The sequence below is a fragment of the Arachis hypogaea genome, chromosome 16, assembly GCF_003086295.3.
Source record: "Arachis hypogaea cultivar Tifrunner chromosome 16, arahy.Tifrunner.gnm2.J5K5, whole genome shotgun sequence".
In the NCBI taxonomy this organism is placed as follows: domain Eukaryota; kingdom Viridiplantae; phylum Streptophyta; class Magnoliopsida; order Fabales; family Fabaceae; genus Arachis; species Arachis hypogaea.
This window is the reverse complement of record NC_092051.1, coordinates 6,809,863-6,952,279: the sequence shown is the minus strand read 5'-3', so window position 1 is coordinate 6,952,279 and position 142,417 is coordinate 6,809,863. Positions and strand designations below refer to the sequence as shown.

Here is a 142,417-nt window from a genome sequence, read left to right as displayed (position 1 = left end):
AAATGCTTCCTGAATGAAAACCAAGATCTTGAGTCTCAAATTTCTATTTTAAAAGCTGAAAATGGTTTTCTCAAGGATAAATTAAGGGAGGTTGAAACTACTGTTGAACTTGTTAAAGAAAACAAGCAGGTAAAAGCTCAACTTAAAAGCTGTAAATACCACCATTCTGTGACTGCAAATCTGAATTATTTTGAAAAAAATGAGTGGCTGCATAAAGAGATAAAAAGGCGTAAGGAAGACTTAGCTAACTTTGCACAAAGTTCAGAAAATTTAAATTAACTATTGCCTAGTCAAAAACTTCTTTATGATAAAGCTGGTTTGGGTTTTCATAAAGCTACAAAATCTGTTAAAAAACCTTATTTTGCAAACATAGTGTCATCTTCAAATGAGGTAAGGTTTCAAAACCCAACAAGCTTTGTGAAAACAGCAACTCATAGATTTTGCAGATTTTGCAATCGGAATGGTCATTTTCCTATTCAATGTTTCTTTAGTGAAAGAATGATTGGAAATAAAGTTTGTAAAATTATTTGTGATCACAATGGATTGGGACAAAGAAGATGGTTTGACGTCAAAGGATCCAAAAAGATTTGAATACCTAAGGTCACTTGAGATTATTTTGTAGGTTTGCCTAGCATCCAAGCGAAAGGACAATATGTGGTATATGGATAGTGGATGCTCTAGGCATATGACCGAAAAGGCAACCTTCTTCATTAAGCTTGATGAATATGATGGAGGGTTTGTCACTTTTAGTGATAATGGAAAGGGAAAAATAGTGGCCATTGAAAAAGTTAGTAAAAGTTTATCTTCTTTCATAAATGATGTTCTACTTGTTAATGGTTTGAAACACAACTTACTAAACATTAGCCAATTATGTGATCTTGGTTATGAAGTTATTTTTAGAAAATTGGATTGCTTAGTTATTTGTGAAAAATCTGGTGAAATATTGTTTGAAACCAAAAGATGTAATAATGTGTATGGATTGACTCTTGAGGATTTAAAAGATCAAATGGTGACATGCTTTACATCACTTGAATCTGAAAAATGGCTTTGGCATAAGAAATTGGGTCATACAAGCATGTACCAAATTTCTAAGCTTGTTAAGAAAAACTTGGTAAGAGGAATTTCAAATATTAAATTTGATAAAGATATTACTTGTGATGCTTGTCAATTAGGCAAACAAGTAAAATCCTCTTTTAAACCAAAAGATGGAATTTCTACCAAGAGGCCATTGGAAATATTGCATATTGATCTTTTTGGTCCAATTAGAACTCAAAGTTTAGGAGGTAAACATTATGGTTTGGTAGTGGTGGATGACTACTCTAGATTCGGTTGGGTACTCTTCCTAGCTCATAAGAATGATGCTTTCCATGCTTTTTCAACTCTTTGTAAAAGAATTCAAAATGAAAAAGATTTGAAAATTGCCCACTTGAGAAGTGATCACGGAAAAGAATTTGAAAATCAAGATTTTGAAAGATTATGTGATGATTTTGGAATTGCTCATAATTTTTCATGTCCTATAACTCCTCAACAAAATAGGATAGTTGAAAGAAGGAATAGAAGCCTTCAAGAAATGACTAGGGCTATGCTTTGTGAAAATGAAGTTCCAAAATTTCTATGGGCTGAAACTGTAAATACAGCTTGTTATATTTTGAATAGGACTATCATTAGAAAAGGGTTAAAGAAAACTCCTTATGAGTTATGGAAAGGAACCCCTCCTAATCTTAAGTATTTCCACATTTTCGGATGCAAATGCTTTGTGCTTAACAATAAAGAAAATCTTGGAAAATTTGATCCAAAATCCTATGAGGGAATGTTTGTTGGATACTCCACCACTAGCAAAGCATATAGAATTTACCTCAAAGAACATAGAACTATAGAGAAATCCATACACGTGTCTTTTTGTGATACTAATTCAATTTCCAGTGTTGTAGTAGAAGATGATGCAGGTTGTGAAGATATGATCAACCATGAAGTCAGTGAAGAAAATCCCAAAACTATCCCAAGTGAAGAACCTGTCCATCCAGAAATATCTCATCAGGATGGAGGAGACATTTCAGTTTTATCTCTTGAACCTATCAGAGAATCCGGAACAGACCAGATTGCTGAAGCTCGTCAAGGCAGATCCCTACCTCCAAGGCCAAGAGAATGGAAGTTTTTGAAGGGTTACCCCCATGATTTTATCATTGATGATCCTTCCTAAGGCATGACCACTAGATCCTCAAGCAAGAAGCAAGTTGAGCAAAGCAATGTTGCTTTCTTGTCCTAATTAGAACCTCTCAATGTAAAGCAAGCCTTTGAAGACCCCTCATGGGTTAAAGTCATGGAAGATGAGCTTGCTCAATTTGAAAAGAATGAAGTTTGGACACGTGTACCCAATCCTAATGGTAAGAAGGTAACCGGTACAAAGTGGATCTTTAAAAATAAATTGGGTGAGGATGGTAGTGTTGTTTGTAACAAGGCTAGATTAGTGGCCCAAGGTTACGATCAAGAGGAAGGTATTGATTTTGATGAGTCTTTTGCTCCGGTAGCAAGAATGGAAGCAATTAGGTTGCTTCTTGCCTATGCTGCCCATAAGGGATTTAGAATGTTCTAAATAAATGTTAAATGTGCTTTCCTTAATGGCTTTATAGATAGAGAAGTATTTGTGGTACAATCCCCTGGTTTTGAAAATAAAGAATTTTCAAATTATGTTTTTAAACTTTCAAAAGCTCTTTATGGGCTTAGGCAAGCTCCAAGAGCTTGGTATGAAAGGCCTAGTGCCTTCTTGTTGGAAAATCACTTTTAAAAGGGTACCACCGATACAACTTTATTTATCAAAGAATCTAATGATGATATTCTACTTGTTCAAATTTATGTGGATGACATAGTGTTTGGTTCGGCCAATGAAACCTTATGTGAAGAGTTTGGAAAACTTATGACTAGTGAGTTTGAAATGAGTTTAATGGGAGAATTAACTTTCTTTTTTGGTCTCCAAATTAAACAAACTTCTAGTGGTATTTTTATTCATCAAGGTAAATATGCAAAAGAATTAATCAAAAAATTTGGTCTTGAAAATTCCAAACCAATGGGAACACCTATACATCCAAATACTAAACTTGAAAAAGATGAAAATGGCAAAGATGTGGATGAAACAAGGTATAGAGGAATGATAGGCTCACTTATGTATCTTACTTCTTCTAGGCCGGATATTGTTCAAAGTGTAGGTGTATGTTCAAGGTTTCAATCTCACCCAAAAGAATCCCATCTTTCAGCCGTCAAACGAATCATTAGATACATTAAGGAAACATGTGATTATGGTTTATGGTATCCTAGAACTAATAATTTTTGTGCGGTAGGGTTTTGTGATGCAGATTATGCGGGAGATCGGGTGGATAGACGGAGCACATTCGAAACGTGTTGCTTCTTTAGAAGCTCACTAAATATGTGGTCAAGTAAGAAACAAGTCACAGTTGCTCTATCCACGGATGAAGCTGAATACATATCTGCCTCTGCTTGTTGTTCTCAATTAATTTGGTTAAAAACTCAGTTAGAGGATTATAAATTGAAAATCAATAATATACCTTTGTTTTGTGATAATATGAGTGTAATAAACATCTCTAAAAATCCTGTTCTGCACTCTATAACTAAGCACATTGAGGTTAGATATCATTTTATTAGATAACGTGTGCAAAAAGGTACTATTGATATTCAATTTGTAAAATCCGAAGAACAACTCACTGATATATTCACTAAACCTCTGTGTGAAGATAGGTTCTGTTCATTGAGGAACAGTTTGGGTATGCTAGACTTAAGTTCTGTTGATAAAATGTGATTTTATTAATTCTGTTTATTTTTGTCTCGTAGGTTGGAAGGAGACAAATCTGGAAAGTGGTGAACAAGCCAGGAAACAGGGGGAGACTGATCACAAGCGTGTTTAAAACTTGAGCCCAACCAAAATTTGTTTCCACTCCATAACTCTGGCCCATTTAAGTGCTTCATAATTTTTTTAAATAATTTATGGAGGTTATCACATCATATCTTTATAGGGGGAGTTAATGTCAAATCAAAATATTTTTCCCTTATTCTCTCCCTTGATTCAAAGAAAGGATCCTTTAGTTACTTTTAAATTTTAAAAAGATTTTCTTGATGATAACCTCTCCATTAAATGCCCATTATTCCATTATCCCTCTCTCCATTTAGCATTAAATGCAGTTATAACCTCTCTCCACTCTCCAATCCATTCGGCCATCCCTTCATCTCCTCACCCTCTTCTTCATTTTTCTATCATGAAAAAGAAGTTGGCACCTAAGAGAAGTAACCGAACCCCTTCCTCCAAAATTCTCCCATCCTCTTCTACTCCCCAAACACACACCCATATTCACATACACTCTGCTTCATCTTCATCCCCTTTTTCACAATCAACCGAAGCCATGAGGAGGAAAGTAATTGCTCAGAGAACCTCTTCTCGCAAAAAGATTGGAAAAGAAAATGAGCCTGTGGTGGAAGAAGAAGAAGAGTCACAATCCTCTCCACATCCCTCACCTCTACGAAAATCAACACCCCATCCCTCTGGCCGAAGCACTCAGCGTTCAAAAGGTTACGTTCTTTGTAACACTAGAGAACCACCAAACCTGGATTCTCTAGACTTCAAAAATAGGTTCAACAAGAATCACTCTCATTTTGATCCGGCACGGTTCAACTCTTGCACTGCCTACGAGTTTCATGGTCAAGTTCTGATTAACCGACATCTGTGTGCCTCTCACATAGTGAATCTGGAAATCCTGAGTGCAAAAGGAATTGACTTCATTGCTCTGTTTGATAATCTCAAGTGGACTCCTTTGTTCAAGATTCAAAAGCCGGTTTATCCAAATCTGGTTCGCGAGTTCTACGCGAACATGATGTACCACGATGGAGCGATTCATTCTTATGTCAAGAAGGTCCATTTGACTCTGAACAGGGAGACTATCAGCGCTGCCTTAGGGTATACTGATGAAGGAGCCACTGCATATATGTCAGGAAAGTGGGACTCTCAAGTTGGGATCTCTTATCAGATTGCTCTGACTCAAGTCTGTGAAAATTTTTCTGCATTGAATGTGACTGTGCTGACTCGCAAAGCTCTCGGGCCTGTGAGAGCTCTACTTCACCGAATCATCAACCACATTCTAATGCCACAAAGTGGTTCTTATCAGAGAGTAACAGTTTGCGATACCCTAGTTCTCTTTGCTATTCTAACTTCTTCATCTATTTCATTTGCTTATTTAATGGTGCGCCACATGTGGGACTGTGTGCGTAGTGATAAGAAGGCAAATCTGCCTTATGGTATTTTTCTCACATGTATCTTTGAAAATTTTCATGTTGATTTGCTAAATGAGCCTGTAGAAAACAGGGTGTCTATCATCAAAGGAGGCAGAGTGTCTGGAACCGGAAAAGAAAACAAAGGAAAAGGCTCAATGCCAGCCATGTCAGTTGACAGTGATCTTGAAAGTGGTCCTTCTGAGCCATCTAGGCTTACTGAGTCACTCAAGGATGTTGTAAATGAGATTTCACATATGTCTAAACTGATGGCACGTTCCTACAAAGAAGCTCGTAAGCAGGCTTACCAAAATGAAAAAGCCTGGAACAAATGTAATGAAAGGATCAGTCTGCTTCTCCAAAGCCTTGAAAAGGATATGGCCCCCTCCGACAAAGACAATGAATTTTCTGACTCTGATGTGAATCTGTCTGATGCCTAATTGTTAGGCTCACTGCTGCCTATTTTTTGAACAATTTCTAGTTTACTGTTTTTTTGAGTACTGTTTTTTTTTTGTTGGTTGACTGTACTTGGATACTTTAGATCCTTTTGTTTTGGTTTAAACAAATATTCTGCATTTTTGGCATATTGTTCTTCATTTATTTTGCAGGACCCCCATTGATGACAAAAGGAGGAGAAATTAAAAAGAGAAAAGAAACAGAGCTGACTCTGAACAGGGGACTGAAATCTGAATGATTAATGATTACCCTTGTGCTTGTGCTCTAATTTTTTATTTCTATGGTTTATGCTCTGATTTCTGCTTTATCATGTTCTAAATTTGTTTGTGCTCTGATACCTTTTTCTGATCTGATATTCATTGCCAATTTTTTATGAAGCTTTGTTGTTGATACTAAATCTCAGAAAATACTTCATAGAGCCTAAATTATTGTTTTGTTTGGCAAGAAATTTTATTTAACAGGAAATAATTGTGAACATGTTGATATAAGAATGTTGAATCTTGTTTATTTGAAAGTACTCTAGCATACTTTGTTTTATTTTGTTGTGAGCAGAAAAATTATTTAGAAGATAACAAATCAGGTTTTGTTTATCTTAATACATATGCTCAAAAATCAAAATGTTCAACATTCTTTTGTATCATATGTTTAATACATTTTGGAATGTATAAAAAGCTTGTTACAGGTAATGCTTCCACTAATAAAAATGGCACATATCAAGGGGGGAGCTATGTGACAATTAGAAAGGGGGAGGATCCAAAAATCTTCAATGAAGTACTCTTAATCCTTACCCTTTTTCATTTCAATTTTTAATAATGTTTGTCATCAAGGAGGAGATTGATGAGTTTGGAAAACTCCAAATTGATATGATGATCAAACATTGTTAAAAAAATTTGTTATTAGAAATTATTAATTTAATTTTGATTTAAAAATATGTGCTTAATAATTTCTGCTTTGTGTGCAGATCTTGATCATTGGACTTAATGCAAATTAAAGCCCAAATGTGCTAAGAAAATAGATTTAGCTTTGTGCAAAAATGCTATATGATATGTGGCTGAATTATAATGTTAGTTGGGCCAGAAAAATTAATGAGCAGGCCCAAATTAATCTTTGTTGCAAGATCAACAAAGCTTAGTCCGAATTGAAAGGAAAGAAGGAAGGAGAAGTACATGTTTGGTTCAGTTATCCACTCCCCTCTTTGAATAGAATTCAAATTTAATTAACTTGCCTTTATTGCATTGGTAACAGGAAAGCGAAAATACAATTGATTTGATGGCATTTAATTTTCACACGTTACAAGGCATGGGAGAAGGGAAGTGGATAATTAACTCATTTTAATTTCCTTTTTTACTTCCAGTAAAAGCTTTTCACTCGTCTCTATCTTCTCTCTCTAGTTTCGGTCACTTCACTTACAGGGAGGAAGCTTGAAGATGCAAGCTATCAGAGGTAGAAGCAGATAAGCTATGAAGAAGCAAGCGGCCAAGGTGATGATGGCTCTTGCAAAAAGAAGATCTACAGTATGGCATGGCTGAGATCTTTACCACTAAAGGTAAGATGTGGTGAAGAAGCCTCAAGATCTCCATACCCAAAAATGGTAGCAATCCAATTCGGTCAGAGAAGAAGATCCCTTAGATAAAGCGCGTCTCTACTTTTTGTTCATCCATCACAGAAGGTAGCTACTGTAGCTACGTGGAGGAGGAAGCAAAAGTGGAGCAGATGGAGCTATCAAGGATCAAGTGTTCATCAAGGGTCAGAAATCCTTCTTGGGACCAAGTCAAGATGGAAGGCTCAGATTGATGAAGTTTGAAGAAAAGGGATGAGAGAGAGGTAATTGCATGTTGGTTTTAGCTTTCGATTCCTTCTCTCTTCTCTCTATCCAAACCGGTTTTGGTGTTGAAGAAGAATAAGTTAGCTCGGTTGAACCATTTTAACCTTGGAGGCTTCCCCTTCTATAATAAGGGTGAACAGCCAAGGCTTGAGATAAGGAGAGAAAAGCACAGAGTTCTCATAGCTACCTAAGCTAACAGAAGTTCTTCTCCTTCAATGTGTTCTATTTTGTATTTTCTTTAGTTTTGTCTGTCTGAGTCTCATGGTGAAAAGGCAAACGATGTGAGGTTTGTAAGAAAAAGCCAGTGAGTGGAAAAAGGTAGAGTGTACAAAATTAAAGAAAAAGCCATAGGTGTCTTAGAGGTCCTTTGTACATCTATGAGTTGTGTATCATGATTCTGTGGGAATCCCCTTGCAAGTTGGGTTAGCACTTAGCAGTTGAAAGCTTGGTACGTGACCAAGTCAAGTTCAGGATTGGGGATAGATTCTGGACTTGTCCCGGATAGGAAGGGTAGTTCCTAGGGAGAATTGGTGTCTGTGATCTGTATGATTATAGTGAAATTTCATCATAGTTGTGATGGAAACTGGATGTAGGCTGCATTGTACGTAGCAGCTGAACCAGAATACTTCTTGGTGTGATTTTCTCTCTCTTCTACTCCATTTCTGATTCTGTTGCATGGGAGACAAAATTGAAAAATATCTCCTGACTGGTTACGAGACAAAAAGAAAATATCTCTTGACTAGTTACGAGACAAAAAGAAGAAAAATCTCATGAAGTCATTTCAAAGGGCAAAAAGTAACACTCAGCAAAAAGAGGCTAAGATTCAAACCCCCTCTTCTCTTAGCCACTGATTACCATCAATACGATTTTAATCTGTTTTCTGTTTGAATTTGATTGGATAAGCAATTTAATTTGGATCGGTTTAAATTTGAACACCCCTAGGTGTGGTTGTTTCAATATTGCATATTTTAATAAGCAAAAAGTTTTGAGATGGTAGTTAAAACGGTTAATAATGACAATTTATTAGTTGTTCCTAGGCATTTTGTTGCTAAACTAAAACTAAAAGTAATGCGCCAGGGTTTTAGGCAAAATAAAATATTTCGATTTCTTAGAATTTTGAGGAAATTATCGATATGTTGGCTCATTCTTAAATGCTTTTTAATTAATAAAAAATGTTCCGTTCATTGTTAATTAAATAAATCTTAGTTGTTTACTACTTTAACCTAAAATAAATTGTTGGGATACTTGCTAAGTTCAGTTACAACAGCAATAATTTTCAGAAAATTTCTTAGGTATTATGAGAACAAATAATTTTACTTTGATCAATTAATTGTCTTCCACATCAATATTATAATTAAGTGTATTATTATTTTTAATTTAAATTTAAAAAATATTAGTAAAACAGAAACTAACCTCAAATTGGCAAGATAAATAAAGCAAAGTAAGAACATTCAATTATTCTACACAATAAATTTTCTAATTTTTATCACTTGCCAAAGTAAACATCTAAATCTTAATCGTTTAAATAGAAACACCCATATTCAACACATTTAGTTGAAATATAAAAATGTAGAGCGCGAAAAGATTGAAATTGATTGGATTTGGGCCAACAACTATGAAAGTGGGAATTAATTATAGGCCTCAGAAATGTGTTTTTGTTATGCTTGCAATTTTAAAAGCCCAATTTGTGCCCAACTAAATAAGAAGCTGGATCCTTGACCAAAACAATTCAGAAGCTGGAGCCCTCTGAAAAAAAAAATAATAAATATAGAAGCTGGAGCCTGGAAGTAACCACAGATCCACTAGTAAAACTTCTGTCCCTTATTACCCAAAAAAAAAATAAAAAAATTTTGTCCCAATGCAATAACTTATTGGTCAACGACACACCCCTTATACGAAGTTCAGATTTGCAACGGATTAGTTATTGATCTGTGAGACTGGGGGATATTGTGGACAACAAAAAAAAAATTTTTGTCCCAAGAGAAGAAAAAAAAAAACTAGTTAAATCAATTTGTACAGATAACCAAGCATTTTAATATGATTCCTTCCTGAATTATACACAAGATAAATTATCTATGAAAATTTCTGTAGCCCTTATGAATGTATACTAGAGATATGCCTGATTTAAAATGGTAAATTATGGTGTAAATTTTTATTGATAAATTATAGCAGTTTTTTATTGAATACTAATATCATTTTTATCTATTTCATAACAAAAAAATTTATTGGATTTTAATATACTTTTGTTTACACTAATAATAATGCACAACACTTTACTTATTTTTAAAATAATATGTAATTCAATTAATATTTTTAGACATGTGATAACTATTGGACATTTATAAAATATTTTTACACTCAGTATGTTACAATAATTGAGTTAAATTATTGCACATCAACTATTAAAAGATTGAATTAATATGTATATATATTCCAACAAATATCTTTATTGCTATAGGAAGAAGGATATTTTGGCGCACATAGGTATTATTAGAGAGAAGGATTTGGCTTGCCTAATAATTATTATGTGTCTTAATCACAGTGCAAGCGTGTAAAGTGCAAGTAAGCTTCTGCCTTATATGTTGAAAAGTGATATGATATCACACCGGATCATATGTTTATTATTATATACAACTTTATTGGTGGTGACAGGAGACACGAATAGGACTACGGTTCAATTATTAAACATCTCTATAGCCATGTATGTATGTATATATGAAAGGCCATATTTTATAGTACTTAGTTAGTTCCAAGTTGACATTATAATGGCGAAATAGTTCCCTAGCTATGTGCAAGTAGTGTTATTAGGTTTGGTGGAAATTAAGTGGAAACAGAAGACTAAAAGCTATTGTTTATCTTCTCATAGTTTCATGTAAGATTTTAAGGATAATAATAATATTATATGGAATTAAATAAAGAGAAAAAATATTGGTGTTAGTGCAATTTGCCAATCCGGTAATAAATTTATTGGTGGGGTTATGTCTTCGTTTCTACGATCTTGGTTATTTTTTAGACATAAATATTTTGAATGGACCGAACATTTCTTAAATTATTCGTCAAATAAAAAAACCAATAAGTCAATTTGTGCATGGATCGTGAATCGCTCCTAAAACGATCTTAATAAAGTTTATATTTATTCATAAGTCAATTTGGTCAGACCCTTAAATGAAACTTAGATCCACGATAAAATAGTTCTTAACCTGGATTGGGGGATATTGTTTAGATAAACAAAAAAAAAATTGCATTTATAATATTTATTAGAGATATAACTATTCGTGTTTTTTATCTTTTTATGAATTTTAGTTTTTAAGAGAAGTAATTTTATGATATGGTATCAAAATTTTATGTTCGAAAAATTTAAAGTTCGATTCTTAGTGAATTCAAAATAAAAAAATGCCTATAAAAAATCAAACAAATTTAAAAAAAAAAATCTTGTTTAATTTAAAGGGGAGTGTTTTTCCAAAGAGCCGAATAAGTAATTGGCTTCACTTAAAAAGAAAAAAAAGAGCAATTTGACTTCACATTGTATATTATAGTTTTATCTTAATATCTTCCTTGCTTTTGAATATATATATATATATATATATATATATATATATATATATATATATATATATATATATATATATATATATATATATATATCGATAATTTTGATGCGTTCAATTACATCTATTTATTTACGATTATTCATGAGCATAATCGCTGTAATTAAATCTAAATGTAAAACTGTGTTACATTAACAGTATGCACATTAAAATTAAATATATATTCTTTTTATTTTAAAGTAATTATTATATTAATAACTAAACTAATAATTTTTTAATTTGGATAACATGTATTTTAGAATAATACTATGACGCATTATACCTTTTCATAAAAAAACAAAAAATATTTCTTTTATAATAAAAAACTACACATATTTTCAACAAATTTAATAAGGATAATCATTTTTCATTCAATTTTAACTAAGAAAATTCCTATAATTAATTTGATCTGATCCGATTCAATAGTAGAGTTTTAAAACAGACACTAATATTCGAAGAGAGTGAGACTACTCCGGGCACACAAAATGCATTATTATGTGCATGATCACTCTGAAGCTACTTTCATGTGCCCAAAATGAGAATATCGAAAATGACGTGAAATTTTGATTACATATCATCATATCATATATCATATCATGTATATGTATATGTAGGGTTTTATTTTTATTCCCCAAGGTAAGCATGACAAATCATCCTTGAGTTCCAAAACTTGGAGGCTTCCAATGATTATTATAAGAACGTAACCACGGTCACACTTTATTATTACCATTTACCAACTTTCAATCATAGTTGTAAATGACATCACCACTAAGGTGTATATTTTAACATTAGCATGTCATGCACGACCGAGTCTCTTAAATAAAGCATATATACTAATAATCTAGTTAGCTACTTAGCTTGCATATTAAAAATATAATTATTTATGTATTTTTTATTAATTTTAAAAATTAATAAAATTTTATTTATTTAGTCAATATTTTTAATTATTAGACTAATTTTTTTAGATTAAAAATTCAATAATATATATTTAAGTAACATTTTTAAATATTACTAATTAATTGTTAACCAAAAATAATAAATTTTATTAATTTTTTAGTATTTTTATTAAGAAAAAAAATTTATGATATGATTTTAAAAATTTTGTGAGTTAAATATCTAGAATTCCATTATTCTTAATTCCAACAAAAAATTCTAAATTAAGACAAAAACAAATCTATACATGCATATAGGATCCCGGGGGCCTCTGGTCCCAACTTTTTAAAAAAAAAATTAATAGTAGTAAGTTATTAAGTACGATTTAATTTTTTTAAAAATTTATTTAGTATTTAATCTAATATAAATAAAAATTCAGTCTAACTTAAATGTTAATGATTTCTAATACCTAAAAAGTAAGTAACAATATTAAAAAAATATGAAATAATATTTTTTCATTAAATAAAATTTTTCAATTTTCATAAAGTAGATTTTTTTCTTTTTGTGAGCATTCTTCTTGATTCATTTGGTATTAATTTTCTCTGTTTCAACTACTACAACTGAGAGTTCTTTTTCAGTTATGAATATTGTGAAGAATAATTCAGAAACAAAATGAAAGATAAATTTACTTGCTAATTGTCTTTTAATTATATTGAAAAGAAAATTGCAGAAAAATTTGACATAAATTCTATTATCGATTAATTTTATGAAATGAGGAATCGACCACTTCGTTAATAAAAAGTACATATATATTTTTTGTACTTTAAAATATATTCTCTATCAGTATATTTTTGTAATACATTTTACATTATATAATTTTTTACATAATTTTTTAATATTATACATGTTATTAGCCCCCATGATATTATTTCTAGATATATGTCCCTACATGCATATTATATATGTCAGTATAGATTAGTCAAATATCTCAAATTATTTAACTATTTCCAACTAATAATTTTATATGAAAACTATTGTACGTATGAGTTTTTAACTAGACTAATTTATACACATATTTTTAAAGAAAATAAAAGTTCTCCGGATCTGTTTCTTAGGTTGTTCAACTGTTGAAGTACATTGTATATAATTTAGTTAGGTCATATATATCATGTATTGATTTCCTTTTGTGGATAGAAAATAAGCAACCAATATGCATGTAGGAGTAGTATATATTTTTCTAGCAAATTGGTCATGGTAGGTTGTGGGGTGGAAATTAAAGGAAGTTCTTGGGAATTTATTAAATGAAGATGTTTGAGTTTGACCTAATTATTGTTGCACTTGGTTTATTTGGACAGCACAAGTTAGTTGAAATGCAGAATTGCATGGGAGTTTCTTTGATAGTGATGGTTCATACTCAGTTACTCACATATATATGAGCGAATATATTAAAGCTAAGTTGGGAATATGGGGAAAGTCTCACTCAATTTATTTGTAACTGTCGCTACAAATTAATATAAATTGACTCAAACTAAATAAAGTTGGGTATCCTGGCCTGTAGAGGGAGCTTAATTTTCTCTTTTACAAAGGATTATTCTCTCTGCACTTGCACTTGCCTCATGTCAGAAAAACACTACAAATTTATTTTATGGTAAAGAAATTTAATGCTAATTTATTTTATTTTAAATACAAACTAAAGTTGTTTTGTCTAATTAAAATATAAATAACATCATTGAAGAATTTATTAATTACTACTCTACATTTATTGTTTTTTAAACATTCATGTTATTTTGTAAGTAAAATTAACCAAATTTTTTTTCTTCTTATTATAGGCTAATTTTTTTTATATGAACAAAAATATTAATTTTTTTATTAGAAATAAAATTATTTAATGTAATTATAAGTGGATAAATTTTGTAGATAATAAATTAACACGTGAAAATATGTTATAACACGTGGAAATGTGTTGTCTATGTGATAATACGCGAAGACGTGTTAAATATGTGATAACATTTTAACCAACACACAGAATATGTTAAACACGTGTCAAGTTACAGTAATATGCTCTTTACATATATAAATATTTCTGCATATTTACAATAATATAATATATTTTAAATATCAATATTTAATCAAAATATTATTTCTGTTTCTGTGTTAAAAATAATTTCTGCTCTTATTATACATCTTTTTATTTTTCTTCAACTGATTTTTATTTTATAAATAAATTATTAGATCAACTTAATTAGAATTAATTATCAAAATAATTTGATCAAATAACATTACCGAATGTATCTGACATTTCACATTTAATTTGAATGGCATATGATTTTCAATAGTAATTATCCTGATTAAATATACGATTTAGTAGATTTGAATCAGCTAATAATTCTTTTGTTGTTAAATGATAAAATCAAGGTCATATCTCTAGAGATAAAGACAAGAGTGGTTTTCCAACATTAAAAAAAAAAAAAAACACCATGCATACAACTAACACATGTTCTAATTGGTGAGTAAATTTGCTTTTATCCCTATCTGTCAAGTATGATCTTATCGCATAAGATAAGAGGATACAAATCCTAGTTTTGATTTTGATGCTCCACACTAATTAATTATTTATCTTTCATATAATTTTATTTTCTATAGTACATACTGTCTATGTGGAGAGATATATGTACATATATAGAACAGTCTCTTTCATAATCAATATACAAAGTCTCACATATTGTTTTTAAGCTAATAATAGAGTGCACGTAATTTCGCCAATGTCTTCATCAAATCCAAATTATATATTCAAAGTCAGTCAAATTAAAGACATTAGTTTCATAATAAAGATAAGAAAAAAATATAGATTATAGGGGGACATGTCTCAATATTAAGATTTGAGAGATAATCCTGAGTCGGCAGGTCAGCATTCTATTATAAAAAGGGGGAAAAAAAAAGGAAAGAAAGAGAGAAACAATGTAGCCAAAACAGGAAAATAAAGAGTGAATATGCAATAATCTGACCCTAATAATTTTTTTTTAAGGATTGCCAGATTTTTTTTTCAGTTCTTAATATTTAATTTTATGAGATTGAATAATTTTTTTATCAATGATTTTTCTATAAAATATATTTATGTGAAAACAATTTAAAATGTACTAATATTTCTTAGTTTTATGCAATAAATTTATTTAATATATTTAAAAAAAATAATAAAAATAAAAAATTAAATGATGTTGATAATTATCTTTAAAAGACAACAAGACTCTTAATAAATAAAAAAGAATTTATTAATAATCCTAGTTAGTTTTTAATGGATAAATCAACTGTTTAACATGTCATATAAACTTATTCCGTTAATACAAATAAAAAATATTGACAGAAGAACTAATCAGTATCATAAAAATAAATATTAAAAGCAGGAAAAAGTATTTATTTTTGTTGAGGGTATCATTTTTTCTCGAAATAATTGTCAAAAATTATTTATAATTTTTCTCAAAAATTAAATAAAGAAGGAAGCTCCGATATTGCCTAATTTAATTTCAAAAACTATATAAGGTAAACAAAAATTCGATGTTTATACACGTTTGAAAAATTATATTATTAAAAAATATAAAACTTTACAATAATATTATTATTTATGTTTTTGTTATGTTATTATTACTATTTTTTGCTGCTATTAATATTTGAAAACATTACCCAATCTCACATGGTTCAAAATTAAAAAATCAATAGCTAATATAAATATGAAATTATTCTCATATTTCAAAATTAAAAATCTATAGCCACTTATTTCGAATTTTTTGATTGCAGAAGATGCAAAATCATAATCCTTATTATAAGTGTATTGTTAGTTGATTATTAATTATTAACGTGTGAACCAATTATCCATATAAGATTAATTAGGATATGATAACAAATTTTACTATCTACCTTTGCCTACTTTTTGTCAGATTTGTTTTTAAATATTAAATTGTATTATTTTATTTTCGTGCATGAAACGGAGCCATTTACATTGTATGTGTCTACTTACCACTCGATTTTTAGTTCTTTAATTTGAAGGGAAGATAGAGACAAGAGTTCGTTGATAGCGCATGCATACTTATCAATCCAGATCCAGCTTAATTACTTTTCATTTTGATTTAAGTCGGTAACTAACCCCACCTTAATTAATTGTCATATAGCATATGTTATTAATTAAAAGTTTTAAGAATTAAATGCATAAAATGATTTTAATTAGCAAACGCTATCATATTTTTCCTAAATCATTTTTAGTAAAAATAAAAAATTATATATTCTTACTATTATTATTATTATTTATTATTATAATTGTACATGTGGATTATTGTTAGTCTAATATTATCGTTGTATTTTGATAAGTTCTGTATAATTAATTTTTTTTATATTTTGTTGTTTTTTTTTATAATTTTTTTTGAAAGGAAAAATCAAACAAAGAAAAAAATACATAATATAGTAAAATCAATAAAAATAAGAGTAAGAAAAAAATACAGCAACAATAACAGTAATAAAAAGAACGACGATGAGGATGAAATACGCGAAGAAAAAAGAACACAAAGAAAAAAGAGGAAGAACGCAAAGAAGGAAGAATAAGAGAAATACAAGATACAAACATTTGAAAAGGAAGACCAAAAAAAAAACATAATTTCATATACGTGTTATGTAAATGAGTTTTATTAGGTTAAGATTAATTTGTTTGGACTTGTTTATAAAAAAACATTGTATATATAACAGAACTGACTAATTAAATAATTTTAAGACAAAATGCATAAAATGTTTTTGATTATCAAATTAAACTCCATCATATTTTTCCTAAATCATTTTTAGTAAAAGTATAAAATTATTCTTACTATTATTATAATTGTGGATGTGGATTATTGTTAGTCTAATATTATCGTTGTTATGCTGATCTATTTTCTTACGTCAACCAGTGACACTTGTTCTTCTCAGAGTGATACTAATACTACATAAGCTAAGGCAAAATAATTAATTAAAGATCTACGTAAATAAGGTATCAAAGTACGTACGCATATACCATAAGTTCCCAACTTTGGATGCAAATTAAATTTACTAGTAATTTGAACGAAAGTTCTTAGCAATAAGCCATTAAGACCACTACTTGTCTGTGTTCCTCAAGCATTAATTATATTAAACGAATCATTTATTTAATCGTAGTTCTTCTCCTACGTACTAGTAGCTATTAGAATAATCAATAATTAAATAATCCTAAAACGGTTCTTAATGCGCTGGCGATTCTTAAGCCTTAATCACCGTTCTCGAACGGCTTAACAGTACTACGCTATATATACAATAGATTTATGGATTTTTAATTGAAATAAAATAAAAAAATATTATTTTTTCAAACCTAATTTTTTAACTTTAATCTTTTAAATACGATTTTTTTTTTTTGCATTTAGAACAAGTTTCCTACACTCCCGGCGAATTCTATAATTGAAAAAGTCTAAAGAACCAACAACTTTATTAAATTTTGGCCAGCATGTAATCAGCGAAAGAAAAGTGAGTAATTCCATACAATTGGATGAAATTTCACACCATATATTAAAAACATTATTGATGACTACAATCACAAAAATTGTTGGCCCCCTATTACTCCTCATTTATATAGAATTCGCCTGACCTGGCAAACTTCTATATTTTATTATAGAGTTCGCCTTATCTCCCAACGATTTTCAATATGCTTCTTGGTATATATTACAATTTACAACTAACAAAATTGAATTAGTCTCGTGGTTAATTCATTAGTGTATTTAAGCAAAATGTCAAAAATTTGAATTCCGACATAAAAAAATACTGGCAAAAAAAAAACAACAATACTAAAAAAAAATTTAAATTTATTTTATTTGATATTTATTAATTCTAATGATAATTAATAAAAAAATTAATAAAATAAATTTTGACTGTTTTTATTTTGTTATTTTATTATCAAATATTAAAAAAAATGTATATATTCATCAAGTGGCATAGATCACAAATTAAAGTAAACTATATCCAAAAAAATTTGAACCGGGCAAGCGGGTATCTTATCCCAAGCAAGCATATCCAGAAAAGAAAAAAGAACGATTGCATGCTATTACTGCATTTTTTTACTATTTAATTCTTTTTATTTTTTCCACATACAGGAAAAAGATAATTAATGGCATAGTCCTTTAAATAAACTAAAAGCGAAAGGGCAAAAATGGAAATAAGGGAACACCATTTTTCACACCTTATATATATAAATATAAGAGAGAGCATAGTATAGTTCTATATCCACCTGCCACAAAGAAAAAGAGAAAAAATGTTTAGCCACTCATCAAATCTGAGAAGCAATAATATTAATAATAACAATAATCTTCAAGTATTCTCAGTGAAAGCATCAACACTACCATCATCATCATCATCTTCAACAACTTCAACCTTAAGCTCAATGAAACTAAAGAGAATCATCCACACCCTAATAGTCTCCCACATGTGTAGAATCATTCGTGCATTATCTAAGGTCAAGGAATTTATGCTTGACATTCTCAATAACCCTACCAATAATATTATTCACTTTCCCTACACTTCTTCTTCGTCGCAAAAAAAGCGTCGCAATAAGATTATAATGGGGTCTTTTAGGCTTCATTACAATTGGTGCTCTTCGAAATCGTCGCATGTTTTGCCGGTTCCTCAACGGGTCTATGAAGGGTTATGCTGTGAAGAATCATCATCAACAACTCAGAGTAACAATGGTGGTGAGGATTGTCCCGATTTGCAACTTGCAGGGTATCTAAGGTGGCTTGAGGAGAAGAAGGTTCAAGAAGTAGGTGAAGAGAAAGAGAAAGAGAAAGAGAAAGAGATGAATGAGATTGATGTGTTGGCTGAAATGTTCATTGCGAATTGCCATGAGAAGTTCAGGTTGGAGAAGCAAGAATCTGATAGAAGGTTTCAAGAGATGTTAGCTCGAAGCATGTGAATTTGAAAAACAAAGAAACAAAGAATGAAAGAGAGATGAATAATAATGTTGTGTTTTTGGATCCATGTTTTTGCTAATTAATTTTCTTGCTTTTGCTATATAGTTCACTTCACTACTTACTCACCTTGTTAATTTCTTTTATTTCCTCTATCTTCTCACATTGGAATTTGGTTTGTTAATGATTAATTGTTATGATTAGTGTGGGAAATAGGGTTAATTAATCATATGTGTATCTGATCTGCCTTTTTTGTTTGCAACTTTAATTTTCAAAAGATCAGAGAAGGGTACATCACTAATCAGAGATGGGAACTTGTGCAATATAATTCTCTTCTCTATCTATGTCTTCACATACCCATCATGCTCATGCCTTTAACTTTTTAACTTGCAATTCTTTTCTTCCTTTTTTTTTTTAATTATAAATTTTCATAGCACTTTGCTAGTTTGTTGTTTCATATTAAGATATCTACTTCTTCGTCTTTGTGTGAATTTTTTGAATTTGTGTATTTTTTTTTATTGATTTTATGTTAAATTTTTTTTCATAGTCAACAAAATTGAATTCTAAATTTTTAAGTCATAAAAATTTTGATATTATGTGATGAAATTATTTTTTTAATTTAAATTAATAAAAAATATATAAATAATTATATCTCTAATAGTATTTTTTACAATTTTTCACTAAAAAAAAACCTATGTGGATCTACTTAGCAATTCTTTGATGTAGCAATGCAAGAGTTATGTTTATATATGACATATATAAAGGAAACTATTATTTACATATCATCTTTAGAAATCTTAGCTTATAAATTTGGTAATTCGTAGACATATATAATTTAAAATTTTAATTTTGTTAGAGAACTAATAATTTTTTATCAACAATAAAGAGAAATAAAAATACATTATTAACCGGAAAAAAAACTATCAGAAGAAGTGTTTAATAAGTATTTACTTTTCAAATGTGAACTAAGTTTTAGGATATATGGATTCTCTTAAGCAAAAATAAAAAAAAAATAATGAAAAAAAAAAAAGCCATATAGATTTATACGGCTCCTTGTCTTCCGGACACATATATATAACTAAATTGTGGGGAATACATTTTATCCATTGTCAAAACGAATTTTGGCATTGCTTGCTTGTTTCTTAGTGCATGCTTGGTTGCTGCCAAAAAAAAACATAAACATCATGTTTCTTCTACATATATATTATTATTATTATTGCCATAGTTGTATTAACTATATGATACATTATTGTGTGAAATATTTTGCGTTTCCTAATGAAAATATAAACCTAACATTTTTTTTTCTTATTCTTTATGGTATTTATTTATTTATTTACCTGCCCCTAGCTAGTTTCATCTCCCATTGTATTAATTTCTTGGGAGAGTATGATATTTTAACCCTTGAAGCTTCCTACTTCCAACTTTCCTACCGTATCTCATGCTGATTGCACATATCTTAGGCACATGTCAGTTTTAGGCCACATGATATGAATTTATGACCATGGTTTTTTTTGCTACCTTCATTTTCATAACAAGTTTTGTTTCTATATGCCACTTCTTCAATTAAGAGTGGACTCATTCTCACCTACTCCAACCTTATAGTCCCCACATATATTTTAGAGTGAATATGCCATCCGACCTTATAATTAATTCGAAAGGACAACGAGGTCTTCAAAAAAAAAAATATCCAATTCGGTCTTTGATTTTTTTTTAGATTGATTAGTTCCTGTGCCAAAAAAATAATATTGACTTTTTTTTTGTACAGGGACTTCGTTGTCCTTTCGAGGTAATTATCAGAAGTCGGGTTAGATTTATTTTTTGTCAAGAACTTCGTTGTCTTTCGAAATAATTGTCAGGGACTATTTTGGGTTTTTCTCTATATTTTTACCCTTATTCCTTTTTTTTTTGTTTGGGGTAAGAAAAAGTTGAAAAAGGAAAGTGAGATATTATTAGGAAAGGTACAAATTAAAATATGCTTTATGTACCACACTAGGCGGAATAGAAGAAGATATACAGTTCTTCTTGGGGTTCATGCCTTCATGGTCATGAATAGAATCTTATTATTAATCTTAATTAACACTGATTTAGATGATAATTATATTAAAATAATTATGATGGTCCCCTGTTAGGTATAGATAAGTGCATAGATCATGATGCACGCATCCAAACTCGCTACAGGACAGCTAGACATACATAGGTTAATTATTGAAACAAAAGATGATGATATATAGTTATAGTAGTGATAGATCCAACATATATAGTACCCTTTTCATCCAAAATCATGTTTTGCAAGTAAAGTAATAATATTAAATGAATAAGCTTATCGAGTTTAATTTGATGCTGTGATATAGTAAAATATTTTACGTGATCGTTAAATTATATATTCATGCTTTTAAATAATTATTCATGTAATTAATATAAAATATAATTATTTTTATTAATGTATTATATATAATTAAATATATGTATAAAATTATTTTATATTATTGGTAAATTAAAATTAAATTGTAAGTTTGTCAACTATTTTAAAGATATTCTTGTGATGATAATCTAAACGTGCGTGGACTAAATTTTTTTAATGATTCTTGAAATTTATAATTTTTATTATTTTAGTTTTTTAAATTTAAAATTTACTATATTGATAATTGAGATTTAGTTTTAAGCATCATATTAATGTTTGAAGTCTTTTCAGTGTTGAGTCAACAAACAGAAGGTTAAGACTTACTAAGTTTTTTTTTATTTAGTTTTTAAATAAGACAAAAATGATATCGTTTTATAGAATGAAAAGAAATATAATGATTTTCAATCATATAAATTCTTTTTTTTTTTTTGTTTTTATCTTGTTTAAATGTTAAAATAAAGTAGTCATGTGTCTAACATGACAAATTAAAATTAATTTAACATTTAATTTGTTAATTATTAGGTACTAAAAAAAGTCTAAAAACTAATATAATATCAAAAACTAAATTTCAAGAACTAATATAGATAATTTTAAATTTAAAAAATTAAAATAATAAAAACTGTAAATTTGAAAACACATACACTTTAGAGATTTAGTCTCGGAACGTGTTGTGTCTTACTCGAATATATAGAATAATGGAAAAAAATATAACGTTCAGGAAGAAAAGGAAGAAAAGTGAAACCTTATAACCTTAAAGGAAAGAGCACATGTCAATGACAAGGGCACAAGTCATTGATGTCATATGCTGATGCATTTAAACCAATAAAGGTGACAATGTGACATCTTTAATCATATCATTCAGCTTAATTAGCTAAGGATGAAGGACGACATTTATTTTCATTCCTCTACATATATAGCAAAATTGAAAGTTCTACATAAAATCTTAATAAAGTTCTTACCATAATACACATTAATTAGTAAAACTATACTCTATATGATTGATACTACTTTAATTTGTTCATGGTGCATCACAAATTGCATATGCCAGCTGCATTCGTGTTGGTGTGAATAATGGTTAAATTTGTCTTTTAGTTCTAATGAATTAATAGTGGATGGGTCCCTGAAAATCAGAAGCATGAATTTCCACTAACTAATTAACTTTTAGTATAGTTTATTAATTGCAAGAATAATTAATTATTAATCTTAATTTAGGATAGGGGTCTAGGACTTCCTGTCTAACTCGTGTTGGATCTTGAAGCTCCATGTAAGCAACAGATACGACAATAATAAATAATAATAATTAATACAATTAATTAATAAATCTATATTTGTGGAAAATAAACTAATAAGAAAACAAATATTTGTCTGCTGGTTGAGCCATGTTATGCTTCCGCTGTCTTAGGAAGACACCAAGTACAATAATTAAGTAATTAATTAGATATTTAATAATTTGCGTAATGAAATATGCTCGAGTAATATATCAATCTTGAATCTTATGCTTAACATGATGATTACACTAATGTTAATACAAACGTTGAAAAGGAATCTTTTATATACAGAGAGTTTAATTTTCATGCATTAACAATATAAAACATTTTATACGGTCGTACAATTACAATCGTTCTCTTAAATAATTATTCACGCGATTAATATAAAAAGTAGTTATTTTTTGGTTAAATTACACAATTGATCCTACACTTTTAAAAAAATTATAAATTAATCCCTATACTTTAAAAGTTTGTAATTGAATCCCTAAAGATAATTAAAATTTGTAATTTACTCTCAATCGTTCAAAAAGTATTTGATTTAACAAAATATTCTCAGTATATTTTCTATTTTAACATAATATTATCAGCATATTCTGAAAATATTCTGTTAAATCAACACTTTTTGACCAACAGAGACTAAATTGCAAATTTTAATTCTCTTTAGAGATCCAATTACAAATTTTTAAAGTGTAGGGACCAATTTATAATTTCACTAAAAGTGTATGGACTACCTGTGTACTTTAACCTTATTTTTACTAAGGTAGTGTTTGTTTTGAGGTACTGAGACAGAGATTGAGAGACTGAGACTCAGTATCATATTTGTTGGCTCAGAGACTGGTACTGAAATTTTTGTCTCTGTCCCTAAAATTTCAGTATTTCAGTACCTCCAAAAAGTGAGGACACAGGAGACTGAAATTTTTAGAGACAGAGACTGAAACTTTAATAACATTTTATACCTAAAATACCCTCATTTCAATTAATTAATTTCAATTTTACCTTTTGTACAAATTAAATTAGAGTTTCATTCTTGTTTTAATTTCTATCTCCCACTTTGTACCAAACAGAATACTGAGATTTATTTCTGTCTCTGTCTCTTAGTCTCTGTCTCTCAGTCTCAATCTTTTAGTCTCTATCTCTCCACCAAATGTTACCTAATATAACATTATTTGATTTAATACACGTGTAAAACTATTTTATACTGATAGTATTTAGATCAAAATTAAATTCATACCTATATATATAGTTTCAATTTGATGATGATGTTATTATGATTTGGATGAGTTAGTTCAAGTATGGAGTTAGGGGAAGTGAAGACTAGTCAATGAGAGTTGAGAATCCTTTTGCAATGACGTACAGGGTTCTTAGTACACAGTAAAAGAAGATGGAATTGATGCCTTCTTTCTTTTTATTCTTGTTTATGTGTTCCCCTTTATTCCAAAACTTGTTTGGCTTAGCTTGCTTTATTATTAGAGAGACATGGATATGGAAAAAGCTTTAATAGAGTGAAACCCGCTGCCTATGGTCTCTTTTAATTTGGTAGAAACTCCCTTTAAACATAAAATTAAAGTGAATATGCCTGCCTCCAACATCTTCCCATTTTATTCCAAAGATAGGATCGATCAAATCATCTAGAGAATAATCTTTCATAATCTATACAATTTCAACCTTAGTAAGATCCAATTCAATGATAATAAGTGGACAAAATATTATATATATTGTTTTATACATTTGAAATAAAATTATATGTTAATATTATTCCATACAAATAATTAATTTGTAATTAATTTTTTTATATATATACATATATTTTAATTAATGGATGGAGCTAAAGATTTATGGGTGTGGAATAATATTATGTTAATTCAAACAAGAAGTTGGACCTTAGGGCAGGGGATAGCCCAACTGATAGTCAACACATGAAGGATGTGTCAGGCCTAAAGATAAAATTGTTGTTTTGAAAATTCAAAAGGGAAGAGGGGTATGGGCTCTGAAATTTGAATAGCATTCAACAAATAGCTTTAGTCTTTTCAACTGTTATTTAATTTTACCTTAGGCTCAATAAATTTATGACCATACTTAACCAAAAAAAAAAATTAAGATCATTAATCTCATTTCAAAGTTAAATATGTCATGATTTTGATACAGGTAATGATTTTGAATTTTTGATAGAGGAAGTATAGCCAACATTTCTCAACCAATATTGTAGCTAAGATTTATCATTTAAAATTAAATATTAAAAAGAAATGTCTAAACTTAAAAATATTAGATAAATTATTTTAAAATAAATTAAATGATTTTAACTAATGTGGTTAGAAATATTGTCGTTGATAATAGAATCTGTGTCAAATTTTTCAACAATTTTTTTCTAATATAATTAAAAGACAATTAACAAGAAATTTATCTTTCATTTTATTTCTGAGTTATTTTTCACAGTATTCATAGCTGAAAAAGATCTCTCAGTTGTAGTAGTTAAAACAGAGATAATTAATACCAAATGAATCAAGAAAGATGCTCACAAGAAGAAAAAAAATCCACTTCCACTTTATGGGATTTGAAATTTTATTTAATTAAAAAATATTAGTAATAGTATCTTTTCTAATTTTTTTAATATTATTATTTACTTTTTAGATATTAAAAATCATTAATATTTAGGTTAGATTGTAATTTTATTTATATTAGACTAAATACTAAATAAATTTTAAAAAATTTAAATCGTACATAATAATTTATTACTATTAATCTTTTTTTAAAAAAACACTCGCCCCGTATGTCCATCCCTTATTATTATTATTATTATTATTATTATTGTTATTATTATTATTATTAAAATAATATTACATAGCCAACAAATATTATTGTTTTTTGTCCGCACTTGACCAACAATAATTTACACAAATATTTATAAGAATTTTGCACACAAAAATATATAGTTTACATACATAAATAAATACAACTTGTACTATATTTTTTAAAATTTATACACATAAATTAATATATTTATTTGTTAAAAATAATTTAATATTTATGTTAATTAAATAACGATAAAAAATACTAAAAATTATTGGCCATCGAGTCTTTCTTATTCCATCTAAACATGATAATTTTTCAACTCAAACGCTAATATAGACATGCAGGCATTGTATATGTCTCTCATGTCACAGCCAAGTAGAGATTTCAATCTTTTTGGCTGTAAAGTGAAGCTTATACCTAATTATTAATTATTAATACCTAAAAGGTGCATGGCAAATTGGCAATGCTTAGAATTTAGATATAACGACAACGCACTAGCCACCATCCAAACGTGACTTCTTGTCACCCAATCACCCTTCCTTCATTAATTCAGTACCATGAATACTCTTCACTATCCATGCGTGTAATCTAAGAATTCCATTTCTTTATTTTATATATCTTTGTTCTTCAAAAAATAAATAATAAAAAGAATTTTGTATTTAATTTCAAGTGTCACAGATCAAAATCATTCTGAGCTCCCTAACTTTATCAACGAACACTACTATTAGCAAAACCTTAATACAATGTATAATATGGAAAATTAACGGAAATGTTTGATAACAAAAAAAATCAGCAAAAAACAGTCATAACTTGTCTTATTTAGCATTTATTAATTGTTACGACAATTCATGAATACTAAATAAAGCAAGTTCTGTCTGTTTTTTTGTTTCTCTAACATTACCCTGTAAATAGTATACTATATAATTATGGCAAATAATTAAAAAAAAAAAGTACAATAGAATACATCAAATCACAAAAAGAGTTTCTTCTTCGATGATGAGATCGATGCTACTTGTTCTGAGTAGGATTTGGAACACTTGGTGGAGCTTTCCTCAAACTCTGTTGCACAAACACAACTTTCTTATTCTGTTTCTTGCTTCCACTTAATTTTCCTACTCTTCTTGTTGAAATAATAGAATCCATAGATTGAGATAGCAACTTCCTAGAGAGACTTATCTCCTTAGAAGATTTGTGATGATCATGGCTCTGGAAGAAAGAAGAGAACAAAAGAAAAACCAGAAACAAGGCCAACATAGCAGTCAAAACTACTCTGCATCTGATGATGATGATCATGATCTTCATAGTGAATAATAATATAAGGTACTGAAAAATTTTGAAGATTTTGATCATATATATATTGAACAATAATAAAGGCAATAACATGCTGCATGCCTTCTGCACGTGGTTCACCAACACTCACTTTGCGTTGTATTGGATCACATTCTAAAATAATTTAATAATAAATAAATAGCTGCTTAGTTCATTCGTTAATAAAGGTTGTTTGTTTTAGTGTTAATGCATGTCTATACCATTAATTAAAATATATTAAACCATGTAAATCCATGTTCCTAGCTAGCTAGCGTTGTAAACCAAATTCACACTTCAATTTTATTTGTCATCATCAACATTCGCATACACTTTCACCTCTTTTTAATGTTCCCATGTTTTCGGTATAAGCATGTGAAAACCTCATAATTTGAGTTGGATAATTATAAAACTTAATTAATTAGAAGAGATCTGCTTGTTCGGTAAACTTTTTTTTTTTTTTTTTGAAGAGTATTTTCAGTCCAACTATGTTACTAGCTAGCTGGCTTGTCAGACTCATTAGGAAAATACTAATGAAGATTAACTAACTAAGACTAGCTTTGTTTTCTTTCCTTAATTTTGTTATCGAGATTCTTCTTTGTTTTCCCGAAATTGTAATTAAGATAGATGTATATGTGGGGGATGAGTATAAACTACGAAATTGACAGCACTTTGGAAGATTTTTATGCTTTTAGTCCCACGTGAGGGAGCCCCCACTATCTACCATATCCCATCTTCGGGATCAAATCAATGTATAATATAAAGGTTTTTTTTTTTGGATATTGTGAGTAACTCTCTTTTATATGTCAATTTTTTATGTACACAGAGAAATTAAATGAATATATTATTTTGACTTCCTATTATACCCTTGGTTTTGATCTAGGAGATTCTAGTAGCTAGTACTAGTAGTACCATGATCTCTCTTTTATATGTCATTATTCATAGTTTGATTAGGCAAATGACCTTCAAGGGTATGAAAATTTACGTAATGACAAAAGTGGAAAGGAAAATTATTGATTAAGAATGAGAATATTAAACAATGTGAACAATGAATATATCGGATGTTCAATTCACTAGGTGTGCGGATGGTTATTTTAATATTAAAATTTAGGTGAATAATTTGGGCTGTAGTGTGTTTCACTTGAATTGGACAAATTTTAAGATCCGTTATTCATGTTGTTCAAAAAAGTCATTGATTATCTAGCATACTGCATAACTAAGCAGAAAACATTCATTTATTAAAAGGGTTTTTTTTGGGTCAGGATCCGGGCCCAATAGACTGGCCCAGACCCAAAGACAGCAGAAACCATGCCCAATATACAAATAGGCTTTTGAATATATGTAAACGGACCAAATAGGAGAAAAAACCCAAGGGGAGGTTAAAGAACTTAAGCCCAAACCAAACAAAAAAAAGTTAAGATGAAAAATAAAACTAAATTTTATTTAATTTTACTAATAACTTTACAATAAAAATTAAGGTGTAGCCAATTTTACGTGAAATTGATAATTGATAGTCGTTATATAAAAATTTAGTCAAATCAATTAAATAATTTAATCAAATTTACGTGAAATTGGCTGAGTTTTCACCTAATTTGATAGTTTAATTTTTTTAAAAAAAGAAATTTAATTACTGAGAGATGCATTAATAGAAAAGATAAGCTTTAAATTTTATAACGAAGACGAAGAAACGCAGGTCCTACTTGCTAGAAAGAAATGACGTAAAAGAGAGTTTGTTGTTTCTTGTTCCACTCTGAAAACTCACTCACTCCGCATTTCTCTTGTGCATGCATTGTACGGAAACAAGTTCTTTCCTTCATCATGTATCATCATCAACATTCACACACTGGTATGATTATACATTCTTATATGTTCATCATTTTGCTTACTGAATCTAATAACAAGAATTCTTCAGATGGCAGCAGCAATTTCATATTTTTATGAGGAAGTGATTATTCTTTCAAACCCTAATGCTTTAAATTATAGAGAACACAATTGATTGTGCATGATCTAAGTTAAAGCCCTTGAATTTTTGAGTCACAGATGAGAATGTCCCTCCCTTGAATCAAAATAGCACCATAGCCAGCAACGGAAGATCTGCTCCAGTTGCCCCCCTTCCCCACCAGAAGTTGCAGGGAAACATGGACACTCTAATTCATCAAATTGAGAAGGAAGCATACTCTCATGTCTTGTTAGCCTTCAAATGTCAATCTGATGTTCTAACTTGGGTATGTGTTTTCTAATTTCTATATATGATCTTAGTGTTTCAAGAGTCATCTCCTATGGTTGTGCATTCATCAGGAGAAAGCTGATTTGATGGTTGAGCTTCGGAAGGAGTTAAGGGTTTCGGATGATGAACACATACAACTTCTCACACAGGTGAATACCAATTCAACTATCCACCAAATAAGGTATGCTAATTATTTCAATACTTTGCAAAATTGTAGCTAAAAACAATAGAGAAAGAAAATGATGATGGAAAATGCAATCAGAGAGTGGAGAAAAACTAGCTGTTACAAACCAGCTCAGCATGTTCATGATGATTCACTCCATTCAACAATTTCATCTTCTCCAAAGAAACACAACTCATCATCCCAACCGGTAATCACCTTCTCTTTTATGCATATGATGTGATTTGTTGATCTGAACTTTTAACTAAAATTTCAGTCCCTGAGATGCAAAGAAAAATTATTCAATGATGCCCCTTTCTGCATTACTCTTCCACCAGTTTCAGTACCCGAATCAATTGTTACAGGGTTCATATTCACTAAAGAATGTGCAGCATCGTCCTGCTGCTCCCTCTTCAGGACGAAGGCTCATCATAAATGGCAGCTCTTATAGTGTTGTTCCCCCGAAAAAACCTATTCAAGAAGAAGCGATAGCAGGAAAAGCTAGGAATGAAATCCATGAGGCTGGGATTGGAATTAACAAAGCTCCCATGGTATTTTGAATTTTCCATTAGCTTGATTGTGATGTACATTGTGATTTCATCATGGTCAGAGACTCAGAGTGGGTAATAGGCAAAAATTCTGTACTTGTATTCTTTGCAGGGAAAGAATGGTTTGTATTATGATTCTGGAGAAGCTAATGAGATGGAGGAATGGGTTAATCTCAACAAGGTATGCAACTTTGATCCTCCTTAGATATTTCTCATAAAAGGCTATAGTTAAGTCTATTTTATCCAATCATTGGTGTAGGATCACAAAATCTTATTACTGTCAACTTTATATAATCTTTGCTATACATGTGTTGTATTGATTACAGATGCGAGCTGAGGACACAGAATGGGAAAATGAAGAAGGACGGCCAATTCTTCGCATTCTCAGAAGATAACAATGAAGATACTCTTATCTCATCACCACCACAAATGGTGGTGCAGATTTGAGGAATACGCAGAATACATACATACATACCTACCCTGATATGCATTACAGAGATCAACATAATTCTCATTAGGTGCTGTTTTCTTAAAATTAGGCACAATATGCAATGAACATGTAAATGCAAATGAATGGTTCTTCCATGACAACAAGTTTTCTCTGCAATTCCTTGGCATGGTATGTACTATGTAGACAATGTAGTGGTTGTATTCAATAGTGGATTCATGCGCAAACGTAAATCATTCATTGGCCCTAAATTTACACTAGGCTCTAAACATGTTAGGGTGTGCATTCATGATGTTCTTTCCCATCAATAATTAATAGATGATAAATTCCTTAAGCATAATATATAATTTATTTATGTTATAAATGTATCTCCTAGTATATAACAATATTTCAATAAGTCATCTTGTAATTTAGTTCTTATATATATATATATATATTGTAAATAGTATATAAATTTTTAGCAGCTTAATAAGACCTATTAGGTTTTTAATCATGTTTACATGAAGGTAATTTGATGTGCGGATAAGGTATTTCAAGCTAATGTAATTTGATATTAGTCAAAAATAATAAATGTTATACTAAAAAAAAAAGTTATGGATTCAACTCTTAAAATTAATAAAAAAAAAATTTTAAGATTACATAAGAAATTGAAGACATGTTGAAAAGAAAAAGTTTGTATACCAACTATTTTTCATCCCTATTATATGTCATATAGAAATATAGATAAAGTTTGTCCTTTTTTTATTAATATTTCAAGTAAAAATCAAGTATTTAAAATTAAAGCTGATATTTATTGTTTTTTTTAATATATTCATTTTAGAGTTCACATGTTACAAATAAGAAATAAAAAATAAAATTTTGAAGCTAACAAACTTATTTTAACTAACATGTAATTTATATTTCTTCATCATTTTGTACTTATTTTTTAAACATCTAAATATGAGTTAAACTTTAAAGTAGTTATAAATTTTTATTTTGTAATTCATTTTAGTCCTATTAATATTTTGAAAAAGTATAGGGTATCAATATACTATCTGTCAATTTATTGTCAACAATAATTAATATCAAAGACACTTCTACTAGAAGAAACATATATAAGGAGACATATTTAAGAGACACATCCACAAAGATACTTTTATTAGACACAGCCATAAAAAAGATATTTTCGTTAGACACATCCATAAAGATATTTTCACTAAATACATCCATAAGCAAGAGTTGGCAGGAGTTGGTAGAATCATTGTTCGTTACGTAGCGAGATTGTAATATTTTTTTGTCATATTACAAATAATGAAACCATATTTTAACACGTGTTATTGACCGTTTATGTTAGCACGTCATATTGGCAAGTCGTTAACAGAAAATATTAAAAATTTGATGTAAATCACGGAGTAAAAATCGATCTGAATCGAAGTAATTAAAAAAGTAATTAAAAATTCACGAACCTATTTAAAATTTGTGTGAAAATTTAAAAATTATTTTGAGACTTAAGTCAATTCCATCTTGTTAAAATTAACTATTATTAAATTTGGTGAAAATTTCAAAAAAATATTATATTTTTAATGCTTTTTTATGTAATATTTTCCAACAAATTAATAGTGGCGTGTCGCGCAAGCTGGTGTGTGAATGCTGTTTCGTGTGTCTCTCGGTGGTTAAGACTTTGCAGTTTTTCAAACGTTTATACCTTTCTTACCTCCTTGTTTTAGTTACTCTCTCTATTGCATCACTCATCACACAACCAACAACTGTTACTCGCTCATCATGGCCAAGCACCAATTGAATCGCGCCGATTGCCGCAGCACCACAATCAACCCCAAGCTTCGTTGTTAGCTCCCTCTCCAGCTCACGATGACACCGATCATCGAACCCGTCGAGGTCTTCGTTCTCGCTACCTTGCCTTCAACAACATGATTAACGGTGAACTTTGCCTTTCTTTTCTCAATCTCTGCAACCTTCAGCTCTATTTTACTATTGTTTCATTTTCTATAGATCATTTTTCAAAACAAAAACCAAATGCTTGTAAATTGAAGTTATAGCGTCCTTACAAGTTCAAATATAGAAAAAGAAAAATAGTGTTGTTGATGTTACTTGTTTCCATGCTTAGTTTTATCTGTTTGCTTATGTTTTTTTTTTTTTGCAGATGAAAGGGACGAAATCGCAAGGGCTGATTCCAAGATGTTTGAGTTGATATTTGGCGAAATGGAGAGGTTGCATCAACTAGGTATCTAAGCTCATTTTTTCTGTTATTAGCAACACATTATTGTGCTGCATTTATATTGTAAGGTTTGGCTTGGCCTTCTTGTTGAACATTAAGAAATCAATAGTAATCAACACTGTACTAGTTGACTAAATGTTAAGGTCGGAAATTAAACAAACTATAGAAAAACTATTAAATCAATCATAATAATTACGATGTTCTTTTCAAAAATTTTGCACATATGTAACAGGATTTATACTAAAAGTTTTTCGTTTTGCATTTGTATGCTCAAATTTTGTTGTGCATCCTTACAACTTTATTGTCTCAGTATAGTATACTATTCCTGCATGAAAGGATACAATATTTTTTAGCGGTTTTGTTTTTGCAAGAAGGAGTAACTAATTGACGTGGTGTGTGATGTTTAATAGTTTTTGCTACTAAAATGAATTTCTCAATTCTGATTAGCTGTTCTATCTAATTCCAGTTACAAAACCAAGAGAACAAGTAGTTGATGCAAAGGCTCTGTTGGACATAACGAAATCCTTGGTAATGTTTGTGAAGGGGCATGCTAACGGTGTAGTCACTCTTTCAGAATTTGTATCGCACATTTTTGAAGAATTTGGAGGACAGGGTGGATCAAGTACTAGCACAGAAGGTTGCACCAGAATCTAAATAGCCTGGAATGGTGTTGGACTATCAGTATCACATGTTTTTAAAGTGGGTTCTAGCTGCTGTACAATGTAACTTCAATGCATTTAGAAGACTTTGTTCTGTAATTATGATATCCATAGAAGACTTTGTTCTATACCTCACCTATATGTTTTTCCAATATTTTTTTCCTCCAGGAATGGTCCCATCTATGCTAAAGTAATGCAGAGGAAGGCTGTTAATCGTAGAAGTAGGAAGCATGTGAGGCCCAATGAATTGGCTCGGCTAGAAGAGGTAATAAACTGGTTTAATATGTATGAAGTTTTCGATTGACAAAGGTAGAAAAATTCGTGTTAACAAGAGGTTTTAACTGGATAAAAATTTCTCTGATAGACTTGTGTAGCTTATATTTTTCGACTTTTCATGTCTTAATTTCTAGTAAGTTTCTTTCTATCAGTTTATTACCTATTTATCCATAAGTAGAACGTCAAAATATTGAAGTTAAGAATATTGTGTACTGCTCAGAATGCTAAGCTTATTATGTAGTTACGATACAATTTCCTTTTCCTTCACATTGTTGTTGTTGTTGTTTTTTTTTTTTGGCAGCTTGGCGGAGGTCTAAGAGAAGTAAAAGCTGATACAGATAAAAATATGTTAACGATGTTTAACATCTTAAGGAAAAATAGTGTTATTAAGCTTGAGAATCTGATTTTGAATAGGAACTCCTTTGCTCAAACAGTGGAGAATTTATTCGCTTTATCATTCTTAGTCAAAGATGGGCGGGCTGAAATAAAAGTCAACGAGGCTGGATCACAACTAGTAGTGTGTGAGTTTCTTCGAATATACTCGTATTAACATTCTCACTCTCTCGCTCTCACTGAATTTATTATCCTTTATCTATGCAGCACCTAGAAATGCCCCTCGTGCAAATGCAGTTCGTGTTGGGGATGTTGCTTTCAGTCACTTTGTGTTCAGATTGGATTTTAAGGATTGGAAGGTATATGTATCTATGTTTACTTTGATGCCGTTAATGTTTTGGGTGTATGCGGTTATGTGCTATGAAAGGTTAACTTTCTTTGCTTCCTATTCAGTTTATTTATTATTTATTGTCAGGACATTCTAGAGAGCTTTATCAATCAAGTGGCTATGTAAATAGCTGAAACTTGTCACGGAGCTATAAAAATAGCTGGTACTTTAAAATTTCATTGAGTCATTTTTACATTGTGGCATTGTGCTATAAAAAGGGAGCAATATTGGGAAATTAATAGTGTTATTTCTTTTATTCTCGAGTCTTAACCTATTGCTAAATGAACTTGTGTGAAATTGCAAGGTAGTATTTTTTTTGTGGGCTAATGTATTGGCTCTTCATGGCATTGAATTTTCAGCTATTGATCGATTTTGTTGGGGTTGTGGAGGATCTAATGCCTCGTAGGGAATAGTCAATGAAAGGATGTAAACAGTGGCAACATAATTTGGTTAAATAGAAACAGGTTGGTCAACAGAGACCATTTACCATATAGTAGTGTATTAGTTGATGATCGTAAATTGGTAATTCATACTTGAATTGATGCAGTTTTTAGCCTGCGTATATATGCTTAGTTTTAGGTACAAAGATGCATACTACTGTTCCTGACATCAAGGAACAATTAGGAATATCTATTTGGCTTCTATCTTTTTCCTTTTTGACGTTGACTTGGAATGATGTCCGGAAATTGATAATGACACCAGTTGTTATTCGCTATTTTGCTTTATTGTGCTTGACAGCTACTTTTTTATTATGCTTAACGTCATTTCATTGAGAAATTCTATGTTTCTTAATCACATTTAATTTGTAACTAAAAATATGTACAATCACTTATTTTAATTCTTGATATTTAATTTTAAAAATGTTAGAAAACTAATATTTTTAGTGAAAAAAGAGAGTTGTCTAATATTAATATAATTGTTAAACAAAGATAAAGAAAAATGTTGATTATTTAACCTTTCTTGTAAATTTATATTTAAAATAAAAGTAAAAAGAATGGGTATCTATATTTTAAGCTAAGGTAAATGTGTTCGATTATTATTTTTTTTTCTCATTTTAGTAAATTCATATTAGCTTATTTCGTACTATGTTATGTTTTATTTATTCAATTAATTGTTACATATATTTAGTAACTAATTAAAAGAACAAAAAACTATATATACATAAAAAGTGAATCTATATATATGTGTGGACGGGGCAAGGAAGGGTGTCAGTGAGTGTGCGTGTGTACGTGTATATTATTTTAATATTATAGTAAGATGTAGGGATGAGAATAAGAATAGTGGAGTATGTGTGCGTGTTTACATGCGTGTTATTTTAATGTTATGATAAGATGCAGGAGCGAGGACGCGGATGTGTTGGTTTAATGTTATGGTAAGATGCAGGGGCGAGGACAGGGGGTAAGTGTCGGTAGGTGTGCGTGTTATTTTAATTTTTTGGCAAGAATAAAATACAGGGACGAGGGCAAAGACAACGACAGTGGGATGAGAAGAATAAGATGCCGGGGCGAGAGCGAGAGCAAGGATAGTGGGGTGGGTGTTGGTAGATGTACGTGCTTGTTATTTTAATATTACGGTAAAATGCAGGAGTGAAGGTGAGGGCATGACGGTGGGTGTTGGTAGGTGTACGTGTGTACGTACGTGTTATTTTAATGTTATAGTAAGATAATTCATTATTTAGAATAACCAAATTTTAGTTTTATTTTATTTTTACAAAATTACATTATTATATTTTTATTTTAATAATAAAATCTCTTGTTTATATTTACAATTATTATAAAAAATAAAAAATGTTAGGAAACTAATATTTTTAGTGAAAAAATAGAGTTGTTTAATGTTAATTTAATTGTAAAACAAAGATAAAGAAAAATGTTGATTATTTAACTTTTTTTTGTAAATTTATATTAAAAACAAAAGTAAAAAAGTGGGTATCTATATTTTATTACTAAGGTAAATGTGTTTCATTATTATCCTTTTTTTTATTTTAATAAATTCATGTTGGCTTATTTCGTACTATGTTATGTTTTATTTATTCAACTAATTTGTCACATATGTTTAGTAACTAATTAAAAAAACAAAAAACTATATACACATAAAAAGTCAATCTATATATATGCGTGTGCGGGATAGGGAGTAAGTGTCTGTGGGTGTGTGTACGTGCATGTTATTTAATGTTATGATAAGATGCAAAGATGAGAACAAAAGCAATGAGGTGGGTATTGATAGGTGTGAGTGTATATGTGCGTGTTGTTTTAATGTTATGGTAAGAAGGACAAAGGCGCTGTATGTTATTTTAATGTTATAGTAAGATGCAAGGACGAGGACAATAGACGAGTGTCAATGGATGTGCGTGTTATTTTAATGTTTTGGTAAGAATAAGATGCAGAGGCGAGGGCAAGAGCAATGTATGAAAAGAATAAGATGCTGCGACAAGGGCAAAGACAGTGGGGTGAGTGTTGGTAGGAGTGTGTGTACATGCTTGTCAATTAATGTTATCGTAAGATGCAGGAACGAGGGTGAAAGCATAGCGATGGATGTCAGTGACTGTGCGTGTGTACGTGCGTGTTATTTTAACTTTATAATAAGATAATTTATTATTAGAATAACTAAATTTTAGTTTTATTTTATTTTTGCAAAGCACATTATTATATTTTTATTTTAATAATAAGATCTTTTGTTTATATTCACATATTTAAAAAAATATTATAAAAAATAATTTAATTTTAATAAAAATTTTACATATTCATCTAATTAAATTTATATATTTATATAAAATTTTAATTAATGAATTTAAAAATTAGCTATACAATTAATTGTTTCTGTAAAGCCATTGTATATTAAAATTAAATAAAAAATGATGATAAATAAATTTAACATCTTAAATTATAAGAAAAAAATATTAACACATCCATATATAGATAATATGGTATAATAATAAATAAATGCCTTTTTGGATTATTATTTACCTAATATAAAATATGCTAAGCAATAGGATTTTTTTATTTGATATTTTCTAAACGAATGTAAGTAAACTTTATGATTGTGCTTACTTCATTTGTTAACTTGCAATAGTTTTAACAAAACTACGATCAAAACTTAAAATAATCTACGTGACCAAATTTCAGGGAACGAAAATCAATTATTAGATATCATGTCATATTAATTATTTTGTGATGTATTCACTTATAACGTCACTCCTGTAGTAAATCAATAAAAATCTGAGGAAAAAAATAGAAAAGAAAGATTTTATAATCTCAGCGTTGCCCTTCTATCCCTCCCTTTTTCGAAGCCACCCTTTCTCAAATTCTATCTGTTCCTCCGTCCTCCAAAAACCCCCTCTTTAAGGGTGACGGCTAGGGTTAGGGTTTTTCCACCACTCTCCGCAATTGCCATTCTCTCCTTGTTCTTCTACTTCCCACTTGGATCCCTCTACTTGAAAATTAAATCCTTATTCTTTCTAGGGTTTCCCCTGTTCGGCCTTCTGATTCAGAAGTTCGTTCCTTTTATTAGGATCCCGATCTATGGATACCCGTAAGAGAGGAAGGCCTGAATTCGGATTCAACGTTAACGGAGGACTCAAGAAAAACAAGCAAGGTTTGTTTTTTAGCATTCTAGTTCTTATGGGTTCCTCTTGCACTTTTGTAGTTTTGTTTACTCCTCTTATATTTTGGTTCTGCTTCGAAAGCTGCTTGTTTTTCTTTTTTTGTTCAAAGTAGGCTTAATGTAATACTTATGTGCAAACTTCTTCCTTTGTGTCTATAAAATGTAATAATAATGAGTTAAAAACTAAGCTTATCCACACTGTCATGAAACTTTTATGTACGTATGTGTGTGAGAGAAAGAACAACTATAGATTCAGTCTGCTGTGGAGCTTAATGAGGAGGAGTTTTCTTCTCCCATGCTCACAAGGACACAAATATACCAACATATGTGTTTCAGATTGGTATGGCGATGGAAAATATCAGATAAATGTGGTTGCCCCCATTGCTTTCCTTAAAATGTTTCATAATGAACTCAAAACATCTAAGTGTTAACATAAAAAATTTCTAAACATAGTACAACTCAAAAGCAATTTTTATTCTTTAAATTAAAAGCTTGCTATGTTAATTAATTAACTGAAAGTGTAAACAGGTAAAATTTCTAAAATATCTAAAATCTAACTACTCAGAAGTAAATATGATATTCTTCTTTCTTAAGTTCTTAACAGCTTTAGAACAAAGTGTACTAAATTAATAAGCAAGAGTATGTTAACTGAGAAGAAGTAATAATGTTTTGCAACAGAATTGGACTCCTTATCAACTGGTGTAGGAAGCAAATCGAAGCCATGTACCAAGTTTTTCAGGTTCTAATCTATTCCTGTCTAAATAAGTCTTATCAACTGCATATTTTATATTTTAATATAAATATAATTGTTAGAAAACTAAATTGTATAATTCCACTAATGAATCGAGCATCCAAAGCTTCTATACAGGTACTTACTGTTCTTTGGTCTAAACAAGTTGTGAGAGAATTTTGGTTTATTAATGGAGCACGAAATAGATAAGAAGTGGGAGGATGATAATTGGCACTGAGACCACTACACAAATGATAAATTGATCATTTTTGTCTCCATATAACCTTAGAGCCAATTAGCTTGTTTACATTTAATTATGCTCAACAGTAACTTTTTGGCTTTTACTTATTCTATTTTTTATGAACCCACCTTTCAATTGATAAGCTATGAACAAGCTAATATGAATTGAATGTTGATTGGTTGTGTCAGGTATGATGTTAAAATTTTACACGTGAATTTACTAGTTTTGGTCTCCAGTTTTGCACTTCTGTTGAAGCAAATAAACATATTTTTGGCCATCATAACCTTTTAAGAAAGACTCATAATAATATAATTTGAAGTTCTGATATAAAACTTTCAGCCAGAAACAATAAGTTAATCTCAATCATGATTTTATCTATAATAGCATACCACCTTAAGGTAGTCTTTAAGTATTATCTTATCTTTGCTCCTGTAAACCTGTTTGGTCTTCAATACTTGATATAATTGTTTCTTTTATCCAACTAAGTCGTCTAATTCCCTTTGTCCTTTTCTATATAATTTCCTTCTAAAGTAGGATGTAGTTACCTGTATTATAATCATTATTGGAAACAGCCATGATAGTAGTTTATGTGCATTGTTTGAAATTTACCATAAATGTGTTCTTGTATTCTATGGTATTTACCATGCTTGTAGCACCTTTCCAGTTCTAGTTGTATACCCAACTTCTTCCGAGTCTTTGGGAAAATCCCAGTATCTGACTATTCGTGATTTTGGTCTGCTTTACTGTAATTGCAAGTTAGACTGAGTTCTGGTATATTGTCACTTTGTCGACTAGACTGGTTAATGAGAAATCGTGATGTGGTTGGTCCTTGGATCTCATTCTTTGTTAGATTTCTCTCCCATTTGACCTATTGTCTCTTCTGTCCTGCAAATGTTCCTGCTGGATGTTTCCCTATCAGGAACTTGGTTTTGGGTTTAGCCTTTTTCAAATAGTTATATTTGGAGGATCTGTTATAGAAATTTATGTGAGATACTATTAGATTGCATGACTTCATATAATAGTAAATAATGGAATGGTCAATTTAGGCTAAAGTTGCTCTATAACATGTTAGCCATGGATCTCTGAGCATTTTCACATTCTTTTAAGTAAATGAAGGTGGAAATCAGTTACTGTGTTTACTTTCACCTTTAGAAACATGGAAGGGTCACTTCTCTCTTCTTCTTCTTCTTCTGTGTCACCATTAATTATATCTCCAGTGGTGCTTGCCTGATTGTGTCATATTTTTGTTTTGCAGTACTGCTGGCTGCCCATTTGGTGAGGGCTGCCACTTCTTGCACTATGTACCTGGTGGCTACAATGCTGTTGCCCAAATGATGAATCTGGCACCTGCTGCACCTCAAGCATCTAGAAACATTGCAGCCCCACCACCACCTGTCCCTAATGGATCTGCACAGTCTTCTGTCAAAACCCGCATATGCAACAAGTTTAATTCTGCTGAAGGCTGTAAATTTGGTGATAAATGTCATTTTGCCCACGGTGAATGGGAACTTGGCAAGCCTATTGCTCATTTTGATGATCATCGTGCCATGGGTCCCCCTCCAGTAGGTCGCATGGCTGGTCCTGGTCGAATGGAGCCGCCCCCTGGTCCTGCCACTAGCTTTGGTGCCAATGCTACAGCCAAGATCAGTGTAGAAGCTTCCCTTGCCGGAGCTATCATTGGGAAGGGTGGTGTAAACTCGAAGCAGATATGTCGCCAAACAGGAGCCAAACTTTCGATTCGAGAGCACGAATCGGATCCAAATCTCAGAAACATAGAACTCGAGGGAAGTTTCGAACAAATTAAGGAGGCGAGCAACATGGTAAAGGAATTACTTTTGACCTTGCAGATGTCTGCGCCCCCTAAATCGAACCAAGGTGCCCCGGGGTCGGCCGCTCCTGGAAGCAACTACAAGACCAAGCTGTGTGAGAATTTTTCAAAAGGATCTTGCACTTTTGGGGACAGATGTCACTTTGCACACGGTGCTGCGGAGTTGCGTAAAGGTGTATGAAGTATGAGTCGTAGTCAGATGCATTGTTGGGTTTTGCCATCATATTAGAGTTATTATGATTATTGTTTGTTATTGCTGTGCATTGCTACTTAGTGGTACTGACAGGATTTTCGGAAATGTTTTGCTGTTGAGTTTCCTTACAACTATTTCTTAACATTGCAATTGCAACTTCCCCCTATACTCTGATCTAAAACCTACTTGATGGGTTTTGTTCTTTTAGGGTTGCAATTTGCAAATGTTCTTGTGTTCATTTCCCTCAGCTGTCCTCTTTTTTTCTTTTTCTTTTTCCATACTCTAATTCACACTATCGCATAACCATAAATAGAATAAAAGCAATGGGGTAATTCAAACATAAAATTAAGTGCGTTGAATAATAATTAAAACATAAGCTCCCAGTTACCAACTCTCAAATGGTCCAATTTCACTATAGTTCATAACAGGCAAAAAAAAACAATCATAATTCATGAGGGAAAGGAACAAGGTGGGTTATAAACGGTTATAATTGTAAGTAAAGGACACTTAAAGCGGAGTTTAGTTGGGTCGGGGAAAAAAAAAAACAGAAGTTTAAGCTTATGGGTTATATTATATATACTTTCAAAGAGTAAAGACATAGTAACCTTTTTAATTTTATCTTTTCTTTGTTTCAACCTTGTTTTTCTTTTTAATTTTAGAAAGTATAAATTGACAGCTGATAATTTATAAACTGAATATGGATCATGATTATACATCTGAAGCAATAGATAAATTTTGATAAGGACAAAAGCAACAAGTGATCTATACTGGTTTGTCCCAAGCAACATGAAGATCAGACATCAAAGGGAACCACATACATATCACTTGTAATTGACTTTTCTTCTGATTCTTTTTCCCAATTTGGAGTGGCAATGATTTGAAGATATGTACCTGTACAAAATATATATAGTTATTATTTTACGTGATAATGCAAAGAAGGAAACTCTGCTGCTAAGTTGTGCCTTTCATTATGGGATTTTGTTTCCCTCCTCCTCCTCCTTTTCTTTTTTTCCTTTTTTTTTTTTCAACATGACAATCTTTCAACATAAGTGCATGTAATTTGGTTGACACCGAATTTTACTATAAAACTAGTATATGTTCTCGTATCCTGTATGCTATGCAGCACGGATTCTCCTATGGTGTCGGCGTATCCGTGTCGGACATGAATCCGACACCGACACTCGACAGATACTTCAAACGAGTGTATCGGTGACGTGTTTTTTTTGCGGTGCAGAATTTTGGTGAAGCTGTCACGAATCCGAACGAGTCCGACCTGATTTTGTGATTTTATGGCCCAATTAACCGATTTTTTTTTCATTTTAAAATATTTTAAAATCAAAACAAATCAAAATTTAAATTTAAAAATAAAATAATTAATAGAAGCAGAGTTGATGACAACAGTCCAGACCTGAGTGAGATTTCGTATTTATCTTTAGATGAATCAAACATAGAAGCTGTGGTATTTGCGGATGATGGACTTGGAGGAGAAGAAATTGATACATTTTCTGTTAGCGAGATGGCAAGAGTAGATTAAAATTTTTTATTTTTTTTAATAATTGCATAATTTTTAGACTTTTTTATGCAACTATATTTTCTCTTATATTTACAATATGATATTTTATTAATTTAATATATTATTTAAATTTTAATTCACAACGTATCCTAAACGTGTCGTATCCAATTTTTTATAAAAAAAAAACGTGTCGGCGTATCCGTGTCGTGTCGTGTCCGTATCGCGTGTCGTATCGGTGCTTCCTAGCCTGTATGAGATAATACATAAAATTATATAAAAAAAATTTATTAAAAAATTAAGTAAATATATATTAATTATTATTATAAATATTTTACAAAGTTATAATTAAAATCAAACTCTCAGGATTTTTAATATTAAAATATTAAAAATAATTAATATTTATCTTAATCAATTTGAATTTGTTGAGTGATCAAGGCTTACAAGATGCTTTGCACACAGGAGAGACTAATGCTAGTAAATATTTCTCGATTTAATGCTACACGGTTGATCATGACGTTCTCAAAGTTAAAATTTCAAACTAATAATACTTTTCTCTATAATTGGTTTCAGAAAATGTTGGCAGAAGAACGATATTATCATCGTCATTCATGGACAGTCATCGAGACATGACCCAACGGTACGAGGATAGAATGACTATTGTTCTTAAAGAAGGAAAACTGGATATTTTTCTCACTATGGCATGCAATCCATCATTGTCAGAAATAGCTTTGGAACTCAGTACTACTCAAACTCCACAGGATCGTTCGGATCTAACAACTAGGATTTTCAGAGCCAAATTCGAATAATTAAAGGAGGATGTTATTATCAAGGGTGTATTAGAAAAGTTAAAAAGTTATATTTATGTCACTGAGTTTCAAAAAAAGGATTGCCACACGTGCATATATTGCTAATTTTAGAAAATAATGACAAGTTGAGTGATCCTAACCAATATGATAGTTTGGTCCGAGCGAAAATACCATGTAAAGAAGAAGAACCACACTTACATGAGGCAGTGCTAAGGCATATGATCCATCCGCGTCCTGGCGGAATACTTAATCAATCTTCACCATGCATGAAAAATGGTTAATATAAACGCAACTACCCAAAAGAGTTCGCAGCAGAGACACGATGAGGTGATGACTCATATCCTCAATATAGGAGGCGATTTGATACTCCAATCCCTATAAACAAAAATGTCACAATTGACAATAGATGGAAAGTTCCATACAATCCTTGGCTACTACTGAAGTATGATTGCCATATCAATGTAGAGATATGTAATAGTATCAAGAGTATAAAGTATCTGTACAAGTATTGCTATAAGAGATCAGACCGTGTTGCAATAGAAGTTCACAAAAGGTCACATTACGATGAGGTGAAATAGTTTATTGATGCATGATGGATTGCCGCTCTAGAGGCATGTTGGAGAATATTTAAATTCAACATTTACCGAATGTACCCATCAATTGAAAGGTTGCAAGTTGATTTACTAAATCAACATCAAGTGAGCTTTTAAGAGCACCAAACTATTTTTGAAATAGTTAATAATGACTACTTTTCAAGAACAATGCTCATTGAATTCTTTGCACTTAATCGGGCTGATGACCAACAATCTAGGCATTTTTTGTATAGGAAAATCTCAGAATATTACAGTTGGCACAACAAGAAAAAAGAATGGCATCGACGCAGGTCACAAAAGAGAGCTATCGGTCGAATCTATACTGTTTCACTAACAGAAGGAGAAAAATTCTATTTGCGTATTCTATTGTCAAATGTAAGAGGACCAACTGCTTGGAATGATTTGCTAATGGTGAATGGTGGTGCGAAATTTATAATCCACAAACTAACCGGCAAGTGCACCGGGTCGTACCAAGTAATACCTCAGGTGAGTGAGGGTCGATCCCACGAGGATTGATGGACTAAGCAACAATGATTGAGTGATTTACTTAGTTAGACAAGTAGAAAAGAGTGTTTGAGTCTCAATTGCATTAAACAATAACTCAGAAAGCAAGCAATAAACGGGTTGTGAAATATATGGAGAAAACAGTTAAGGTTTTAGAGATATCTATTTTCCAGGTTGACTTTTCTTATCAACTATTTTAATCATGCAAGATTCAATTCATGGCAAACTATATGTGACTAAACCCTAATTTCTTAGACCTTTTTAGTCTCCTCTAACCTTCATCAACTACCAATTCCTTGGTCATTTAATTCCAATTAGAAGGTGAAATTCAATTCTATTTTATGTGCCACAAAAATCCTAATTACCCAAATATAAGAGGATTATATGTCACGTATCCCGTTAAGTCCAGATAATTAGAAGTTTAGGAGAAATTATTTTTAAACTGTTCTTCAAGTAAAAAACTTTTCCAAGTTATACAAGAACTCAATTAGAACAAGGGTCATACTTCCGTTCCACCCAAATTCATAAGATAAAGAACGAAAACAATTCTTGAAATAGAAATCAGTACATGAATTAAAATAGAAAAATAATAGTATCAATCCATACAATAGACAGAGCTCCTAACCTTAACAGTGGAGGTTTAGTTGCTCATGGTTCAGAGAGAAAACTAGGATTTTGAAAAACTATAAATTGCCGAATGAGGTAGAAGAGAAGAGAAGAGCCCGAAGGACTGATTCTTTTCCCTTTTATATCTAATCCTAATTAATGTAAATTATATTTCCTAAAACTAAATAATATTTTTTCTTATTTTTTAAAAATAAAATACAGTTTAATCAAAAAATTAATAAAGATCTTCGCATGCGTTCAAGTGGAGCGTGGGGACTATGGCCTTCCTTAGAAGTGGCACCTAACTTGAGGCGAGGAGGATACAGCACTAAATGGAGTTGATTTTGTTGTTGTTGCGCCTAACTTGAAGGAGGACCATGCCTAACTTGAAGGATGCAGGAAGGAGTGGCGTGAACAACCTAAGTTGGCCCCTAACTTGGAGTGTACTTGCGCCTAATTTGAAGAGTGCAGTGAGGAATGGCGTGATCCTTGTGTTGTTGCACCTAACTTGGCAAGAGGTTGCGCCTAACTTGAAGAGTGCAGTGAGGAATGGCGTGATCCTTGTGTTGTTGCGCCTAACTTGGCAAGAGGTTGCGCCTAACTTGAAGAGTGCCTTGTGTTGCTACACCTAACTTGGCAAGAGGTTGCGCCTAACTTAGAGTGGCCAGAATCCACTAATTACGTTTTGTTATTGTGTTTGGCGCCTAACTTGAGAAATCTCAAGTTAGGCGCCACCTTGGCTGCTTTGGATTAGTGGATGTAGTTGATTTTGGCGCCTAACTTGAGAAACCTCAAGTTAGGCGCCACCCTTGCTGACTTGGTGGAGAATAAGTATGGACTATTATATATCGTTGAAAAGCTCTGGAAGTTAGCTTTCCAACGCCACTAAAATCACGTCAATTGGACCTCTGTAGCTTGATTTATTTCGATTTGAGTGCAGAGAGTTCAGGGTTGACAGCATCATTCGCCTTCTTCTCTTTTTCTGCGGAAACTCCATCAAATTCAGTCAAATGCTACCTAAAATAAACAAAATTGCACACGACTCAAAGTAGCATCCATAGTGGCTAAAAGATAATTAATTCTTGATTAAACTCAACAATTTGAATGCAAATTCACTAGGAAACGATAGGAAAGATGCTCACGCATCACAACACCAAACTTGAATTGTTGTTTGTCCTCAAGGAATCAAAACTAATACAGGTTTAAGATGTGAATTTGCATGAGAAGTGAGAGTTCAATTAAGCTCATGTCTCTTCTTGAAGTGGAGTTTACAAACTACAATCCTAAATAGTTTTGGCATCTCACTCTCCTCTGAATCAGAGGAATATCACTGTCATTCGGAATTAGAATCTGGATAATATTATGAATTCTCTAATCTTTTATACTTCAGTTTAATCATTGACTTTAAATTTTTTGTCTCAAGCTTCACTTGACACAAAAACACCACAAGCACTTAACTGTGGAACTCTCTTTAAGTTTTAATTTTTCTTTCAGTCACTCCCAGACAGTGGTGCTCAAAGCCTTTAACATACTCTGTTAATTGCATTTGATCTCGACTCTTAGTGTTCTGTCTCAAGGGTTACTTGACACATTCACACCACAAGCATATGACTAGGGAAACAACTCTTTGAGCTTTTAATCATGTCTGACCTCCCTAGTCATTGATGTTCAGAGTCTTGGACCTTGCTTTCTTTTTTTTTTCTTTTGATGTTTCTTTTGTTTCAAGGATTAAGCTTTCACTAACTTCAGAGAATTCATAATAGTTTTCTAAATTTCTGTTCCTTATACATCAACATCCTTTGATTCAAATTCAAATATGCACGGTTCATGTCATGCATTCAGAATCACAAAGAATACCACCACATTCAAGTAAATAAGACTACTCTTAAATATAAAGTCAATTTCTCATGCAATACATCACTTCTTTTCTTTTCTTTTTAGATTCAAGCTCAGTGAGCGGTACATGAGACAAATTTTTATTTTATTTTTTTTTCAAACTAAAAGCAAATAACAGAATGAAACTAAATCTAAGAACTGAAAGTACTAAGGATCATGCAGGCAATCAAAGCAACAGAAAACAGAAGACAACAAAATAAGAACAGAAGGGGAAATAGAATGAAGGAATTTAACCACCTTAGTTATGTTAGTGGCCGTCTCATTCCTTCGGCTGTGCTCCTCCATGAAGAACATTCATCTCCCCATGGTGCCACTGATGATAAGCTAAATATAGAGCGCACTCTACAACACCAAACTCAAAAGTTTGCTTGTCCCCTAGCAAAGAAAAACTTCAGGGTGTCAAAAATTTCTTTTAATTGCTCCTGTTCCTATTCTAATCACTCTGCATGACCAAAACACATGTAAAATATGAAAAATTCTAAAAAAAATTGAGATAAAGTAATTTAAAACCAGAACTAAAATAACTACAATGCTAAAATCAAAATAACTGTAAAATTAAAACCAAAGTAACTGTAAAACCAAGGATACTAGTAGTTGGGTTGCCTCTCAACAAGCGCTTCTTTAATGTCACTAGCTTGACACTTGATTGTTGAATTTTCTTCCTCTTCTTTCAGTTGGTTAAAAGAAATGTCTCCAAGGGGGAAGATGTGAAAATTAGTGCCCCTGATATAAATTCCTCATAACAAGCTTTCTTTTATTGTGGTTAGCTTGATTCACTTTACTTGTTGGGGTAGAGGTTGGATTGTTTTTTGCTAACCTTCTCTTTTTTATGGATATTTTCTTCTGTTTCTTGTTCACAATCCCCTTTTCAGTGCTTTCTTTGGTTGCCTTCACTTCTTTGATTTCAAAAGTTGGGTGTTGTGTGATGGTTGGAGTGTACCCTTCATCAAAAACTTCTTGAATTGGTAGTTCAAGAAACTCACCCTCTATGCCACTCTCTGCTTCATTGGAGTGTAGATTCCCATAATTGTTTTCATCCCTTACAATCTCCTTTATTTGCATCTTCCTTCTTTGTTTGTGCATCTTCCTCTTCTTCCACATGTGAGGGTGGAGAGTTCTCTAATTCACTGGAGAATGAACTCCTTTGATTGATTTCCTCACTTTCTTCCATAGGATCTTGCAGTGTATCTCTTGGAAAGGAATTTGATTGTTCCTCTTCCTGGGGCTTGATAATCAACTCCACATATTTCTCTATATTTTTGACACTCATCTTCATATCATGTATGAATTCTTTCATGAGAAGCTCAAGAGATGATGATTCTTGATATGAATAAGGAGATGGTGGCTCTTGATATGGGTAAGAAGGAGATGATGGTTCTTGATAAGAGTAAAAAGAGGATGGTTCTTGGTATGAATAGGGAGATAGTGGCTCTTGATATGGGTAGAAAGATGATGGTTCTTGATATGGATATAGAGGTGGTGATTCTTGGTATGAATATGTTGATGGTGGTTCTTGATAGTTGGAACATGGAGCACTGAAGTTTCTTTGGTTTTGACTTTGCCATCCAAAATTCGGATAGTTCCTCCATCCACAATAATATGAATCACTACTTGGGTGTGAGTAGTAACCCATGTGATCTCTTTCTATTATTTTTCCTTAAAACAAAATACCAAACAAAATTAAACGCACTATATGGTAAACAGGCAAGTAAAGAAGAAAGAACATAAAGAAAAATAAAATAAAATATAAAAAAACAAAAATAAAAGAAAAGTAAAATAAAAAAATAAACTGAATAATAAAAAAAATAAAACAACTAATAAGCAAAAAAAGTATAGAATTCAAACTCAATAAGTAAAATAACTAGGAAGAATAAAACAACTAAGGGGACACCAAACTTAATTTCAGAAATTAAGAGAAAAAAATTTAAATAAAATAAATCAATTTTTTTAATTTTAAAGAAATAAGTTAAATGAAATTAAATCAAAAATGCCTAATCTAAGAAATCAAACAACTAGTAGTTGTCAATCCCCGGCAACGGCGCCAAAAAAACTTGGTACGAAATTTATAACCCACAAACTAACCGACAAGTGCATTGGCTCGTACCAAGTAATATCTCAGGTGAGTGAGAGTCGATCTCACGAGAATTGATGGACTAAGCAACAATGATTGAGTGATTTACTTAGTTAGACAAGCAGAAAAGAGTGTTTGACTCTCAATTGCATTAAACAGTAAATCAAAAAGAAAGTAGTAAATGGGTTGTAAAATATATGGAGAAAACAGTTAAGGTTTCAAAGATATCTATTTTCCAGATTGACTTTTGTTACCAACTATTTAATCATGCAAGATTCAATTCATGACAAACTATATGTGACTAAACCCTAATTCCTTAGATCTTTTTAGTCTCCTCTAACCTTCATCAACTGCCAATTCCTTGGTCACTTAATTCCAATTAGAAGGTGAAGTTCAATTCTAGTTTATGTGCAACAAAAACCCTAATTACCCAAATATAAGAGAATTATATGTCATGTATCCCATTAAGTCCAGATAATTAGAAGTTTAGGAGAAATTGTTTTCAAGCTATTGTTCAAGTAAAATGCTTTTCCAAGTTATACAAGAACTCAATTAGAACAAGGGTCATACTTCCGTTCCACCTAAATTCATAAGATAAAGAACGAAAATAATTCTTGAAATAGAAATCAGTACATGAATTAAAATAGAAAAAATAATAGTATCAATCCATACAATAGACAGAGCTTTTAACCTTAACAGTGGAGGTTTAGTTGCTCATGGTTCAGAGAGAAAATTAGGATTCTGAAAAACTGTAAATTACGGAATGAGGTAGAAGAGAAGAGAAGAGCCCGAAGGGATGATTCTTTTCCCTTTTATATCTAATCCTAATTAATGTAAATTATATTTCCTAAAACTAAATAATATCTTTTCATATTTTTTTAAATAAAATACAGTTTAATAAAAAAATTAATAAAGATCTTTGCATGCGTTCAAGTGGAGCGTGGGGACCATGGCCTTCCTTAGAAGTGGCGCCTAACTTGAGAAATCTCAAGTTAGACGTGGAAGATGCAGCACTGAATGGAGTTGATTTTGTTGTTGCTGCGCCTAACTTGAAGGATGCAGGAAGGAATGGCGTGAACAACCTGAGTTGGTGCCTAACTTGGAGTGTACTTGCGCCTAACTTGAAGAGTGCAGTGAGGAATGGCGTGATCCTTGTGTTGCTGCGCCTAACTTGGCAAGAGGCTACACCTAACTTGGAAAGTGCAGTGAGAAATGGCGTGATCCTTGTGTTGCTGCGCCTAACTTGGCAAGAGGATGTGCCTAACTTGGAGTGGCCAGCATCCACCTTGGCTGCTTTGGATTAGTGGATGTAGTTGATTTTGGTGCCTAACTTGAGAAACCTCAAGTTAGGCGCCACCCTTGCTGACTTGGTGGAGAAGAAGTATAAAATATTATACATCGTTAGAAAGCTTTGGAAGTTAGCTTTCCAACGCCACTGAAATCACATCAATTGGACCTCTGTAGCTCAAGTTATTTAGATTTGAGTGCAGAGAGGTCAGGGTTGACAGCATCATTCGCCTTCTCTTTTTCTGCGGAAACTCCATCAAATCCAGTCGAATGCTACCTAAAATAAACAGAATTGCACACGACTCAAAATAGCATCCATAGTGGCTAAAAGATAATTAATTCTTGATTAAACTCAACAATTTGAATGCAAATTCACTAGAAAAAGATAGAAAAGATGCTCACACATCAAATGGTGTCCTATATTCGTCCTTTAAGCAATCCACCCAGCATCGAGGACTGTTAAAGGGTGATAGCACTCTAAGATCGTTTTTGGTTGAGGCATTCATTTTAAGAATGTCATATGCTTTAAGAAGGTTGTTTGCCACCATCTTAATTTTTTGTGAGTCAACAGATGTAAGAAGGTTGTGGGACGAGTTCTTTTCATATATGGTGGATGATTATCCATCAACAAGCACTACTACATGCCATGGGTTGACAAATCGTTTACTTAGGAATTTAAATGACATCCTCATACAATATGAAAAATATATTGTACAATACAATTTACCAGCTCCAACCTCGGACAATGACAATGACAACTTGATGCCTAGAATTATTCAAGAAGAGATGTCCATCAAAGTTTCTTAAGAAGACCTGTGTTCTATAGAAAGATTGAATCATGACTAGTCTATAACTTTTAGGTGCATTATGAATACAGTTGATCGGAGAGAAAATGGAGTGTTCTTCATTGATGGACCAGCCGACCAGGCAAAACAGGTAAAATATTTCTTTACAGAGCTATAATTACAGACTTAAGAAGTAAAAGACATTGTCTTGGTAACTGCATCATCAAGAATAGCTGCAACTTTATTGTCTGGTGGTCGAATAGCTCACTCTAGATTTAAGATCCCAATCAATGTGGAGCCATCCTCCATGTGCAATATAAGTAAACAATCTGATGTTGCAAAACTTATTAGGAAAACGACATCGATAATTTGAGATGAAGCGCCAATAACTAATAAAGAGACAATAGAATCATTAGACCACATATTGCGAGACATATTAAAAAACAATAATCAATTTGGAGGAAAGGTGATGGTTATGGGAGGGGATTTCTGTCAAGTACTACCTGTTGTGCTGAAAGAAATTAAGTTGCAAATGATTTTAGCTTCTATTGTTAAATCACATTTGTGGGCATTCATCAAAATTCTCCACTTGCGACAAAATATGCGATCTCTTAATGATCATAATTTTGCGGAGTATCTTATGGCACAAGGGATGGGATTGAGCCTACCATATGTGAGGACTTGGTACAAATAGAAGCACACATGACAATACTATGGGAATGTGAGGCATTATGCACAAATTAATAGAAGAAACCTTTCCAGATTTGCAATCTCATGGGTGTGATGCATCTTACATAGTGAAGAGAGCGATATTGACACCCAAAAGCCATGATGTACAACAGCTCAATGATATAGTCATCAACCAATTTTTGGGAGACAAACGAATTTTAGTATCCTTTGATTAAGTAGAAGGATATACAAATAATCTGTATCAACAAGAATATCTTAACTCAATCTCCACATGTGGATTGCCACCTCATACATTAAAAGTAAAAAAAGGTGCTCCTTTGATGTTACTGAGAAACATAGATCCTAAGGCAGGCTTATGCAATGGCACAAGGTTACTGTGTCGAGGAACTTTTCAAAACATGTTAGACGTGAAAATCTTAACAGGTCATCACTCTGAACAAAGAATTTTTCTGCCTCGGATAAAACACAAAACAATTGAGAACTCAAGATTACCCTTTGTGCTTATTAGGAAGCAATTTTCTATAAGGTTGAGTTTTGCCTAAACGATAAATAAATTACAAGAGCAAACTATTCTTAAGGTAGGGATCTATCTCCCTAAACATGTGTTAAGTCATTGTCAACTATACGTTGCTCTATCTCGAAGTGTTTCTCAGTCAACCACAAAAATCTTAGTCAAAGAAAGAACAATAGATGAAAAAAGCAGACAATTCATAAAAAATGTGGTGTTAAAAGAAATTTTATTACCTGCACCTCAGGTAATTTATGTGCTTAAATTGAATAAGTCATTATTACTTTTGATTTGGAATTAAATGAGAATAAAATCATATATTATCTTTTGTTCTTTAGATAATTATCTTTTGGATTTTAGATATATTATCTTTTGGACTTTAGATACTATTTTATTTGGGCTTTAGGGTTTAATGGGTGCCATGCTCAAATATAAATAGTGCCTTTAGGGTTTCGGTCCCCAATATACCAAAGCCGCCTTTGTCACTCTTTTTCCATCAGAAGAGTCAAAATTCAGCTGCCTAGGGATACAGAAGGCTTTGGTTGAGGAAGATTGAAAGAACCACAAGATTCAAATCCTTCCATCAATTTCTGACTTTTATAAGTAAAGGTACGCTTTTGCATTATGATATATTTTTGGTGATTCAATATGCATGATTTGGATAATAAAATAATTTATTCCAACAAGTGGTATCAGAGCCATCCATAATTTGGTCATAAAAAATATTCAATTTTATTATTATTTTATTCAGTATACGTTAATATTGCGTAGCTTACGTTAACATTATCGCATCGCAAAATTATATATATAATGGATAAACACTATTCTTCTATGGTCCTGTCAATTATTGTTGCACATATATAATATATACAGTTGTGGATGTCGTTTGGGTTATAGTGCTCTTATATACATACTGACATGGCCATTTACATACATATATTATTGATCGTTTGGATATATATATTGTTGCGTGCTTATAATGTAAGCTAAGCATGTTTTGGTTAATTTTTTTATATATAAAATGATGCTCATAAATTAATGATTTATATACGGTTTTCATCTTTTGTTAAATCTACCGAGTATTATTGAATTATATTTTTTTTTATTAAATTGTGTGTGTCATTAATTTGGTATAAAATTAATTGATTATCCTTTTAGGATATAAGGATTAATATGTATATGTCACTCATGCGAATATTAATTGATCCAAAAGGAGATTTATATTTGGCCAAGTTATGTGTACATATTAATAATAATAAAAAATTGAGTAATAGAAAATATTATTTAATCATTACATAAGGAAACTAGTAACAATTTGGATTATTATACCCACCCATTTTATAAAGTTTTGGTTTTGGAATAAATTGATTGAATATTATGTTGCCAAAGTAGCCCCTTTTGTGAAAATTGATTTATTTAAAACATTAGGGATATGGTGATATGTAATTCATGCGAATATTGGTCAGTCCAAAGGAAGGTCTATATTTGGCCGAATTACATACACATATTGATAGTAAATATGTGTTTGGGTAACTAATTAAGAATAAAGTAATGCTTATTATTTATGCAGACAATAATCGGCCTAAAGGAAGTTTATTGTTTGGTCAAATAATAAGCATTGCACACTTTTGTTTATTTTCTATTAATTATGCGGTCAATAATTGGCCCAAAAGAACGTTATTGTTTGGCCAATTAATAGAAAATATATGCGGTAATAAATAGGTTGCGAAGTTTAAGTTTCCATGTGCGCATTAAGTCGGTCCAAAGAAAGGCTTAATGTGTGACAGGAATTTCGACAATATTTGATTACTGCAATGAGAGTATCACTTACAGTTAATTTTCTATCCAAAGATTGAAAATTAATGTTGTTCTAGATATCTCAATGTGGATTTTTTTTTCCCATTATGTAACTAATGTTTACTGCATGATTTTTTTGTTCTAATCCAGAAACTATGCCTTTAGCTACCAATGTTTCTGCACAAATTAGCAGTATTCCTATGCTGAATGGTTCAAACTTTAAAGTTTGGAAGGATACCGTGGAGATTTTCCTCGATTGTATGGATCTATATATAACTCTTCGAGAGGAGAAACCCACTTCCACTCTAGAAAACCTTAATGATGTTAAAATAGAGAAGTGGGAGAGATCCAATCGAATGAGCATTATGATCATGAAACGCTCAATTCCTGAGGCGTTTCGGGACTCAATTACTGAGGATAAAGATGCCAAACAGTTCCTAAAGGATGTTGAAAAATTCTTTACTAAGAATGAAAAGACGGAGGCAGGTAGTCTTTTGAGCAAACTTGTCTCCATGAGGTATAAAGGTAAAGGGAACATAAAGGGAGTACATTGTGGAAATGTCTCATCTTGCTTCAAAATTGAAAGCACTAAAGTTAGAGTTGTCTGAAGATTTACTCGTGCATTTCATTTTGATTTTCCTTCCTGCACACTTTGGACAATTCAAAGTGAGTTATAACACTCTGAAGTACACTTGATCCTTAAATGAGCTTATATCTCACTGTGTGCAAGAAGAAGAGAGGCTAAATCAAGATAAAACTGAAAGTGCTCACATGGCTTCATCTTCTCAGTATAAAAAAAAAGCGTGATACTACTACGGATGTGCCTTCTCAGCAAGAAAAGGCTAAGAAACAGGATCAAATTTCAACTTGTTTCTTCTGTAAGAAGGAGGGACACATGAAGAAGGATTGTACCAAATATGCCACCTGGCGTGTAAAGAAGGGTATAATTCTTACTTTCGCTTGTTCTGAGGCTAGTTTAAGTTACGCACCTGTTAATACTTGGTGGGTAGATTCTGCTGCTACTACTCATGTAAGTGTTACTATGCAGGGTTGCCTGTGGAGCCGACCGCCAAGTGATGCCGAAAGAAACATCTATGTGGCAGACAGCAGTATAGTTGCAGTCGAAGCTATAGGAATGTTTAGATTATGTTAAATGAGTGGATTTTACTTGGATTTATTAGAGACATTTTATGTACCGTCATTTAGACGAAATTTGGTTTCTGTTTCTCGTTTGGACAAATCAGGTTATTTTTGTTCGTTTGGAGATAATAAAGTCAGTCTCTTCTATAATTCGAATAATATTCGCTCTAGTCCTTTGTTGAATAATCTATATAGGCTTGACTTAAATTCCTATAATAATGAAATACTGCAAACAGGTACAAAACAAGAACTAAACGAGAATTCGGCATTATTATGGCACAAACGCCTAGGTCACATCTCTAAATAGAGAATTCAGAGAATCGTGTCGGATAGAATTCTTGGACCTCTAAATTTGGTAGACTTTGAAGTCTGCATTGAGTGCATGAAGGGGAAAAGGACAAACGAAAGGAAATTTGGTGCCGAGAGAGCTAAAGATGTCTTAGAACTGATACATACCGATATATGTGGCCCATTCCCTACTGTATCTTGGAATGGACAACGTACTTTATTACGTTCATAGATGATTATTCTCGTTACGGGTATCTATATTTAATTCATGAAAAGTCCCAAGCGTTGGATGTTTTCAAGTCTTTCAAAACTGAAGTTGAACTTCAACTTGGAAAGAAAATTAAAGCTATCAAATTTGATCGTGGTGAATACTATGGAATATATGACGGTTCAGGTGAGCAACGTCCTAGGCCTTTTGCTCTTTTCCTAGAGGAGTGTGGTATTGTTTCGCAATACACCATGACAGGCAAACTTAGCATGAATGGTGTTGCAGAGCGAAGGAACCGAACTCTTAAGGACATGGTGAGAAGTATGATTAGTCATTCTTCCTTGCCTGAATCACTCTGGGGAGAAGCCTTAAAGACCGCAGTGTACATCCTTAATAGGGTGTCAAGCAAAGCAGTTAACAAAATCCCTTATGAAATTTGGACTGTAAAAAGGCCCAGTATAAAGCATTTGCATATTTGGGGATGTCCAGCTGAGGTGCGAGTTATAGGCTGCATAAAAGAAAGTTGGACTCATGGATAATTAGTTGCTACTTTGTTGGTTACGCTGAGCGTTCACAGGGGTACAAGTTTTACAATCCTGCATCAAAGTCTATTTTTGAAACAGGAAATGCAAGATTTCTTGAGGATGTTGAGTTTGGGGGGAAGGAAATATAAGAAATGTTGCTTTTGATGAGGATTCTATAACTGATAATAATAAGGTCTTTGTACCTATTATTGTTCAAGATACAGTTATAGTACAAGAGTACAATAAGAATCCTACTGTAGATCCAGTTACAATACAAGAGAACAATGAGAATATCGTTGTTGCTTAAGATACTGCTACAGCACAAGAAAATAATGAGTATCCTCCTCAACCCCAATCCATGCAGCAAGCTCAACAACCTCAAGAAGTACCATTAATGAGATCTAACAGAAAAAAAATGAGAAAATCCATCTATGATCTCAAACAAACTTCCCGTTAATGGTATCACAAGTTTCATCAAGTTATTACCTCATATGGTTTTGAGGTAAATATTATAGAGAAATGTGTATTCAGCAAGTTCAGTGGGAGTAAATACTTTTTTGTGTCTTATATGTTAATGACATTCTACTTGCCAGTAACGATATAGGCTTATTGCATAAAACTAAGAAATTTCTATCGAACAAATTTGAAATGAAAGATCTTGGTGATGCCTCTTTTGTATTAGGAGTCAAGATACTAAGATATCACTCTCAAGGTATTCTTGGATTATCATAAAAGGACTATATCGAAAAGATTTTAAGTAGATATGGCATGGAAAGTTATAAACCAATGGACACACCCGTAACTAAAGGAGACAAGTTCAGTCTCAAGCTATACCCTAAAAATAAATGATCTTGAGAGGACATCAATGCATGATAAACCTTATGCATCAACATTAGGGAGATTAATGTATGCTCAAGTCTACATACGTCCTGATATATCATTTATAGTGGGAGTATTGGGTAGATATTTGAGCAATCCGGGCAGTGATAATTGGATAGCTATTAAATGCGTAATGCGTTATTTAAAGAGAACAAAGGATTACATACTTATTTATCGGAGATCAAAAAATTTGGAGATCATTAGGTACTCTGATTCTGATTTTATGGCATATGGTTGCGAAACTTTATCACTGAGTTTCGTGTAGTAGATGACATTGAAAGGCCATTAAATATATTTTGTGACAATAAGTCAACAATACTATACTCCAACAACAATAAAAGTTTGACAAAATCGAAGCATATAGACATCAAGTTCTTAGTTGTCAAGGAGAAAGTTTAAGAAAAACAGATTTTCATAGAACATATAGGAACAGAGTACATGCTAGCAGACCCATTAACCAAGGGATTGATCCCTAAAGTATTTTATAAGCGCACTGCTCGGATGGGTATCAATAATTGTGATGCCTTGGTTTAGTGAGAGTTTATTTTTTATACTATATATTCTATGGCAGATATTGAATTATTTTTCTGCAGAATTAAGTTGATGGTTTATTTCATATTATGTGAAATGTTCATTTTGCAATATTTGTATTGTGTTTGATCTCAATAAAATTTTAAAGTTGGACCAGTTGGAAATAGACATGCATGAGATCACTTGGCATGTAATTTCCATATTACTCATCCAAATTTGATCTATGTCGTTAAGTATATTAGGATGGTGATTGTCGTGGTTTAGTCACGACATTAATGTGATAAAAGTTGCGGTAGTTCCATATCTAATGTATGAGACGGACCAGATTGTTAAAGTAATGAGAGAAATAGCATTCAGATGCACGCATAAAGTTTATAAGATGTGATTATGTCAAGAAAGAATATACGTATAGTCCAAGTGGGAGATTGTTAGGAAATTATTTTAATTTCCTAATTTGTTTGTAGGCAATACATATATTAATTATAATCACAAATTATGCTATTTCAAATTAAATGACTTATATAATGGTGATCTCATTTATTGTTATAAATGCTAAATTGGATAAGTCATTATTACTTTTGATTTGGAATTAAATGAGAATAAAACCATATATTATCTTTTATTCTTTAGATAATTATCTTTTGAATTTTAGATATATTATCTTTTGGGCTTTAGGGTTTAATGAGTGCCATGCTCAAATATAAATAGTGCCTTCAGGATTTCAGTCCCCAATATACCAAAGTCGCCTTTGTCACTCTTTCCCCATCAGAAGAGTCACAATTCAGCCGCCTAGGAATACATAAGGTTTTGGTTGAGGAAGATCGAAAGAACCACAAGATCCAAATCCTTCCATCAATTTTTGACTTTTATAAGTAAAGGACGCTTCCGTATTATGATATATTTTTGGTGATTCAATAAGGATGATCTGGGTAATAAAATAAATAAGTAATTTATTCCAACATATGAAAGGATGAGCAATCAATTGCAGCAAAGAGATCAATCGTTAATAAAGTAAGGGTTACTATATTAATGATAGTGACAATTGCATTGATGATACATATTTTTATTTTTATGTTATTAATCAGACGTGAAATTAAATCAGGTTCATCCACTCAAAATTTATTCTATTGGTTGGGGAGGTACAGTTAAAGCAGACAAAACTCAGTTATAGAAAATGATAAAAAGAGAAATATTGGATCAAAAGAATAAAAGGTAATGCAATAAACTTTTATTCTATAATAAATAATACCGTCTATTTCGACCTGTATACAAATTATGTTAAAAGTTTAACTTTTTTTTTTTCAGCCATGAACTCAAAACAACACGACTAACTCATATCGATACAAAACAATATCATTATTATAGGTAATTGTTATTTAAAAAAATACCTAACAAATCAGATGTAATATAATTTAATTTACATTTTGTCAATGATAAATAAGGATTAATGTCATTTTTTTTTGTCCTTTCAAAAAATTCAATGCAAAACAAGATATCTCAATTCTACAGGTTTTAATTGAATTCTTCTTTATAATAAGGAATCAATTTAATTGAATAAACCTGAAGCATTTATATAGTTATTTTTATGATAAAAAAATCTGACAATTTTTCAAGAAGTTATTGACAAGGAGATGTAGGGCTGACAATATATACCCTACTCGCGGGTACCCAATCCGGCCTAACTCGTTCAGATAGGGTAGGGTAAAATTTCATTAAAATCCTACCCTACCTGCACCCTATATATAACACACATTTTATAAAAAAAATCTATGATGTACGGACACTGACACGGAAACAGGACACGAGACACACCGACACGCGAATTTTAAAATCTTACATGACACGGGACACGCATACATATAAAATATAAATTAAAATTTTTAATTATTTTTAATATCTTATTTTAATTATATCAAGTATTTAAAATATTTTGTTTTAATAAATAATAATATATACTATATCTAAATTTATTTTAAGAATATATGTTAAGAATAAGACTAGACACACGGACACGTGATGGTATTTAGGTGTGTCCATGCGTGTCCGGAAAAGAATTTTTTATTTTTTATTAAGACACGATTGAACACAACAGACATGCGTGTCAGACGAGTGTCGGTGAGTGTCGTGTCCGAAATGTGTCCGACACGCGGACACGGCAACTCATCGAAGTATCCGTACTTCATAGATAAAAATTAGGTATACAGTGAAGGAGGTAAGAGTTGAACTCACAACCTCCTTCATGTAATGACTTGCAATAAGTGGATAGGGTATGGTAGAGTTTTAATGAAATTTTTAACCCGCACGGAGGGTTAGGGTAGGGTTTAAACTTTATCCTACCCTACTCATTGCCAACCCTAAATGTATGATGAATTATGAAAAATTTTTTTCAGGTACACAATCTTTATATTCTACTATTTTTTTCTTAATTATCTTATAGTTTGATATTTAAAAACGAAAAAAATAAGCATATTCATTTCTTCTGTCCTTCTACTATTTGCAGAAAAATGAAGGCCTTTTCACCTCTTACTCTCAAAGAGTCTAGAGAAAAATAAGCACACAGCTTATTTAAATATATAACTCAATCAGTTCAACTTGCAAATAAAAGGGGTACATACGCATATTTATACTAGTAGGGGAGGGTCACCAAAAAAAAAAATACTAGTAGGGGAGGGGGGAACTTTCATGACTCGGGCGATGTGGGACTAACTCATAACACAATATAATAATATATGTTAAACTAGACTACTTTAATTAACGATACAAACATAAAGATACATGCTCCTGCATCATTCTCCCTGGGTTGGAAAGGGCTCCTGCATTATTCTCCCTAGGTTGAAAAAGGCTCGTCTTGTATTGGCGAAAGATTCCATTGGTGAGTACATTTGAAAGATGTGAAAAGACATAGCTCAGCTTGATTCTTTTGACCATCTACATGTTGTAATGGAGTTAATACGACCTTCTTGTCATCTTTGATAAAGGAGTTATGTATTTTTGAAACCATCATGAATAGCTCGACGATCATATTGCCAAGGACGTCCTAACAGTAAATGACACGCGTCCATCGGGATGACGTCACACCATACTTTATCCTTGTATTTACTTCCCATAGAAAATTGGACACAACATCGTCTTGTTACTTTAACTTTATTATCCTTTTTTAACCAATACAACTTGTAAGGATGAGGATGTAACTCGATTGGAAGTTTCAGTTTGTCTACCATATAATTTAAAACAACATTTTCACAACTTTCGCTGTCTATAATGACCTTGCAAACCTTCTCTTCAACCGTTCATCCTGTGTGAAGGATGTTGTGGCGTCGCCAACTCTCGTCTTCTATGACCCTTGTAGTATTCAAGTTTCGACAAACTACTAAAGCTTCTCCACAATCGGGTGGAACTTCTTCAATAGCATAGTCAACCTCACATTCCTCCTCTTGCTCCTGAATTGGTTCTTCATTAACCTCTTCCTCGACAAGAGTGATAACCCTTCGATTTAGACAATCAGCAGCAATATGTCCAAAATCTTAACATTTGAAGCATTTATTCACGCCCCTTGTTGCCTTTAAAAAATCCTGTATTTACTTCTTGTTTAATCTATTACTTAAAAAAGATAAAGACAAATATGAATATACATGATATTTAAGCAAAATTAATCTTTTGTAAATAACTAACATGCATTTTGGTTTATATATACTTTTTTTTAATTAGAATAATATTTTTGTCGTTATTTTTTGAACTATATCTTTTTTTTGATAACATATACATGTCTTTATTATTTACTTTTATAATTCAGCATTTTAAAAACTTTTTATAGTAATTTTAATTTCAACAAAATATCATATGAATAAAATCGCGTTAAATTTGAAATGATAAAATAATACTTATCCAACAAATTTAAAATGATAAAAAAATACTTATATTTAAAGGGTGAATAACATATTAACAAAAAAAATTAATTTTTTAAAAAACAATAGAACAAAAAAATTAATTTCTTAAAAAACAATAGAAAAACAACTCTCTGTTGAAGCGCTAGTAATTTTAAATTCCATTTAGTTTATTAATATAAATTACACATATTTGTTTGAAAGCACTATATACCAATTATTTATTGCACATGTTTTAGTACTATTTCTCTAGGCTCAGAACAAGGAGCTCTGCTCATATAAAAAATGAAAACGTGATGAGAATTGAGACTTTATTCATCTGAAAAACTACCTACTAATTCTTTACTATTTTTGTTTCTTTCTTACTATATTTCCAACTTGGTTTCGATAATTATGCATCATTAAAATTTATCGAACGAACGTATTAACATGGTTGTTTTATTGTATTAGAAATTTTGTTAACAAGTAAATTAATCCTGAAATTTATAAGCCTTATTGCAACGCATTTTGAATTAAGAGTAGTTTGTTTCTTTATAAGCAAAATTATCAAATCATTCTGAAATAGAAGTGAAATGCCCATTACATAATTTTTTCTAAGTTTTTAAAGATAAAAGATCGTGTTCTATGTAAAATCCCTAATATGTAAAAGACACAATTGAACTTTTTACTGGAGCATCCCTTGTCTTAATAATAATAATAATAATAATAATAATAATAATAATAATAATAATTCATCTAGCAATGAGGTATTAACAAAAATAATAAGAGCAAGGAGATTAACAAAAATAATAAGAGTAAGGAAAGAGGCTGTGGATATACCATGTTATCCAACATATTGATATATATGTTTTCCAAATCCTATACCATGTTATATATATATATATATATATATATATATATATATATTCCAAATCCAGACCAAATAATGCATTAAAATTATTTGACTATACTATGTAATATATACATATTAACATTTAACCATTAAAATCAACTACTAATATAAAATATATATTAAAAAATATACATTAAAATAAATTAAATTATACATATAGTTATATATAAATATATTAATAATTAATTTTAATATACAAATTTTTTTGGTAAAGTTACAATAAAACCAAACAAACATGGTGGGTAAAATTTCAATATCACACTCTTCTTTTATTTTTAAATTTATTTTGTCAAGCCGCCAAATTAAAATAGTTTATTTTAAAAGACAATTGTATATATCTCTTACGATATTCGATCTAATTGTCAGTGCTATTAAATTTTCAAGAGGTCAACCAGAAAAAACTGAAACTACAAACTCTATTAGTTTTCTTCAGGAACAGAATGCTCCCCATTACATGGATAAAATAAAAATAAGAGAGTACATTACTGGTACACAAGACTCGAACGTAATAAGAGAAAATAAGATCAAAACGCAAAACGAAACTAAGGTACTCTTAGTAACCAAAACCACACCATTATTATAAACCAAACCTTTTTTCTCTCTCCCTACCTTTTACCTTTTATTAAACCTGACACGTATTATTATTATTATGACAATTAAACTATATTTTTTGGACTACTTATACTAAAGTGTATGAACCATCGGTTCAATACCCATACCCAGGATCATTGGGATTAACACCAGCACGTGTATTACGAGCGGTAGTGGTGGTTGTAGAGGTTTGAGTGGTGCCGGTGTTAGTCCCACTAGGACGCGAGCCTATCACTCCCTCAGTCACCTGACCTGTGGGCTGTCCAGTTCCATGGCCAGGTAACGCAGACATCTGGTGGCCTCCAGTAGGATGTCCATGTTGTCCGGTTGTGGAATGAGTGGCAGTTCCGTAGCCTGGGGCCACGTTGTCGGCACGTGCCGCCTCTTTTTGGGCAGCGTTTTGATTATAAGCAGCCTGCTTCTCCATCTCGGCTTGGTTGGTCTTGTGTTCCTTCTTTTGTGTTGCCATCTGTTTTTGGACAGGGTCACGTGTACTCATCCTCTCAGCCTGGTTATAGAGATAAACATTCATAAATAATGAGTTTTGGACGTGGTAGGTCTAATGACAACGAACTAATACATATACTTAAAACCATGTATAACTCGCTTAATCTAATCAAATCATCGTCAGTCAATCATGATGATCATGTTCAATGTTAATGATAACTAACTACCTAAAAAGCATGTGGAGTTCATCTTTATTATTAGGTAGCTTTTTAATAAAAATGTATAGTTAAGAAAGTGTATTTAAGTAATTTAATTTTCAAACGATACTGCTTTTCAATCTGTACTTATATCTTAAACTTTTTTTTGTTTCAAGGTTAAGTAATCATTAATCACATAAAAGATCTCGTGTCAAAATAAACAAATTACAAATAAAATATCTATCTTGGCTTTGCTAATAATACTTTATACAATACGAATTAAGATTTTAATCATCACAAAATATGTTAATTACCTTCTCTTGGACGGTGGCCTTGGTTTTCTCCAAACCAGCTTGAGCAGAAGCACCAACATTAGCAGCTTTCTCCTTAATGCTCTGTCCAGTATTCTTTGCTCCTTGCATTTTTTCTCTTTCTTTTCTTTCTTCAACAATTCAATTAACTTTAATTTCACTCTTATTACCTTAGCTTGATGTGTTTTGGCTGTGATCAATTCCATGGATTAAATAGATTTAAGTGCACCCCCAAGCACTTGCACCCGTGTCATTTTGAGGCACACGTGTCCAACTTACGAGGGTACTGGCATCACCCATCCTACACGTATTGGAGCCTCGTGTCTGTTGCCAAAGACTTTAGCGACTTAGACGTGGCAGTTCCGAAAGTTATAGAACATGTGGTAAACATATGTTGCTCATATTCATCTCATTCCATCCATCTAGCAGGTTCAAGTTAAAAACAATTTGTTATTGTTTATTCTTTTATTAAATATAACTTTTTTTTTTTGAATTTTCCTTTATCTACTATTTTATGTTTTATTCATTGGTTGTTATGAAAAAAAAAATTAATTTCTAGTAAAACTAATTTTAATTCTATCATATTTTTGTCAATATATTTTACCGTTAGATATATTTATATTCTTATTATGTTTCAATTTGTGTTCCTAAAATACTATATAAAACTAGACTAATAACCCGCAAATACTTTTCTCTTTAAAAGTTGTGGTACGAGGAACATATTTTTTTATTTAATAGTAGGTAAATAGGAAACTTGACTGAATTTAAAATTAAAATATATGATCTAAACATTGGCATTTGACATAGATCAATTTAATTAACTATCAATTATAACGTTCATAAGTACAGCATGTCTTGCAAAGTTTGTATCACATCTAACTTTTCTATTTTTAGTTTTTATAATTGGAAGTTATAATGTGATGTGAAGAAAATTTTTATTTAAATTATTTAAATATTTTATTTATTAAAATATATAAATATATAAAATATTTACATTACCCACGTCTTGAGTACATAGTTTAAAAAGTAAATAAACCTAAAAATTAAAAAAAAAAGTCTAGGACCAGCAATTTTTGTATTTTTTGGTCAATACTTAACCATCAAAACAAAAGTGAGTGATCTTTCACTATTAGATATAATCTCACACCATTAAAAATACGCCAATTGATGGTTATAAAACACCAAAATTGCTGGTTCCCTAGCATTCCTCTTAAATACTATGTGTAATACCTTAAAAAGAATATATCAATGTATATATCTGTCTATGATGCACGAATACTGACACAGATACGGGACACAACAGGACACGCCGATACACAAATTTTAAAATTTTATAAGATACGGGAACACGCATACATATAAAATATAAAGTATTTTTTAGATAAATCGTAATGATATTTTGATATTTTATTCATATTAAAATATAAATTGATTTTTTAATTATTTTTAATATTTTATTTTAATTATATAAGATATTTAAAATATTTTTTTAATAAATAATAATATATAAGGTAAAGTATATTTTTTGTCCCTCAAGTTTAACAAAAGTTTCAAAAATACCCCTAAGTTTTATTTTGTTTCAATTTTGTCCCAAAAGTTTTCGATTTGCATCAAATATACCCTACCGGCTAAATTTTCAAAATAATTAAGACCAATCTAACAATAATGCATAAAAATTATGCTTGATTTGCTTGTGTTGAGGGTTGTTCTTATGAAATTGTTGTTGAATTTGTCTTAAATTTTTTGAAAAATTAGCCGTTAGGGGTTGTATATTCTCCTTTTTAAATATTAGCCTTCTTCTTAAAAAAATGCATCAATTCTTTGATTTTTCATGATTATTTTATATAAAAATTTGAATATATATCCTATAAAATATGTAAAAAAGAAGTTAGAATGACAAATATTAAAATTTATAATATTTATTGAATTTTTTTTTATCAATTTATACAAATACAATAATATCAATACTTATTGAATATTCTAATATTTTTTATGATATAAAAAATTAAATTAGATAAACAGTAAAATGTAAAATGTAAAATAATACTAAATTACATAAATAAAAAATACTTAATTTTTTATATTTGAACTCAAAAGTAGAGAAAGTGTTGCTTATTAAATAGAGAAGAGCTGCGAAATACGAATACACTTACTTAAGTCCAAATCTAGTATGTTTTGAATATTTAAAACTAAAAATTATTGTGCAATAAAAACAAAAGATAAAGATTGAACTTTGGTATTTTAAGTCATAGAAAAATATTTAAGCCAATTGAACTAATTTTTTATTTTTTAAAGAAGTATTACTAATTTTTTTATCAAAAATTTTGGGGCATGACCCCCTTGTCTTAACTAAGCTCTGTCCCTATCGGTGAGTATCGTATCCAAAATGTGTCCGACACGTGGATACGACAACTCAGCGAAATGTTTGTGCTTCATAGATATTTGAAATATATTATGATCTTTTGATTTTTTTTATTTTATTTAATTTTATTTAAAAAAATTAAATTATTTAAATAAAATTAAATAAAATAAAATTTTTCTAATATAATAGATAGGTACAATTACCCACTAGTAATATATTTCAGTTGCATTTAAGGTGTATTTTTTTTAAGTGTTACACATTAATCTCGTATACATAGTACTCAACTTCCGTATATACTTATACTTATTCATCCTTTATTCTTAGGTGTATAGTACTTAATTTTATATTTATTTGTCTTTTATTTTTGTGTATTTGAGTTATATAATAATAATAATGTAAAAACGTAAATAAATTTAATAATACGCACATTGATAAAATAAAATTATTTTATTTATAAATAAAAAATATCTAGTGAAATTGTGATCGCACAAGTAATTGCTATTTCAAGTATTCATTCAGTCATTTGGTCCTAGCTAATTCACAAGTATATTATGTACATTAATATTTCAATAATTTTAATTGTTGATGTTAATTATAAAAGATATATATATATATAATATTATTTTTGTACAGTAATTTAAATTGGGATATAACTTTTTTTCTAATGTCAAATTATAAGCTTTACTAAACTAAGCCTTAATATTGCAGAGCTATTAAGGATGTCAACCTGATTTTGTGGTAACTGTTTCTGAAGATACTCTAACGGAAGATAATTCACCTTTTGGTTTATAGGTATAATTAGGTGGAGTTATAGCTAACGGATCAAGAGGTAAATTCGGGTCGAGCTATAGCTAATAGATCAATGGATAAATTTGGGCCGAGGTATGGGTTTCATTGGCCAAGTTATAGGTAATGGATCAAGACTTATTCTCTGAGTAATAGTTGGTAGTTACCGAGTAATATGGAATGGACCAGACTGTAATGACTGAGTTATAATATAACGACCGAGTTATGTGTTGGTAATTTGTGACTCATGAAAATCCTAACGTCTTGACCTAATATCCAAATTATAGCTTGTAGCTGTCGAGTTATAATGATTAGATCACAACCCCCAAGTTTGACCTGTTTAATTTTTAAGAGAAGCAAGTTGAGATTTTATGAAAATTGAGTTATAACTCGGTAGGATATAAAAGAGACGTGGTTGTGTTAAAATTCAGAGATATAAGGTTTAGCCCCCAAGATCAACTTGATAATCTTAAAAATAAAATTGGACAAACTTATCATTGAAAAATATGTTGCTTATTTCAATATATTTTTAAACGAGTTTATAGGTGATTGTTTGTTGGACTGACACCGACTTATAGGTGTCGCTTTGCTTTGATGGATTCAAACTTATAATTATCAGTTTGTTTGTTTGTTGGTGAAAACTCAAGTGAAATTGACTTCACGTGAAGTTGATATCTGAGAGCCGTTAAATGAAAATTTAGTCAAATCAGTTAAATCATCTAATGACTCTCAGGTATCAACTTCATGTGAAGTCGACTGCACCTGAGTTTTCACCTTGTTTGTTTGAAGTGATTCCAACTTATAGGTCTCGATTTGTTTGAATTGGTTTCGACTTATAGTTACTAGTTTGTTGGATTGATTCCGACTTATAACTGTCGGCTTATTTTTTTTGTATGCCGGTATGTCTAAAATGAGCACAATAATTATGTACTTATTGGATATGTCATATTTATATAGACCGTTAGATTATATTAGATAAAAATCAAAGATTAATATAAAAGAAAATCATTAATGGACTCTAATAAATATAAAATATCTTAGTACATAATTAAATGCTTTAAATGACAATACTTTAAGAAAAAGTATAAGGACATCAACTTTGTTAAATTCTGGCCAGCATGCAACCAACAAAGAAAAGTGAGCCATTAGATGAAATCTCACACTAATCTCACACCATTAAAATCATCATTAATGTCTATTTGATGGCTACAAATCACAAAAGTTGCTGGCCTCCTAACATTCCTCATATTTTAATAAATAATATTTTAAATGACAGCAAAATCTTTTATTTTTAAATAATTAAATATAAAATATATAATTTGAAAATTTTTTATTCATTAAGATTAATTATTATGTAAGAAAAATTTAAAATATTAAAAAATTATATTAAAATAATATTTTAAACTGTAACATAAAAATATAAAATAATTAAAATTTTATTTTATATTACTTAACAAATAATTAGATTATTATATTCAAAATTTATTAACTAACTATTTTTATTAAAGATATTATTATATAATATAATTTTTTATTAAAATATAAAAAATATAATTTATTTAAAATATTATATATAATATATGAAAATATTAATTTTTTTATTTTTTAGAAAAACAGAATAAATAATATAATTATAAATACATGTCTATCACATTATATATTTACTTATATTAGTAAGACCTAAACTAATCAAATTTACATAATTAAAAAGATAAAATATATAAATGCAAAAAATATAAATATTTTTTATTCATTAAAATTAATTATTATGAAAAAATTTTCTATAACATTAAAATATTATATTAAAATGACATTTTAAACTGCAACATAAAAATATAAAATAATTAAATTTTATTTTATATTATTTGATAAATAATTAGATTATTAGATTCAATACTAAACTAATTACTTTTGTTAAAAATATTATTATATAATATAATTTTTATCAAATATTTATTTAAATATAGTTTATTTAAAATATTATTTCTTAATTTTTTTTTAAAAAATTTAATAAATAATATGTATCAACTACGTATATGTATTATATGTGTATATATAATAGTAACTGATATAGAATTAATATATATTCTTTTATTTTTTAGACTCTCTAATATATATGCCACCTCATAATTCTCTCTTATAGTCTTTCTTATTCATATTTATTTTATTGTAATATTAATTAGATAATAATTTAAAATTATTTTTTAAATTTAACATTTATAGTTTCATATATATAATATTTATAATTATATATTTATAATAAGATATTTTTTATTTTTTATTATTTTTAAATATTTTTTTCTAATCATTTTTTTATTCTCTAACTCGACAAAATACATATATATATATATATATATATATATATATATATATATATATATATATATATTAAAAAGATTATCACATATTTTATTACACAAAAATATTTTACGTTTTTTCAAATATTATATAATAATATTTTTGTGATATATAATACATATATATACATGGAAATATAACACATATATATCACAAAAAATAATTTATTTCCATGTATTATATAATACACGAAAATATTACATGTTTTTTCAAATATTATATAATAATTAATTTTGTTAAAATAATATTATATATACTATTTAGAATAAAATAAATGTCTAGTTGTTTACAAATATTTGAATAAAAAATTATGTTATATAATAATATATTTTTAATAAAATTAACTATTAAATTTTTTTTAATGAATAGTTTAATTATTTTTAAATAATATAAAATAATTTAATTATTTTCAAATAATATAAAATAATTTAATTTTTTATATTATGTAATTAAAAATAGTACTGTATAATAATTAATCTTAATAAATAAAAAATATTTTTGTATGTATTTATATGTTTTATATTTATTTTAAAGTAAAATATTATACTTACCATTTTTAAAATATTATGTATTAAAATATATTTATGTATGTATATACTAATATATTCTATATTTATAAAGTGTATTAATACCCTTTTTATAATATCGTTTGATTTTTATTTAAAAAAATCTAATGGTTCATAAAAAATGGCCCATCTAATGTACACAAAATAATTAGGCTGATTTTAGACATTCCCAATTTGCTATAATATGTGTAGAGCGTAAGAAAAACAGCAACCGAACCAAACTAAAGGCATGAATAAAAAATAAAGAATTATGAAATATTAGACACCAAACAGAAAGTGCAATCACAGTAATACTATTACTGCTACATCAAATTATAGGTGAGCACAAAATAAAAAGTAATGTCAGCAAAAGAAAATGAGGGCAGGGGCGCACACTCAACAGAGTAGGCAAAAACTAACGTCCCCAAACAGTCAAACACAATCACTAGAATATATACATATATAGAATTATCCAATCATAGCTGAACACAAATTAAAAAAGAAAAAAAATGAAGCAAAGGAGAAAAGGACTCGTCAAATGGAAGCTATGGTACTGAACTGAAGATAATCTTCAGAGGTAATGACATCATCAACACCGGGGCTTAATTGACAACACCAGTGTTTATGATAGAACATATGATTCATGTAACAACTCTACATACCAACAAAAGAATTTTTGATTATTGTTGTACTAAACAGGGATGTAGCAGAATTGCTCACGCTTCACACAAGTTGAAGCTAAATATTTTCATTTTAAGAACTAAATTGAATTTTCAAACAGTTCAGTCATAGCCAGACACTCACAACATGCTTATAATCCTCTATGAATCACTACACAAAATACAACATAACATCAAAATGCGGAAATATTCATGCGTATAATGGTAAGAGTACAATCATAACAACAAATATTTCATCCCTTGTAGGATTATGCAGGAGTTGCTTCCACGACAGACTTACTAGGTAAACCTCTTACAGTGATTGCTATATGACAAGTGCGCTTTCTAATTTGATAAGCTCGTCCCCGAGCCACGGGCCTGACCCTTTTCATTGTCTTTCCTTCATTAACCTCTGCTTTACTAATAACCAAACTTCCTTTGCTTAAACCCAAGTTGTTGCTAGCATTTGCTCCTGCTGAAAATACTATCTTGATAATGGCTTCACAGGCTCGATATGGCATGAGTTCTAATATAGTAAGTGTTTCCTCATACGATCGTCCACGAATCTGATCAATCACTCTTCGCGCTTTGTCAGCAGACATACGAATATTCCGCCCAATGGCATAGGCTTCTACATATGACTTGTCACTCTCTTGCACTGGAGAATCAAATTACAACACATGTTATATATTTCCTGCATTACAACTGACTAGATTTACATTCAATAATCGATGGAACATTTAGTAACATCAAGAACAGCAGAATTGCAAATTGCTAAGCTACAGATGAACATGTATCTATAGTAGTAAGATGCCGCATGTGTCCACCAATAAATTGTATCTTAATAAACTACCATGTGTTCCTTATCATACCAAAATCATTGCAACTAGTATCAACCAGGAAAGGCATTGTGTTAACTTATAAAAGACATTAGATTAAATGATACAAGTGGAAATTTGGAATACCCCATTAATAAACCAATGTGCATCTTATTGTAGCCCTTGTATAACTCTAAACTATGTCCATTAACTCAACTAGTCAGTGAAAGAAATAGAAAATTTCCAGGACATAGAATGTGTTTTCATTTTTCATTTTGTTCATGAAATATACTTAGGTCACTAACTTTACACAAAAGTTGATCCTAATTGAGGTCAATTGCAGGATCAAACAATTATTGTAGGCAATTCATGAGATCCCAGGAAATGGGATAGGAAAAGTCCTAGATATATCAAGATATTCCATCATAACAATAACAAAGAAGATACACAAATATAATCATGGCCAGCCGCAAATAGGCATATCCATGTTATCACTATCAAGCCTTCCCCTCGCCGCATAGCACTAAATTGTGGAACTTTATTGGTAATTTATAGGCATTACACAACCTTATTAATCTTACCCTAAATTAAGAATAAAAGAATTCTATGGAACCTTTTATCAAACATGTAGCTTGCATTTGAATTCTGCATCCAAACCAAAATTACAGATACTCCGTTTGGATATGCAAACACAAACACTCCAGAAACTAAATTTTTCTATGTGAAACAATAAAATTTTTATATTTTCAGCAATTCCCAAGAGTAAGGACACCAAATACCCTATCTATCTCAGACAGAATCCAAATGCAAACCTATGTTACTTATTTTTGCCCCTAACACTAAAATTTTCTGGTCGAAGAGAAATATAATCAGGGTATTACTATCAATTGTAGCCATGAATCAATCGAGAACGAAAGAAGTAGTATTAGTAATGGTTATTAGTGTACGTACCTCCAAATTGGGAAGTTGTAGCGCGACAGGCAAAAGCGTTGTCGTTTTGGGTGAGAGTAACGTCGTTTGGAGTTCTGGGTTTGAGGGAAATGACGGTTTTGTCGTTGAAAGCTGAAGCGGAGGAGCATCGGATTCCAAGGGTTAGGGATGGAAATTTGGGGTTGGGTTGGAAGGGGAACGAAGTAGAGCAGGGTGGGTTTCGACGGATGGGGAGAGGGAGATGGTGGTTAACCTTAACCACCGACTGAGAGAAGGAAAGAGCCATTCGGTTTCGGACCACAACCCAACAATGTTTATGTATTTGGATGAAGAAAACTGAAAAGGGAACAACACACGAGTACACTCTTCTCTGCTAGCTACTCCTCCCTCGCACAGTTGCACCCATACGGATAAGATAAGGAGCAAGAAGAGGACTCATGGTTACAATTTTTAACCCCATTTTTCTACTTTTTATTTCTAGAGGAAGGTACATTTTTTTTCCCCAACATTTTGGGTAAATTTTATGTGTTTTTAAGGTTTAAATCGTCCTATTTGTATCTCTAATGTTTATAAAAGTGATCTAATATTATCTTGCTATCAATTACACATCATAAGCGTTTTAGTTTGAGTTTTAAAAATTTCTTCTTGAAGTTAGAATACAAATGTCTTAGATAGAATCGATGATCTACTCTGAAAAATAGCTCATCAAATGTTAAAACTAATTCCTACAATCATTTACATAATTTACTTTTTTAGGGACATAATTGAATCTAAACATAAATAATGGATATAATATTAAAATCAAACACATCTAAATGAGACTTAATTGAGAATGAATACATCCAAGTGAGAATAATTGAAAAATATAATCTGATTTGTTAGTATAATTAATAGTAGGATAACATTGAATCACTTTTATAAATATTAAAAATACAAATAGGACAATTTAAACATTAGGAATACAAATAGAACTTATCCCAAACGTTAGAGATAAAAACAATACTTTACTCTTATTTCTAAAAGTAATTGGCCCTTTTTTCACGATGACTATAAAAAATAAAAAATAAAAATAAAACAACCATTACTAGTACTCATACCCATCAAACAAGAAAATTTTAGAGTTAATTTAGGTATTTTGTTAAAAAGTCAAACAAAAATTTAAATTTTTAATATTTTTATTCGTACGAAACTCTTTGCTATAAATATAATATTAATTTTTTTGTTTAATAAATATTTTTATCAACGTTTATAAAATTCATGATACTCACTATTGTTTTTCCTTTTTTAATTCATCAAACACATCTTACATACTCTCCTCTCTTCTTTGTCCTCGCAAACTGGAAACCCTGACACAGGATACATAGCCACAATTTTCAAGCTACTCTCTCGTTTGAAGGTTTTAAATTATTCTCCAAAGTAATTGCTTGTAAATATTATAATATTTACATGTTGGTCTTATATTTTTCATTAATTTTATTATATTTTATTCTCATCCTATAAGTTGTAAATAAAATTAAATAAAATAAAAATCAAATCAAATTTCTTTAATATACTGGGTATGTATATCTATGCAAATATAACATATTTTAAATATACTTAGAATGTATTTTTTTTTAATGTTACACATTTTAAGTGCATAGTATTTAATTTCAGTATTTATTTGTTTTTCATTCTTGTATATTTGAGATATGCAATGATACTATAAAAATGTAAATAGATTTAGTAATATGTATATTAATAAAATAAAATAATTTTATTTATAAATAAAAAATATCTCGTGGAAAAAAGACCGTTCATTTATTCACAACTCACAAGTAATTGCGCTCGCAATAACTTGTCAATTTTAGGTAGCCATAGGCCATACCTAATCTACTTAGCAATTATTAGATTTTGAAAGGAGTCTTTCGTATAAATCATATATCCCCCAAAACAAAATGATAACTAAAACAGTAAAACTATGAGTCTTACTGAAATTGAAATTCTTATCCAATTTATCGGCGTCGGAATTGGTATTCCCGAAAATTAGCATTATTTTCTCTACGTTTTCCTTTTTTGTTCGAAAGAGGGAGTGTCTTGGGCTTCACTGTGGGCCAAGTTAATGTATAAAAACTAGTAAGAAAAAAAAAACAAACATAGCTATTACTAACGTAAAAGAAAACCATGACCAAAAAAAAAAAAACGTAAAAGAAAACAAATACATAATATAATATTACATAATTAAATATAAATATAAAATTATTTTATATTTATAACGTATCAAAATTAAATTTATAATTTAATTTTAATTTTTTCACGATAAGGTCTAAAAGTTTGTCCACGAATAATTTATACACCTATATATTATAGTAAAAATTATAATATTTAAAACAAGAGTATAGCTAAATCTGGCCCATTTAAAATTTTTATACATTTTCTAATCACTAATTATATTTGTGTTTATTGTGTGATGGAAATGTAATCGAAAAAAATGCGATTGGCAAAGCCCCTAATGGAAAAACGTATACGTTGCTAATCTACGGGTTAGTTTGGATAGTTTTTTTTAATGATTTAAATACTCATTTTATTTATGTATCTCAAAAAAAATTCTAATTAATTATTATATTTTCCTTAATTATTATCACTGATCAAGTAATAATACAAATTTCCAAAAAGTATTTTGGCAAATGACAATTCCCTTTCAGAAATACATACTATAAATAAAACATGCATGATTGAAATTTATTCTTTGATAATTTGCAATAATTTATTATATAAACAAATAAATTTTATAAAAATATTCAAATATAATATTATCTATGAAAACATAATTCTTGAGAACCAATGTTTTTTTTTTTAATTTTAAAGTTTTCACTCATCTAAAGCGTCTCAATCTTAGAAAGATTAATTAATTATGGAAACTTGATCGGTGACACCCAATAAATAAATTGTTGAAAATTTTAGAACGAAACATTGTTCACGACATGGGTAGGTGGCAAGTACCTTAGCATTCTGACACCGAAATATTGAGTAAAATAAAAAATGAAAAGAGAGGCAAATAATAATAATAAATAATACAAACACTAGTTAATGAACTTACTAGGTAGAATAATAGTTGTTTCCGATTAAAAATAAATAAATAAAAGAATGGGATCCGTATGTAGGAGGGAGAAGGAGGAGGAGTGGTCACGTGATGGAGGGAAGCAGATATTTTGGGTTGAGTGAGGGAGTCACCGTAATAAAATACGATTATATTACGTGTACACTGTACTCTGAAATTAATTATTAATATAAAATATATAATAACATATAAATATATATTAAAAATAAATTAAATTATACATATATTTATATATAAATATATTAATAACTAATTTTAATGTGTTAATAACCTTCTCCATAAAACAAGAGAGGGGTGGCTAATATACATGATTCATAATTCATCACAACACACCTTACTCTCCTCTATTCTCTGTCCTCTCAAACTGGGAAAAACCCTCACACAGGATACACACCCACAATTTTCAGGGTACTCTTTCATTTTAGGGTTTTAAATTATTCTCCAAAATAATTACTCATAAATATTATATTTACATGTTGGTCTTATATTTTAAAAGAATATCTCCAAACTTCAGTATTTTCATTAATTTTATTATATTTTATTGTCATCCGTAAATAACATAACATATTGTCTCCTGACAATCATATCAAGAACATAAATACGCTTCTCAATAGTTAATGTATTTTATTCACTTTATAATTAATAATAGTTAAATGTATTATTATTATTTAAAGATGATTCGAATCTCATTTTTAATAAATATTCTTATTTTAAAAGAGTCAAAATTTATGAGCTTAGTTTTAATTGATAAAAACATAAATTTTACTTATAAAAAATATTATTTATACATTAAAATTAATTATTATATATTTATATATAAATATATATAAAATTTAATTTATTTTAATATATATTTTACATTTTAATATATATTCTATTTTAATAGCTGGTTTTTGGCTTAATTATTCATCTTATTATACAATTTCAGCAGTCAAAACAAGACATATTTAATATTACCATGATTAATTTTAAGAAGAATATTATAACTTATTAATAATAAAAAAATGTATAGTAGTAGTACATTAGTTAGTAATATATGGTGCGGTGGGGCCCATATAACAGTGGATGGACGGAAAGTGCAAATGGAGGAGTATCACAATTTTACGCTTAAATACTCCTTCTTTGCGCCCCATACCCCTCTGCCCCCTTCTCTCATTTCCTCACACCTTCTTCATTTGCCGCCACACACATTCCTCCTCCTCCGTCACACCTTCTCCTCCATCCAGGTACACCTCCTTCTTCCTCTTTCTCCTCAATTCAATTCAATGCCATGCTACCTGCTTATTAATCAATCGCACTTCACGCTTTTTCTTCCGCACTCGCCTAGATCTAACTAACCTTTTCATTGGATGCCATAGATCTCTTCGTTCATTAATTCATTAGATGTGGTGGTAATTTCTGATTCAGTAGGGTCCATTGTGTTACATAATTGAAGCATTCATAATCCCCCTTACCTCCCTCCTTGCTTTCCTCATGTCTTATTTTTTATTTCCGTAACAAGAATGTGTTATCTCTGAGGTGTTTTTTTCATTATTTGCATCTCTTTCCTCTTTCTCTTTCATCGTAGCATCACAAAATTATTTAACCAATTCTGTCTCCACTTGTTTGTCTCTTTCCAAGCAACGATTCTTTCAGTCGTATTTTACTATTTTTTTATAAGGATAAATAAATTCAAATAAATAAATTAAATAAAATATGTTTGTATGTGCATTTTTTTTCTTTTTTAACGTGCGGCTATGAGCATATTTAGGTAAGGTTCTCTCGGATCTAAGCAACAACCTGACCTTTCCGGATTTTTTGTACGGTTTCTCGCTCCGTTCTCCAACAAAATAGCCCAAACCCTTTTCTTTATTCATTTCCATATATTATTTTGGCTAATTCTATGGTGGCTCTGAACCGGTACCTAAATTTTGTCTAACTTATTTGTTGTAGTAAATTTTGATTTTTTAAAAATTATTTATTATTATATTTTTTAAATTAAATATTATTTTTTAATTTTTTTTAATAAATAGACACTATCTTTTAAACATCATAGCATTCACCTATTATTTTACCCTAATTATTCTAATTTAGGGACTAATCTTTTGGCAAGAAAATTAAAAAATAACGTGGCACGCAGATCTCGTTGAAATATTATATCAATTGATTGATTCGTCTTTGATGTGCACTCGTGATTTTTATTTTATGTATTATTTTTTTTTCTCTAGGTGGAGATATTTTTTATATTACTGTAGTATTCTATGTCCAATTTGGACTAATTGGTTGGTAAGATGTGTGTGTGTTTTGATTCTATGATCCTAGTTGGGTTTACAACTCACAAATAGCCAATGCTAGGAAAGCTTTAATTAACGAAATTACCCTTATTGGTTTAGAAAGATCATTTCCAACCGACGTCAACTTGCGCACTTCTATTATAGGCTAAAATCGTCACTTGACTTCAAAAGAAAAGTTTAGAGTAGACAGAATTAAAGGTCAAAAAAAGGACGCGTTACAAGTTTTCATCGTGTTATGCACTAAGTTTGAATAAATTAAAAATGCAAAACAGGGACTAAATCTTTAAAATGAGTAAAATGAGACTCCGCTTTATACTATGATATTATTATATATTTGCTAACATATAGTTAAGAATTTACATCTAATGTTTCTTCTTATTTTTGTTACTTTTACGGTCACCCCATCTAATGTTTCTATTTTTTAATGTTTGATTCTTTGAAAATCTTAAAATCGATTTGGTTAAAAGTGTTACAACTTACAAGTATATTAATTAAATGAGTTTAAAGCTTTTTTTTTAATATTTTAATGAATAGTCCAACTCAACATTTATTAGCTAGTAGTACCTTTTTAGTTTTTAAAAATTAATTTCACCAACAAAAGCTCCAACCTTTATAGTGGTATTTAGTAGTTAGTATGTTTATGAGGTTACAAGAGAGGGCCACTCCAATGCTCCTTTTGGGTAGGAAGAGAGAAGAAAATTGAAGAGAATGGAAAAAGAGAAAATAACTACTATATAAAATGACAGATTCATGTTTAGTAGTTTGTTGGTGTCATGGTAAAAATCTATGGCAATTTATTATAATTGAGGGACGGCATTTCCGAGAGAGGTAATAACATATACAGTGAGGTCACTCTGAGCGAGTACTTTATTAGGGTCGGCTGATTCCCCAAAACTGCAAAAGAACACATTTCAGAGTTAGCTCCTTTTTTTTACCCATTTCATGTGCCACTCCTACCAGTCAACTACAGTAAGCGTTGAGGAACTTTTTATATGAGATAATTTTTATGGGAGCTACTCAAATGAAGATGCAAAAAACATCTTTTTATGAAGATGCTTTGTATAAAAGTGTGATTTATTGATTTGGCCACACTTCAAATAAAAACAACACTTTTATAACATATCAAAATCTAACCCTACACTCCATCATCTAAGGGTCAAAAAGAAAAATCATCACATGAAGACAATTATAATATCTTCATGGGAGTACCCACCAATTTTTATAACCTCTTTTAAGAAAAGTATTTCTTAATTTTGTTGAAATACTAGAAAGAGTAACATGAATAACTTCTATAACAAATTTTTGTTGTTAAAATGTTTATTGTATTCTCAAATAAACTGAAACAAATGTATCCTGTTTTCTTTTCTGGTTGGTACCGTCTGTGGCTATGATATGATATGGACCAATTATGTGGAGGAGTAGCATTTAGATTGCATAATTAGGGCGTACTTGAAATGTTGAATAAATTGAAAGATGAGCCTGCAAGATTGCAACTTGCATAGCATGCAAAGCCATAATTATTTAATTGAAGAACCATGTCAGATATAGGACACAATGTAGCTATAGTCATGTGCATTAGTTGATGTTGAAATCCCGTGTGCTCCACTATTGGTTTTGGACACACACTAGGCAAGTCCCTATCTACTTTGGACGGGACCGGAGACCCCATTGGCTCTGATCCACAAAAATATTCACCAAATTTATTGCACATGCAGTGGTCCATTGTAGAGAATTGCTAATATATAATGTTGCGTAACATGTAGTCTTTTGGAAGGTTTATTTTGTATGTGGCTCTTATGACATTATTCAGTTTAACTGCATGCATGCCTGATTTTTCGGTTAAAAAATAATCTTAATAATCCTAATTATTATAACCTAAAAGACTTGTCAATCTGATGTGTAGTTTAGTTGTTGACATTAATGATGTATTCTTGTGTATGTCTAGTTTTTTTAAACCTTAACCTTAACAATTTGTGTGACATATTCCTGCTTTGAAAGGCCATGACTCATGCAGGCAAAGTTATGGCAGCCTCGTAATATCAAAGAGAAATTCTTTGGTGCCTATGAAATTTTTGTCTAAATTGCTTAAAAGTAAAGAATAGAGTAGGTGGGATCTACCCTTTTATTTTTGAATCTTGCGAGTTAAATTTAGGCACGAGACCATTATCAAAATACTCTGACTAGTGCAAGCTCATATCCATGTTTTTTATTCGATAATTTTCTTTCCTTTTCTATATTTTCAACTGACGACTTTGTATCAAGTTAATTAACTTGACCAAAAATCATAAAATTTCCTGCAACCTTGCCCCTTTCCATATAATTCTGTGTTCATGATGAAAGTCTATATAATTTTTGTATTTGTAAATGCTGGAAAGGTGTTTTGCTTTTAGTTTGAGTTTTTCACCATTTTTTTACTTTAACTTTTCATTGAGTTTGCCTTTATGTACTATGTATGTTATGTATTATAGCGGTTATAGCACGGACTGTAATCCTTTCCCCTTACTGAGTGAGAAAGGAAATGAAAATTAACGAACCTGTAAACAGTGATGACTATAATATCCTGTTAATAATGTTCTTGTATAGTGTTTAATTAATTATCTGTTTCTGCTTTAGAGACCACACACATTTTCCATTCTCATTCTTTCTGCACAAATCAAATAAAAGTATTAGCTCATATCTTTCTTCAGATAGTGCTAAATTTTATTCGGGTACAATTAAATTTTGATTAATGCTAATAAGAAACAAATGCACTGTTATGTTATGTACAGGTTGCGGGAAGATGGGAGCTGGCGGCCGAACCTCTGTTCCTCCTTCAAACAGGACGGTCGAGGCTGACTATGCGAAGCGAGTTCCGCATGAAAAACCTCCCTTCAGTCTCAGCCAAGTCAAGAAGGCCATCCCACCTCACTGTTTTCAGCGTTCTGTTATCCGCTCATTCTCCTATGTTGTCTATGATCTCACCATAGCCTTTTGCCTCTACTATGCCGCCACCAATTACTTCCACAAACTCTCTTCCCCTTTATTTTACTTGGCCTGGCTTCTCTACGGGGCTGTCCAAGGTTGCATCCTTACCGGTGTTTGGGTCATCGCACACGAATGTGGCCACCATGCATTCAGTGATTATCAATGGCTTGATGATACGGTTGGCCTTGTTCTCCACTCTGGCCTCTTGGTCCCTTACTTTTCATGGAAATACAGCCACCGTCGCCACCACTCCAACACCGGTTCCCTTGACAGGGATGAAGTCTTTGTGCCAAAGAAAAGGTCTAGTATTGCATGGTGGTCTAAGTACCTTAATAACCCACTAGGAAGAGTGCTCACACTCACTATTACCCTCACCCTTGGTTGGCCACTTTACTTGGCTTTTAATGTCTCGGGAAGGCCTTATGATAGGTTTGCTTGCCACTATGACCCATATGGTCCAATCTACTCCGATCGCGAACGACTTCAAATATACATATCAGATGCTGGAGTGCTTGCAGTTTCCTATGGTCTTATTCGTCTTGTCCTGGCAAAAGGCCTTGCCTGGGTTGTGGCTGTTTATGGTGTTCCATTGCTAGTGGTCAATGGATTCTTGGTGTTGATCACATATTTGCAGCACACTCACCCTGCATTGCCACATTACGATTCATCCGAGTGGGACTGGTTGAGGGGAGCATTGGCGACCGTGGACAGAGACTATGGAATCCTGAACAAGGTCTTCCATAACATCACTGACACACATGTGGCACATCACTTGTTCTCCACAATGCCGCATTACCATGCAATGGAGGCTACAAATGCAATAAAACCAATTTTGGGAGAGTATTATCGGTTCGATGGGACTCCATTTTACAAGGCAATGTGGAGAGAGGCGAAAGAGTGTCTCTATGTTGAGTCGGATCAGGGTGCTCAGAATAAAGGTGTATTCTGGTACAACAATAAGTTGTGATGACTAGAGCTGCTGTCCAAGTTGTGGTGTGTTTGGTCGGAAAAGTTGTTTAGTTTAAAGTTTCCATTCTGCCAATTAGGATGGTTGATTATTGGGAATAATTCTATTGAACCCTGATATTGGTAGTTAAAAGTAGTTTTATAGTTTGCTTGATTGCAGAATAAGACATGGCATGTGTTAAACAGTTAGATTATTGCCCAATGGTTTCAAATTGGTGCATGTCAACTGTGTGTTAGTTCTTATTCTGGTTGAAGCTTGTTCTTATTTTGTCACTCATGGCTTTTGATTCCAAGTCATTAGTAGTATATATTGTTGGAAGATTTTCAAGTGTACCGTCATACCGGTATATCAGTGATTTTTAACCGTTGATCTTAATTATATATATATTATATATATTTTTTATAATTAAGATCAACGATTAAAAATCACAGAAACACCGGTACGACGGCACACTTCAAAATTTTCCTATATTCTGTTAATGGTGCAAAATTATGGACCACTGTCTGTAACAATTTGTATTGGTATTCTACTGCTAGTTAAAATTCTTAGGAGAGTAGTGTAGACGTGGATGGGTATGTTGAAGAATCGTATCATGGTAATAAAATAATATAATGTGCCTTTCACTTTATCATTAATGATATTTGGTGCTGAAATTTGTTAGGAATCAGATCAATCACCTCCAAGAGCAATGCATCTTTTTCTACCTACGAAAGTGGCTTTTTTCTGGTTCTCCTGTTTCTTTTCGGAAGTTACTTCTGTCCCACTTCCTAATATGAGTTCCCTTTACATTTTAAATGTTCTTTTAATAATATTTTTCCCCCTTTTTCGCTCACATAACATACGAGATAAAACATGAGGATTTAACCATCGTCTAATTATTGCATAGTTAATGGTTGAAGAGGGCATAGGCCGTAGGCATTGCAGCTTGTAAGAATTTTATGCCAAAAAAACATACACAGAGGATGGAATAGTAGTAGACCAAAAAGTACGATGAGACAGATGGAATAGAATATCATGCCCAAGACGAATTTATGGCTACACACACTCATCCATTATCCATCTGCTTCGCACATGCGCTGCTCCTTTCTATTGTTTTTTTTTTTTTAATAACCAAATGTTTAAGAAAATGAAAAAAGAAGACACGGCAATTTCAAATTGCAATGCCTAGATATTATAGAAAACGAAAAACAGGTAAATAATATAATAATTATGCAAAAGCAAGGCAAATGTGTACATATGACTCATATCTTTGGTTAAAATAAAATAAAATAAAATAAAATTTATTAGTCACCAAAAAAAAAATGTGTACATATGAACCTACATAATAAGTTCAAAAAATATATACATTATCTTTAGTATAACTGTCAACTATAGTTGTCAATATCGATTAAATAACTAAAGTCGTATCTTTAATAAAAATATAATTTTATATTCTAAAATATTAAAAATAGATCAATCAAACATATTTTTATTATTTTTAAAATTTGAAAATAATTTTTTATAAATCAATTGTATTTTAAAATGTAAAAAATTAAAAAATATAAAAAAATAGAAAATATTTTCACAAATCAACCGATTTTTTAATTTTTTTTATTTATATATTGATTTTTTGTTTGAATTTTGAAAAAAATAAACTTTTTCTTTTTGACATAGGCCATTAAGACCCAAATTACCCAATCAAACCCAACCCAATCTAAATTTCTTAATTCATTCAATTTTAAAGTATATAGATCTAGCAGCTGAGGCCTTGGATCAATGGCAGCATCACCTGCCTCGCTAAGAGCTGCACTCAGGTTCGAATCCTAAATGAGGTATATAGAACTCATGTTAGTAGTAGTAGTGTGTGAATGGGTGTGTTGTGTAATGTATAAGACCAAAAAAAAAAGTATATAGATCTTCTTCCCATTTTTTCCCTACTTTGTGCTCTGATTTACCACTGCGGGTATACTAATTGTGACTGAGACTTTCGGTTGGGTCGGTTGGGTCTCCTCTACTGCTTGCGCTTCGAATGAAGCTCCGACGCCGAGGGTGCACAAACATGGAAGCTTCCGCTTCCTCTCCTCTGAATTTGCAATTTTGATGATGACGTGTTTTTCGATTTCCATCCTATTTGCCTATATAGATCTTCTTCCTATCTTTTCCCTGCTTTGTGCTCCAATTTACCACTGCGGGTATACTAATTGTGACTGAGACTTTCGATTGGCTCTCCTCTGCTGCCTGCGCTTTGAATGAAGCTCCGACGTCGAGGGTGCACAAACATGGAAGCTTCCACTTCCTCTCCTCTGAATTTGCAATTTTGATGATGACGTGTTTTTCGATTTGCAGCCTATTTGCCTTGAAATTCGTTTCCTGCACCGAGCCCGCTCCCTTTTCTCTTGTAATCGACCTGCATTTTATACTTCTTCAAAATAAGATTTGTTATATCAATTTGATTGCATGTCTTGTCTCAATTCAAATTGTTGCTGCCGTTGAAATTTCACTCCCACCGTTTTTGAATTATTGTGTTCCTAACTTTATTATTGATTTTCCTTTTTCAATAGTTGTTGTCAACGTTGAGCTTCCATGTTGATAATACGCCGCATCTCCAATGGTGGTTGCATACTCCAGTTCTGACGAAGGTAATCTGATGCTGCCATTTTAACAACTGTGTGAGCAAGCTGGTTTCCTTCTCTGGGTGTCCAAGTTAGACCACAATTTAGTAATCTTTTTATTAGCTCTCTAATATCCTATAATATTGCTTCAGTTTCTCCAATGGAAGCATTTGATTTTACGGTTTGGATTAGTTTTAAATTGTCTGATTCAATTAATATTTTTCCCTAATCCAAATTATCAATAATAATAAGGGCTTTCCTAATAGCTATAGCTTTAGCTGTTATACTTGAATATGTACTAATTTTTCTAGAAAAGCCTAACACAATTTTTTCATTATTGTTCCTAATGACCACATATATTGCTCATTTTCCATCCTTTTTCCTAAAAGCAGTATCCACATTAGCCTTTAACCAGTCTTCCGGTGGAGTCCTCCATCTGATCAGGTGTGCTGCTCTATTTTTCTCGCTCTTCTTTTCCACAAATTGCTGGTCTGTTGTGTTCCAAAATAAATTCTCTATCAGTTTCGCTCTTTTAATTGTCCATTCTGGTTGAATATTCTGTTGCTGAAATATTTTCTGATTTCTTGTCTTCCACACCTCCCAAGCTAAAAATCTTATTCTACTTATTCTCATCTCTTGATGATCTCTTCCCTGTTTTTTTTTATTTTCTCTATATATTCCACCAACCAGTCTCCGAACGATTTTACTGAGTCTACTGTGGGTGTGCATTGACATTCAACCTCAAACCAGGTGGCTTGCGTCCATTCGCAGAGAAGTAGAGCATGCTCTATAGTTTCAATTTCCGTGTTACACATTTGGCAAATAGGACTAGCTATCAATTTCTTCTTATATAAGTTAGTATTTACGGGCAGGATATCTTGGGTTGCCTTCCATAAGAACGTTCTGATTTTTGGGGGAACTTTCATATTCCAAATCTCATTCCATAGTCCCCTTCTATCAGTGCTTGTTGAAGGACCATTTTTAGTTTTTTCTTGCGCCTCTAATATTGCTGCTTGATAACCAGTTTTGATTGTATACGTACCATCTTCTCTCCAAGGCCAATATAGAGTGTCATGCCTTTTTATTGTACTTATTGGTGTTCTCATTATGCTATCTGCTATCTCTTGTGAAAACATTGAGTAAATTTTGGTTTTGTCCCACTCGCCACTTTCATTGAGTAGTTCCTTACTTCCTTTACTTTCTTGTCATCTGCTATCCCCAAATTAAGTTCTTTTTTTCTACCCGCTGTTCAATTGTCCTTCCTTATACTAACATGAGTACCATCTCCTATACACCACTTTTCTTGTTTCCGGATCAGCTCCCTACCTTGTAAAATACTCTTCCATACCCACAAAGCATTTCTTGAAGCCTTCGTATCCCAAAAGTTCTCTCTCGGGAAATAGACAGCCTTTAGGATTTGCACCCATGTTGCATTCGGATCTTTTATAATTCTCCAAGCTTGCTTAGCCAAATAAGCTAGGTTTTGAATCTCAACATCTTTAAATCCCATCAACCCGTCTCTTTTACTTGCTGTTATAGATTTTCAGCTCTTCTAGTGTATGCCTCGCTCTTTTCCTGATGAAGCCCACTAAAATCTCGCCACTCTTGAACTCAGCCTTCTACAAAAGCCTTTCAAAAATCTAATCACATTCATCGCATAACACGGTATTGCTTGCACAACTGCTTTTATTAAAGTTTCCTTCTCTGCTTGACTTAATAGATTTTCTTTCCAACCTTCAAACTTATTTATGACCTTCTTCTCGATCCATGCTAAAGCTCTATTTTGGGACCTTCCCCAGTTGGCTGGTAGCCCCAAATATTTTTCTGGAGTATCCCATGACGCCATGCCGAGAATCTCCTTGATGTTCACTCTAGTTTGTAAAGGCACTTGATATCCAAAAGTGATTTTTGATTTGTCTAGATTGATTTTCTGACCCGAAGCTTCAGTATATTCATTCAAAACTATAATGATCTGAAAAATCTCCTCCTCCTTTGCTTCTACCAAAATGATGCAGTCATCCGCAAAAAGTAGATGAGAGATAGTGGGTGCTGTTGGTGCTCTTTTGAATCCTGAGATCCTTTCTTCTCTTTGTGCCTCACTCATTAGGACTGTTAACACCTCTGCTGCCATTATAAACAAATACGGTGATAAGGGATCGCCCTGTCGAAGTCCCCTATATGGCTTGATTTTTCTTGATAGCTCTCCATTAATTTTGCATCTATAGGTAACACTTGTAACACATGCCATCATCAACTTCACCCACCTGACTTGAAACTCGAAGGCTGTGAGGACCTTTTCTAGGAAGTCCCATTCAAGCCTATCGTAAGCCTTATTCATGTCTAGCTTAATTGCTAAATTTTTGGAACTATTTCTCCCTGTTCTGTTAAGGCTATGATAAGCCTCTTGTACTATAATGATATTGTCTTGTATGAATCTACCCCCCACAAATGCACTTTGAGTTGGCGATACAACTTTTTCCATCATCTTCTTCATTCTCTATATTAGAACTTTTGCTAAAATTTTATAGACAAAATTGCAATAGCTAATGGGTCGCAACTGGTTGAGGTTCTCTGCGTTCTTGGTCTTAGGAATTAAGACCACTGTTGTCTCGCTCACCTCTTCAGGTATATACCCACTATTGAAAAATTCCTTCATTATCGCACACACGTCGTTCTTAATGATCTCCCAGTATTTCTGATAAAACAATCCGCTCAACCCATCAGGCCCGAGTGCCTTGAGACCTCCCATGCTAAAGACAGCCTTTCTGATCTCTTCCTCTGTAACTTCTTTTAATAGCTCATCATTCATTTCTTTAGTTACCATTTTTGGAATCTTATTGATGGTTTTTTTAAAATCCTGCCCTTTTGTTGAATTGAAAAGGTTCTGAAAATGGCTCTCAATGTGCTCCATTATTTTCCATTTTCTATTCGGCCATTGTCCCGTACTATTTTTTAATTTCTCTATACGGTTCATGTCTCTTCTCTGAATAGCAGTCGCATGAAAGAATGCCGTGTTCTTGTCGCCCCATCTTAGCCATTTTATTCTAGCTCGCTGCCTCTAGAATTTTTCCTCTCGCTTCCATTGTTTTGCTATCTTTTCTTTTAGCTCTAGGATCCTTTTCTGTTGCTCTTCTGAAATTTCTGATGCTTACAATCTTCTAAATTCCTCTTTCATTCTTTGAATTTTTCTATCTGCCCTTTTAAAGGTCATCTTACTCCATGTCTTGAGTTCCTCTCAACAATTTTTAATTTTTTCCATCGTCTTACTCCAATTATTTCCATTTGATTTCTCCTTACTCCAACTTTTGATAACTACTTTCTCACAATCTTCGTGATCGACCCAATACGATTCATACTTAAAGCTCTTCCCTGATTTGTTAACTAACACTCGTATTGGATCTTGACTAATGTTATCCATTACAGGTCACAAGCCCAATAATTCATACACACAACATAGCCGCCGCCCCATTCTTCCCACCGGTCAATTGGGCATTGGCCAACTTGGATAAATTCCTACTCACCATTCTTATGTCACCACTCACCATATCATTCTTAATCTTAAATTTTTAGACTTAAAAACTAAAATTAATAGAAACCTATTATAGTATTCTGTTTCTTTTAACTCTATATTTTTTAGTTTCTGTTTGGAAATTTCTATTCTTGCATGTTATGCTGATCACTAGCATGGTTCATCTTATAATTCACTTCTTGATGAAATTATTATAATTAATTATTACACGTTATTTATTAACTTGCATTCAAGATCTATATATGTCCTGTGTCCACATAAAAGATACTAACTCTATGATATAATAAAAAGTTGCGTAAATCTTTTGTTGGAAAACCTATTACCAATAAGAAATAAAATATATCTATCATTACCATGCTGAAATTAAATATTAATTCATTTTTATTTTTGCCTACGAAATACCTACGTTGTTTACCTAACAGAATTCTTCGTGATAATCTACAAAATTGCCAAACAATTGATTGTTTCCATTCTTTTCCCCCAATCCTTCAATCCTGCAATACTAATAATTAATAGTTTTGATTTGTAATTAAATATAATGTTACTTATATTATATATATTAGTCAACTATTCATTAGAATAATATAATTTATATAATATGAAGTACTATATATTTATGATTTTTCATTCTGACCTGTAAATAAACTTTTAATAAAATTAAATTATTAAAAATTTAATTATTTTATTGGTCCTTATAATTTTATAAAATTTTTATTTTTTTTTTCAGTTGAGTCCTTGCACTAAATTTTTTTAATTGGGTCCCTACATTTTTTTTTTCTTTTTATTTGAGTTCCTACACCAATTTTCTTTTTTTAGTTGAGTTCCTATAAAATTAAGTTAATTACTGCTCAAATAGACCTAATTAAAAAAAATTAATGCAGGAACCCAATAAAAAAAAAATATATATATATATATATATATATATATATATATATATAAACTTAATTAAATTTTTTACAAAACTATAAGAACCAACAGAATAATTAAACCATTATTAAACTGCTAATATGTATCAAAAGCAATATGCCAATTGAAAACAAAACTTCTGGCTTTTCTACATGTTTAAAGGCTAGATGATTAATTAGCATTTACTATTTAGTGGTTAAACCGTTTACGATTTTGTTTTTTGGACGCAAAAGCTGTGTGTTTGAGTGAACGAAAAAAGCATAATTCTTGGGTAGACATATATAAGGCAAAAAAAAACATTTTCGAATTTGGATAATGCTAAGTAGACAAAAAAAAACAGCCAAAATTTGTTTTATTTAGCATTAATTAATTATCGCAACAATTAATAAATGTTAAATAAAGTAAGTTATGGTTGTTTTTGGTTGATTTTCTTTGGTTACCAAACATTTCCGAATTCTTGGTAGCAAAATATATCTACATATATAAGCGATCAATTGGGAAGAGACAAAAAATACAGTCAGAACTTGTCTTATTTAGCATTTATTAATTGTCGCAACAATTAATAAATGCTAAATAAGGCAAGTTATGACTGTTTTTGGCTAATTTTCTTTGGTTACCAAACATTTTTCGAGAAAACATATACTAATTGTTAATTAACAAATACATCAAATTCTTATGTTTTAATTACATATACAAGAGTATTGCTCATAAGCTAATTATATTAAAGAATATACAATAACCAAATAAAGCACTTTCAAATGAGATTTAATTTTTTCAAAAATATAATGTTATAGACAAATACTAAGAGACAATTAGAATTTATAAATAAAAATATTTTATTATTTATAGATAAAAATATTTATTTGTGAATTAATTTTTTTATTCTAATAATTTAATAACATACTTTATCTCATATTTTTAAGTATTGATGGTTAATTAATGATAAAAAATAATAAATTTTAATAATTCTCTAATATTATTTTTCAATATTATATATACACACAAATTAAAAATTAACTACTAAATTAATTATTATTATTATTATTATTATTATATATATATAAACTCATTTTTAATGGAGATTTTATATTTTAACACTCATTCTATATGAATAACTAACTTAATAATTCATTTTTTTGTGTATATCTAACCTTTGTTATAATTGTTTCCTGTTTTTATATCTTTTCTCACAAAAAGCAGAAGCCAAGTGAGGTATAAGAGTATTCTCTCTCTCTCTCTCTCTCTCTCTCTCTCTCTCTCTCTCTCTCTCTCTCTCTCATATTTCTACGATGGAAAGCAAGCTTCGAAAGGTTGATAGTAATGAGAATGAGATATGCATAGGTGATTATTCTTCTTCCCTAGCCATGCACAAGGATTCCAAAACAATATCGAAAACAAGGACTAAGAACCCTAAGATACGCATAATTCACATGTTTCCTCCGCAGATAATCAAGACAGAAGCTCAGAACTTCCGGGAACTGGTTCAGAGGATAACCGGGAAACCACCAACAACCACTCATGAAAACTGTTGCAACATTCAGAAGAAGCCACCAACTATATCCTCATCAGAAGAAGAAGTAGTTTGTGGCGGTGGTTACTTGGGAGGCTTCTCTGATTTGGAACAAAGCTTTATTTCTGAGCTTCCAATGCTTCCCTTCGATATATAGGGTTAATTAATTACCTTCATGCATCTTCAACTTCCTATATATATGTTTTTCTTTTTAGGTCCTGAACTTCACAAAATAACTTGTACGGATCAATTCCTCCGTCCAAATGCCTCCGTCAGGACTGATCTCTCTAAATATCTCCGTCAGGGATTGATCCGTCAAAGCTTTGTGAAGGTCAGAAATTTAAAAGTATTTTTCAATGGTTAAGAACGAAAATGTCTACGGAAAAAAAGGTCAAGCACCTATTATTGTTGCAAACATTTCAGTTAGCAATGTCGTCATGTTTATGTGTGAGATTGACAAAATTATATCATGTAAAAATAGAGATATGTATAAGATAAGCAAAATTATTTGATGAATGATGACCCAATTCTTATTGTGATTTCACTATTTGTAAACTTGCATTTGGTTTGTCTAATTTCTGGCAAACGAACCAAGAACGTGCAAAGACCAACATTAGATAAATATAAATGCTAATTTAATTACTTACCTTGCAAGACTTATTTATAATGACTTTATTACATATCTATCGACAAACAAGTATTCCTATTGGTTCATTAGTTTTTAGACGTGACACTTGACCACATAGACGTGGAATTATCTATAAATAATAAGGAATTTTTATAGTATATATCCCGGCAAATGGCTAATTAAGTCAAGCTAAAGATAATTAACTTAGACATACATTTGTTATTCTCCTAAAAAATGTAATGCAAAAAAGCTAATCTGTGTATACAGTATATAATAAAGATACGAAAATGTATAATTTTTGTAAAATATTTTTTATTGTTAGAACTAAATAATGTTAATTAATCCTAATTATACTTCAACATTTATCATATATGGTATAAGAAAATTTGTTATCTTAATTACTTTTATATTATGTAATATTACATATATTTTATAGATTAATAGTATACATAACCAGCTTTTAGGTATTTAATTAGAATGGCAAGTTGTCTACAAAATTCATGAATATTGTCTCTGTTTGTTGGCTAACAATGTATAGAGTCCTAATTTGACAATTATCACTTTATCAGACTATAGTAATTTAGATATTTCCATTGTTGTAGTAACACATATAATAATATATTAAAACTAACGTGTTACAGTTAAATTAAATAAAGGACACATGATTGAGGGGCGGCTATGAGAAACCTATCCATTTGGCTGTGTGGGAAGTAATAAGTACGTTGACTTGAAGAAGTTACCCTCCTTCATTGACATACTTTATTAGGCATTAGCAAATTGAAGTACTAATTTAATTATTTGAGCCTATATCTTAAAGAATTTAATAACATAATTAACGGTGTAACAGTTAGTTCATTAACCCGTCTATAGATAGGCATTTACTCAAAAAATAATAATAATAATACTACCATAATGATTAGGGGTGTTCAAATCCAAACCGATTCAAATTAAACTGCTCATCAAATCCGATCTAAACCGAAAACCGATTAAAACCGCATTAATTCGGATTTGATTGAATTTTATTCTACTTTTCATAACTGATCCAATCAAATCCAAACCGCACAATGTACTATAATATTATCATTTTATTATTATATTTACAATTATATTTATAACATGTTCAATTTGTTATACATTTTTCTATTATTCATGTATTATTATTATTAATAAATATTTTATGTTCAAAATATTATTTATTTATTTTAACTAACCTATAATTTTATTTCTATTGTTATGTTATCGTTGGCTTTTTAAGATATTGTTAAGACTTGTTATGTCATTGTTGATTTTTTAAAATTTAATATTGAGACTTGTTATATGTATTTAATTTTTTTTATTTAAAAAATTACAAATTCAAACTGATCCAAAACGCACATACCCTTAAAACCGAACCGAACTGCACCGCGAACACCTCTAATAATGATAATATCAAAATGGAGATGCGGGGGATCGAACCCCGTGCCTCTCGCATGCAAAGCGAGCGCTCTACCATTTGAGCTACATCCCCGTTGAATGTCCGACCAGAATCAATAATAAATAACGAATGTAGCGATCGGTGTTTATATTGAAGTTCGACATCTCCCTGGTCTCTTCAGAGAGCGCCGCCAGCTGAGTCGATTTCGAATTTGAGAGTGCGCGAACTCTTTTTCCCGCCATTGCCATGGGAATGGACTCTGAGAAGAACAGCCTCTGCAGATTGCAATGCTCCTATGCTTCCTTGGTTCACTTCTCTTCTCTTTTCTCTTTGTTCTATTTTTCTTCAGTACTCAGAGTTTCTCTTAGCTTAATTTGAATTTGGATTTGGGTTTAAGGATGAAGTGTTCGAAATTGGGAAGGAGACTTACAGGGGGCAGCAATACAGCCAGATATACTTCGCTCGGCTTCACTTGATGCGCACTCTCTTGTATTCCCTCGTCTCCCAATGGAAACCCCAAACCCCTGGTTCGTAACCCTTGCTTTCAATTTAGGGTTTTTGTTTGTTTGTTTGTTTGTTTTTTTTTTTTTTTTTATTTGGTTTAGGTCTCATTTAGTTCATGCTTTGTTTGGTGCAGTGTGCACTGTGTTGGGATTGGAACAGGGAAAAGAGTGTGTCATTGTTGGAACCCTCTATAAACACATGAAGCTCAAACCTTGCATACTTGATGAGTATTCTAAGGAGGTAGGGGGATTTTTATTTTTCACTTCTTGTCTTAGGGGGGAAAAATTGTATTTTTTTATTTGATTTTTGTGTGAATTTTATACTTTCTGTGTATGCAAATTGACAATGATGTGCTTCAATGGCAATTTATATACAGAGATCTGCGGTTCCACTTGTTAGGCCTCATAACTTCATGCACGACGATGATTATCTAGTGTTGGAGGATGAAAGCGGGAGAGTTAAGCTTGGCGGGGATCTCATATCGCCTTCTGTGTTTGTAACAGGTATGTAATTATAAACAGATTATCTTAATCGGGTATGGTAGGATGGTGATTCAACTTCTGAAACACTAGCACATTCGTTGTTATGCTATTGGCTTTGTTTCATTTTTTCTATGCTTTGAGATCCAAGCTAAATTTTTGGCTACTTATGATATCCGCTTTTTTAGTAATGCGACTTGCCTGCCATACAAATTATTCTTTTTGGCAGATGATGATATTGTAATGACATCATCTGTTACAGGAATTGTGGTTGCCTTACATGGAAAGGAAACGGGGGCAGGTGATTTTTCGGTTTTGGAAGTCCTAGAAGCTGGCCTACCACCACAGATAGAATTCCCTCTTAAATCAAGTATTACTTCTCTATCTTTTACATGTACGGTGGTGCTAATCTAGTGAAGCACATGCCTAGAATATGTGTCTCTGTTTATGTGCATGTGTTTTTCTTTTTCAATTATTATTATTCTGGATCTTACCCTCATATGGTAGGCTTTAATTTTGCATTAAGATTGATGAATTGGATCTACATGGACTAGCATCCCACTCCTGTGAGAATTGCTGTTTGAGTTGCCTTTTTGTTTGTTTTTCCAGCATAGATGCTTTACACTTATCAATCATAGTCACAATCATAGATGCCTTTCTACTTCAATTCTCTTAACATGGTCTGCTTTCTTTTGGTGCAATATTTAACATTTGCTGCAAGTTTAAGAAACTGACTTCTCAACTTGCCTATTGCATTATTAAACCTTAACAAGTCATCTGTTGTCATAATGATAATTTGCTGCTTGCTTATGCTTCACGTTCTTGCTTTTGTTAAGATGCTGATGATCAATAACAGCCTTGCCATTCTTTACACTTACTGTGCATCTTTAGTGCTCATTTCTTCAATTTTGATTATTAACAATTTGAAATTTCATTCTATTTTGGATTCAACAGGGGAAGACAAATACATTGTTCTTGTGTCTGGATTAAATGTGGGGAGCAGTGATTCTAATCCTCTTCAGCTTCAGCTTTTCATTGATCATATTACAGGGCATTTAGGAGATGAAAAGGTTTACCTGATTCTTCTCCCAGAACTCTCATGCTGATAATCATGCAACATTCAAAGTTTTAACTTGTTAAAATGACAATTGAACAGGAGCAAAGTATTGCATCTCAAATTGTTCATGTTGTCATTGCTGGAAATTCTATTGGCATACCACGTGGACTTGTTAATGGACAGGTATTGTTGTTATAGCAGAATCGTTCCCTACTTCTGTGCATTTACTACTAGGGAAAAGAATATTACAGTTACAAACATTTGTAATACAATTGTACAATGTTTGCTGTTTAACACTCTAATGGTTATAAAATTTATAATAATAAAGACTCATAACTCTGATATCTCAACTGTTGTTAACATTTTCATGAATCCGTTTGTTTTCTACTTTGGTTTCCTGTGATGATGTCTTCTTCCTTTCCAAGTTCAAACATTATACACACTATAAGCCAAAACATCTCATGCTTTATTTTCCCCCTTTATTTTTTTTTTTTCCTGTTGGTGTTGACATATGGGTGCTGTAGACTGCTCCAATTGCTGAATTTGTTGAGGTATTTTCTTTAATATTTGCAGAATTTGGCTTCAAAGGATCTCTCAAGGATTGCTGAACCAATAAAGGAACTGGATATTTTATTGAATCAGGTTTCATTTTTATTATTTTGATTCTTATATCATTGTCATTGTTATCCCAAATGAAAATTGCTTAAGTTTTACTTATGTTTGTTTAGATTGCAGCTGGTTTGCCTTTGGATATCATGCCAGGACCCAACGACCCTGCTAATTTCTCATTACCACAGCAGGTTTTCATGTTTTCTTTCAAGATAAATATGCTTTATGTTTATATAATATGTTAGGTGTTGTTTGGCTGTAATACTAAGAGTTTTACTTTCAGCCATTGCATAGATGCCTTTTTCCTGGTTCGGCAGCTTATAACACCTTTAGATCTTGTACAAATCCTCATTCTTTTGAGATTGATAATATCAGGTGAGTAGGCTATAAAATCACAAACCTATTACTGTCTTTGACTCTGAATCTACTATCTACAATACATTTAACATGTTTTGGCATTTCTTTTAGGTTTCTTGGCACGTCAGGTCAGAATGTAGACGATCTTGAGAAGTATTCTGATGCAAAAGATAAACTTGAATTCATGGAAAGGACACTAAGGTGGAGGCATATAGCACCTACAGCACCTAATACTCTAGGTATGCATAATGTGTACTTCAATGCAACTGTAATATAAACGTTTCTGGAAGGTTGAACCTTTGGCAATCATATTTCACATGCTATTTCTGAAGAAAACTAGAGTTAAAAATTCCAAATGAAGTTAACATTTTGATGTTTATTGCTGTCTTCCAGGATGCTATCCTTATACTGATAGTGATCCCTTCTTCATTGAGAGCTGTCCTCATGTGTACTTTGTTGGCAATCAGAATAAATATGAATCTCGTGTCATAAAGGGTATTTTTATTCTAGATCTATGGTGCAGAAATAAATGTTCTATGATTTGCTTTTACTATATCTTGCCCCTTTCTGACACTCATTAGCTTTCATGTTGATTGCAGGATCTGAAGGGCAGTTTGTGAGACTCATAAGCGTCCCGAAATTCAGTGAATCTGGCGTTGCAGTTGTGGTGAGCTCAGTTTTTACACTACTCTTAAAGATGGCTTTTTCATACTTATGTTGCTTCCATAAGCACATTAATAACTTGTCTTTTGTGCTTGAGAAGACATTTGCTGTCTTGACAATGTAATAGTTAAAGTAACCTTTGACATGATGTCAAATTGATAATGAACTGGAAATGTGGTTCTTAGAAATAACATATGTTATCTTTCCACATGCTTTTCTCCCTTTTATTATTTAATGAAGCAATTTTAAAGTTCCATCATAAAAGAAGCACATGAAATGAATTTTATTTTGTTCCTCTAATATATATACGTAAAGGTTTTATGTAAAGAATATAAAAAAAAGTTATGTTGAAATCTTCCTCATTTTTGCAGGTAAATTTGAGGGATCTTGAATGCCATGCTCTCAGTTTTGGAACTCAATTCAGCTCATAAGAATGTAGACTGAAGTTGTGGTAAGTAAATATACCTAATTTTTACAGAGTGAATTATGATTTCTCTCTTTAAAACAGGCAACTGTTCTGTAGTTGACATCTGTTTTTTGGGGATACTCTTGTCTGCATTTGAGCTGAATTGTAAATCCAGTAATCATTATTGTTGTAGTATTCTGTTCCGGCTCAAACTTGATATCCTTGAGACAAAATAGCATTGTGTCATGACCAGAAGCTGAGCTTTACTTAAAATTTGTAGTGTATTGCCAAATTCATCCTTATTCACTTCCATGCATAAGTTTTCCTGCCACTAGTATTAGTTAATAGTCTTACTTTCTAAGAGCTTCTTTGTGTTTTAAGGTTCCTAGAAATATGCGTTTACATCTTAGGAATGATAATAAAAGTTTCTTGTCTTGTATAATTCAGGTTATGGGAAATTTGTTGAATGCCTGCCATCTGTCTGTATCTTCAAGATGGATCGAAGACCTGAAAATTAAGGCTTAAAGTTGATGAGGGCTTTCTTCCTCCATTTCTTGGGTGTATATCATAATTTTTGTATATCCTAGTATAATATATTGACCTGTTTGTGTAATTTTTTTTCTAATTATCTAATTTTCTCGTTGTAACATATTCGGGCATTTTGTTTTGACAAAAAAATTCTTGAAATATTTAAATTTTGCTCTAGTCTCTAGGTTTTTTCCCAGACCATGACATATTTAAGTCCTGCCACTTGATGAATCGTTTTGCAGTAGTAGAGAAAATATTTATTATTATTGGTTTATGCTGAATTGTATAAAATATCTTCGTGGATATTTCATATTTGGAGAAACCGTTGATGCAAGCTTGTGTAATCATGCAACTTTAACTTACCAACCTTGGTTGGAAGTATAAATGTAAAAAGTTTTGTGATTGACACACCCGAAAAGGAAGGAATAAAATAAGAATCTGAAACATGTTTTCCTAGAATGAGTCCCGTGACACATGGGAGAATGAGAGCACTGAAATCGTAGAGGCGCGCAATTGTATTGTTCCGTCTCACATGGCAAGCACAGAGAAACAGCAGCAACTGTAAAATGAAGGCCTTTATTAGAATTTAGATTTAGATCTCAGCCTAAACCCCCAACGGCTAGTTTTCACTTGCCCTCTCCTCTCTTCCATTATTCATTCACTTAATATTAATCATTGCGTTACCTGTCTTCCCTTTTTCCATTCCCACAACGGTCCATAATCCCTTCCACATAAAACCATCAACTTTTTCTTTTGATTCTACACAACACACTCCATTTTCAATTCTAATTCTGATGGACACTGCTACTGCTGATGCTGATGCTAAGGTTCAACACGTCACCAAGAAATCTTCCGATGAGCTTCTTAGGAAGTTTGCTGAGCTGGGTTCAGAGGAAACAACCCGCAAGAAACACTTGAGTCTCACCATTAGCCTCAAGAAGCCCAGGGGATTCCGGAGGGATGATCACTGTGACAGCCCTTCCGGCAGTGCTGCCGCTGTCGTCGAGAGGAGATCACTTCTGCCTCCCGGTGTCAGCCGCAGGACGGCGTTGCTCCGCCCACTCCGGGCTAGAGATATCAGGAACAGGTCACTCTTGGGAACCATTCAAAAGGTTAGTCACTCTTTGTCCTAAAATTGAAGCTTCAACAATCAACACTAACAAATTAGACTACTAACCATTCAATGTTGCAGACATGGCGCACAACTGTGCAAGGAGCTTCCAGAGTTTTCATCGAGAAGCACTATCATCGCCATAAGCGTTTGATCAATGACATTGTTTAGGCCCATCCTATGTTATATATGTATATTGATTGCACTGTTAGTTTAATTCACTTTATTCATGTTGCTTTCTTGTTACTTTGTTGTTCTGTTCTATTCTTTCATCTTAGCTTAATAAACTTTAATTCTTTCATCCATTCCCTTCTCTGCTCCAGTTTCTTGTCTTGCCATAGAAAAAGTAGTGTATGTTTTGCCTTATCAAGTTCAAGGTTAAAACATGATCAGATTTTCTAGTGTGGAATTGAAAGTGAACTTGCATGCAATGTGGTAGAAACCTCAAATCTCTAGTGTTATCATGATGCATACAAGTCCTAAACCTCCTAATAGCTCAGAACAAATGAAATTATTGAGATCAAAATGAATTATTACAACCTTTTTCATTTTCTGTAAAAGAAGAAAAGCAATGATAAACTGAATAATGGAATGCAATAATTCAGAAAAGGCCATTTCAGAAGCCAAGTGCCAACATGTGTTTAAGACTTTAATGTGACTTTGCCCTTCCATACACAATTATATTGAACGTGTCTCCTTGCCGTCTCTCTTTTTTTTCAACAAAAAATATAAATAATTTTAGGTTGAGACAAGAGGCTAAAATTTAAGAAAATAATTCTTATAAGAAGACAAGGGCATCAAAACAGATTAAATTTGTGAAGTATCTAGTTGTCTTTAAAAAGTAACTATTCACTACTCTTAGTTGTAGAATTGTGCAGAGCAAATTAGGTTTGTTCTGCTGCCTATTTGGACTGTTGTATTTTGCTTTGTCTTGAATTGTGTAACTCTTTTTCGTTCCAAAAAAGTAAAGTTCTTTTTCTTTGGTTCAAGGTTCAACCAGAAGAAGAATTTTAAAATAAAAATAGTCACAGTAATGCATACACCAACCACTCAATTCTCAAGTTTCAAGTGCATAGATTTGGACTAAAAGGTTAAAAATAACATGCTGTAAAGTAAAAGGCATGTTAAAGCATCATAGGCCCCAATGAAGAATCCAAAACAAAGTGAGCATTGATTACCTAGGTTTGGTGTCCACTTTGAAATACTCAACAAACACACTCATCCAAAAGGTCTTGTGGAAATGCAACAAACAAGGTGCCAACAAACAGTATATATAGTATCTTCTTAAATGGTACAAGTACTACAATAATTGCTCTGTACACAGTTCCTACTTCCTAGTACTCTTTTGTTCATGGTCCATGGATTTAGTGTAAAGTAAAAGATAAAGTCACGTCTCAGTCACTCTTTCTAGTGCAGGGGTTTGGAAGAATCATTTTCTTCTAAAACATATTATAACTAGAACCAGTGATTGCATCATGTGTGAGTTAAGCAGTACATCTTGTGATCTCTTCCTCCCTCTTTACCAGTTCCCACTTTGCAACAAGATTTTCATTTAAGATGTTTTTTTCCCTGACATTGATTGAAAAGGATAGACATTAATTGAGAAAAGATAAGCATTGATTGAAAAGGATGGACCCTCTGAATGCAAAAATATTTGGTCGTTGCTGCTGTTGATTAGAGAAACAGCATAGTTTGTGGAAGCTTAATTATTGCAGGCACTGCCATATACATTGTACACCAGCATAATTTTAAAACTCTGGTGGAAGTGGAACACACAAGTAATAATTTTGATGTGAAATTGGCATGTTATGTGTTGGTAGGATATGATAGAGCTAAAAAGATTGGACAAGAATTAACAATAGCCTTCTTTCCTTGCAGAGAATAATAAATCAAGCACATCACACTATGTTAATCAGAATACCTTATATAAAGAATTGTTGATTCAACCAAACCAAACAAGTAACAATACACAGCTCTTCTACACAAAATGGAGAGGGAAAATATTGAATGTTACATGTCTTACTAGCCATCATGCTCTTTATCCCAACATATAAAGAAAAGGGAAACTCAAAAGAAAGAAGATGATAAAAAGAAAATGGTAGAGAATAGAAAATAAAAAAGTTCCTCAACCACTTGATGATATTTCTTTAGTACAAAGTATATATATTGCAGTTCCACTGGTCCACCTCCACCTCTTGCTCTCCATGCTTTAGAAACATTTTCTGTGAACGATTGATGGCCCGGATTCATCGTATTCTGCCTTTGCAATCCACATCTGCAAATGGAAAAGGAAAATTGAAATATAAAAAATATTCAGAAAGGATGACATGGAATTATGCCCCAAAAGCACAAGGAAAATATAAAACATAAAACATAAAACATTCTTTATAACTCTGATTTTTTTTATCTCTAAGTATTCTGTTAGTTGTATGGTTTTCTTGAAACAAAGTCTATTGAATGATTTGCTCTATGTAACTATGGTGATGCATTATTTTTACCTGTTGGAATGTGCTAAGGGATGCCAAAATGGAGCCTCCAATCCAAACACTGTACTTCCTCTCTGGTGGTGCTACAACCTTAATTTTCATGCTACTCGGTGCCAATGCTGTAATCTCCTTGCTCATCCTGTCAGCAATGCCTGGGAACATAGTGGAACCACCACTCAAGACAATGTTACCATAGAGATCCTTCCTAATATCAACATCACACTTCATGATCGAATTATATGTGGTTTCATGGATTCCAGGAGATTCCATCCCGATCATGGATGGCTGGAAGAGAACTTCAGGGCATCGGAATCTTTCAGCTCCTATTGTGATAACCTGTCCATCTGGTAGCTCATAGCTCTTCTCAACAGCTGAGCTAGTCTTCGCAGTTTCTAGCTCTTGCTCATAATCAAGAGCAATATAAGCTAGCTTCTCCTTCATGTCTCTCACAATTTCACGCTCAGCTGATGTCGTGAAAGAGTATCCACGCTCAGTCAAGATCTTCATCAAGGCATCGGTGAGATCACGCCCTGCAAGATCCAAACGCAAGATTGCATGCGGAAGAGCATAACCTTCGTAGATAGGAACTGTGTGACTGACACCGTCTCCAGAGTCCAAGACAATACCTGCATAAAACAGAACAAAACAACATCAAATCCCTTTCAATGCCAACACATACCTTATTACCATTAAAGAGAAAGCTAATCCTTCAAATCACATACATCATTCAAGAAACAATCCCTTCACTCATTATAAAATAAACATAAAGTTTGAACTGTGACATCTTCAAGCATACCTCCCTATAAGGCTATAACAAAAACTAAGACCACAACAATATACATACTCATGTTCATGTCCCATAAATTCTGTGCGGAAGTATCAAAATATCAGATTTTAAGAAGATCTACACATGCATGATGCATCATCATCATATACTGACACTAAACAGAGGAAATTTGACACTGAAGATTGATTACCGGTTGTACGGCCACTGGCATAAAGGGAGAGAACGGCCTGGATGGCAACATACATAGCAGGAGTGTTGAAGGTCTCAAACATGATTTGTGTCATCTTCTCACGATTGGCCTTTGGGTTGAGGGGTGCTTCAGTGAGAAGCACAGGGTGCTCTTCAGGAGCCACACGAAGCTCGTTGTAGAAGGTGTGATGCCAGATCTTCTCCATGTCATCCCAGTTGCTCACAATTCCATGCTCAATTGGGTATTTGAGAGTCAAGATACCTCTCTTGGATTGAGCCTCATCACCAACATATGCATCCTTTTGTCCCATCCCAACCATCACACCCGTGTGGCGCGGACGACCAACAATGCTAGGGAACACAGCTCTTGGAGCATCATCACCAGCAAAACCAGCCTACCAACACAAATCTCAGACATCTTAAGACTACATACCAGTCACCAGATTATGCTATATACCCTTAATTGCATGTTTTGAGTAATCTTGGTAACACTATCATCTTAACTTATACTAAATATATGAAATATTACAACAACAATAACAATAAAGCCTTTTCCCAATACATGATAATCCAGATTAACAAGACAAAATGGTAAAGTTTATGATTTGGAAAAGACTCAAGCTTGATCCATACATACCTTGACCATGCCAGTTCCATTATCACAAACAAGGGGTTGAATATCCTCAGCATCTGCCATTTTTGTTTATTGATTGCTGCAAAAAGACACCAAATTTGCAGAAAATAAGACACTATGAAAAAGATTAACCAAATTATGTCCCTGATCATGAAAACTACTATGACACTAAGTAACCAACCAGTGCATGGATTAATAATACATCAGAACAAGCGAACAAGAAAAATAAAATGAAATTATGTTTGTAATTGAAAGGGGAAAAAAGTACTAAATGAACTCACCTAGGAAGAATAAAACACAAGAATTAAGGTTAAACGGGGAATGTGTGTGTTTGTGTTTGGATTGAAAACGATGAAACAAGTGTGAGAGAGAGAGAGAGAAAATAAAAAAGGCTTATGCGTGATTCTCTCACAAAGCTAAAGGGTAGTACCCGCCCTTATATATGGTTTTCAAAAAGAGGAAATGAGTCTCTGGCAAATGAAATTCGTTTGAAATGAACATCAAATTCCATGTCGCGTAATCTTGGCCGTCTGTTTCGAATATCTCATCCACGGGCCACATTTATTGTTGGAAATAGCTGGCACTTATATCCTTTTCTTAGAATGTATGTGTTTGCATGAAGTGAATCTTATTTTTCAGAACACTTAAAATTTTCAAATATAAAATACTGCATTTAGATATTTAATTGAAGAGTAAAGTTATGTTTTTGTCCCAACGTTTGGGGTAAATCCTATTTGTGTCTCTAATGTTTAAATCATTTTATTTGTATTCTTAATATTTGTAAAAGTGATTCAATGTTATCCTGCCGTTACACATTATGAAGCGCTTTAGTTTGAGTTTTAAAAATCTCTTCTTGGAGTTAAAATACAAATGTCTGGGATAGAATCGATGATCTACTCCGAAAAATAGCTCATCAAATGTTGATAGTAGGATAACATTAAATTACTTTTATAAACGTTAAGGATACAAATATGACGATTTAAACGTTAGGGATACAAATAGGACTTATCCCAAACGTTTGGGACAAAAACAATACTTTACTCTTAATTGAAATATTCCATCATTTTTCTCTAAATTTAAATATGAATCTTTTTATTTAAAGACTTTGAAGTCTAAATAATTTGGTCATTTTCATTTTCATTTTAATAAAAGTAAAAATAAACATAAAAAAAAATTATCTGGTTTAACATTGTAGAAGTATTTTTTTAATGAAAATATCTCTAAAAATTGCAATATTAGAAACGATATTTTCTTATATCCAACTTTTTTTTCTTTAAGTGTTTAAAATAGTTCCAAAGGAAAACAAGGGATTTTCATTTTCGTTTATGTCATGAACAGTGTGTTGATTCTCTCATGGAATTTGTAACTATTATTGGGTTAATATATTCTCACATATTTACAACTGCATTTATTTTATGTCTGGTATTTATTAAATTAATACATTTATTCTTTTAAATTAACACTAAAACTACATTTTAGAAATAGACTAATTAAATATATTTTTATTGTTTTTTACGCTTAAAAACACATTTTAACAAATTAATCATATTTTTTAAAATACAAAAATAACTGTTTTAAAAAAAAAAGATAAAAATATTTTCACAAATTAATCGGTCCTAGCTTGCCTATATGGCTTTCTTTCTTTGCTTTTTTGGTACATTGAATGTATATGAATTTAAAGCAAGTTTTCATTATTTAACATATGAGGAAACGAAAACGAATCCATGAATAACTAATTTCTTATTACATTATTGGAAGGATGAAGACAATGTCTTTAATTAGGCGTGTCTCTATATAGACTATAGTTTTATTAAATTGAATACATATAAAAGGCATTAATATTCTCAACATTTCAAGAGATAGCACTTTTACTAAGAAATTCTGTATAATCCAAATCAGATTATACAGATTCTTACATTAGAAAAAACTAAATGTTCATTCCTTTCTTTTCTTTTTTACATATATATCATCTTGTCACAATTTATTCATTACATTCAAGTAACACAAATATATATGGGAAAAAGAAAAAGAAAAAGAAAAAGGAAAAGAAAAAGTCCCAGTACCAGCACAAATATAAACATAAAACATTATACAGTAAAGTGAGCTGGACATAATGATCATATGATTAAAAAGTTACAAATGGGCTCAAGTTTTTTTTCGGAATTTATATATAAAAATAATAATTAAAAATTATTAAATAGTTTATTATATTTAATAAAATTATTTAATATAACGTACGTCTATATTATGTATTTATTATTTTTATATAAAAATATTTTTATGTGACTAGTAATTTAAATAATTTGTTCCTGTAATTTTTGAAATGAACTTTACAGCGGTGAATGGTGATGAACGGAGTGGGAGTAATGATACATGGGACGGTGCAAAAAGCGATGGAAGTGGGCCCAACAACTCAGCAAGTCTGTTTGCAACTGTCCATAGATCATGTCGGGTGTGCTTGCTTGTGTGATATCGCATCCACTCAACGCTTTGGTGTTCCCCGTCGCTACGATTGGATCCTTCCATTGACCGATTGAATCTGATGGTTGTTACAAGTTCCCGCGGCGATAAGTGAAGACGTGCAGTGTATAACTGCCAACTAGACAGACAACGTGGTATCCCGTTTCGGACAATCCTCGATCACCGTTGACAACTTTTTCTGATTTTACTTTCTACCTTTTTATTTTATTTTCGAATGTATTTCTATTTGAGTAATAATTTAGAGAAACTACGTTTGGTAGGTAGAGGAAAGCCGAAGAGACCATTTTAGTAGATAGAAATTGAGAGACATAAATTAAATTAAATTTTTATATTATATTTGATATGAAATATATTAGATTAAATTATGTGTTAGCATCATATTTAAGAATTTAATTTTAATGTATTGATAATTGTGTAATTATATTTTTTTTGGATAATTATTTACATAATAAATTATTTTACACATACAATATATCAACCTGATCAACTCGAACCTTAAGACCACGGCGACCATCCAGCTTATGGAAGGGTAGTCCAACCAGCCAAGGTGACACTCCCAAGAGATGATTGCCGATTTAATAGAAGCAAACCATTCGTGAGCGTAGGCGAAGACACAAACCGAATAATCCAAGAATTGCGTCACCGGATATAGTTTATAGCAAGCAGAGTCGCTACCAACAAACGCTACTAGTTAGAACACATCGATAAAGTGATTTTTTAAATTACTTCCCATAGAGAATATAGATCAAGAACTCCGAACCACGATCGCAGAAGGAGTAGGAACCGTAACAGATCTTAAAAATTTGATCCCGTCGAAATGACCGCAGCCAGAAAAACTTCAAACGGCTTACCGAGAGATCTAAACGGTCCACCAAAAAGATCCAATTCATTTTTACATGATAATTAATAACTGTTAAATGATAATTTACTCAAATTTATCAAATTATTTAATAATTATTAACTATCAAATTCACATAAAAACAATTGCATGTAAATTTTCACCTATATCCAAAATATAAACTTAACAAAAGTTTATCTTTAGTGACTTTGTACTAAAATCGTTTGGTAGACTAGTATAATATTTATTCAAATTAATTGTTGTAATATTAATTTCTTAGAATTACTTTATTATTTATACTATGTATTAAAATTAAATTCCCTATATATTTAAAATAAGTTGATTTTATTATTATCCAAAATGATTATATAAAAATTACTTTTTGCTAATCTAAACCAAATGCAGATCACTCTTCGAAGGCAATACATTGAAGTTTTGCTAATTAATATCCTAAAAACATTAGTTAATGATACTGAATAAATAAACTTTTATTAAAAGTATAAAATCAATGTTGGTTTTCAAAATTTGTATGTATTCAACGCATTGAAAAATCAAAAGTTTTTATTTTATTGACTATTGAGTATACTCTTAAGCACTTAATAAATTTTATATTGGTCAGATTGTATATAAAAAAAATTAAATAAAAAAGTAGTTTTTACTTTTAAAATATTACACATATTATTATTTAATAAGGTAAAACTATAAATTTATTATTTTCTAAAATACCATTTTACATTTTAAAATTAAAAGATTGATTTGTCTTCTGATTTTATTAAAAATTAATTCTTATGTAATATTTTAGTTGAATCAGCTAACAAATAAGGGGCAGTTATGCTAATTAAAAAGAGTAATTTTGATGTTTTTAATATATTTGAATACATTAAAAATATATTAGAAATATAAAAATTTAAAGTCTTATATATTTGATTTGTGTTTTATGTTTTTTTGTTATTTTTAAAATTGTATGAGAATATATAAAATAATTTTATACGTGTATTTAATTACGTAATGTCACATAACTAAAAATAATTATTTTTCACATTGACCACGTAAATGGTCATCAAAAAAATAGATATGATTGCACAACTATATAAAATATTTTATACTATCAATGCATCAAAATTAAAATATGTGTTTATTATGATCTTTTTTAATTTTAAAAACTATTTTATTAAATATAATTACAGTATTTTTGCTCAATGAAAATCATTTTTAATTTGCATGCTACAACTTTTTAAACTATTTTCAAACGGTAAAAATTTTAGAGTAAACCCCTAACCCTCTTCTTAACAATGTTACAAATTCTCATTTTGTTCCTCGTCGATTGAAAAATAACATTGCAGTCTTTTACGATTAATTCCGTCATGTATTATACTCCTTCTATTAATATCTTCGTTTAGATCTAACGGATCTTATCTACGTATATCGCTAATTCAATATGTGTCAAGCAACCATTTAAAGAGACAAATCACCTGGTGATGAGTTAGTAGAACACTACCAATTTGCACATCTCAAAACGCTTTACTTCTTTTTTATTTCTTTTTCTTTCATTGGTTGTTCATCCCATCACAATCACACCTCTTCACTCCACCCTAACTGCCACTACCTCACTTCGTCACCTCCATCATCATCTAACATTTGTTATTGCACCTCACTAATATCTTTTAATGTTACCACAAACTTATCCCCTCTTCCTCCATCATTTTCTTTCACCATACCTTTCTCACTCCACCTTTATTATGTCTAATTCTGTCTTTCACTCTTTATTCTCATTGACGATATCACAATTTCTTAACTTTAACAATAACAAAATCATCCAGTGCAACATTAAATTTTTTTAAACAAACTAAAATATAGATCCAAAATTAATAAAATTAAAAAAATTATAAAAAATAAGAGAGACAAATGGGAGAGGAAAAAAAAGAGAGAAGAGACTGCAAAAATTAAGCGGAGTGAAATATGAATCTTAGAGTATATTGTATTGTTGTAAGAATGAGTGAGACTATGAGAATAGGTCGAGGACAAAATTGAGAATTAGAAACAGAAATAGACATGGTAAAAATAAAAATAAGGTAAATGGTGATAATAAAGTGAGAGATTGAGGGGTATAGTTTGAGAGAAATGAAGATAATAGAGTCGTGTTGATGGTGATAGCAGTGTTTAAGATAGTAATAAAGTACACTAATAAAAGAAAAAATAAAAAATAAAACAACAGTATTTTGAATTAACAATACATGTAGACAAGATCTGTTAGTTTTAAACAAAAATATTAACATAAAAACATAATATCTAATAGAATTAATAGTAAAAAATCACAATATCATTTTTCAATCACTGAAAAACAGAATAAAAATTTGTAAAATAATTAGAAGCAGATTGAGATTTTACTCAAAATTTTAGGAACCAAATATTAGTTAAATCCTTTAAATAAATAAGCTTGCATTGCAGCTTAATTATGTTGTTTAAAAAAAGAATGCAAAATTTAAACCTAACACGTTTGCAAAATATTGAGTGTTAATTAGACATCCCCGAACCCCTTCTTTTGTTGAAGGGTTACTGGGTTCGTTTGCCCCTTTGAAAGCATCATCGTTCATTGCTTTCAAGATCGATTTGCACCATCACCACCATCACCACCACCACCACGAAAACAATGAACATCGGTGCCATGAAAGCCTCACTCTTGAGCTCTAACACCAACAATCTCCATTTCTCTCTTCGGGCTGCACTCTTTCATTCCACTCCCTTCTTGGAACGCAAACGGCGTAATTCCTGGGATTCTGTTAGTTTCCCTTTTTCTTCGCTTAGTCATACTCTTTCATTCGCCATTAGAATTCCAATTTACTCTCTTTTAATTTTCGCTTGTTTCTGATTCTCTATCAACTTACAAAGCAAAATGTTTTTTTATGATAATGATCCTGGAGTTTTAAGATTTTGCAATCTACACGGTTGATTTAAAAATGTTAAAGTGTTTGTTTGTGTTTTAAGATTAAGAAATGTGGTGTTGAATTTTGCTGTTTAGGCCTTTTCTATTTAGGGGGTGAAAGCATTGCTTAATTGTTATATTGCAGAAATGCAACCATTACTCGAGAAGGTTTAGGAAGATGCATGGAAAGCAAAGAATAATTCGCAGTATGAATGATTATGCAGAGTTCCTATTTCAGGTTCGTGATGCTTGTCATGCTTGCACAATTTTTCAATGCACGGATAACAAACTTATCTTGATATTCTCTTATTCATCTCTGTGTCCATTTGTATGTGCTTTTCTCATTCTTCACAACAAATTGAGACAGATGGTCAATTTTGGAACCGGATAACTCGATCATATGGTTTTCAACAAGACTCTTGATCGTTTATTCATTTTAATCTTGCTGCAGTTATTCATTTCTATTTGCATTTCTTTGGACTTTGATTTTATTGTGTTTTATGTTTGTTATTTTGACTGAATTTAATTATCCAAGGGTGCTAACACCCCTACTTTCTCACTTTACCAACTTGTGTACTTTAGAGGAGTTTCCATCCTAGAAATAATACTTATGAAGGGTAACTGGAACAATTTATACAATACCCATCGTTTCCCTTCACATTTGTTCCATTCTAGGTTATATTTCTTCAATGAAATTTCTATCAGAATGAACATGATTTCTGACATTCTTAAGTTCTGGCAATACGATTGTGACTTAAGTTTTTATGTATGTATCCTTTTATCTCCTTTAACTGTTATAATGTTCAAAATGCTGTGAAATGATGAGATGGCCTCTGTTTATACACATTAATTATGGAACTCTTTACTAAAGTTGGCACTTCAGATTTTAGGGTTATTTGAATGACCTTTCATGCTCTCAGCTCTCCTCCCCATCTTATCTTTACTAGTACCTTTTATCATTCACCTACTTAGGTCTTCTCTGTATGAACTGTGTTGGTCATAGATACTGTCTAGGAGGTCCCTTTGCTTCTAATCTTCCATGATTATCATTAGTATCTCTTACAATGTTGCATCTAAAGTGGTTATGGTTGCTTTCTTTTCTGTATGGTTTAGAGGTGGAAGCAAGATATTGATGATGAGGATGATCCATCTTCAAGTGGGGGGCCGTCATGGTTTAGAAAGCAATATACTGCTGGAGCCTCTGGAAAGCACAGGAATAACGGTCAAGGAAGTCATCGATACAGAAGTAAGGGTGTCTGAAATACTTATGGTGTCATAGAATATTCCATATGTATCATATAGTTGTACGCTGATTCCTTCTGTGGAAATTTTTCTAATCAAATCTGGTCCGGGAAACTTACTGTCTGCCCAAGTAGAATTTTGAGAGATTAAAGAGCCAGAGACCATGAATTAATTTGATTTGATGATTTGATCTATCATCATAAGCTTTCTTAAATGAGGACCGAATTTCAGCATTTCTGTTTTTACTTTTAATATAAAATATAACATTCCAGATGGGATATAAAGCATATTGTGGAGTCATTACTAAATGCAGTCAAATTTGATTTCTTTAGGAGATCCATTCTTTTGTGAAGATGATTTCGATATTGAAACCATTTTCCGCTCTACCTTTGGTGGGAATAGATACCACTACTGGTCCTTCATCAATGAGGAAAATCCTCAGTGGAGGAGGTCTGCACGCTTTTCTAATTATGAGAAATCTTGGAGCTGGAGACATCGGAGTGAAAGCGATTATGACTCTGCATCCGAGTCTGATAGTTTACATTCAGATTTAACTACAGATAGATTAGCCCTTGGATTGAGTCCTTCTGGTCCTCTGAAACTTGAAGAAGTGAAAAATGCGTAGGTTCTTAATTCTTCTTCTGTCCCTTTCCCTTCACCAAAATGCTAGGTGGCCAAAGTTACTTTATTTTTTTTTTTTTTACTTATGATATTACCATTTTTGTCGTCAGGTATCGCGTATGTGCTCTAAAGTGGCATCCAGATCGTCATCAAGGCTCTTCCAAGGTGTTGCCAAGCTCTAACAACTGATTATATTCCCCACTCCTTCCTTGTTCTTTTCCTTACTCCAGATTTTCTATCAAATTTCATGATCTATTTTACATTCTGTATATTGGTAGGGTATAGCAGAGGAGAAATTCAAGCTCTGCAGTGCAGCTTATCAGTCTTTATGTGATAAGCTGGCCTTGGATTAAGGATGCTCCTCATGTATGTATTTCCTTTTCTAGAATTTTCCATTCTCTCTGTTCACCTCATGTAACATTTGTTTTCTTTTGATAAATTTCTTGTATTTTCAAATGTTAGGCAGAGAAGCTTAAATCCCTAGGACTTGAGTGGTCAACAGTGAGGCCTTTCTCCAAGAGAGCTGGTGTATGTTTGACCATGCTAATTTAACACAAGGAGCTTCCTTTCACTGTATCTCTTGTTTGTTGATTAATTTTATTAGATAATAGTGGAAATAATGTGTATGCTATTTCACAATTACAAATGTATCATTAATAATATTAACAATTTTTTTCTCGGATGTATTTAAGTTATATTTGTTGTACTACATTAAGCAGCATATTATTCTCAAAATCTCCTAACGGTTACATCCCTTTGTTGATCGATATGCTTTCTTCGTTTAAGAAGGGGACATCCAATTGTGGCTTGGAGCAAAAGCGAATATTCTTTTATTAACAATTTAATGTGTTCTACTCTGTCTTTCACTTATTAACAGAGAATATTTTTGTGGGGGGAAAGAAAAAATAATTTAAAGAAAGTCAAATCCTACAAAATGAGGGAGGGATTATGGTTGAAAGAGAAACTTCTAAAAACTTTTTTTTTTGGGTTTAATTGATAACCACATTTGAATATTCAGGCTTATTTTTTTTACTTTGATTGATCCGATACTAACAAATTCATTGATTAGAACTAACTTGAGTTGGTCGAGTGACTAATTTATTTGTCAGTTCAACTAGTTAGAATTCGAATCTTGCTTGAGTTGGTCGAGTAACTAATTTATTCGTCAGTTCAACTAGTTGTTAGAATTCGAATCTTGCTTTGTGTATGTAATGATTCGATAGTGCAACTAACTATTCCTTCAACCAACCGTTGGTTTGGGGGTTATGGTTATATTGTTAACCCTTCAATAAAATTAAATAATTACAAAATTTATCCGAAATTTGGGATTGGCGTGAGTGTAGCAGATGAGAAAAGGCTTTGGTATGTATGAAGCATGAAGTAGTAGCAGGAGAAGAAGAACATTGAATGGTGTGGGTTCCAAAATAGAACCTTTGATCCTTTGAGAGAAGCAGAAGAATGCTGAAAGCTATTCAGATACGTGGGTGTGTTACCCTCCGTTGTTGGAGCCTCAAACAATCCCTTTCCTTCATTTCTATTTCATCTTCTTTCAATTCCAAACCCTTTTCCTCATTCTCCCCAATCCCATACCCTTCCATCGATTCTTCCACGCCCCGACCTCGCAGGCTTCGATTCACTCCCTTTCACGCTTCATCATCACCACCACCCCCACCACTACTTCATTCTGCTGTGAGTTTTCTCTCTCGCTTTTTTTTTTTACCCTTTCCTAATGCTAAAGATTCTGTCAATTTAAATTTCAAAGATTGGATCTTTTGAGAGAATTGGGATGAGGGGTTGATAGGTGCAGAGCTGATTTTATAATATTCCATTTCGCATTTGTACAAGATATGTTGTTGTTGCAACTAGTCACAAGTATTAAGATCTTATGCGAGAGCATGTATCTACATAGTTCATAATTGATTTAGCTTTGTCGCATAACAACTTAGGGTGTTCGAAACATCAAGTTCTGTCAGTGGTGTGGTGGTCCAACAAAGCATGATATACCTGATGGAGAAGAAAAATTGAGAGCCATTTGTACACTTTGTGGGAAGATTGCTTATCAGAATCCAAAAATGGTACCTACCTGAATTAGCTTATCAGCTTCCTTTTGATGTCACTTACTATAAGCTTTAGGATTTATTTTGGAGGCGATGTGATGTGTTGATGGAGGTTAAGATATATACATATAGCATGCCTTATTGCTTTAATGAATTCTCTGACTGATGTCCAGAAAAGAATTATTTAATACACACGGGCACGTATTCCATTCATTGCGTTCATAAAAAAAGCAAAACACTAATTACTTGCTTATGAATGTGACGTAATTTTTGGCTGGCGAAGTAGGTAGTCGGTTGCCTCATCGATCATGATAACAAGGTCCTTCTTTGCAAGAGGAATATTCAACCATCTCATGGCCTTTGGTAGGAATGGAATTTTTGAACAGTCTATTTACATTGATTCTGATCTCATTCATATTACATGATTTTCCCCAGAACCATGTATGTATGTTAAAGATGCTAATGCATTCACTGTAAGCATGAAGCTTTTTCCTTATCTCATAGGAGCTATGTTAATTCAATTCCATATTTTGGTGTCAATAAGGACGCTTCCTGCTGGTTATTTGGAAATTGGAGAATCAGCTGTGGAAGGTGCTATAAGGGAAACGAGGGAAGAAGCAAACGCTGATGTGGAAGTTATTTCTCCGTTTGCTCAATTGGATATTCCTTTAATCGGTCAAGTGAGACAGAAGCTTTGATTTATCTCCTTATTTATTTATTTATGGATATTCACTTTTCTAGTTTAAGAATTTGATAATGATTATGGCATGTTTGAGGCAGACTTATATGATATTCTTAGCAAAACTGAAGACACCCCACTTTTCACCGGGTCCAGAATCATCAGAATGCCAACTATTTCCGGTTGATGAAATACCTATCAATTCTCTATCCTTTTCATCAATGGTGGTTACCTTAAGTTTGGTATGATTCACATATTTCTAGACTTGGGCTGCTTTTACTTTCATTTTTTATTCTTTTGGTCTTTGCACACTCATACTGTGCATCTCATGTTGTTCGTGGGTCGTGGCTGCAGTATGTTGAGGATGTTAAGGCTGGAAAACCTAAATTCCATTATGGCATCATCAACAAAAGGTATTTTCTTCCCAAATACACTATGTTTCCTTCAGAATCTTATGCATCATTTATTTGAGAGAAGAAAGAATATTATTTTAGAAAGCAATGATAATGTCATTTGGATAAAGTTATGTTGGCCTTCTTAAGTACATGGATCTCAACTAGTTGTGTGGATTGGGTTGTCTCATGATTAGCAAAATTGCACAAAATGAACTAGTCAATCTTTACATGACTTTGCGCTATGCATCGTCATATTTTTTGCAGACACGTGAAATCAGTGAGTTTTCTTTTGAAGATGATCTTGTATGCTTAAGTGTAGTATGTAACTACTGCTCTTTACTTGTTTGGTAGTACAAGGCTTGTGTAAACTGTTTGATGGAATATTTCTGAAATTCTTGATCATGCTGCTTGATTTCAATCCGATGGTTGTTATTAGGCCCGGTACGAGTCCTTCAGATATTCATGCCTATACATTGGATCATCATATGCACTTGTGAGAAGGTAAATTCCCTATGGCATTTCATGTAAACCCTGTATACCATCATATGTATTTTCAGACATTTCTTTACGTATTTTAATTGTTGTCAATAATTAACTCCTAAACACCCAACTAGCATTACATCATTCTTACAAATCTTTCATCATGATTCAGTGATGATACATCCACAGTCTTGCTTTAATCAATCATTTTGTTTGTTGCAGTACATTCTGGATATCTGAAGATTGCAAGTTGAAAAATCTGGTGTTCTTTGTCTCTTGCAGTGGCCCAATACTTTTGTTTTTGTTATGTCAGACAGAACAGAAATTACCCGAATTACTCTCTTAACCCCACCATTGTTATGATGAGCAGCTGTTTCAACGTAAGGAAGAAATGTTGCAGTTCATGATCACTCTTAACTTCGTCAAGGGATGTTCTCAAAATGTGTAGTTGCAATCATGCTCACCCTTAACTAGTACTTTAGAACAAAGATTGACAACTATTGTACCTCTATTGGAATTGTAAACACACATGTTGATTTAGATAAATCAAATTCTTTTCGAAGAATTTCTCTGTACAAAGAAGCCAATTCTTGAAGCTACATTCTTTAGCCTGCATGAATAAGCAAATAATATAATTATGGCTTAATCTTTTGCTAAAGAGAATCTTTTTATAGGCTAGTAACTTAGTACGTTAGGTATGAGAGAGGCTGGTATGGTAAGTTGACCTTAAACTGAAATAAACTTCCTACATCAATTGGCATCTTTAAAGGCCAAAATGAACTCTTCTTGAAGCATACATCGTAATAAGATTGAAAACCATCAGAACCATTGGATTATATACATCAAAGTGAAATCTCAGACGACCGTCGTGAGAAAATATAAATCCAAATTCATCATTTGGTTTTCAACCAAGTTAGAAATAGAAGTAACAAAATCATCAAAGGAAAATTTAAGAGATGGACAAGGCCAATTAGATGCCAGATTAAGAAACCACAGCACAGGGGAAAGGCTACACAAGCCAACTTTTATAGTAAGAGTAGAATAAACTTGCAACTCAATCCCACCGGTGTGGGGCTTTTGCGCACCTCATTGAAAGTCTGAAAAATAAATAAAACATAAATAGAAAAAAGAAATTTTCTTTAGTTTACTTTTGACTTGTGCTTCAATTCATCTGTGATGTTCAGTTCCAGCAAAAACGAAAAAGAAAAACAATGAACTCTCCCTAATCCCAATCACAAAGAAACCCGTTTTTCCAAACACGCCTCCCCCCCCCCCCAAAAATCGAAAGCCTCTACCTTTGTTCGTTACCAGATGAAACAACCCAGCTGATTCAGAATCAGTATCTTTTCCTCCAAACTCCGAAGTTCGGATCTTTATCCGGTTTCGTTTCTGGGACCCGAAGATGGAAGCTCGAGACTCACCACGGAGCTCCATGAACGGCGATTTCGGGTTCGGTACCGGCAGCGATCGAAGGTTCGCGTTTTCGCGGCAAACTTCGTTCCAACAGCAGCAGCAGCCTCATACGCCGATTGCCGTCGATTCGGGGAGACCTTTTTTGTCCCGAACTGATTCCAGCATAGACATTCCCAACCCGGTGCACCGTTACGACAAGCTCACTGGGTCCACGGAAAGATCGTCTTTTCCTTCCTTCGTTTTTGGTGTGTTTAGGAATATTAGGTCTGGTCATAGGTACATGAAGAGACTCTTTTTGATGATCTCTTTGAATGTGGCCTACTCTACTGTTGAGTTGCTCTTTGGCCTCTTCACTGGCCGTGTTGGTAAGATTCTGTGTGAGTTTTTGTGAGATTTTATGATATATGATTTTATGCAGAGCTCAATTTTGTTAAAGTTGGACCCTCGGTTCCTTTATTTTTTTTTTTCAGGTCTGGTGTCTGATGCGTTTCATTTGACTTTTGGATGTGGTCTTTTGACATTTTCTCTATTTGTTATGGCTGCATCAAGGAACAAACCTGATCGAGAATATACTTATGGGTAAATACATCCTTCATTATGTAGTGTGTGAGTATTTTCGTGTGTAAACTGTGAAGTATGTTCTTCACATTGGTAAAGAGCAAAAGGAAAAATAGAAAAACTCTTGGTAGTATCAAACATTCACTTTGTAGAATTAGTAAGGTATGTTTGAATTTGTATGACAAAGTTGTGCATTGTGAAACATTTGAGTGATGTGTTTATCTTTTCATGAACATAGTTATTCTTAATTTTATACCATGAGCTAGTTCTCATATAATGTTAGAGTTGGAGTTTTAAACTATTTTTGGACAACAAAGAGATGGATTTGTTGAAGATGGCTGTGGTTATACTGACATCTGTTGGACTTTGAAGTTTTTCATGGCCATGTGTCTAGGTGTGCCTGTAATGCATCTCATGCACTATTAAAAATTTATCCCATGTGTCTTCTTGTCTGTGCTTGCATCATGCAAGATTATGTATTTGTCCAACAGTTAATTAATGGTGGATTCACTCATAACTGGAACTTTGTCTGTGTGTTACACATTATTTGAACTCTTATTTACTTTCTTGGTTAATAATTTCAAATTTCAAATACCTAATTATGAGCATAACTAATGTGGTGCATTCATTTCAGATATAAAAGGCTAGAAGTTTTGTCTGCATTCACCAATGCCGTAAGTATTCCCCATTTCCATTACTGCTGTCTTATGCAGTTGTTTCCTTTGCATTATAGTTAATTGGTTGCCTGATGCTATCATTAATTTACAGAATGATCCTCATGTAACAAAAGTGATGACCATTTTTCAACAACCTTTTGCCTCCTAATATAGTCTTGTTGAGTTGAGACCCAGTTTAACCCTCACTAATATAAGATGCTAGATAGTTTTGCATGGTAAAAGGAAATATTGTCATATGCACTAACATATTCAATTTTCATTTTCTGCTGCTTGTGTAGACAGCTGTTTCTTTTGTTTATGTCATTCTCCCTAGCAGTTGAAGCACTCCATGCATTCATACAAGATGAATCAGAGCACAAGTAAGTCACACTGCTTGCCTTTTTCTCTGTATCTGGGGACGCTTTTTTTTATTTTTTTTCTCCCTGACGATTTTATGCTGACCATGTTTTGTTTGCAGGCATTACTTAATTGTTTCTGCGGTTACCAATTTAATTGTGAATCTTATCGGTGTGTGGTTCTTTCGGAACTATGCTCGGATTAATCTTGGTTAGTATTTCCTTGAATGTTTAACATTTTCTTGATGTAACCTTTCATCATTTTGTATGGATGTTCATGCATGGATTCCTTTCGAACCTTGAATCTTTATCTGATTCTTCTCGAATCTGTCTTCCAGCTTACAGAAATGCTGAAGATATGAATAACCATTCAGTTTGCCTACATGTTCTTGCAGATTCCATTCGCAGGTAGATATTCTTGCATGTGAAATATAGCAACACAAAATTGTTAATGCTTTTCCTTTCCTCATTATAAATTCAAATCAAGCTTATATACTTCAATGGTTTCTCAGTGCAGGTCTGATATTGGCATCATGGTTATTGTCAATTGGGTAAGTACTGTTTCGTTTTATGTTACTACAATCTTGAGAGGATGGAATGAAAATAAGCATTAAGAGCTTGAGATTTTCCTAATCATAGTACTTGAGATCCTGTAATTTTACTTGTTTTTGTCTCCTTCACAGGGTTCAGAATGCAGAAGTATTGTGTTTGGGACTTGTTGCTGCTGCTGTGTTTACGATTGTTCTTCCACTCTTTAGGGCAACTGGCGGTGTCTTGCTACAAATGGCATCTCCCAGCATTCCGAAAACTGCTTTGAGCAAATGCTTGAGACAGGTTATTACTTTACTTGCGATAAATGTGCTTTGCCCAATGCTCCCATCTGACTTGGGCATATGCATATCCCACATGTTTGTACTTAATACTTCGCAAAGTTATTGTTCTAATCAGCTATAAGGATGTTTGTGTTTTGGTGTTTGGTTGAAATTTGCTCGCTTCAGTCTTGTGTTTGCTTCTCCTTTCGACATGTTGCTTCACGAGTCAATGTTTCGCTTCTAAGAATACTTTATTTTGGTTAGATTACTGCTCAGGAAGATGTTCTGGAAGTCTCCCAGGCGCGTTTTTGGGAATTGGTGCCAGGTCATGTTGTTGGTTCATTGTCAATTCAGGTAATTGATTCGTTGTTCTCTAATGTGTTTTCTTGACAGGATAACTAACTAAATGTAGATACTGAGTTTTAGTGGATGATGGTGACAGGTGAAGAAAGGGATTGATGATCGGCCAATCCTTGAATTTGTGCATGGTCTATACCATGATTTGGGTGTGCAGGACCTCACCGTGCAGACCGATCATACTTGACACTTCTTGTTTTCTTGTCTTCAAATTTTATTTTGCTAATGGTTTATTGCAGAGGATACACATCAAAGTTCATTGTTTGTTTACTGGGGAAGGGATGCAAGTATGATTTTTATTAGGGAATAGTTTATAGTTGATAGTTGATTTTTAGCAGTACTTTATTCCCTGCCAAAGCTAAACAGAAATATATGGATGCAAATTGCAAAATTTTTAGTAATGGTTAACAATGGAAAAAGTAATTGGCGGAACTCATTTAATAACACTTATTTTAACAATATGTACATGAACAAATATTAATGCATAAAGAGTTGCACGAACAAGGTATTGATCATTATAAATAAAGAATTTATGTATATAGTTTAATCACACATTATACACAGAATACTATAGGATAGGAATAAAAGCTAAATCATTTGAAATTATTAGTCTCTCATTTATCAGTTACATTGGGAGTGGCAGCCAACACATTTGCTGCAAATTTATGCCTCATCGTTCTAGACAGTGTCGAGTACTGTGAACTCTTCTTAAGCTGCTCCCAGAAACATTTCCCCTCTCTGTGGAAGTAGCATTTGCATTGCTCACATTCAAGTGTCCAACCTTTGCAGCCTTCACCACAAGCTTCACATGGAGGAGGAGGGTGCTTCCCAGTTTCTTCAACCAATGCAAGCGGGTGAGAGTGTGCATCATATTGGAAAGTGCCTCCAAATTTGACACTACTAAAAGACTTGTCAACTACACAAGAAGGATGAGCACCAAAATCACATTCTTCACAATAGTACCACCATTTCTTTGGAGATATTTTTTCTCTGCAAATGCCACAGTTATTGCATTCTATCAATTTACCTTGACCATAGTAGATTAGATTCAGAACATGTTTGTCACACATGTTCCAAATCTTAGAGGGTAGATTAGCACACCCACAATCAATGGCAAAATCATCACAAACATCACATACAAGCACATATTTTGATGGAGAGTGACAACATTTGCATTCCCTTGCAATGTTTGTCTTCTCTACGGAAAGAGGATGCTTATGGCTTTCATGCTTAACTTTGTCCTCAAGGGTGCCACAACGAACATCAAGGTCGAACTGACACTCGTCGCAGCGATACACGAAGCCATTGCTCAATGATTTGCAGCTATCACACCTATAAATGCCATCATAAGAAGGTGCCTTAGAATGAAGAGTCAAAGGATGAGGATGAAACCGGTGCTGCTTCGTTCTAGGCAAATCAGCACAGCTCTTATGAAGAAGGAAACCACAATTCTCTGAACAAGAATACAATGGTGGTGCAGTGATGGCTTGTACACACCCATCACAGAGTTTATCAGCAAATTCCAAACCCAGTTCCTCTATCAATGTTAACAAATGGTTATGTCCAAAATCAACATTGGATTCTTTGTCCTTATCAAGAGCAAGCGTCTCATCTTCATGATCCTTTTCTTCCTCAGTATCAGACTCAAAATCCTCTTCTTGTTTTGCTGGACACTTCAAATGCATTGGAAATCTGCAATCTGAACAATAATAACCTGCAAATCCTGAACTCATTGTTCCATGACATACACCACAAGTTATGTCATCCCTGAATCCGTAAACACGATTAAGCGAATAGGTGAGCTGCAAAGGATGATGATGGAAATGTTTTATGATGGTATGAGGCAATTCAGCACAGCTGCAATGAACCCAAATCTGGCAAGCAGTGCAAAAGGAGGCCGAGCCCTCGCCAGCCTCGTCTCCACAAGCATAACAAACAAATGGCTGCAAACTATTCAAGGAAATGAAGGCATGAACATGGCCATCATCAGGGTGCCATGTAGAAGCACATGATATGTCAAGATCATAGGTGCAAAGAGAGCAATGGTAGACAAATCCATTGTTGAAGGTTCCTCTGCATGCATCACAAAAGTACCCTGCATCATAAGGTGGAGTTGAAAGGAGTGTGAGAGGGTGTTGAGGGTGCAAGGGATGCTTCAATTTGAGTGGAAGTTCTATGCATGATTTGTGAATAATGTAGTTGCATTCTTTACAAGAATAGGAAGGACCTGAAATCTGGTTCTCACAGGCTGAGCAAGAAACTAGTTTCACCCCATCATCTTCATTCTTGTGATCCTCTTTCAATAGCAATGGGTGCACATGGCTGAAATGCTCAATCTTTTGATCCATGTTTGTTTGATAGTTTCAATAGCAAAATGCACAAGTTTGGAATTCTTTGAACTGAGGGAGACAAGGGATATAAATAAGAGTAGTGTTTTTATTTTTGGTCATTTTCCAAATTCGATTCTTGAGTATTTGGTTACTGTTAATTAGGCATCAAGTTTACTTCACGTGAAGAAAGACATCAAAGAAGGAATTGATGTGGTATGCTTATTATTCTTTGTTTATCCAATGCAGAATAGGATTTACTTTTCTACAAAAGGAAGGGAAAGTTCTTTTCTTTTGGCAACCTTTTTGGATACTCAATTAAAAATCTAATGATTAATATAATATGGGTTAGATATAATATCTCACATTATATATATTTTATAACTTAAGTGTTTTCCTAAAAATACGGGTATGACCAGAACTTGCACGCAATGCTAAGCACCCATTTATTCTTCATATTAATAGTCTTTTGTGTGCAATATGTTGAAAACTAGTAAGCAATATGTTGTTTTCTAATGTGCAAAAAAGAAGGCCAGGTCAAATGCAAAATTCCATTGCCGTTTGGTGAATAGCAGCAAAAGATGCATGCATCGCATTTTGCCGGCTAAAATATATGTGTGGATATTTAATTTGTTTGTATAGAACTAAACAAAACACAACCCTACCTGCTTTGTTCATCACGCAAATATTCATAATTCCTTCCCTTCCAATGTTTTCTTCAGAATCTCCGAATATATACCAAGTATCAACCACGTGCCCCCCAACAAATTAAACACCAAGAATAATTTTAGGTATATATATTACCTCCATTTTATAATAATGATACTAAACATATAGAAGTTGTTGTGTTTGACATATCCAAAGAGCATCATGTGATGCATGATGATGAAGAGATGAGACAAATGGAAGGGTAACAGCTAGCTTCCAATTTGAACTGTGAATCATTCCACCAAAGAAAATCAAGGCAAACCAACCAATATAAACACACATACAATACAAGTTGAATTAACTGAACAAGAAATGGGATCAATAATGCGCAAAGACCCAAGCGTTGTCCACTTTAGTCATCCACATCCATTGGAATTCACCACAGAATTAAACAATAATAACAATGTAACATGCTTTGGCTGCAAGCTAAGTTTCATGAATGGTGAATCCTACTACCATTGCGAACCCTGCAACTTCTCTCTCCACTATGCATGCTTCAAGATGCCACTGATAACAAAGCATCCATCCCATTCCAAACACGATCTAGTCCTCATCGTCATACCATCCTCACCGGCCACCAGAGCAACCCTAAGATGCGCCGCGTGCGGCCACCACGTCACCGGATTCACCTACCACTGCGCCGAATGCAGCAGCGTATTCTTCCACGCCTTCTGCCTGGCGCTGCCGCTGTCCGTGGCCATCTCGCCGCACCCTCACAGAATGGAGCTCGAATTCATGCCTCCCTATGACTTCTTCTGTGACTTGTGCACCAAGTCAACCTACAACATTGGTTGGCTATACAGATGCAGGATGTGCGAGTTCGACTCGCACATCGCCTGCGCTGTTCAGAACATCGAACCGCAGTCGGTTGAGCATCCTTCTTTCACTCAGGCCAACGCTTTGATGACGCAGTTCACCGCCCACCACGGCGGCGGCATGGTGTATGAGATCATGCGTTTGGTTGCCACGCAGATCCAACAAGGAAAAGTTGTTGGTAGTCCAAGTCCATCACGAGGTCGTGATTTCAGAGCGTATTTGGAAGAAAGAACACCGTTGAGAGATAAATCCACGCCGAGTCGCCAATTCAGCGAGGCATATTTTTCGATAGATTTGAACGCGAAGAAAGACGGTGATGATCAGAAAAGTAATAAGAATCATCTAAGCGTTGTTGCAGAGAGGAGCGAAGGGGATAAGAGTGTTAAGTTGAACTCAGCAGTTTTTGAAGAACTTGGTGAAGCAAATCATAAAGTGGTGATGGTAATGAATCAAAACTCTAAGCAAAGATTATTGCCCACTCCTAAAACCAATCATAAACCTTCACACTCGGTATGTATATTTTAACGATCCTTTAATAATTAATTAAGGTGAAAACTCAGGTGAAGTCGACTTGAGGAGAAGTTGATATCTGAGAGCCGTTAGATAATTCGACTGCATCTGAATTTTCACCCATAATTAAACACATGATATACATATAATTAATGGTGTGTGTTTAAACTCTTTGCAGGGAAGAGATAGCGGCTCATCTGGTTGGAAGAAGTTCCTGTCATGTTGCCTTTAATAATTATTTATTAGCACAGCCATGTGGATATGTATACATATATACAGTAAGGTTTTTGAAGCACATAGATATAAAATGAAAATAATTGCACACTTCACTATGTTCATAATATATACCAATATAGTGAATTTAATTTGGATTTTGTGAATTTAATTACGCCTATTAATTCTAGTGTGAACCCAAATTTAATGAACGCAAGTTTGAAAACTCTGGCTACAGAAACAAAGGACATTAAATTCTAGCGGTGATGATAAGGTTAGGTTAATGGGATTCTAATGTTGTACGAGACATTAATCCCTTTTATTTGGTCTGATAGTACTTGAAGGAGGTAGTAGTGTAGTGCCCTACCCCCCTATAAATAGGGGCCAAGACAAAAGACTTTTATTTTGTGAAATTGGAAGCAAGTTTTAGGGCAGGTGAAAATGGATTCACATATATAATAGTCCAAATTCGGTTGGATTGATCTGATAAAAACAGTAGTGGGTGTAATAAGAGAGAATAGTACTACTTCTACTAGTGGAGGTTGAAACGGAGAATGAATGAATCAAACAAAGTGCAAAATGACAGTGCCCACCCCACCACACCACACCACACCATGCCCATTGCCTTTTCTATTGTCCACTAATTACAACACATTACTCTTCCTTTGTTTTTCTGAGGACAAAACATACAAACACAAATTCCACTAACAAAATTACATTTTTCCTTTTAATTCCTCCAGAAATTAAAACCACTATGCTTTTATGAATTCATGTCCTATGTTAACTACTGGGTTGCCAATCTTTCATACTCTTGTTTTTGTATCATTTCTTACTGAATTATGTATAGTACAAGGGTAATGTACAACAATCATCACAGAAAAAAAAGTCATAAAGAGGAGTGGAATAAAGTGTATACATAATTTATAAAGAATAAAAATTAATACCAATAAAATTATATCATTCGATAAAACATTAAAATGTGTGTCAAAATTTTTATAGAGGAAGTAGACGAAATAGTAGTACACACAAATAGATTCTTTTAAATATTCATAATCATCAATAATAAATTTGTGTCAAATGTTATAGGATTTTATTTTGCACCGTATTTGTTAGCTAGGTTTTTAACTTGCTAATCACGAACATAAAAGTTTTAACTCATTATAATATAAATGATTAAACTAATTTAATATTAGTGCGAGTTTGTAGATTTTTTATTTTTTTATTTTTGGGCCTTTTAAATATTTAAATAATAAAATTTATTCTCATAAGGCAAATATATATATATATATATATATATATATATATATATATATATATATCAAAATTATTGGGGAGCGAAGGCATTATTTATATCACAGATCATATTATACAAAGTTAAATTATTAAAAAATTCCATAAATATTTGTGCATTATACATTAATTAGATTTAATTCGATTTCTTGATTAGAAGCTTAGGCGTTTCAAAATACTTTGAAGCTAAGTGAATGTTTTATGTTGTTGAAGAATGACCTTGTAGGTTGTAGCTAGTCATCATATAAGGTAAAAACACGTCAAGAGCAGATATGATGAATTTTTTTTTATGTCTTGTTGTTAGAATTTATAAATAATACCCAATAAAAATATAAAAATAATAATATAAAAAGTTAAAAATAAAAAAATAAGTACAAAAATATAAAGAATTTAAAATTATAAAATTTATTTTAAAATATGTAGAGGTTGATAAGTGCTTGAATAAAAATGATAGAATTTAAATAAAAAAAAACAGAATTAAAATAAATGAAAAAAAAAATGGAATGTTTCAATACTTATATGGACTCTTTATTTATGTTTTTGTATCTCAATGTGACTAAAGTATGTTAGAGTGAGCAGAGACGGAACTAGACTAAATTTTAAGAAGGGGCCAAAATTTAATTTTATAATATAAATGAGAGTAAAATAAATATTTTAAAAGAGTTAAATTAAAATCTACATATAATTTATAAAAAAAAAAATTGAGTTTTGGGAGGGGTTATTGCCCCCTTTCTTTGTGAGAGGCTCAGTTCCCGAAAATAAATAAATATGTGAATATATAGAAATTCTTTTAATTTATTAAAATTAATCTTATTTATAGAAAAAAATTATAAATTAATTTATATAACTTTTAACTTAGTAAATTTATACTTTAAGTAGTTTTGGATCTTAGGTAAATTTAAATTTTAAGTAGTCTTGAATTTTAAATAAATTTAAACACTAAACATAAAATAACTTGATCACTAAATTTAACTGGTTTTTATTTTTTTTTTAACCATAAAATGCTTCATACAGATATAATCTTTAACTTTAACCGTTAAATTTTGTTGGACATTGACCATTTGAGCCAAATACAGGCACATAACAAAGGATCTCTTATTATTACAGTTGTACCAAAGAACAGTGTGTGTGGTTCAAGTATTACTTTGTTATTTGATTTTATTCCTATGGGAATCAAATATATCTATGAGAAATGTAGAAATTAAAATGATGGTATTTTGATTTCTTGAAATCAAACTTACTTAAAAATAATTTTTTAAACTTTAAACTAAACATGTAAATATGATATTCCCATCTTAAAATTTTTAAGAATTATTTATGATTCCCCAACCACACTATGAAATTGCTACCATAAGTACGGCCTTACTGTCAAGTATGGCCACCTTAGCTAAGAGGTCAAGCACAATCCGACACCATGCATTTTACAACAATGGCAATAGGTGCCATCGCGAGTGATTTTTAATTAAAATTAACTAATCCAGTTTCAACTACAATCCAAGAGTCATTAATTTATATTCTGCCTTTTCCATCTAGTTCAGTAAGCTACATACTCTAGCTAATTTATATTGTTAGGTCCCATCTTCTATTCGGTGATGAACATTATTTGCTATTGACACGTACAATTCAAATGTGCTAATATGGCACTCTTAGCTGTTATATATAATTGCACTTAGTTACCAATTACATATGCATCCTGGCTAGCTTCACATGCTTTCTTAATTTCTTATTATTATTGTTAGTATTCACAATTTGTTGCCTTGTATATTGATTATAAACAATAGTAATCAATGATACTGTACTTTCTGCGCGCTCCCTCATGAACCTGATGATGATCATCATCACAAATACAAGATATAGAGAATAGAATAGGGATGATTGCAAATTCAGAGATAAGAACATAATTGCAGAGCTATAGGTAGAATAGGTAGAGGGAGATTGGAATAGTAGTTTTATATCCTAGAGGTTATTCCAATAATCAATATGCCCTATTGGAAGCACAGATTGATGCTACTTTTTTTTTTTTTCGGTGAATTGGACAACTCTTAATCTTAGGTACTCCAATGAATTAGACAATTCCTAATCCTAGATACACAATACACACCCATACACTCTTCACATACTTATCAAATTTTTTTTTTCGGTTGCAACGAGTAGAACTCAAACCCGATACTTTGAGATGGAGAGGGAACCAAATGCCGTGTGAACTATGGCTCATTGCTGATTGATGCTAGTGTTTGAATAAACATGGAAATCATAATGGGGATCCATCAATTAATTCTTTTGCCTAAGGGACAGGGTCCATCCCTCCCATGGCCCATGGGCTACCTCTATTTCCATCAATTATCAAATGATTACTTATTTCCGTCATTAACTTGCTACAAATTCAATTAATTAAAATTTAACACCCCATGTTATTGTATCTAAGGTAGAGGAAATTGAGATACCTCTAAGGCTCTAATTATACATCTGATTTCAAATTTTACAAATAGATTCAATTATTAATAAATTAAACTAACTTAACTCATTTCTGGTATTAGTACTACTAGGAAGAAGCAGCATATAAAATGGATGAGTTTGGTTTGGTATGGTGTGATTGGTGGGGCGGTGAGGGCACGTGGCATTGAATACATTATCTGGCCATTGCTTTGCTGTTTGATTGGGTCTCTGGGCCCCACATTTCTCAACTGACAAGTGGCCTTCCATAACAAACTTGTTTCCTCATTGCATGTGAATCTCCATTCATCAATAAAGCTACACGCAATATGCATGACCCTCCTCTCCCGTTTTTTTATCAATTTGGATCTCTACCAATTTCTTTTCTTCCTCTTTCTCCCCATTCCCTCTTCGTCTCAAATATGCCTCTCAACGCCAACTCTTCAAATTTTCTTTCCAATAATGACAAAAATTACTTTTATTGGCTACTTAAGTCCTTGCTATTGTAACATTACATTTATAAACTTTTTACTAATAACTGTTGTACATTATTATTAATGCGGGTCAAGAATTTTATGAACTTTAATTTTAGCTTTGGAATATTAAGGTGACTAAAATTGACTTGTATGCATATATAGCTACTAATATATTGATATATTGATGGCTGGCTACATTACCGTACCCCAAGTTCCTGGTATTCACTGATTGATGAATGCTAGGGGACAACAATTTTTGTGATTTGTAGCTATCAAATAACCATCAAGATGATTTTAATAGTGTGAGATTGGTGTAAAATTTCATTCAATGACTCACTTTTCTTTGTTAGTTACATGCTGACCAAAATTTAACAAAATTACTAGTCACTGGACTTTTCCTTCGCTGATTTGTATTTACTTAATCTACAAAGGTTGAGGCCTCTCAGAGGATATGATTCCTGTGGCTTTGTGTGGAGAATTCTTGGTATGGGGTCTCCATCTCCAACCGTCTCCATCCAAAAGAATCTCTGTCACATTTAATGCCTTCACCACCAAAAAAAATAAAGTAAATTTTATAGCGCTTATAATTTAGTGTTTAATTTTTGTTTAACTTATTTTTTATGACAAATTTTAAATATTTAATTTAATAATTATTTATTTTTATATTTTTAAAATTAAATATTAATTTTTAATTTTTTATAATAAATTAGACAAATACTTTTAAATAAATTGTAACCCAGTATTATTGTGGCCTTTTTACCTCTTCCTAAAAGATATATTATTACTCCACATTTGAGTGGTAATTCTTCTAAGGCTTCTAGTAGCAAAGTGAAAGAATATATATAGTTTCAACTTTTATGACTTATTGGATGTCACTTTATTATCACAGAATAAAACCAACTATCTTATCATTTTTCAATAATAATATATTGACTTTTCGATGTAATTTTAGCCCATGGAAATATCATATGATATCTTTATTATTACCATGAAACAGGGATATATGTATATCATACACTCCGCGTTAATAAAGAGGTGTGTAAAAAAAAATATATTACTTCAAGTCTTCAACAAAACAATAATATATATACATATAGATACTCATCAAATTAAGTGTGATGTATGTTTCTATCAGCAGTTTCCATGCCTGCTTCTTCTTATATTATATGGTCCTCCAAACCATGCATGCACAAGACAATAATATGCATATGCTTGGTTTAGCCCTAGAAGATTAATACTCATTTATACCTAGATTTTCTCCCCCCACACTTCCTTAGTTTGTTCCAGACTACTGTAACAGATCACATGGTATATATATAGTTTCATGCAATTTTCTATAATAATAAAAGAAATGTATATATCTAGTGTTAAAAAAGAAAAAGGTACAAATAATACAGCTTACACAAATTTTTTGGATAGAAAATTTTGTAGGCTCTGCAATGACAAGGAAATTGCTACGATATTAGCGGGCATTGCCAGAGTACAAGGAGTCTATCTCAATTATTCAAGAATTGACCTGCCAAGAGATCACATCCTCAACTTTTTGGCACTGACAAGATATATTGATAATTAAAGCACGGATAATAATACTAGGTAATTAAAAGTATACTTATATTATTAATGGGGTCTACATTCCAATACTTTTCAATAATAAGTTAAGCAAGGGTATTGAACCTTTACCTTTATTGGATCCTTATATATTGTATCATGTCAATAATTATCGTTTATATGTTATGAATAAATAACAATACATATCGACGGAATCGATTGTTTTCTTTGACAAATCCAACATTCTGAGTTATCAATTTTGTCCAGAAGTACTTGCATGAAGAAAATAATATAAAGTATATGAACGCAGCATCAACACATAAGAAAAGTATGTATATTTATAATAACAATATGGTACACTTTTGAGTCAATATGATGGCTTGTTCTTTTCGTATTGACTATAACAGTTGCATTACTTTTATGTTCAAAAACAGGACTATATAGCTACTAGTGGTATCTGAGAAATTGCCCACTCATAAACCATAATCATAAAGCTAACAATTTTTCAAGGCACGCATCTATCTTGACCTTCCTAAGTTTCATACATTTATATCAAAGTAAAGCTGCTCTTCTATTTCTCAAAATGCAAATGCAAGGTTCTCTATGATATGTTCAAAGTAGAAATAATATCATGTACATATTTTTGTTGGTGAAAACTCAGGTGGAGTCGACTTCACGTAAAGTTGATATCTGAGAGCCGTTAGATGATTTGAATGATTTGACATTTTTATCTAACGATATCAACTTCACGTGAAGTATCATCTAACGACTCTCAGATATCAACTTCACGTGAAGTCGACTTCACCTGAGCTATTTGACCTAGATAGTTCGCATTTCAATTCGGAAATGGAACAAAAAATTCGTAGTTTTTCATTTATTATCAAATATTTTTTATTTCTATTTTATTTTGGAATCCAAAGAGAAAGAGAGGATGGAATCATCATTTTTACTCTATGATTGGTCAAATGGTATACAAAATCAACATATCTCAATGAATAAAAAATAGGATTTATGGCTACACAAACAGTTGAGTTTTCACCATTTTTATTATTGCATCAAATGTATGTAAAAATTCACGTAAAATACGTTTTATAATTCATTTAATAATAGAGTAGATACATGAATTTTTCAAAGATGAAATAGTGTAAAGAGTGCATGAATGTAAAGACCATCCACAATCGAAACGGTGCAATTAATTCATGGGAATCACGTCAAAATTATTCATGAATTCATCAGCAACGAAGAACTTTTGAGTTGCACCAAGTATATGTAATATAATATATGATATAAAACACATAATGGTTCGACATGAAATAACAATGAAGCTAAGTGTGCGCAATGGGTGTGTTAGTTGTTTGGCCCAGTAAGCTGTTTATGGATCGAGCTTTCACCATTCCAAGCTGCTTCATCTTCCTCTTGTTGCTACTACCACCACCCATTATCGTCTTCACGCTGAGCTTATCAGAAGAAGAAGAAGATGAAGGATTATTATTATTATTACCACGATCATGAGCATGTTGTTGTTGTTGTTGCACCACCACCTTTGTTGTTGTAGAACGGTTTCGAACACTTGTCATGCTTCTGAGTCTTCCTTTGCCCAAGTGATGCTCACAGAGGGAGTAACCAACAAGAGTTTGTTGGCAACACCTCCAACCTCTTCCATTCACACGACTGCACCGTGAGCCTTCCATTACTGCACTGCCCCTCCCCTTCTTCTTCTTCTTCCCTTTCACCTTCTCCTCTTCACTCTTGTTGTTATTACTGCACTTGTTGTTCATCTTCGTCTTCATCCTCGCCTTCGTCTTCTTACCATCACTCATTCCCATGTTGTCAAAGCTCCCTCTTCGTTTCTTGAAAGGAATCGCTTTCTCTTCCTCACACCATCTCTCATCTGCATACAATACTAGGAAGAATCGGAGTCCAACCAAGTCAAAGGTATTATAATAGCACCATGGTTTTGTTTGTTACCTTGAAGAGGAGTCGAAGAATAAAGGTTTAACGGTGGTGCTGGTGGCAGTGTTTGAGAAGAACCAAAGATGTTTCCTTTCCTACAATTACATCAAACTTGCTAAGACAAAAAAACAAAACCAACGTGCAATTTAATTATATTGCTCTACATATATGCTAAAAATCACTCTTTTTTTTTTCCGTGATGGTTAAAAATCAAAGATATGGGTCTCCATGTTTTCACCTACAAGATAGAGATTTTAATTTCTGTTTCTTACCTGGAATGATTACTTTTCTTGTCCTCCGAGTCTTCACCACTGTCTTCTCTTCTTCCATCATCATAATCATAATCATCCTCCACCTGCAGGATCAATTGATGATTGATGATAGGATCCACTCACATACATAAGGATATCTATGCCTTTTAAATTCCTCTTTTTTGAAAAAAATAATCTTTTTTCCAAAAGGGGATTAAAGAGAAAAAATAACAATTCGAATTTGACACCAACCACTTGCCAGAGATTGGACAAAAGTGCACTTGTAAAAGCCCACATCATGAAATTTTCGGAAAAATAAATAAATAATAAATAATAAGAGGGGAAAAATTAAATAAATAAATTAGTTTTAACTAACCGAAGGGTCTTGCTTGATGTGCTGTCTGTGTGCCCCACTCTCACCGGAGGAATCATCCCAGCCGTTGATAGGTTGATCAGACGGTTGAGCACCATGATCGGAGCCACGTTGTCGGTGGTGGAGATTTGCGGTGGTGAGTTGCACCAGCCCTGGTGAGCGGTGGGGATCTGACGGAGGAGTGGGCGGAAAGTGGGGGGAAGATAAAAACGCATGGCTTTTGCGGATCCTCATGAGGGTGCAAGAGCAGATAAAAGAGAGAGAATCGAAGGAAAAGAAAAGACACACAAGCTTCACAAGATTCACCGCTATATCTTCCCCAAAAAGAGGCCTAAATACCCGATCTTTCAGCTTCTGTTTTCATACAAAACATAAAAATAATAAAAGCGTGAAGTAGAAGAAGAGGAAAAGCAGGAGGAGGAGGAGGAAGAACATCCCATCTACACAAATATACAAAACACGAAGAAAAAATGAAAGGACACAGCCACACTCTCACTCTTATACTGCAGAAAGAAAGGCACTGTGACTGTGCATCATGTGGCACCCTCCTCCATATATTTTGTGTTGTTCTTCCATTCCATGGCTTTGGATTTAGAGTTGGGCTATTCTTTCTCTCTCTCTCTAACTTTTATTTGTTGCACCATGGAAATAGAATTAGAAAGGAGGGGAGGGGGTTTGTATGGGTGAAAGACGGCACGTGTGGAAGAGGTGTGTCAAGCATGTGACACTGCCATTCACTGGACCAGCCGGTATCCGGTTGTAGACAGAGAATGTAGAAAGGGACATTCTATATATTGCTATTCTACTACACACTACCTCTCTAACTTTCTTCTTAATTCACTTTTATTTATTAAATATCTATTATAATACTTATTATTTCTTCAAAAGAATAATGATTAGTCGTCATTAAAAATATAAGTGTTCCTTCCCACTAATTGGACCTGTACTCAGTTGCAATGTAGCATTACTTAACAAAAACAAGCCAAAATATCCGCGACAAATAAATAAATATAAAAACTCAAGATAAAGATGCTTAAAATATTTTTTAATTAAATTATATTATTTTTGTTAAAATTAAATCACATAAATTAATTTAATTAAAAAAATTGGTAAAATATATTTTAAATTAGTTAAAATTAATATTTATTTTATAAAAATAATTATAATATTTTTATTATAAAAATGACTAAAATATTATTATTATTATTATTATTATTATTATTATTATTATAACTCTAAATTTTAATCCTTCTCTTTTCTATGTATCCTTGTAGAGTTAAGATTTAGGATTTTTAAAATATATATATATATATATAATAAGAATATTTTAGTCATTTTTTATTATTAGATTATTGTAGTTATTTTTTATAAAAAAAAATATTAATTTAGATCGGTTTAAAGTTTGGTTTACTAATTTTTCGGCCAAATCAATTTGTCTGATCTAATTTTGACAAAAATAACACAGTTTAATTGATTATATGTATTAAATTTTAATTACTAAAAAACATCTTTAAAAAAATATTTTAATCATCTTTATCAGAGTGACTCCCATAAATATAATAAGATAAAAATTCAAATACAATCCAAATAATTTATATAAAATTAATAGTTAAAAATTTTTAGATGATAATTCAGTTAAATTAGTCAAATTATTTAATAATTTTCAATTATTAACTTTGCATAAAATTCACATTGAATTTTTATCCTATAATAACGATCGCTTAGTTATAATTTCCTTGTCATGCCATAGTAGTAACTTAGCATATCTTACAAATTTACAACATCTAATCTTTATAAATTCTAGCTGAATTATAAAAGTTATTTATTATAGCATTACTCAGAAGCAATATATAACCGAAAAGTGAAAGACTGCAAGACTACTGAAGGTGCATGCATGGTAACTGGAAATGTGGACAATGTTGTTATTATGGCTGGAGCTGAAAAATTAAATATATATAAACTCAATCTGATTCGGTTTTTTTTTTTATCATGCTAATTAGAATAAACGAGTCAATTTGTAATTAGTCATCTAGTAAGTTTAATAATTCATCTTTTCTTTTTCATAAAATTCAACTCATATGATTACGATATGTCAATTAAGAATTTTATTTTGTAGACCAGTATTAGATATTAAATTGTGTTTTTCACTCTTTGATTTATAATTAAAAATAAATTTAATAAATTTGTCTCATACAATGAGAAAATTGAAAATTTTAACTTTCTAAATTAAATTCTTAAACCAGAGAAATAATGTGTAAATTATATATATAATTATTTGGCCAATAAAAACTAACAACATGATATAGATAGTTGCTGGAAAGTTTTTATTCTTTATTTTTTTAATATGAAAAGAAGGAAAATCAATTATAAATTTATTTTTTATTTTGTATAATTAATATTTAATTTTTTTATTAGTAAAATTTTGGTTCTATTTAACATAATTTTAGATCAATATATTCAATTTTAATTTAAATTTCACGTTATAGTTAGTTATCATTTTTTTCTCCGATGTCTAAATTTTCTACATCTATCTGTCACTATAAATTTTGGATGACTATAATTTTTTAGAATTCTAAAGAAAAATAAAAATAAATAAATTAGGCAACTATATAGTTTGAAAAAAATTTTAAATGTACCGAAAATATCAATATTTTAATTATTTTAACTGTTAATTTTAATTAATATATATTATATATATTTTTTATAATTCAGATCAACAATTAAAATAACTAGAACACCAATATTTTTAGTACACTTGAAACTCTTCCTATAGTTTGAATGTTTGATTATGGGTAAGTTGTAATGGCTGCTGAGATATGAACATTTAATCGCATGGCTCCAGCCCTGGAAATTCGAGCATACGTCCAATTCTAACACGTCAACATTATATGTTTGATATGCCAATTAAATAAAAATGGCCCCACAGTAACCAATATGCTGCGTAAACTATTCTGTCTACCTTGTTATATTAAAAAAAATAAGATTTTATGAATTTAATTCAATTTTAAAAATAGTTGTTTTTTATATTTATAAAAATTACAGAAATTATTTTTAATTAATGGATGATTTAATACACATTTTTTATAGCCCGGATTATATTAAGATATTTGGAGCATATAATTTTTATGATCAAATCTTCAAATATCGATATATGTAACACTTTATTTAAAATAGAATAATTTTGAGAAAAAAATTAAGTAAAGACATATTAAATAAATATTAAGGGTAAATTTTTTTCTTTAGAAAAATATTTTTATTAATAGTTTAATTAAACAATATAAGAATTAAAGATGTAATGTAAGATAATGACAAAAAAATAAATATTGAGACGTTTATTAATATCATATAAAGATGAAGGGACCTTTTAAAATAGAAGAAATTTAGATAGACCGTGTTGCTAGTGTTCTAAATTTTCTAAAACTTTTGTCTCGTATTTTTTAACTTATTAGTGACTCTATTTTGGAGAGACACAATACATATTGTTTTTGTGAGTATATATAGTCAGATACTCCATGCACAGAATGCAGAAGCAAAAGCAATTACAAACTTTCAAAGCAGTTGAAAGTTGTTAATGATAGCTTAGCAGTTAGTTACACTAAATTAATTACACTCACCCTTAGTTAGTTACTCATAGCCTCAACAATCTGTAATCACACCTTATAAATATCTTCACTGTACCTCTTTTATGATCAGTTTTTTCACAATCAGTAATAAACAACAATACTGTTCTCTTTCACACTCTTCTCTTATCTTCTTTCTCTGAGCCCTCAAAGCTCTTATCTTTTCTCCTTCTTTCTTCAAGAATATGATACCTTTCATGGTATCAGAGCTTCGATTCTGATCCAATGGTTCTACCCGACTCTTTCGCAACGCAAGCTCGTTCAACTTCACCCATGGCTGCAATTGCAAACTTTCCTGCAACAATCAAATTAGATGAAGACAATTTCAAAGCCTGAAATAGACAAGCTCTAGCCTGCATCAAAGCAAATCGATTACAAAGCCATATCTCAACACGCTCAATGCCAAGAAAATTCAACTCAGTGAAAGACCAAGAAGCTGAACGGGTGTCTCCAAAATTTAAAGAATGGAAGCAAAGAGATGAATGTCTTATAGCGTGGATGCTGTCTACAATGGATGAATTCTTTGTAAACAAAGTAGTTGAATATCAATATGCTCATAAAATCTGGGAAGTTCTTGAAGAACATTTTGCAGCCAGAATAAAATCAAAGATCAAGTTACTGAAAACTCAGCTGAAATCAATCAAGAAGCACAGTTTATCCGCAGCAGAGTTCATCACAAAGATTAATAAGGTAGCAAACTCTCTCTGCCCTTGGAGCTCCGTTAAAAAAAGAATAATATTTCAAATGCACACTCGGAAGATTAGATGAAGAATTCAGTACCTTTATCACCATGGTTAATGGAAGATTCGATCATGTGTCCATCAATGAATTAGAATCACAACTGTTAGCATAGGAAGAAGTGAATGAGAGATTCCGCAAAGCAAATCTGAATATAGTGCATGCAAATCTAGTGCACAAGAAACCTGATTCAAGCATGGAAGCAATGGAGTATCAAACTGAAGCACCGTATGAGAGTTACGCAAGAGACTATGGCAAAGGTCAAATAGGTCGAAGAGGCAGAGGAAGAAATTTCTTCAGATCAGGCAGATCATGATGGCAAAACAACAGACCCCAGTGCCAACTGTGTGGGAGGACAGGTCACACTGTATGGCAGTGCTATCATAGATTCAATCCGTATTACCAGAATCTACAGCTCCAACACCCCAACACTGGACCTCCACCACCAAATGATGGATTTCACCAACAAAACCAACTGATCCAACCCTACTACCAACCCAACCAACCATCCCAGCCCTATTACCAACCCCAAAGCCCACATGCTCAGCCATACAGGCAGCCACCTCAACAACCTCAACAAATTAAACAAACCAAAATCCTCAAGCACTGCTCACCACTCCAGGCACCAGCTCAGATCCAGGATGGTATCCGGATTCAGGAGCCTCTCACCACATCACATTCGACCAATTGAACCTAATCAACAGCTCAGAATATTAGGGACCTGAACAGGTGTTTGGAGGTAATGGAAAAGGTATGAGCATTGCTAATATTGGAAGGTCTATCATTCATGCATCTATGTCAAACAAAACCTTCAAACTTCAGAATTTGCTTCATGTTCCTACAATTTCAAAAAATCTAATCAGTGTATCAAAGTTTGCATTAGATAATAGAGTATTCTTTGAATTTTGTCCTTACCTATGTGTTGTAAAATGTTAGGAGTCCAAGAAGGTTCTGCTGTAAGACAGACTTAGGAATAGATTGTATGGATTTGATGACATTCAGGTTCAAAGACCAAGCTGCAAGGTTGAAAAAGAAAAAGCAGCCAATGCTGAAGAAAGCATTTGTGCAAATGTCAGTGTCAAACTTGTACCAAGTGAAAAAGAAGGAAAACATGTGGTCTGCTGTCATGAGTAAAAAGAAAAGAAAAGTGAAGAAAAACAAAAAACAAGTTGCAGCAAGTCAATAGAAAGTGCCAATAGTGCAACCAGCTCTAGTGTCCAAAGTAGTGTCAATAAGAATGTCCATGAAGACTCAAATGCAAATGCAAACTTTGACAGTGTTCAAAGTAGTGTCAATAAGAATCTCTATAAAAATTCAAATACAAATGCAAACTTTGATACAATTTCTTCCCAATTCAATACAAACACCTTTTCCAACACTCTTAACTGTACTGCTGCATTTTTAAATCATTGTGCATCTGATTCCAATACTACAATGAACAATGACTGTCATAGAAAACCTCCAACTATTGCTGCATTAAATTCTTGTGCAATAACAACAAACTCAAGTAATGCACCACATACTTGTAGCAATCACCCAGCCAATTTCCCTTACCATAACACTTACCCAACCAAAACCTCACCTAATCAAGTCACACACACCACTCTCACTACCAAAACAACAACCGAAATCCCACCCAACCAAATCACAAGCACTAATACCAACAACTCCCTAGACCTTTGGCACAAACGACTTGGCCATCCCTCCACCAAAGTCACTAAAACCGTCTTGGCTAACCTCAATATTCACTCACCCCAGGATAACACTCCCATTACTGCAACCTGTGAACCTTGCTGCATCAACAAAATACACCAACTACCATTTTCTCCCTCCCAAACACAATACACCACACCCTTAGAACTTATCTACTCCGACCTTTGGGGGCCTGCCTCAATGCCCAGTAAGTCCGGTTACAGATACTATGCATGTTTCATAGATGCATTCAGCAGATACATATGTACCTATCTACTACAAACCAAGTCCCAAACCTTCTCAGCCTTTTGTCAATTTCAAACCATGATTGAAATCAAAACTGGCCACAAAATCAAAGCTCTTCAAACAGACAATGGTGATGAATACCTTTCAAAACCCTTCACCCAACATCTTGCAAACCAAGGAATTCAGCACCGACTCACTTGTCCTCACACACACCAGCAAAATGGGTGTGTTGAGCGAAAACACAAACATCTAACCAAAACCTGCCTCACCTTAATCTCTCAAGCCTCTCTGCCTCTCTCCTTTTGGGATGAAGCCATCCTAACTGGAGCCATCCTAACTGGAACCTTCCTGATAAATCACTTACCTACCTAAGTCCTCAACTTCAAAACTCCTCTTGAAACCCTCTTCCACACCACACCTAACTATCAGCACCTAAGATCTTTCGAGTGCACATGTTACCCCTTGTTAAAACCATACAATAAACACAAATTCGATCACAAATCTCATAAATTCATCTTCATAGGGTACAGTTCAGACCACAAAGGCTACAAGTGCCTATCCCCATCTGGCAGAGTCTATATGTCAAGAAACATAATTTTCTGGGAGCATGAATTCCCTTACCCAACTCTATTCAAAATCCCACCATCTAAACCAACCAACCCGGTCCTCTCCCCACCCTCAAACTTCACATTTCGCCAAATTCCTCAACCCCAGCCCTCCCCGATTCCCTCTTCCTCACCTGCATGCATAGACATTCATGATACACTTTCCACTAATATCAATGTTGTATCTAATTCATTACCTGATGCATCTATTGCAGTCACTGAGCACAATGCAGCCACTGACTCTGTTACCACTGCAGATTCCTCTAACTCTATGTTGCAGGCAACCATAGAATCAATGCCTCCAGCACCTACTGCCCAGAACACGCATGCAATGGTGACTAGAAGCAAAAATAGGATCTTTAAGCCACGAGTATTCACAACTACTTTAGCCTCAGCTGCGGAGGAATGTGCAGATCAGAACCTGCCAAAGTCAATAGAACAAGCTCTTAGTACCCCCACACTGAAGAGAAGCCATGAAAGAAGAATTCTCAGCCTTACAAAACAATCGTACCTGGCGGCTTGTCGATCCTCTAGCTCACTCAGCTCCCATAGGCTGCAAATGGGTGTTCCGAGTCAAAAAGAATGCAGACGGCATCATCCAGAAGTATAAGGCCAGGTTTGTGGCAAAGGGGTTTCATCAGAAGCAAGGAGTGGACTATGATTAGATCTTCAGTCCAGTAGTGAGACCTGCGACTGTTAGAATCATGTTAAGCATAGCGCTAGCCAAGGGATGGAAAATTCACCAGTTTGATTTCAACTATAGATTCTTGAATGGTGATCTCTATGAAGATGTATTCATGCAACAACCTGAGGGTTTTGTCTCCTCCAACAAATAGCAAGTTTGCAAGCTCCAAAGATCGCTCTACGGGCTCAAGCAAGCTCCAAGGGCATGGTTCACAAAATTAAGTGCTGCTCTCAACCAATTTGGCTTCTCAAGCACCAAATCTGATGTATCCCTCTTCACCAAACTGACAGCCACCTCTACCATCTACATTCTTGTCTATGTTGATGATATACTAGTCACTGGCACCTCTGAAAGTGAGATTACCACCCTCATGGCACAATTGCACAACACATTCTCACTAAAAAGCCTTGGAGAAATGCACTATTTTCTCGGAATTGAAGTTCACAGAAGCTCCACAGGCACAGTCACATTAAAACAAACCAAATACATTAGAGACCTATTAAAGAAAGCTGATATGAGCAATGCAAAATCCGTCCCAACCCCTATGACCTCCTCCCTGAAGCTCTCTGCCTTTGGTGACACTACATTTACCAACCCTACATTGTACAGGTCAATTGTTGGTGACCTACAATATACCACAATAACCATCCCAGAAATCTCCTTCTCAATGAACAAAGTAGCATAGTTTCTTCATAATCCCCTTGAATCCCATTGGAAAGCTATCAAGCATATTCTCAGATATCTAGCAGGAACCATACAACACGGGCTGAGATTCAGAAAATTCACCAACCTCATAATATATGGATTCTGTGACTCAGACTGGGCTAGTGATATTGATGACCGAAAGTCAACAAATGGCTATGCAATTTACTTGGGATCAAACCTGGTGTCATGGGCGATGTAACACCCTAATACTTTTAAACTGAGTTAAGCTTTATTTGGATTATATTTAGTAGCTGATATTCAAAACCTTGCAAAATTTTTCTTTTAAAACAAATGTGAAATATTTATATAAAATAATTTATAGATAAAAATATTGAATAATTAGTTTTTATTAGAATAGTTACTAGTTGAAAAATATAAGTGAATTTGAAAATACTAACATAAAAAATCGGTGTGCTAAACTATGAAGGCACAACAATGACAAGCTTTACTCATACCAAATAAAAAAAAAAAAGAAATATAATAGTTACAATTGCAATCAGTCAATAAGGATAAAACAAGACACACAGGAAATCCTAATTCTCTTAATTTGTTTAACTATGGCTAAAACAATCACATATTTTTTCTTCTTAAGGTAAACGTTTAATGTTTTATATCTACGTCCTCGATAGCTTGCTCCCACTAGTGCACCTGTCTTTTCACCTCAATTGTATTGCTTCGTACTGCATCGTTTCTGAAGATGGTACGGAGAGAGGGGTGAGAAACAAAAGTTTCTTAATAGTTTATCTATATGGTGTCATCGTATCCATCCCCAACCACTTCGAGTTTTAAAATAAAAACAGTGATGATGTAATGTTGTTTAATTATTATTTTCAAAAGTCTTGATTAGTCGGAGTGGTGTGACTTTTAGATGCTTCTCATTTACTTATGTTATGACATGTGTAATGCATACAAAAAAATGCCTATAGCGTTAAAACATATAAAGGTAAACTCATAAACCTTGGTATGATATTCTCATAGCCCATAAAGCAAGGCAAAATAAATAATAAATAAGAGAAGAATAGTAATATTGCCATAGATAAGTCAAACATAATAGATCTGAATAAAATAAAGATCTTAAACAATATCATACATCATACAAAAAGGAACTTTGGAAAAAAGAAGGATCTTTGAATAAAATAATAAACATAATCATAAAAAAAAGATAAAAGAAGAACAATCATGATCACACTTTTCATTGCACTTTTCATTATTTTTTCTCGTAGCTTTTATGGAAGGTATTGAGCTCAAATCGGTATAAAAGGTGGGAGTCCCCTTCCCTTACCGAAGGTTCTTATCCCAAATATTTTGGCGATCACCTTCCCTTATCGAAGGATCATCTCGATCGATCACCTTTCCTTACCAAAGGATCATATCGATATCTTGTCTTTGAGGGTCACCTTCCCTTACCGAAGGATCATTCCCTCAGTTCAATTTACAATCAAGGTTATTTAGACATACACAAGAAAAGAGCTATATCAACAAAGATATCTTATTATATAAAATTGATGGGAGTCTCCTTCCCTTACCGAAGGTTCTCAAAAGTTTACCGATCACCTTCCCTTACCGAAGGATCATCTCGATTATCTTGTCTTTGGGGGTCACCTTCCCTTACCGAAGGATCATTCCCTCAGTTCTTTAATGCACATAAGATTATTATTATAATGCATAATGCGTATGAAGAAAAGAGACATTATATCATGACGTGCAATGCTAACATATATGTTCAAAAACATTTAAGATATGACATATAAAAATTAGCACAAAATCTCCTACCTCGAGTGAAGTCCCGCTAGGTATTCTGATGCAAATAGATGTGGTTTGTTAGTGAAGAGAGACTTGTTCCATAGCTAGACTTTGTATATACTATAATATTTTGTATAGAAAAAGGGAATAGAATGAGAAAGGGGGGATCAAATAGCTCTCAGGTATATGTAGATTATGTTAGGAGGCATTTAGGTGAAATCTTCAATTTGAATTGTCACTTTGTGAGTCCTATAACTTTTTCTACATTTACAACTTGGAATTAGATATTAGAGATATATTTATAGAAAATTGAATTAGCTTTAAAACGAATCTTAAACGAAGTCAATCGGATAACCACATCTTGAGATATTTCTGAAATACTGTTAGTATATCAGGCTGACTGATAAGAGCGCGATTTTCTACTATGAACTTGTAACCGGTTTATCTATCTAATTTAATTTGAATTTGATTTTATAATAAACTTAAAGAATAGAGCTATTATTCTTATCTTTTCATATAACAAAATATCATTCAAATATGTTAAATGTAGAATTAGTTATGACTATATTTTAAAATGTTGTTTACTGTCGGTTAGAGATTTACTACCACTAGTGCTTTCATATGTTTAAATTTTAAATTCAAATCTTAAATTATTACCATTTTAATTAATTAATTAGTTATTAAAAAATGACTTGATTCAAAAAGTTGGAATGTTACATTCTCACCCCCTTAAAAAAGAATTTTGTCCCCAAAATTCGTGTCTCCTAAAAAGATACTGATTCAACCTCACTTATCCTAGTAGATTTTATCTATATTTTCTTTGTATAGGGATATATCATATATGATAGTCCCAACATAAGTAAGTTCAATCAAGAAAACACAAAGATATGCATGTACTCTCGGTAAAAAGACCTTTAAAAAATGAATTTGCATATGAAAACTTGGATGATAAACATATTGTATGCATGTAAAAGAAGGAAAGAAAGAAATAATGCTATAAAGATAACTGGGCATCATACGACAACATAGATGATAAATAATAGAATAGAACATAACGCATGCCAAACATATATAAAAAGGTAATAAAACATAATTTTCTACTATATATATATATATTTTTAGAATGTCTTATGTGCATTTTTCTATGTCTTTAAGTATGAGGAGGGTGTTCTTAGACAATCCATATTTTGACCTTTAGCACAAGCACATTTTGATCAAATAGTTATGGCAATAAGGCTCAAACAAAAACTTTTAGGGGGCACACTAACCTTGATTATTAGATGATTACATATCACATAGAAAATATTTCATTGTATAATACTAATTATAACTAAATGATAATAATTTAATCTGGCAAACATAGAATATGGTCCTATGGGATCAAATTGCTCTGATACCAAAATGTAACACCCTAATACTTTTAAACTGAGTTAAGCTTTATTTGGATTATATTTAGTAGCTGATATTCAAAACCTTGCAAAATTTTTCTTTTAAAACAAATGTGAAATATTTATATAAAATAATTTATAGATAAAAATATTGAATAATTAGTTTTTATTAGAATAGTTACTAGTTGAAAAATATAAGTGAATTTGAAAATACTAACATGAAAAACCGGTCTGCTAAACTATGAAGGCACAACAATGACAAGCTTTACTCATACCAAATAAAAAAAAAAGAAATATAATAGTTACAATTGCAATCAGTCAATAAGGATAAAACAAGACACACAGGAAATCCTAATTCTCTTAATTTGTTTAACTATGGCTAAAACAATCGCATATTCTTCCTTCTTAATGTAAACGTTTAATGTTTTATATCTACGTCCTCGATAGCTTGCTCCCACTAGTGCACCTGTCTTTTCACCTCAATTGTATTGCTTCTTACTGCATCGTTCTTGAAGATGGTACGGAGAGAGGGGTGAGAAACAAAAGTTTCTTAATAGTTTATCTA

General features: G+C 32.0%; 16 protein-coding genes, 2 long non-coding RNA genes and 2 other non-coding genes across 26 annotated transcripts; 12 read left to right on the top strand and 8 right to left on the bottom strand.

Moving 5' to 3' along the window:
• Positions 1 to 18,273: 18,273 nt before the first annotated feature.
• Positions 18,274 to 19,188, top strand: LOC112759032 (uncharacterized). The gene has a single exon (XM_025807846.3). The coding sequence runs from the start codon at positions 18,308 to 18,310 to the stop codon at positions 18,962 to 18,964; it is 657 nt and encodes a 218-aa protein (XP_025663631.1). The 5' UTR covers positions 18,274 to 18,307; the 3' UTR covers positions 18,965 to 19,188.
• Positions 19,189 to 28,412: 9,224 nt separating this feature from the next.
• Positions 28,413 to 30,382, top strand: LOC112759109 (protein EMSY-LIKE 3). Of its 2 annotated transcripts, none has more exons than XM_025807931.2 (7): positions 28,413 to 28,569; positions 28,764 to 28,948; positions 29,022 to 29,131; positions 29,213 to 29,321; positions 29,476 to 29,661; positions 29,771 to 29,839; positions 29,985 to 30,382. In XM_025807931.2, the coding sequence occupies exons 1-7, from the start codon at positions 28,542 to 28,544 to the stop codon at positions 30,051 to 30,053; spliced, it is 756 nt and encodes a 251-aa protein (XP_025663716.1). In that variant the 5' UTR covers positions 28,413 to 28,541; the 3' UTR covers positions 30,054 to 30,382. The 2 variants fall into 2 exon arrangements, with proteins under 2 accessions (XP_025663716.1, XP_025663715.1); XM_025807930.2 differs by having other exon boundaries at positions 29,449 to 29,661.
• A 1,485-nt stretch (positions 30,383 to 31,867) lies between these two features.
• LOC112756550 (non-structural maintenance of chromosomes element 4 homolog B-like) lies at positions 31,868 to 34,390 on the top strand. The gene is made up of 8 exons (XM_029293778.1): positions 31,868 to 31,931; positions 32,247 to 32,327; positions 32,788 to 32,958; positions 33,063 to 33,075; positions 33,149 to 33,245; positions 33,558 to 33,766; positions 33,849 to 33,948; positions 34,337 to 34,390. The coding sequence occupies exons 1-8, from the start codon at positions 31,868 to 31,870 to the stop codon at positions 34,388 to 34,390; spliced, it is 789 nt and encodes a 262-aa protein (XP_029149611.1).
• Positions 34,391 to 37,099: 2,709 nt separating this feature from the next.
• Positions 37,100 to 40,807, top strand: LOC112755032 (zinc finger CCCH domain-containing protein 14). Its single transcript, XM_025802911.2, has 3 exons — positions 37,100 to 37,568; positions 38,256 to 38,316; positions 39,804 to 40,807. Exons 1-3 carry the CDS (start codon positions 37,496 to 37,498, stop codon positions 40,555 to 40,557), a joined length of 888 nt encoding a protein of 295 aa, XP_025658696.1. The 5' UTR covers positions 37,100 to 37,495; the 3' UTR covers positions 40,558 to 40,807.
• Positions 40,808 to 62,365: 21,558 nt separating this feature from the next.
• LOC112758212 (18 kDa seed maturation protein) lies at positions 62,366 to 63,700 on the bottom strand. The gene is made up of 2 exons (XM_025806821.3): positions 63,521 to 63,700; positions 62,366 to 63,070 (listed from the first exon to the last, which is right to left on the bottom strand). The coding sequence occupies exons 1-2, from the start codon at positions 63,626 to 63,628 to the stop codon at positions 62,678 to 62,680; spliced, it is 501 nt and encodes a 166-aa protein (XP_025662606.1). The 5' UTR covers positions 63,629 to 63,700; the 3' UTR covers positions 62,366 to 62,677.
• A 6,572-nt stretch (positions 63,701 to 70,272) lies between these two features.
• LOC112756470 (large ribosomal subunit protein uL22c) lies at positions 70,273 to 72,479 on the bottom strand. Its single transcript, XM_025805075.3, has 2 exons — positions 71,997 to 72,479; positions 70,273 to 70,885 (listed from the first exon to the last, which is right to left on the bottom strand). Exons 1-2 carry the CDS (start codon positions 72,259 to 72,261, stop codon positions 70,497 to 70,499), a joined length of 654 nt encoding a protein of 217 aa, XP_025660860.1. The 5' UTR covers positions 72,262 to 72,479; the 3' UTR covers positions 70,273 to 70,496.
• Positions 72,480 to 76,109: 3,630 nt separating this feature from the next.
• LOC112755017 (omega-6 fatty acid desaturase, endoplasmic reticulum isozyme 2) lies at positions 76,110 to 81,911 on the top strand. Its single transcript, XM_025802882.2, has 2 exons — positions 76,110 to 76,298; positions 80,114 to 81,911. Exon 2 carries the CDS (start codon positions 80,125 to 80,127, stop codon positions 81,274 to 81,276), a length of 1,152 nt encoding a protein of 383 aa, XP_025658667.1. The 5' UTR covers positions 76,110 to 76,298; positions 80,114 to 80,124; the 3' UTR covers positions 81,277 to 81,911.
• Positions 77,150 to 81,907, bottom strand: LOC140179678 (uncharacterized). Its single transcript, XR_011873443.1, has 2 exons — positions 78,572 to 81,907; positions 77,150 to 78,358 (listed from the first exon to the last, which is right to left on the bottom strand). It is a non-coding gene; the product is annotated as an uncharacterized lncRNA (long non-coding RNA).
• Positions 81,912 to 89,532: 7,621 nt separating the features above from the next.
• Positions 89,533 to 90,324, top strand: LOC112758149 (uncharacterized). Its single transcript, XR_011873497.1, has 2 exons — positions 89,533 to 89,643; positions 89,748 to 90,324. It is a non-coding gene; the product is annotated as an uncharacterized lncRNA (long non-coding RNA).
• A 1,550-nt stretch (positions 90,325 to 91,874) lies between these two features.
• Positions 91,875 to 91,947, bottom strand: TRNAA-UGC (transfer RNA alanine (anticodon UGC)). Its single transcript has one exon. It is a non-coding gene; the product is annotated as a tRNA-Ala (tRNA).
• Positions 91,948 to 91,998: 51 nt separating this feature from the next.
• On the top strand, positions 91,999 to 96,731 carry LOC112758213 (DNA polymerase delta small subunit). The gene is made up of 15 exons (XM_025806822.3): positions 91,999 to 92,160; positions 92,252 to 92,381; positions 92,492 to 92,598; positions 92,735 to 92,861; positions 93,100 to 93,207; positions 93,792 to 93,907; positions 93,994 to 94,077; positions 94,468 to 94,536; positions 94,623 to 94,694; positions 94,787 to 94,878; positions 94,972 to 95,099; positions 95,254 to 95,355; positions 95,460 to 95,527; positions 95,895 to 95,974; positions 96,377 to 96,731. The coding sequence occupies exons 1-14, from the start codon at positions 92,101 to 92,103 to the stop codon at positions 95,952 to 95,954; spliced, it is 1,323 nt and encodes a 440-aa protein (XP_025662607.1). The 5' UTR covers positions 91,999 to 92,100; the 3' UTR covers positions 95,955 to 95,974; positions 96,377 to 96,731.
• A 133-nt stretch (positions 96,732 to 96,864) lies between these two features.
• Positions 96,865 to 97,873, top strand: LOC112758214 (uncharacterized). The gene is made up of 2 exons (XM_025806824.3): positions 96,865 to 97,569; positions 97,650 to 97,873. The coding sequence occupies exons 1-2, from the start codon at positions 97,252 to 97,254 to the stop codon at positions 97,737 to 97,739; spliced, it is 408 nt and encodes a 135-aa protein (XP_025662609.1). The 5' UTR covers positions 96,865 to 97,251; the 3' UTR covers positions 97,740 to 97,873.
• A 1,603-nt stretch (positions 97,874 to 99,476) lies between these two features.
• On the bottom strand, positions 99,477 to 102,282 carry LOC112755002 (actin-3). The gene is made up of 5 exons (XM_025802853.3): positions 101,946 to 102,282; positions 101,668 to 101,743; positions 101,032 to 101,425; positions 100,067 to 100,680; positions 99,477 to 99,843 (listed from the first exon to the last, which is right to left on the bottom strand). Exons 2-5 carry the CDS (start codon positions 101,725 to 101,727, stop codon positions 99,778 to 99,780), a joined length of 1,134 nt encoding a protein of 377 aa, XP_025658638.1. The 5' UTR covers positions 101,728 to 101,743; positions 101,946 to 102,282; the 3' UTR covers positions 99,477 to 99,777.
• Positions 102,283 to 107,438: 5,156 nt separating this feature from the next.
• On the top strand, positions 107,439 to 110,478 carry LOC112754997 (uncharacterized). Of its 2 annotated transcripts, none has more exons than XM_025802847.3 (7): positions 107,439 to 107,762; positions 108,052 to 108,144; positions 109,020 to 109,152; positions 109,481 to 109,769; positions 109,880 to 109,934; positions 110,048 to 110,135; positions 110,236 to 110,478. In XM_025802847.3, exons 1-6 carry the CDS (start codon positions 107,634 to 107,636, stop codon positions 110,120 to 110,122), a joined length of 774 nt encoding a protein of 257 aa, XP_025658632.1. In that variant the 5' UTR covers positions 107,439 to 107,633; the 3' UTR covers positions 110,123 to 110,135; positions 110,236 to 110,478. The 2 variants fall into 2 exon arrangements, with proteins under 2 accessions (XP_025658632.1, XP_025658631.1); XM_025802846.3 differs by having other exon boundaries at positions 110,232 to 110,478.
• Positions 110,479 to 110,920: 442 nt separating this feature from the next.
• Positions 110,921 to 113,945, top strand: LOC112754995 (nudix hydrolase 23, chloroplastic). 3 transcript variants are annotated; one of them, XR_003178865.3, is made up of 8 exons: positions 110,921 to 111,458; positions 111,716 to 111,844; positions 112,113 to 112,189; positions 112,371 to 112,506; positions 112,607 to 112,747; positions 112,860 to 112,918; positions 113,252 to 113,401; positions 113,603 to 113,945. XR_003178865.3 is itself a non-coding variant. In XM_025802844.3 (8 exons), exons 1-7 carry the CDS (start codon positions 111,228 to 111,230, stop codon positions 113,395 to 113,397), a joined length of 834 nt encoding a protein of 277 aa, XP_025658629.1. In that variant the 5' UTR covers positions 110,921 to 111,227; the 3' UTR covers positions 113,398 to 113,401; positions 113,603 to 113,945. The 3 variants fall into 3 exon arrangements, 2 of the variants coding, with proteins under 2 accessions (XP_025658629.1, XP_025658630.1); XM_025802844.3 differs by having other exon boundaries at positions 113,337 to 113,401; XM_025802845.3 differs by lacking the exon at positions 111,716 to 111,844 and having other exon boundaries at positions 111,028 to 111,458; positions 113,337 to 113,401.
• Positions 113,946 to 114,194: 249 nt separating this feature from the next.
• LOC112762053 (small nucleolar RNA Z161/Z228) lies at positions 114,195 to 114,284 on the bottom strand. Its single transcript, XR_003182412.1, has one exon. It is a non-coding gene; the product is annotated as a small nucleolar RNA Z161/Z228 (small nucleolar RNA).
• A 54-nt stretch (positions 114,285 to 114,338) lies between these two features.
• LOC112754993 (metal tolerance protein C2) lies at positions 114,339 to 117,991 on the top strand. The gene is made up of 10 exons (XM_025802842.3): positions 114,339 to 115,158; positions 115,264 to 115,372; positions 115,986 to 116,025; positions 116,311 to 116,387; positions 116,486 to 116,574; positions 116,702 to 116,771; positions 116,876 to 116,914; positions 117,047 to 117,197; positions 117,440 to 117,529; positions 117,618 to 117,991. Exons 1-10 carry the CDS (start codon positions 114,783 to 114,785, stop codon positions 117,717 to 117,719), a joined length of 1,143 nt encoding a protein of 380 aa, XP_025658627.1. The 5' UTR covers positions 114,339 to 114,782; the 3' UTR covers positions 117,720 to 117,991.
• Positions 117,992 to 118,024: 33 nt separating this feature from the next.
• On the bottom strand, positions 118,025 to 119,923 carry LOC112754992 (uncharacterized). The gene is made up of 2 exons (XM_025802841.3): positions 119,760 to 119,923; positions 118,025 to 119,627 (listed from the first exon to the last, which is right to left on the bottom strand). The coding sequence occupies exons 1-2, from the start codon at positions 119,878 to 119,880 to the stop codon at positions 118,147 to 118,149; spliced, it is 1,602 nt and encodes a 533-aa protein (XP_025658626.1). The 5' UTR covers positions 119,881 to 119,923; the 3' UTR covers positions 118,025 to 118,146.
• Positions 119,924 to 120,534: 611 nt separating this feature from the next.
• LOC112754994 (uncharacterized) lies at positions 120,535 to 122,273 on the top strand. Its single transcript, XM_025802843.3, has 2 exons — positions 120,535 to 121,893; positions 122,072 to 122,273. The coding sequence occupies exons 1-2, from the start codon at positions 120,880 to 120,882 to the stop codon at positions 122,123 to 122,125; spliced, it is 1,068 nt and encodes a 355-aa protein (XP_025658628.1). The 5' UTR covers positions 120,535 to 120,879; the 3' UTR covers positions 122,126 to 122,273.
• Positions 122,274 to 129,029: 6,756 nt separating this feature from the next.
• Positions 129,030 to 131,098, bottom strand: LOC112758447 (uncharacterized). Of its 3 annotated transcripts, none has more exons than XM_072219228.1 (5): positions 130,927 to 131,098; positions 130,434 to 130,784; positions 130,079 to 130,161; positions 129,822 to 129,901; positions 129,030 to 129,744 (listed from the first exon to the last, which is right to left on the bottom strand). In XM_072219228.1, the coding sequence occupies exons 2-5, from the start codon at positions 130,662 to 130,664 to the stop codon at positions 129,179 to 129,181; spliced, it is 960 nt and encodes a 319-aa protein (XP_072075329.1). In that variant the 5' UTR covers positions 130,665 to 130,784; positions 130,927 to 131,098; the 3' UTR covers positions 129,030 to 129,178. The 3 variants fall into 3 exon arrangements, with proteins under 3 accessions (XP_072075329.1, XP_025662909.1, XP_072075328.1); XM_025807124.3 differs by having other exon boundaries at positions 129,030 to 129,756; positions 130,927 to 131,082; XM_072219227.1 differs by lacking the exon at positions 130,927 to 131,098 and having other exon boundaries at positions 129,030 to 129,756; positions 130,434 to 130,867.
• Positions 131,099 to 142,417: the final 11,319 nt, after the last annotated feature.

Bases quoted from the DNA above. Each gene is read 5' to 3' on its own strand.
- LOC112754993 (XM_025802842.3), top strand. From the start codon at position 114,783: ATGGAAGCTCGAGACTCACCACGGAGCTCCATGAACGGCGATTTCGGG. The intron at 115,159-115,263 runs GTAAGATTCTGT...TTTTTTTTTCAG, and splicing joins CCTCTTCACTGGCCGTGTTG to GTCTGGTGTCTGATGCGTTT. The intron at 116,026-116,310 runs GTAAGTATTCCC...TTGTGTAGACAG, and splicing joins TGTCTGCATTCACCAATGCC to CTGTTTCTTTTGTTTATGTC.
- LOC112754994 (XM_025802843.3), top strand. From the start codon at position 120,880: ATGGGATCAATAATGCGCAAAGACCCAAGCGTTGTCCACTTTAGTCAT. The intron at 121,894-122,071 runs GTATGTATATTT...AACTCTTTGCAG, and splicing joins ATCATAAACCTTCACACTCG to GGAAGAGATAGCGGCTCATC.
- LOC112759032 (XM_025807846.3), top strand. From the start codon at position 18,308: ATGTTTAGCCACTCATCAAATCTGAGAAGCAATAATATTAATAATAAC.
- LOC112755002 (XM_025802853.3), bottom strand. From the start codon at position 101,727: ATGGCAGATGCTGAGGATATTCAACCCCTTGTTTGTGATAATGGAACT. The intron at 101,426-101,667 runs GTATGTATGGAT...TTGTGTTGGTAG, and splicing joins ATGGAACTGGCATGGTCAAG to GCTGGTTTTGCTGGTGATGA. The intron at 99,844-100,066 runs GTAAAAATAATG...TTCCATTTGCAG, and splicing joins CCCTTAGCACATTCCAACAG to ATGTGGATTGCAAAGGCAGA.
- LOC112758214 (XM_025806824.3), top strand. From the start codon at position 97,252: ATGGACACTGCTACTGCTGATGCTGATGCTAAGGTTCAACACGTCACC. The intron at 97,570-97,649 runs GTTAGTCACTCT...TCAATGTTGCAG, and splicing joins TCTTGGGAACCATTCAAAAG to ACATGGCGCACAACTGTGCA.
- LOC112758447 (XM_025807124.3), bottom strand. From the start codon at position 130,664: ATGAGGATCCGCAAAAGCCATGCGTTTTTATCTTCCCCCCACTTTCCG. The intron at 129,902-130,078 runs GTAAGAAACAGA...ATGTAATTGTAG, and splicing joins AAGAAAAGTAATCATTCCAG to GAAAGGAAACATCTTTGGTT. The intron at 129,757-129,821 runs GTAACAAACAAA...GATTCTTCCTAG, and splicing joins TTCTTCGACTCCTCTTCAAG to TATTGTATGCAGATGAGAGA.
- LOC112756470 (XM_025805075.3), bottom strand. From the start codon at position 72,261: ATGGCTCTTTCCTTCTCTCAGTCGGTGGTTAAGGTTAACCACCATCTC. The intron at 70,886-71,996 runs GTACGTACACTA...TTGATTCTCCAG, and splicing joins TACAACTTCCCAATTTGGAG to TGCAAGAGAGTGACAAGTCA.
- LOC112754995 (XM_025802844.3), top strand. From the start codon at position 111,228: ATGCTGAAAGCTATTCAGATACGTGGGTGTGTTACCCTCCGTTGTTGG. The intron at 111,459-111,715 runs GTGAGTTTTCTC...ATAACAACTTAG, and splicing joins CACCACTACTTCATTCTGCT to GGTGTTCGAAACATCAAGTT. The intron at 112,919-113,336 runs GTATTTTCTTCC...GGTTGTTATTAG, and splicing joins TATGGCATCATCAACAAAAG to GCCCGGTACGAGTCCTTCAG.
- LOC112758213 (XM_025806822.3), top strand. From the start codon at position 92,101: ATGGGAATGGACTCTGAGAAGAACAGCCTCTGCAGATTGCAATGCTCC. The intron at 94,695-94,786 runs GTTTTCATGTTT...TTTTACTTTCAG, and splicing joins ATTTCTCATTACCACAGCAG to CCATTGCATAGATGCCTTTT. The intron at 95,100-95,253 runs GTATGCATAATG...GCTGTCTTCCAG, and splicing joins TACAGCACCTAATACTCTAG to GATGCTATCCTTATACTGAT.
- LOC112756550 (XM_029293778.1), top strand. From the start codon at position 31,868: ATGGCCAAGCACCAATTGAATCGCGCCGATTGCCGCAGCACCACAATC. The intron at 33,767-33,848 runs ACTAGTAGTGTG...ATTATCCTTTAT, and splicing joins GTCAACGAGGCTGGATCACA to CTATGCAGCACCTAGAAATG. The intron at 33,949-34,336 runs GTATATGTATCT...TTGAATTTTCAG, and splicing joins TGGATTTTAAGGATTGGAAG to CTATTGATCGATTTTGTTGG.
- LOC112755032 (XM_025802911.2), top strand. From the start codon at position 37,496: ATGGATACCCGTAAGAGAGGAAGGCCTGAATTCGGATTCAACGTTAAC. The intron at 37,569-38,255 runs GTTTGTTTTTTA...GTTTTGCAACAG, and splicing joins ACTCAAGAAAAACAAGCAAG to AATTGGACTCCTTATCAACT. The intron at 38,317-39,803 runs GTTCTAATCTAT...TTTGTTTTGCAG, and splicing joins CCATGTACCAAGTTTTTCAG to TACTGCTGGCTGCCCATTTG.
- LOC112754997 (XM_025802847.3), top strand. From the start codon at position 107,634: ATGAACATCGGTGCCATGAAAGCCTCACTCTTGAGCTCTAACACCAAC. The intron at 108,145-109,019 runs GTTCGTGATGCT...TGTATGGTTTAG, and splicing joins ATGCAGAGTTCCTATTTCAG to AGGTGGAAGCAAGATATTGA. The intron at 109,153-109,480 runs GTAAGGGTGTCT...TGATTTCTTTAG, and splicing joins AGGAAGTCATCGATACAGAA to GAGATCCATTCTTTTGTGAA.
- LOC112754992 (XM_025802841.3), bottom strand. From the start codon at position 119,880: ATGGATCAAAAGATTGAGCATTTCAGCCATGTGCACCCATTGCTATTG. The intron at 119,628-119,759 runs GTCCTTCCTATT...CTTATGATGCAG, and splicing joins CTGTGAGAACCAGATTTCAG to GGTACTTTTGTGATGCATGC.
- LOC112759109 (XM_025807930.2), top strand. From the start codon at position 28,542: ATGTATCATCATCAACATTCACACACTG. The intron at 29,132-29,212 runs GTATGCTAATTA...AAATGCAATCAG, and splicing joins TCAACTATCCACCAAATAAG to AGAGTGGAGAAAAACTAGCT. The intron at 29,662-29,770 runs GTATTTTGAATT...TATTCTTTGCAG, and splicing joins GAATTAACAAAGCTCCCATG to GGAAAGAATGGTTTGTATTA.
- LOC112755017 (XM_025802882.2), top strand. From the start codon at position 80,125: ATGGGAGCTGGCGGCCGAACCTCTGTTCCTCCTTCAAACAGGACGGTC.
- LOC112758212 (XM_025806821.3), bottom strand. From the start codon at position 63,628: ATGCAAGGAGCAAAGAATACTGGACAGAGCATTAAGGAGAAAGCTGCT. The intron at 63,071-63,520 runs GTAATTAACATA...CTCTATAACCAG, and splicing joins AGGCCACCGTCCAAGAGAAG to GCTGAGAGGATGAGTACACG.